Source organism: Kogia breviceps, chromosome 11 (genome assembly GCF_026419965.1).
Source record: "Kogia breviceps isolate mKogBre1 chromosome 11, mKogBre1 haplotype 1, whole genome shotgun sequence".
Classification (NCBI taxonomy): domain Eukaryota; kingdom Metazoa; phylum Chordata; class Mammalia; order Artiodactyla; family Physeteridae; genus Kogia; species Kogia breviceps.
Genome location: NC_081320.1, coordinates 11,909,290 through 12,053,468, shown reverse-complemented (window position 1 = coordinate 12,053,468; position 144,179 = coordinate 11,909,290). Strand labels below are relative to the sequence as shown.

Genomic DNA, 144,179 nt, shown 5'->3' with positions numbered 1-144,179 from the left:
AGATGTTGGTCAAAGGGTACATAAGACGAATAAGTTCTGGGAATCTAATGTACAGTATGGTGATTATTATTAACTATATTGTTATCACTGTATCATATGGCGGAAAGTTGCTAAAAGAGTAGATCTTAAATGTTCTCACCACCATATATATAAGTATGTGTATGTATATATATCTGTGAGGTTATGGAAGTGTTAACTAACGTCATTGTGGTAATCTTTTTGATATATATATATATACATACCAAATCATCATGTTGTACACCTTAAACTTATACAACATTATATGTGAATTGCATTGCAATAAAGCTAGAGAAAAAAACAAAGTCTAAAAACTCTTGGACTTACCAAGGGATATAGCCTCAGCTGAATATTCTTATCTGTAAAACTTTTCACATTTCAGAGTTAAAAGAAAAAAATTCTTTTAGGCAAAAAAACATCTCTGCATCTTAAAAAGAGAATGCGATCACGAAGCCTGACTTATTCACAATCTTTTCAATTATGTTCTCAATCCAGGCTCGTTTCACTGTTCACCAAACATTGATGTAGATTCCATATGCAATTGGCTAGGGTACCAGCACCTGGTCTGAATGGGTTGGATGAGCTTGTCTCCAAGGTTTCCCCAGCCCCATCTGGAGCCTGAACCTCTGCACTACTGTGTTTTCTCCGTTTCATCCTTGCAAGATCAAGTGTCTCCCCAGAGGCTCCGGTAATTGACCCGGAGCTCCCAAGGCAGAAAACAGCAGGCTGGGTGCAGAGCTGGCAGGGTTACTGTTACTTCATTAGGCCCATTTATCCATCTCCAAGTGGGAAGGTTCCTAAACTTATGTGCAAAGAGTGAGGGAGCATGTGTGTGTGTGTCTCTCCACGTGTCTTCCACTTTACCCCAGAGATCCTAAATTAAAATGTCCTTCTAACCTAGGAAAACCCAGTATTTTTGATTGACATCAACTGCACAAGAATTGTCAAAAAAAAAAACAACATATATTTGCATGATGACACATTTGCGAATATGTGTCACAGTTTGCTACCACTTGCCCTTCCAAGGATTAGAGAATTATTTCAGTTTACCCTCTCCCAGAAGTTCCCATCCATCTTCTTTTTTTTTTTTTTTAACTTGGTTGTGAAATCAGTTACCCAAATGGGAAATTTCTCAGCTCCTGACTTCTGCTTTTAAAGGCCATAAAACAGTGAGGGAGAAACTTCAGACAGCATACCTCTTGGAGGCACAACAATCACTCAGGGATTCTATTCGCTCCAGGCAGCCTTCATTGCCCAGGTACCACTTTAATTCTTCCTTATGACTAGGTCCTAAGGGAGTCTCTCTCTCTCTCTCTCTCTCTCTCTCTCTCTCTCCCCCTCTCTTCCTCTCTCCCTCCCTCCCCCTCTCCCTCCCTCCTTCTCTCTCGGCCTCAGGGCTGGGCTTTTTGCACAAATGCCAGGTGTACTATAATGCCATAACTTGCAAAATATTGCGGATTAATACTGCTTATCTCGCAGCTGGTGTCTGAGAGCTCAGCATCAAACCTCTGCCCCAGGTCTCCTAATAAATCCACTCCTGGTTTGGGCTTGATTTAGCAAATGCTTTACTCTGGACCCAAAGGATGACTCTTTCATGCATTCACTTATGCATTCAAAGATCGCTTCTTTGCATGCCTGTCAGGTACTAGATGCTGAGGGCAGTTCATGTGTGAAGGCAGCCCTCGTAGGGACTGGCGTGGCAAATGGTCACTCATTTTCTCCTCTTTACACAGGTTTCTGAAGCAGCCATGGCAATGGTACCTGAACCCACCAACGAAGTGATGGCTTACTACAGGTCAGTGGGAAAATTGATACCAGTAATGTGAACAGGGCTCCCCTCTCAAGAGTGCAGTGTGTCATCTGTGCTTGAAGACCAGATGTGCCCCGCCAAACTGCCTCTTTCGGCGGCAAGCAGGATTCCGAGGCAAACCTGGTTTTAAAGACTGATTTCCCACTCTAAGTCTGGCTTTGGCACCCATAGGCCATCTAGATGTTGCTGCAGGGACTGCCTGCAGAGGGCAAACAGGAAGGAAAGATGCCAAGTGGACAATACAGGGGATCCCTTGCCACTTTTGGCTTAAGTGAGACGGAAAGCTCAGATTTTAGCTGGGCTGGAAGTTAGGTCTCAGCATCCGACAGAGAGCAACGGGGTTACCTGCCCTGCCTCATTTGCTTTTCCATTGCATGTCACCACGGAACCTGGCAGCTTCAGGCAACCCTAAGGAACATGCTGCTTGCAGTTTCCCATTAACGGTTTGCAGGGAAGGAAAAATGATCTTGTCTAGGAGACATAATTGAACAATCTCTCTGTTTTTATTACAGTGACGAGAATGACCTGTTATTTGAGGCTGACGGCCCCAAACAGATGAAGGTGAGTCCATGGGCTTAGCTCCCAACACATGAAGGGGCTCTGACATGGGAAAGACTCAAGGAAAGAGGTCCACCTTGTTCCTATGGGATTTTGTGTTCGAATGATTTTCTCCTCTTCCAGTGAGACAGACGCAGGCTGGCCACTACACAGCTCCCGCGCCACCACAGTGGCTCACTGAGGCTCAGATGATGGTGGCCATGCTTGCAGAGGGAGAGGGGGAATTACAGTGGAGATAGTGTTTGCTGTCTCATGTTAGGAAGACGGTCCAGGCTCCAACGCACATTTGATTCTCCTTTTAGAAGAGGCTTTTAGCCCTAAGAGTGATGAAACTACATTAATCACTGAAGTCACACTCTGAGACCCAGAGAAGATGATCTTGAGAGTGAACATGTCTGCATCCTTTAAGGGTGGAGTCGTTTTTTGCTCCCTGGGGTGGAGCTTAATAATAACAGGGCATAGATGATGTACAGAAAAAGTTTAGTTGGGAGTGGCAAGAAAATTATTCACTTGCCAATGGATCTTGGTCAAGTCATTTTACCCCTCTGACCCTCATCTGAAAAATAAGGCTCATGAGCTGCTTGATGCCAGAGACTCTAGCATCCCACAACCTTCAGCTCTGAAATATTGTCAACAGGAGCTAAGTCTATCCCAGCAGAGGAGTATTTCTCTGACTCTTATCTTTACAGAGAGCCTTGCTGATGTTCCAGCTGGCTCTTCTCTTCTGTAAGAGGCCTGAGAACTTTCCCAGGGTACCCAGCCATCAGCCCAGCTAATGCAGGTGTACAAATTAGCAGGCAGCTACTTCTCTCTTAATTTTTTAGTTCATGACAGCCTCCTCCAGCCTCCTCATCCAGTCTCAGTCTTGTTAAAAGCACATTCCTTTAAACGTTTTTAAAACCAGCATAACTGGTTTTCTTCGACCCTGGGTGGGGTGCAGCTTCTGAGCCCGGCCCTCCTCCACTGTCTCTTCCAGGAGCCTGGCTCTCCCTCATCTGGGGCCTCTGCTCTGGGCAGGAACTTATCTCGCACTCAGCTTTCCTCTGCACTGTTACATGTCTCTTTAGCCGTCCTTCAAGCTTTTAAACCATTATCGTGCCTTGGGGGCAACCTCAGTTAAGCCTTAATGCAGTTAGTTATACAGGTTCTCTGAATAAGGTGGAAATGGGAACCTATTTCACGACTAGTAACCACTTTTAAAGTACTGGCAGGTTATTTGTGAGAGAGCATTTGAGGGAAAAAAAAAAACTTGTATAGAATAATTGTTGACTGAGCATAGATGTATTGAAAATATTATGATCATCATTGCCATGAAAAGTTAACTACATAGCGTTAGTGCGTTGGATTTACAAAAATATCAAAAGCAAAAAATATATATATATCAAAAGCGTAAGAAGGTATAAGTTTATGGTTAGGTGGAGCATGTGTAAAAGAGATAAGGTAGAAACGGGATTTATTCTAGGAGAATACCATATGGGGCATCAGAAAGCCAACGTTTTAGTTTTGGGTCTGTCTCTCTCTTGCCACGTGCCCTTGGGGAAACCACTTCACCTCTCTGGGCTGCAGAGAGATGAACGTTTATCCTTAGAAGCTCTGTTACCCCCTCCTTCGTCATCTCTCGTGTCAAAACCGGAGTTTTCTGGCACAAGCACCTCCCCACACTGACTTCCTTATTCTCTCCACAGTGCTGCGTCCAACACCTGGACCTCAGCTCCGTGGGAGACGGGAGCATCCAACTGCAAATCTCCCATCAGTTCCACGACAAGAGCTTCAGGCAGGTGGTGTCGGTGATCGTGGCCATGGAGAAGCTGAAGAGGTTTCCCTGCTCACAGGCCTTCCAGGATGATGACCTGAGGGACATCTTTCCACTCATCTTTGAAGAAGGTGCCTAATGAGAGCTGAGGGCAGACACAAGACTGCTGGTCATTTCCTTCTCAGAGGCCGTAACCCAACAGTCAACTAAACTTTCCTAAAGCTGAACCCCTTTAAAAGTAGAAGGCCCAGCAGTGAGAGGCAAACAGAGACACCTAGAAACCCAATTAATCATCTCTTTAGTTGAAACTATTCTTTTTTTTCTCTTGTCTTCCATCAGATTGATTTGTTCACTTAGAAGATTTTTTAAGGAATTCTTCTTTACTGAAATGATGGGGTAACTGGCTAATAGTGCTATTAACCTTAAGAATGGAAGCTTTTCCTGAATATATTTATAGTCACTCATAAAATGGTACCCAAAATGGTACATGTCAAGACACGACTGTATAAAAGCCAGTTTGCTCATGGTTTTAGTCTCATTTTCAGCTGTTGAAGCTATTCTTAAAATCGGACCTTGATAACTACTGATATTTGCAAAGCACCCAATCATTCTGAGGCCTTTCACTTATGTATCTACCGTGCGTCTCAGAATAGCCCTGTTGGGCCAGTTCTGTTACCACTGCCATTTTACATAAGTAGCTCCATGGCTCATCCACAGCCAGCAATAGAGCTGAGGCTTGAGCCCAGATCTTAGGGTGCCAGGCCCAGTGTTCTGCTGCACCCCAGCTTCCTCCCCGCCAATGTTATAATCAAACTTCGGCTGTGCACGCTCAGATATCCTCCGAGAAACCAAATTCTGCTGCTTCACAGCATCAGGCCTGCCCTTCTCAGCTTCCACCTAAACGACGTCTGTGCTCCTCATCTTAGAGCCTGTCATCTTTGAAACGTACACTGACGATCTTCTGTGCGACGCGGGCGTGCAGTCGCTGACCTGCAAACTCCAGGACAAAGAACAAAAATCCCTGGTGCTGGCTAGCCCATGTGTGCTGAAGGCTCTCCACCTCCTCGCACGGGATGTGAACCGAGAAGGTACCTGGGGACACCCTGCTTCTTTTCTTGGCCTCCTGGTAGCTTGCTAACTCTCTACACTTTCAACAGAGTAGATGATTAAGGCAAATGATCAACGGCGGTGAAATAACATATAATAAAGGATATGTTTTTGTTTGGGTCCTAGCGATGACACCAGATCGAGTCCCTTAGCACATTTATTTTTCAGCAAGAGAGGTGACTCTGAGAAATTAGGGGGCTCGGGCACACTTAGGACCACCGTTCAGTCAAGTCAGTCAATGGTAGGGCCGTGTCAGTGCTTCTTTTAGAAAGGAGTCATTTGATGGACAAGACCTAACTGCCTGTGGGTTCGTTCTTCCTGTTGTTGGAGTTGAAACTAGAATGATGAGGAGATAATCTGTTCCCCCACATTCCGAGCCCCGCCCCCTCACCCCTAACGTCTTTCCTGCCCAATACCAGATGGTTCCTTAGAGGGAAACCTTACTGACAAGCAGGAACTTATATCTCTCTACTGTCATGGGCAAATGTCTCAAGTCCGGGGGGCCCACGGGTTGTGGGAAATTGCCTGGCGCTTTGCCACCATGGCTGACTCCTGTATGCAGGGGTGCGGTCAAGGGGACAGCTGAAGGAAGCAGGCTGTTCTCTTCCAAGGCTGCCGACCTTGGAGAGAGGCATCACTGGGGGAAAGCTTCCTGGTGTCAGCCAAGCCAAGACAGCCCTGTTTCTTTAGAATTGCACCGTGACCGTGACCTTGGGGCGTCCGAGTGAGACAGCTATGACTAAGCAAGATGAAAATGCATGTCTCTCTTTGCAGCCGCTTTTCCCAGCTAAGCTCCTTTCCCAAGTTCTTCCCACTTCCTTCTCTACATTCCTGAAACAGATCCGTGCCCGATGTTTTTCCGGGACCCAGCTTTCTCTCTTTTCTCTCTTTTCACGTTGATCAAATCGTTCTGCTCTTGTGGATGGACACCTCACCCGTCAGGGACAAGATGACTTTCTGCAGTTTCTAAAAATCACACCCCCTGATTCTTCATTGCCACCGTGGTGAGGTTCTGAGAAGCCCCTAGACCTTCTTTGGGGAAAAACTTGATTCAAGCAACTGAACCTGCTATGATCTGTGAGAAGCCCCCGTTACCCTGTCTGTTAAGCCATAGGAACCTCGGTGTGGGTTTCCGCAGAGGATGCTAAATGATAAGAGTCCCTGCGGTGCTATGTGTCCCTAACCATAAGACCCCTTTCCTCTCCCCAGTGGTTTTCTGCATGAGCTTCGTGCAAGGAGATGAAAGTGACGACAAGATACCCGTGGCCTTAGGCCTCAAGGAAAAGAATCTGTACCTGTCTTGTGTGATGAAAGGCGATAGGCCCACCCTGCAGCTGGAGGTGAGTGGGTACCAGGGGCTGAAGGCCCTTCTCAGGCTCCTCTGAAGGACCCCCTAGCCATCACTTTCTTCTAAGACAACTACCTCGTCCCCTTAGCAACTCTGGGAGCAGAGCTACTTGATAATTTTGCACAGATGTAAATAAGTTTAATGTAAGTGTTAAATGCATGCCACTTTCACTCCCACCACAGAAAATGAAATCGTTATGGAGATGGTCTTGTGTCTTGACGTTGTTACCACCCAATAGATTATGCATCGTTAGGATTGTTCCACTTGATAGATGATGCTTTGGGCACTTCATCTGTTCAGGGGACCTGTCACCTGTCATCATTTCCAACCCTCTCCCCAAATCACACCTCCCCTCACCCGCTTTCCCAGCAAAAGCTTCATTTCCAAGCTGAAGTCATTCTAGCCGGGGCCATGAGGAAAAATACAGCAAAGTCCCTGGAAACAGATACGCCTAGGAGCTTTAACCTAATTTTCACGTTTGAAAAACATTCCCACCTATGTTATGCTCCCTAGCATTTGACGCTAAGTTTCAGGAAAGGATAAGGGGCACCTTCAGAAACCTGGGGTCTCAAAGATAACTCAGGAGTCTGGCTCCTGGGCCTGTGACCTGCGTATCCATTTTCTCTCTAGCCGACCCAGAGACCATCTTTGTCCAGATCAGAGTAGAGCGTCTGTGTCCCTGCCCTCGTGAAAATGTGTATTTCTGTTTTGCTGCAGGAGGTGGACCCCAAAACTTACCCAAAGTGGAAGATGGAAAAGCGGTTTGTCTTCAACAAGACAGAAATCAAGAATAGAGTTGAATTTGAGTCTGCCCTGTACCCCAACTGGTACATCAGCACCTCTCAAGCAGAAGAAAAGCCCGTCTTCCTGGGACGTTCCAAAGGCGGCCATGATATAACTGACTTCACCATGGAAATCATCTCTCCCTAAAGGAAGCTGTACCCAGAGTCCATGTGGGCTGAATGACCCCGAGGGCTACTTGTGGGGTAGAGTGGGGTTATTCCTACTGGCAGAAAGGGAATCGAAGAACATGGCTGCAGCCTGAACTTCACTGTTGTCTAATCAATGCCCAACTGCCCTCTGTATATTCGTGCTAGGAGATCTCCTGCCCACCAGCCAGCAGGAATAACCCCACTCTCCCCCCCGCCCTGCCCGTCCTCAGACCCCATCCACTGAGCCAGACCTCTCTTACCTCTTTCACTCACTCAAAGCCAGCCTGGGAGAAACCATGGCACACTAGGTTCAAAGAAATCCTCTGTCCTTTGCACACAGCTTCTGATGAGCGACCGTTTAACTATTTATTTATTTATTTATTGGTGGGTTAATCTATTTAATTTAATTCAAGGGGGCCACGAAGCAGCAGCGTCTGTGGAAAAATCCTAGTCTTCGATAGCTACGGAACCAATTTCATTTGGGCCAGTGTGCCATCTTTATATCAAGTCCTTTCACTAAGCCTGAAAACATTTAAGCTCAGATCATTTAAACGGGAATATTTATGAATGAGGAAGGATGATCAGATTGTTCAATGATTTTGAAATAAATTTCACTGAAATCAAATTTTTTGCCACGTGGTCATTGACTTGTCTTGGATCTGCCATAGAAGAGTCAAGGTAAATGGGGCCATAAGCATTCTCCTTGGAGAGTTAGAAGCCCATTCCTCATCACTGAATGCAAAATACTTAGGAACATCACTGGCCATAAGAGACCAGCCTTGATACCTCTCCCTTTCATGTCTATTGTTCGTCAAAAGTATATCTGGTGCACAAGCTTCCTCTGATAAACAGGATCAACTAAAACATTATGGGGAGTAAGCGTGGGTGGTAACAGCTGCCAAGTATTTCTCTATTCGCTTATCCAACAAACGTGTATTAAGCAAATGCTACGTATGAGGGGCTGGGAGTACAAAAACCGGAAAAGTAAGGCGTTCCTAGTTAGATAGGAGAGGCAGACATAGACAAACAAACAAAAAAAGACAGCGTAACAAGTAGACAAGACAAAGTATGAAAGGAGCAGCTAAGAGGGGTGACAAGATCTGCTCCGGGGGACGGAGGGCCAAGTAGGGTGACGTTTCAATCAGTCCTAAAAGGATGAGCAGGAGTTTCCCACACAAAGGAAGGGAAAGGGTACTCTACGTAGAGGGACCAGTATGAACACAGGCATGGAGGGTGTAGAAGGAATGAGGCCAGGAGTAAATTCTCAGGATTGCAGACGTCACCGGAAGCCAAGTCAAAACACAAGAACAAGCCAGGGAAAAAAAGAATTGTGTTCTCAGACAAAGAGATCATTTGCTTACCGTATAAAGAGTTCCCTCGAAACATTAGAGAAAAACAAGAACAAAAGTCCACCAAACCAACAGGCAGAAATGTAACAAAACAGTGTATTAACAGGCTGTCCACAGAAAAAGGAAATACTATCTGATCTTGGACAGAGGAAGATATGTTCGATATTACTTATAATAAGAAAGTTGAATTACCAGCATCTTGACATACCAATGTTTTCCTATCAGATTAGCAAAAATCGAAAGTTTAACATCAGGCCCTGTTGGGAACCCTGTGGGAAACCTCCACTCTTTTCTTTCTTTTTAACATCTTTATTGGAGTAGAATTGCTTTACAATGGTGTGTTACTTTCTGCTGTATAACAAAGTGAATCAGCTGTATGTATACTTATATCCCCATATCCCCTCCCTCCTGCGTCTCCCTCCCACCGTCCCTATCCCACCCCTCTAGGTGGTCACAAAGCACCGAGCTGATCTCCCTGTGCTATGCGGTTGCTTCCCACTAGCTATCCACCCTACGTCTGGTAGTGTACATATGGCCATGCCACTCTCTCACTTCCTCCCAGCTTACCCTTCCCCCTTCCCGTGTCCTCAAGTCCATTCTCTACCTCTGCATCTTTATTCCTGTCCTGCCCCTAGTTTCTTCAGAACATTTTTTTTTTAGATTCCATATATATGTGTTAGCATACGGTATCTGTTTTTCTCTTTCTGACTTACTTCACTCTGTATGACACGCTCTAGGTCCATCCACCTCACTACAAATAACTCAATTTCGTTCCTTTTTATGGCTGAGTAATATTCCACTGTATATAAGTGCCACTTCTTCTTTATCCATTCATGTGTCGATGGACACTTAGGTTGCTTCCATGTCCTGGCTATTGTAAATAGAGCTGCAATGAACACTGTGGTACATGACTCTTTTTGAATTATGGAAACGCCCACTCTTGAACATTACAGGCAGGAGTATAAATGGGTACAACTCCTATAGAGGAAAATTTGATAATAACTGTAAAAATTACAAATGCATATCCCCTACGGCCCAGCAATTTCACTTCTGGGGATTTATCCTACAAGTGGACATATACCCATGTGAAATAATGACACATGATCAAAATCATTCATTATGTATCACTAGTAATAGCAAAAGATGGGGAAAAACCCAAATGTCTATCAATGGGAGACTGGCTAAATGAATTATGGGACATCCATACAGTGGAATCCTCTCCAAGGTATTGTGATAACTCGAAAAGAACAGGACGGCCTTCCCTGGCGGTCCAGTGGTTAAGACTCTGCCCTTCCACTGCAGGGGGCATGGGTTCAATCCCTGGTCGGGGAACTAAGATCTCGCATGCTGTGCGGTGCAGCCAAACAAATAAATAAGAGCAAGAGGCAGTGTGTTTATAGGGTGCTAGCTTTTATGTAACAAACAGCAGAAGAAAATAAGGCAGTCCTTTTCAACGTCTTTTATCTGATTTCGAAAATTCTGGAAGATACGTAAGAAATTTAAAAAGTAGCCGTGAGGGGTTGGGGAATCAGATACAAGGGGATAAGGGTGGGAGCAAGACATTCCTCTTAATACTTTTGATATTGTTTGATTCTTGAATCATGTGACTATATTACATATTCAAATAAAATAGTACTGATTTTTTAAAAGCCAGCAGGGCCGCACCCCCAGCTCGGTCTGCTTCCTAACTGCAGTACAAAAGAATGGGACGGCTGTTAGGAGCAAGCGTCCAAGTGGTACTCATCCTCAACACGTAATAGGATTCCTGGGAGGCAGGGAGCTGCTTTGGGGAGAAAGCAGAAGTGCCCCTGGGAGCCCAAGCAGTGATACTATCCCCTTTCCTTGGTTCAGTGATACAATTCCACCCACCTCTCTCAGGCCCAAAAGGGAAGACACAGCAGCCAAAATGACAAAGTGTGAAGGCATCTCACCTCATGAGGAAGCCAGATTCCGAATCATCTCTGCGAGAGAAAATTTGTACCTCCGTTTTGGAGAAAAAATTGACAGAGTCTAATTTATTTATTTCTAACATGACTTACTGTTCCACTATTTGGTGTCTTCCCTAAAGAAACAAATTTCAGGAGGTTTACTTTAGAATTGTTTAGGAAAAGTTTAACAAAATAAACTGGAAACAACCTAAATGTCCTTTGGTAAGAGAAAGTTTAAATAAAACGGCAAATTAAAAAGGAAAAGAGGGCTTCCCTGGTGGCGCAGTGGTTGAGAGTCCGCCTGCCAATGCGGGGGACGCGGGTTCGTGCACCGGTCCGGGAGGATCCCACATGCCGCGGAGTGGCTGGGCCCGTGAGCCATGGCCGCTGAGCCTGCGTGTCCGGAGCCTGTGCTCCGCGACGGGAGAGGCCACAACAGTGAGAGGCCCGCGTACAGAAAACAAACAAACAACAACAACAAAAAACCAATACAAAAAAAAAAGGAAAAGAGAGCTCTGAAATAGAAAGAGATCTAGGCAAATCACTGTGAGAAAAAGTCAAGCTGCAGAACAATAAGTACAAAATGATACCATTTACATAAAAGAAAAACACACGGCCCATCCAAAATGCATAGCCATGTGCGCTTCTAAGAGCATGGCAAGCAGAGAGTTCTGGAAGAGTATGGACTGGACTGAAAATAGTGGTTACTTGTGGTGGGATGGGGCTGGGAGGGGGTCGTCAGGAGGAACTTTAGCTTTATTTATAAAGTTTGAATTTTTTTACGAGAGGACTATATTCATGAATTACATATATATATATATATATATATATATATATACATTTTAATCTTTTGCATTAAAATATTCAATTTGAAATGCGTTTCAATTCCTGGACCTGAGCCAGACACTAAAATAGATCCTCCAAGAGCTGTTCTATTCCTGGTTTGGGGCCAAATTACTTCCCTGGGAACAGCTCTCCTTTCTCTACACTGGATAGCCTTATCCTGGAAAAGAAAAATGGCCTGTTTCTAAATGGAAAGGGTCAGAGCTTCCCTGGTGGTGCAGTGGTTGAGAGTCCGCCCGCCGATGCAGGGGACCCAGGTTCGTGCCCCGGTCCGGGAGGATCCCACGTGCCGCGGAGCGGCTGGGCCCGTGAGCCGTGGCCGCTGAGCCTGCGCGTCGGGAGCCTGTGCTCCGTAACGGGAGAGGCCACAGCAGAGAGGCAGTGCCCTCTCCATGCCCACACTTGACCCAGCCCAGGAAACACACAACCAGAAGTATGAAATCGCTCCAATGGGCTGGGAAGTCAGTTCGTCTGCACCACACCAGCACAGCTCTGACCAGCTTTCAAGGAGATCCCATCCTCGTACTTGGAGAGTAAGAGGTCGGCGCTTTTGAATTTGACTCGATGTCTCGGATTCTGTGTCAGGCAGAGAGTAGGATTCGGGTGTGGCTTATCGCATAAGCTTGGACTGCAGTTAAGCAGGTGGGGGAAGGTAAGTGATGCAATGGAGTGTGGGAGAATACCTTGTCTGAAGGACAGGTTAGGAGTGGGTGGCTGCTACAACGTCCTGGTCAGAGGGCCAAGGGTAAGTCCGTGTGCCTTCTGTGCAGACCTCTTCACCACCCCATTCCTCACTCCCCAGTACAGCCTTGCTGAACTACCCACAGCCAACTGATTCAACTGGGTGCCAGTGTGAAGATGACCTAAAGAACTGGTAAGATGCCCGCCCAGGGGTGTGGGACCACAGTTGGAGCCTCCTCCGGTTCCTATCACATCTCACCCACATCTTGCCTCCTAAATTGGCAGTTTGGAAGCAAGCCAAGTGATTCAGTTTTCTACCTGGGAAGTCCAGAAGCACTGCTTGGCTTCTTTGTATAAGCATGACTGTTTGCTTACACAAGAATCATGAAAATTCACATCCCTCTCTGAAAGCAGGTCATAAAACCATGAAATGCAGCAAGTGTACCAGGAAAAGTAGGACTGGAAGGGGCAAGGAGGGTGCCAGGGACCTGGGCCAGCTTCTCTAATCACGGACATCACTGTCTCTGAGAATATTTTCCCTTCTGGCAAATGGGGCAGCTAGAGACCGAGAGGTCCGGGTTGTCCTGGGCAGGTGGGACGGACCCTCTGGGAACTAAGGTGTGAGTTGTGACCTTCGTAAGCGATAACTATTGAGCCTGCCACTTCCCTCCAAGTCTTGAGTTTCCCCACAGGCTGTTTGAAAGGGCCAATGTTTCTCTTTCTATCCAGCCCCTCACCTCCAGTACTTGCACCCCAATCCCACCAGCCCTCGGAGATAAAAGGTATGAAATCCTTCATCCGCCAGGGATCAGGTGGGCCAAGGGAGTCCCAGCCACTGCCTGAGGTTCCTGAGGCTATAAGTCAACCTGAAGAAGCACCGGCCAGAAGGGGCCACAGTGTTTACGTGTGAAGGTTGGGTTTGGATCAGTCCTTGGACCAGAAGGATGTGGAATCCAGGAGCATCTGCACGTGCTACGGTTTGGCTTAAAAGTAAAATATATCAGAAACACCTGGAAGAGATGTCAGACTTGGAAGGTGAGCCTCACTGTCCTCCCACCCTTGGGGGTGAGACCCTTGTCCCACATAGGTAATGTCCTCCTGCTGCAACGTCCACTGTGAACCTCACTGCCAGGGCAGCAAGTCCAGTTTCCTTCCCAAAAGGCCTTCCGGGGTCGTAAACCTTGTGGAATGTTAGTCTTCCAATATTTTAGCTTACATTCTGAAACCAAGCAGAACCTTTTGGGGCTCCAGGCCACAAAGCCTTTCCATGTCCCCCATTTCTTTTCTGTAGGGAACAGACTCCAGCCTCCATGACCTTCCCTGAGTTCCAAAGGGCAGATTCAAACAGTTGCTAATCAGGGAAGGGAGGGGATGCAGAGACAAAAGAGGGGCAGTCAAGAAATAAGAGTGCAGGGGCTTCCCTGGTGGCGCAGTGGTGGAGAGTCCGCCTGCCGATGCAGGGGACGCGGGTTCGTGCCCCGGTCCGGGAGGATCCCACATGCCGCGGAGCGGCTGGGCCCGTGAGTCGTGGCCGCAGAGCCTGCGTGTCCGGAGCCTGTGCTGCGCAACGAGAGAGGCCACAGCGGTGAGAGGCCCGCGTACGGCAAAAAAAAAAAAAGAAATAAGAGTGCAGTCTTGGGGCAGGGTCCCAGATCCACTTCAAGGGATACACATAACAATATCTTTGAGCTCTTTACAGAACTAAAACTCCCAACAAATGGAAGATGTCAGCATTCTTCATTCCAGAGAAGAGCACCTGAGGCCAGATTAAAGGAACCAGAGAAGTTCATCAAGAGATTACCTGAGACCAGATTAAAAGAGTGCAGGCCCATATATACAATGGAATATTACTCAGCCATAAAAAGAAATGAAACTGAGTTATTTGTAATGAGGTGGATAGACCTGGAGTCTGTCATACAGAGCGAAGTAAGTCAGAAGGAGAAAAACAAATACCGTATGCTAACACATATATATGGAATCTAAAAAAAAAAAAATGTCATGAAGAGATTAGTGGTAGGATGGGAATAAAACACAGACCTACTAAAGCATGGACTTGAGGATATGGGGAGGGGGAAGGGTAAGCTGTGAAGAAGTGAGAGAGTGGCAGGGACATATACACACTACCAAATGTAAATTAGATAGCTAGTGGGAAGCTGCCGCATAGCACAGGGAGTTCACTTCTGTGCTTTGTGACCACCTAGAGGGGTGGGGTAGGGAGGGTGGGAGAGAGGGTGACGCAAGAGGGAAGAGATATGGGAACATATGTATATGCATAACTGATTCACTTTGTTGTAAAGCAGAAACTAACACACCATTGTAAAGCAATTATACCCCAATAAAGATGTTTAAAAAAAAAAGAAATTAGTTGAGTCTGATAAAACAATGAGAGATATTAACTACAATCCAGACAAGAGGCAAGATTCTATCTACAACAGGTGGTGTAAAGTTGAAAACGGATAAGATAAAAATTGCGTAAGGGTGCCATTTGAAATACGTCTGTGGGGCTTAGTTGTGACATCAACTCACAGCTAAAAAACCTGGTCTGAAGGCTTCCCTCTGACTCAGCAGCGTGAATCCAACACTAAGGGTTGACTGAGTGTGTTACCCTGTGGTTTGCGGCAAGAGTTATCCAAGAGGTCACTAACCCTGTCTCAGATTCTCAAGCCAATAGCCCAAATCAAGTTGCTAAATCTTTGACGCAGGAAGCTCAGGGTCAGAATCTTTGACCTAGGAGCCAACTGTGATCTGTGCCCCTGGGTTAAGTGGCTTGACAACACCACGTAAGTATTTAAAGGAAAAAAAAAAAAAAAAAAAAAGCATAGAGCTGATGATGTAAATGAAACCCATAGCTGTAACATTTTTGTGTTTAGCTTAGAAATAAGTTTTGAGAGTCTCCTGGTGATCTGTCTTTGTTATTTAATGTGCCTGAAACAATTAAAGAAACTGAAACATTAAAGAATTTGACATATTAACTTTGTAATTCCAATTTGAAATGTGCAATTGATATTAGGCTTCTGAATTTAATTTGAAGGACAGAAAATTTGATTGCGTTTGCATTTTCAGAGACTGATTTACTACATTTTTTATTCACTTTCTCTGGAGTTACAGGCATGACTTAGGTGCTTAGAAATATATTGCTCCTTAGATTTTTTTTAATCCACCCTGGCAGGTTTTTGAAATGTTTGAAAAAAAATCACATACTTAATTTGTAGATATATTTAATTTGTAGTTTAAAATATTTAAGGAAAACGCAATTAACTATGCTAGAAAAGAGAGGTAAATATTTAGTGAGATTTAATATATGATGCTGTTGACTTTAAAAAAAATGCACAACGTGAGAGTTGCGAGTTAAGTTTTATCTGGGGCAAAATGAGGACGGCAGCCCAGGAGACAGCATTTCAGACAGCTCTGAGAAACTGCTCCAAAGAGGCAGCGGGGAGCTAGGATATATAGGAGGTTTTGCACCAAAGGGCAGGTAGTCCGGAACATCAAAATATTACTGTTAACTAAAGAAACCAGATATGTCAAGTTAAGGAATTTAGCGCTTGTCTGTGTATAGGAAGATGCAAGAGTCCGGGCTCACTGAAATCATTCCTTTGATGTGCACCTCAGCTACCTGGGGCCAGTATCGTGTATTTTCACATCCTGTGTTTCCTCAGGGCTCACCATGGGGAATGACTGCAGTCTGATGGCTGCTAGATGGCAGGTGTTCTTTCCTTCCTGAGCTCCCTCAGGGCTCACCAGCTCACCATCCGTGGTGGCTGCAATCGCTGATGACTGTGACATCCTATGTTTACTGATATGGCAGGCAATATTCCATTTATCAAAGCAATGAAATAACTGAGCATGAATTTTTTTAAGTGCAGGTGTTTTTTTCTCATTGTACCAAACACTAGCTTTATAAATAAAATAGCAAGATTTGTCATATGAATTTATTAAGAAAAATCTTGGTTTTTAAATGTATAATTGTAATAGTTTACTACACAAATTTAGGCTCAAATAACTATAAATGCTTTTCTATGCACACAAACAACTCTTGAACCTTAAAAAATTTAACTGACATCACAGGAAGTCATCCAGTCCCCAAGTAGTCCTCAGGAAGCTGTGCACTGCTCTCCTTCCCAACACGTTAACAGTCCTGGAATGCTGCATCCTCATTGGTCCCTTTGACTCTGTGATGATGGACTACTCTGCTGCCCAGTCTCGGTGCTGAGTCCCAATAGAGGAAACACCCACCCACCACACACACACACACACACACACACACACACACACACACACACCACACACACACACACATACACACACACACACACAAACCACACATATACATACACACACCACACACATACACCACACACCACACACACACACACAAACCACACACACACATATACATACACACACCACACACATATACCACACACACACACACATACACACACACCACACACACATACACACACACCATACACATACATATACATACACACACCACACACATATACATACATACACACACCACACACACATATACATACACACACATATACATACACACACCACACACACATATATACACACCACACACACATACACACATATACATACACACACATGTACACACACACACATACATTTTGGCAACAAAAAAATCAATTTTCAAATAATTCCGATTTTTGGCTAATTTCCACGAACCTCATGAAAAGTGCCCAGAGCACAAACACCATTCCTTTTTTTTAACTCTTTCTTTTTTTATTTTGATAAAGTGGAAATAACATAACATTTACCATTTGAACCATTTCTAAGTGTACAGTTCAGTGGCATTAAGTACATTTACACTGTCGTGCAACCGTCACCACCATCCCTCTCCAGAACGTTTTCATCATCCCGAAGTGAAACTCTGTCCCTGTTTAGCATGAACTTGATGCCCGAAACTCGGCCTCTGCCAAGCACCATTTCTTAGAATGTCCCTTATCTCTTCCATCCGTTTCCTTCACAGCTGCCTCCACACTTTCTCTTCCAAGCTCCCTGTTCAATCCCTACCCCGTGTCCTAGACCCCTTGCTCTTTGCCGATTGGCATTACTAAAGCCTACACAACTGGACTTACTAAAGTAGAACTGGCCCCTTTGAGGGCAGGGATAAGAGAAAAAGGCTAAAACAAATGTATCCAAAACATGGTAAGAGGGCAAAAAAACTATTTGCACCTTTTCAGTGTCTAACTAGCCTGCTGAAAAGGTGCCAGATGTTCTAAATATTTTTATTTTCTGGAAGAGGCCAGATAGTACATCTTTTACACCTGAGGGCCATGAGGTCTCCGAGGCAACTACTCAACACCACTGTTACAGCATGAAAGCTGCCATTGAAAATCTGTGACACGTGGACAGACTGTGTCCCAATACATTTTTATTACAAAAAACACACAGAAGGCCAGATTAAGCCCCTGGGCCAATTTGCTGACCCCCTTCTCTAAAGGAAAGTACCTTTGTTTAAATCACTATTTACTATTGATCAGGGTCCAGATGCTGTAGAGTTAGATCTTGACCTGCAGAAGATAGATGAGTGGTGAGTCATTTTTGTCCAGCAGGATAACAAATTATTTCTGTCCAGGAGAAATGGTGAACTCAACTGTTATGATATTATTACCCTGGTTTGTATCTAACTTTGCTGTATGTATTTGCATATAAAATTATATATGTATATATAGATATAACATATATAATGTATACATATGTGTATTATATACACCTTCATTACATATATACACACATAATATATGTACTCTGTAGTATAGTGTATATGTTATATGTAACATTTATTTTATATACATAATATCTGCTCTAAGAAGGAGAAAGATTAGACAAATGTGATGGTGAAGATAGGATACATCTATGGTCTGCTCAGCCTGGAGGCCTGGTTTTGTGTCCTCAGAGGAGGGAGGAGTTAGGACCAGAGAGCAAAGCAGCTATTTCTTTTTTTTTTTTTTTTTTTTTTTTTTAACATCTTTATTGGAGTATAATTGTTTTACAATATTGTGTTAGTTTTCCCTCTACAACAAACTAAATCAGTTATACATACACACATGCTCCCACATCTCCTCCCTCTTGCATCACCCTCTCTCCCACCCTCCCTATCCCACCCCCCCAGGCGGTCACACAGCACAGAGGTGATCTCCCTGTGAGCAGCTATTTCTTGAGAGTCTTTGTGTTTCATGCTCTTCGGGGGAAGACAAAGGACAGCACAACTATTGAAGTCCCCTCCCTACTCAACCTACAGACTGGAGCAGCTTTGGGACCCCACCACCACCACTACCACCAGAGCTCAAGAAAGCCACGTGCAAAGGAGAGGAAGCAAGAACGTGTATGGGCCTGCCCTGGAGCTCACGGGCTGCACCATGACCTTGGGAAACTCCTGAAACAGTGGAAGAGACTAGGCGAGAAGGCAGAGGCCACGCATCAGCAAGTCCAGGCAGGAGCCCACATAACATAGATGTTTACCTCTCTGGCTGGTGAAGTCTAAGGACGTTGGTCCCAACATTACGTACCATGAGAGATTTATCAATACAACCACAGTCCCTTGGCCACAAAAGGAAATTAACTTCGGCTTAGGGGGTGGGGATGCAGGGGGGAGATTTAAGAACGTTTTTGGAGAAGTGGAATTTAAGCTAGGCCCTGAAAAAGAAGAAGAATTTCTATTAACAGACATAGGGGTAGGTGAAAAAGAAGCAAAGCCGAGATGGGCGGGTGGGGAGGATGCAGGAGACAAAGTTAGATGTGACCAGAGTGGGGTGGGGCATGGCTAGTGTGGAAGATAAGGCTGGTGTTTGGAAGAAAAAGAATACCACAGGACAGTTTGGCTTTAATTGTGGGTGATATGTCCAATTAGTCACCCCCAAACCTTGTAACATGACTCCAAGACAACAGGAGTTTGTTGAATGTCTAGTTTCATCCCACCATTCCCTCCTTTTTACAAAGAAAAAGAAGGCTGAGGCGCAGAGAATGGCAGTGACTTGTTCCAGTAGCACTGTGATTTGGCACAAAACAGGGCCAAAGCTCACATCCAAGCACGCTGACTTTGGGTCCCTTCATTGCTAACACAGCTATTTTAGCCACTGTGGACTATCTCGAGAGCAATGTGTTTCACCAACATCAGAGCTTCAGCTTCCTCCCCCAAAATGCCCAGCGTTAGTCATGAGGCACACTGGTAAGAGCACTGGGTTGTGATTCCCAGGTTTTATGCAAAGTAGCTGATTGACCCATGACCACTCAAGTAACTTCTCCACTCTGTTTTTTCCACTTATGAGAGGAGATCAAGATGGCAGAGAAGGACGACATGGAACTACCCCCTCCCCTCCCACGAAACACATCAAAAATACATCTACATGCGGAACAATTCTCACTGAAAACCAGCTGGAGATTGGCAGGAAGACTCCTGTACAACTAAGGCTGTAAGAAAGATCCACACAGAACCAGGTAGGAAGGGAAGAGAAGTGATCAGATCTGGACCTGTGCCCCTAGGAGGGGACTTAGAAATTACACAGGCAGAGACCCTCCCTGGGGAGTGAGTGATTTGAGCCACAGATTGGGTGCCCCAGCCCTGGGGGCCGACCCAGAGAAGACAAGCTCCCTTAGCTAGACCCCACTTGTGAGGAGTGTGTGCACGACTGCTTGCTCCTAAGTAGGTCAGAAAGGGAAGACTGAAAACTGCACCAGTGGCTGACTACCTCGCTAAGCCAAGTGAACACTCCAGCCCCGCTTGCTTCATGACTCAGCTCCACCCTGGGGTGATGGTTCAGCTTTAAGACACAGACGTAGCTCAGACCCGAAGCAACATCTGAGCAGGGTGGGGATAGCCATTACTAATGCTTACACAAGCAGAGCATCAGAAGCATCCCTGATCCCTGTCTGTGACTGGACCACCACAGCCTGTGCCCTGATCCACCCCGAGTACCCCACCATCCCCGCTTGCTCCAGCACTCCTTCCCTCTGGGACGAGGGTGCTGGTGCCAGGAGAGGAGAGAGACCACACTGAAAGGTAACAAAGTCAGCTCAGACCCAACCCTCAGAGCTTCTGCTACACTAGCTTGGGATCTGACTCCAACCTGGATAGGGCCATGATGGTCACAGAAGAGAAGCTCCAGCTCACACCTGGCTCTGATCCTAGCCCCTCCATCTCCAGCCCCACCCCCTACCAAGGTGATAGCTGCCAGCACACCCTTTAAAAAGACATGACTTGTGTTCACATCACATCTGGTTCACCCACCAAAGCCACTGGGCACATGCAAACTGTATAGGGATGCTCCCACACAAGGAAACCCCTTCAAGACCACAATAGGCAACTGTTTCACCCAATTTCCTAGAGATACAGAAGGTTAAGAAAAATGAGAAGAGAAATTTGATTCAATTGAAAAAGCAAGAAAAAGAAACCCTGAAAAAACAAATAGTGAAACAGAAATAAACAATGTATCATATAAAGAATTCAAAGCATTAATAATAAGAATGCTAACTGAATTAGGGAAAAGAAGATATGAACACAGTGACAATTTTAGCAAGGAACTATAAAACACAAAAAATAGAACCAGTCAGAACTGAAGAACACCATAACTGACATGAAAACACCCTAGAAGCAACTAATAGAAGGCTATGTGATACAGGAAAATGCATAAGAGGCCTGGAAGATAGAATAATGGAAATCACCCAATCAGAACAGCAAAAAGAGAAACAAATTTTTTAAAATGAGAACAGTTTAAGGGATTTCTGGAACAACTTCAATGCATCAACATTCACATTCTAAGGGTCCCAGCAGGAGAAAAGAGAGAGAAGGAAGTTGAAATGTATTTGATGAAATTATGGCTGAAAAAATTCCCAAACCTGAGAGAAAACAAGTATCCAGGTACAGAAAGTGGAGAAGGCCCCAAACAGACCCACACTGAGACACATCATAATTAAAATGGCAAAAGTTAAAAATAAGGAGAGAATTCTAAAGGCAACAAGAGAAAAACAAAGAGTGATATATACAGGGAACCCCTATAAGGCTATCAGCTGATTTTTATGCAGATACTTTGCGGGCCAGAAGCAAGTGGCATGATATAGTCAAAGTGCTGAAAGGGAAAAACCTGCAAACTAAGATGCTCTACCCAGCAACATTATCATTTAGAATTGAAGGAGAGACGAAGAACTTCTCACACAACGTTGTAAATTAACATTACTTCAATGTAAATAAATAAATAAATCAGGCAAGCAAAAACTAAAGGAGTTCATCAATATTAAACCTACCCTAAAAGAAATGTTAAAGTGTCTTCTCTAAGTGGAAAAGAAAAGGTGATAACAGGAAGTAAGAATCTGTAGGAAAGTTAAAAAAAAAAAAAAAAAGAATCTGTAGGAAAAGAAAAATCCCACTAGTAAAGGCAAATATATATAGTAAAGGCTGAGGAGCAACCACTTAAATGAACTAGTACAAAGATTAAAAGACAAAAAAATTGTAAAAATCAACTACAACTATAATAATCAGTAAAGGGATGAACATGAAAATGTAAAATATGACAGTGTGGGGGAGGTGAGTAAAAAATGTGGATCTTTTTGAACTTAAAGGACCTCCAGTTTAAAACAAATAGATATAGTTATAGGTCAATGTATATATATCCCGTGGTAACCACAAATAAAAAACCTACAACAGATACATAAAAGCAAGAGAGGAAGAAACACAACAACACCGCTGAAGAATATCATCAAACCTCAAGGGAAGAAATAAAAAGAGGAAAAGAACAGAGAAGAACTACAGAAACACTGGAAAACAAGTAATAAAATGGAATAAGGACATACCTATCAATAATTACTTTAAGTATCAATGGGCTAAGTGCTCCAATCAATAGACATAGGGTGGCTGATTGGATAAAAAACAAGACCCACCTCTATGTGGCTTACAAGACACTCACTTCAGAGCTAAAGACACACACAGACTGAAAGTGAGGAGATGGAAAAGGATATTTCATACAAATGGTAGCAACACTCATATCAGACAAAATACACTTTAAAACAAAGACTGTAACAAAAGACATATAAGAGCATCATATAATGATGAAGGGATCAATACAAGAAGAGAATATTATACTCATTAACATATATGCACCCAATATAGGAAAACCTAAATATATAAAGCAAATATTTACAGACATAAGGGGAGAAATTGCCAATAATACAATAAGACAAAATGGACTCTATTGAACCAAATGGCATCTGAGGTCCTTTCCAGTTATAAAAATAAATGGTACTAGTGCCTTGTTTTGTGTCTAACTTTGCTCTTTTATAAAAGTAAATTCATTTTTGCCAATTTACTTCTCATCTCCGCTTCCTCTAGCCTTTTCGTAGAAGAAACCAGTATTGATCTTCTTCATTTCTCTCTTAAGAAAGTGCTTTATCTCCTTAATTACTTAGGGGATGAGAAGTGTCCAGATTACAGACTTGGAAAAGACTGGAGGCAACAAAAAAGCAAGTGAAGTAGGCTAGTTATAATGGCAATAATAATAATAACAATCAACACTGTGAATTTTTTTTACATAAGAAAAATATTCTCACTGAAGAGAAAGTAAAGAAAAAGAAAAAAAGAAGATTAAAAATCCCCTGTAATGCCCACACAGTCATTGAATAGCCGTACTTGTATAGATTTTAATGTTATTTTTACAAACTTTACATTTTAGTCTTCATGGAGTGAGTTTAATTTTCAATCCAGCATTGGGCACAGTGCCCAGGACAAGAACTTAATTAACGTTCAATGAAAAAATGATCTCACTTTTATTTTTTGTGTGACTCTTTTCCAGCTTTTTTGAGATATAACTGGCATATAATATTGTATAAGTTTAAGGTGTACAATGTGATGATTTGATACATGTAGCTAACATGAAATGTTTATCACAATAAGGTTAGTTAACACATCCTTCACCTCACACAACTACCATTTCGTTGTTGTGTTGTTGTGTTGTTATGGTGAGAACATTAAACGTCTACTCTTGTAGCAACTTTCAAGCATACAATACAGTATTGTTAACTGTATTCGCCGTGATGTACACTAGATCCCTGAAACTTATTCATCTTATAACTGAAAGTTTGTACCCTTTGATCAACATCTCCCCATTTCCCCCACCCTCAGGCCCTAGTAACCACCATTCTACTCTATTTCTATGAGTTTGAATTTTCTATTTTTTTTAATTTTGAAATTTTTAGATTCCACAAAATAGTGAGGTCATACAGTATTTGTCTTTCTCTGTCTGACTTAGCTTATTGTCTTTAAGTTTTCCCATATTTACAAATGGCAGGATTTCCTTCTTTTCTGCCTGAATAATATTCCATTGTGTATAAATACCATGTCTTCTTTATCCATTCATCCATTGATGGACACTTAAGTTGTTTCCATATCTTAACTATAGTGAATAAGGCTGCAACAAATATGTGAGTGAAGATATCTCTTTGAGATAGGATTTCATTTCTTTTGGACATATACAGTATCTAGAAGTGGAATTGCTGGATCATACAGTAGTTCTATTTTTAAAGGATGTTGATTTTTGTCAAATGCTTTTTCTGCATCTATTGAGATGATCATATGATTTTTGTCTTTTATCTACTATTGTGATGTTTCACATTTATTGATTTATGTGGAAACATCCTTGCAAGGCAGGGGTAAATCCCATTTGATCATAGTGTATGACCCTTTTAATGTGCTATTGAATTCAGTTTGCTAAATTTTCTTGAGAATTTTTGCATCCATATTCATCAGGAATATTGGCCTGTAGTTTTCTTTTCTTGTAGTATCCTTAACTGGTTGAGATGTTAGGGTAAAGCTGGCCTCATAAAATGAGTTTGAAAGTGTTCCCTCCTCTTCTGTTTTTTGGAAGGGTTTTAAGAAGAATTAGCATTAATTCTTCTTTAAATGTTTGGTAGAATTCACTAGCCATCTGGTCCTACCTATACTTTTCTTTTTTGGAAAGTTTTTGATTACTGATTCAATGTCCTTATTCATTATCAATCTGTTGAGATTTTCCATTTCTTTGTAATTCAGACTGGTAAAATATACATTTCTAGGAATTTATCCATTTCTCTAGGTTGTCCAGTTTGTTGGCTTATAATTTTTCACAGTAGTCTTTTATGATCTTTTGTATGTCTGTGATTTCAGTTGAAAAGTCTCCTCTTTAATTATAATTTTATTTATTGAACCCTCTCTCTTTTTTTTTCTTAATACATCTAGCTAAAGGATTGTCAATTTTTTTATCTTTTAAAAAAATCAACTCTTCGTTTTGTCACTCTCATCTATTGTTTTTCTAATTTCTATTTCACTTATTACTGCTGTGAATTTTGTTATCTCCTTCCTTCTGCTAACTTTAGGCTTAGTTTATTCTTCTTCTAGTTTTTTGAGGTGTAAATTTAGGTTATTTATTTGAGACACTTCTTTTCTTTTAATGTAGGCATTTATCACTATATACTTCCCTCTTACCTCTGCTTTTGCTTCATCCCATAAGTTTTGGTATATTGTGTTTCTTTTTGTTTGTTTGTTTCAAGATATTTTTAATTTTCCTTTTGACTTTATCTTTGACCCATTTGTTGTTCAGGTATGTGTTGCTTAATTTCCACACATTTGTGAATTTCCTTTTTCCTCCTGTTATTGATTTCTAGTTTCATACCATTGTGGTCATAAGTTATTGTATATGATATCAATCTTTTAAAATTTGCTAAGATGTGTTTTGTGACATAATATATGATCTATCCTGAGAATGTTCCATACATGCTTGAGAAGAATGTCTATTCTGCTGCTGTTGGATAGAATGCTCTCTATATGTCTGTTAGGTCCATTTACTCTAAAGCATAGTTCAAGTTCAATATTTCTTTATTGCTTTTCTGTATAGATGAGTTATCCATTGTTGAAAGTGGGGTATTGAAGACCCCTACTATTATTGCACTGCTGTCTATTACTCCCTTCATATATGTTAGTATTTCTTTAATATGCTTAGGTGCTCCAATGTTGGGTGCATATATATTTACAATTGTTATATCCTCTTGATAAAATACCACCTTTATCATTAAATAATTATCTTGTGTTTTGTTACAGTTTTTTACTTAAAGTCTATTTTGTCTGGTCTCTAGGTGGAGTGAAAATGAAGTGGGTCTTTCAGGCAGTGCCCCACAAAGGGTGATGGAGATTCTTTCTATCTGGGGAGTTCCCTCTTGGTGCTGAACAACGCTGGCTTGAAGGATGGGATGATGCAACCTAAATGAAACTGTTCTTCCTTCCCATTTTGTGCAGTTATTCTCAGATTTTCTGTTCCTCTGTGTTGCTGAAGTTTCTTCAGTGGACTCCAGAGCTCTCTTAGAACTGTTTTTGTTCATGGATAGCCGTCTAATTGTTTATCTTTGTTGGGGGACAGAGGATGGGGTTTCCTATTACCATCTTGGTGACATCACCTCAATGATTCCATTTTAGATGAGAAAATTGAGGCCCAGAGAGGATAAAGGATATAACAAATTTCACCTATTCATTCAATGTTTATTAAGTACCAACCATGCGCCAGACCCTGTTCTAGGTGCTGGAGACACAGAAGGCAACATTTTAATGTGTCGAGACATATGGTAACCATGTAAGAAAATTAACTATTTCAGTTAGAGGTAAATGCTGTGTCAGCAATAAAACAGAGTGATGTGGTAGAGTTGAGAAGGAGATTCACGAAGGAAGCTCATCAAGGAAGATGTCTCCCAGGAAATAACTCTGAACTAAGCTCTAAATGATAAAAAGGAGCCAACCATGGAAAGGAAGAACAACCCAGCTAGAGAAAACTATAAGTTTATCTAAGCATAAAGGCTCTGAGGCAGCAAACAGCTGGATGAGGGCAAGAAAAAGCTAGAAGGTCAGTGTGACTGGAGCATCATGAGAAAGGGGGGAATCAGTGGTGTTTCAACAACTGACCCTCTGAGAAAAAAACAAAAAAATCTTGGTTTGTAGCATTTCCCAGTTTCCGAGGTGTAAATATTTCCACCATGGCCAACTTAAAGCTATCAACATGGTGTCATTAAATGCAAAGTTGGAAAGCCCTGCACACAGCCATCTCATGAGCAGGTATAAGTGGCTTCAGGACACCACTGAAAGTGGTATGAAATGAAATTGAGAAACAGATAAGGGCCACCATCACTAAGGTTTTGTAAGCCGTATTGAGGAATTTGGACTTATGACAAGATTATCGGGGGACTTCCCTGACAGTCCAGTGATGGGACTTCACCTTCCAATGCAGGGGTTGCAGGTTCAATCCCTGGTCAGGCAGCTAGGATCCCACATGCCTCACGGCCAAAAAACCAAAGGAAAAAAAAAAAACATAGAGCAGAGCAATATTGTAACAAATTCAGTAAAGACTTTAAAAATGATCCACATCAAAAAATCTTTTAAAAAAAACATATTATAGGGAAACCATTGGAAGATTTTAAGCAAAAAGTAACATTACCAGATTTATATTTTTTAAAACATGATTATAACCACTGTGTGGAAAATGGACTGTCCAGGAACAGAAGTGGAAACTGAGAGACCAATTAGGAGGCTATTGCACCATCCAAGGAATGTGGTATCTTGGACTATCATACATCGAATCTTCTCTAGTGGATAATGAAAAAAGAATAAAAATATTTTGGGTACTAATTCAGAGGTAGAAGTAATGGTCACCCTAGTGGATTGGATGTGGGAATGAGAAAAATTAATGAATAAAAGATAACTTCTAAATAAACAAACTTATGGTTACCAGGGGAAAAGGGGAGGGGGGATAAATTGGGAGATTGGGATTGACATATACACACTACCACATATCATAGATAACTAGGGACTTCCCTGGTGGTCCAGTGGTTAAGAAGCCATCTTGCAATGCAGGGAACGCCAGTTCAAGCCCTGGATGGGGAACTAAGATCCCACATGCCGTGGGGCAACTAATACGTGTACTGCAACTGGAGAGCCCACATGCCTCAACTACAGAGCCCAAGCACTCTGTGCACTGCAAGGCAGAGGCTGTGCTGCCACAAAAGATCCCGCATGCCGCAACTAAGACCCAATGCAGCCAAAAATCAATTAATTAATTAATTAATTTTTAAAAATAGATAACTAATAAGGACCTACTTACAACACAGGGAACTCTACTCAATACTCTGTAATGACCTATATGGGAAAAGAATCTAAAAAAGAGTGGATATATGTGTATGTATAACTGAATCACTTTGCTGTACAGCAGAAACTAACACAACATTGTAAATCAACTATACGCCAATAAAAATTAATTTTAAAAAAACAAAAACAAACAAAACAAAGATATCTTCTTAGATTTTTCATGAGTAACTAGGTAAATCTTGGTGTCATTTACTGAGGAAGACCAGGAGACGAACAGGCTTAGAGTACGTGGTGAGTCAAGGGTTCTTGTTAGGACATGTTTAGCTTGAGACACCAATTAGATATTCAAGTGAAGGTGGCAAACAGTCAGATAGATATACAAGTCTGAAGCTCAGAGAAATTAAACACAGGCTGGAGATATAAACTTAGGAATGGACAGCAAACAGAGGGTAAATGAAACATGGGACTAAATTAGACCTCCTGAGAAGAAGGCAGACCCAGAGCTGAGCCTGGGACATGCCAACATTAAGAGGTATGAGAGGAAGAGCCAGCAAAGGTGATTGAAAAGGGCAGCCAGAGGCAGAGGAAAAGTAAGACGGAAAAGAGGAAAATTAGTTGTCTTAGAGACCAAAGCAAAGGGAACTTCCCTGGTGGTCCAATGGTTAAGAATCCGCCTTCCAATGCAGGGGATGTGGGTTCGATCCCTGGTCGGGGAACTGAGATCCCACATGCCCCAGGGCAACGAAGCCTGCATGTCGCAACTACTGAGCACTCGAGCCACAACTAGAGATCCCTCATGCCACAACTACAGAGCCCATGCACTCTGGAGCCCACGTGCCAAAACGAAGAGCCCACACACCACAACAAAAGATCCCACATGACAAAAGATCCTGTATGCCGCAACAAAGATCCTGTGTGCGTCAACTAAGGCCTGACGCAGTCAAAATAAATAAATAAATATTTTCTAAAAAGAAAGAAAGAAAGAAACCAAAGCAAGGAAGCATTTCAGAAACAAGGGAGTGGCTACCTGTATCCAGTGCTGCTGAGAGATAGGGACAGATGAGGACAGACAAGTGGCTACTACATGGCGGTCAAAGGTGGCCTTTGGCATGAGAGTCTCAATGGATTGGTGAACACAGCAACCCTACTGGAATAGAATGAAGAAAGGATAGAAGTACAACCCTCTGGGAAGGAACACAAGGAAGTGGGGTGGTGGCTGGAGAGAGACATGGGGTCAAGGGAGGGCTTCTTCATGAGGGTAGACACTTGGGCAAAGACCTGGGAGAGAGGGAAGAGGGGATGATGTAGGTGAGAAAAGAGTCCTGAGCAGGCTGTGAAGGGGGGGGTGAAGGTGGGGAGTAAAAGCCAGAGCTCAAGATAACTGTTGTCCCCAGGGACACCTCTTCCACTGTAAGAGAAGCAAAGGCAGGTGGATTCAGTATTTCAGGGGGAAGATAAGAGATTTCCTGACCTATTATCTTTGTTGTTTCAATAAAGTACAAAATGACAATTATCAGCTGGGCATGAGGTTGGGTGAAGGTGAAAGTACTCCCTCTATTCTGCCTTCTCCCCTTTACCCTACTAAATGCAGTCACACTCAATGCCCTGAACTTTTCCCTCACCTTTTTGTCCTGCTCCTTCAGATCCTGCTCTGACTCACCATGCTATCTCTCCTGAGTAAGAAGTCTACATTTTAAAAACAGAGTCTGGAAATAACACATTAGTTCCCCCCACCCCACCCCACAATTCTTCTCTATCACAGAAACATCTCTGCCTGGTAGGGGAATTTTGTTTCCCCAGAAATGGTAGGAAGACCTTAACCTTGGACCTGATACCACAGCTATTCACGTGGACAAATGATGAATGACATGAGACTCTAGCATGTAACTCTCCAGGCTCCAGTACAGCTGCATTACTCACATTTAACCACTGACCCTCCATCCATAGAAAGCGAGCTTTGGATTATCTGCCCCAAAGAGGGGAGGGACCCCCCAGAACCATTTACAGTCCTCGCCAACATCTTGGAAGTGGCAGGTTGGGATTCAAATACTGTCTGTAGAATGTCTACAAACTTGACATTTAGCTCTATTTATTGCTATAAGTGGATGGAACTCAAGCCTAGATACCCACGCATTTCCCGTTCCCAGTAACGTCATCAGGGCCATCTGCCTCTGCCATCCCAGAGAAGGGTAAAACAGGCCTCCAAGCCAACCAGGGGTGGAGGCTCATGCCTGAAAAATGAATTCTTTGACCCACAGCTTTTTTTTTTTTTTTCCACCAATAGAAATACTTCCAGGCTGAGTTGGCAAATGGGAGCCTGAGAAACGTGCAGGGAAATTCTGGTCCCTACTGCAGCTACTGAGTAATCGCTCTGAATTCATTTTGTCTCTCCCAGAACTCTGTCTGTGCTTCCTTGGGAATTCCCCCAGAACAGGGAGTCTGCAATAAACTTGATGTCATGCTATATTTATTTCTAAGGCAGGAAATGGAATATTTGTGGAACTTCCTTTGCAAGAGGAAATGATGACCTTTAAACTTTCATCGAAAGAAAAGGAAGTATATGCTGTAATAAGATTCCCTCGGTCAATACTATCCAGCAGGGCTAAGAATCTCTTGCCTTTGGAGTGACCTCAGCAGAGCCCCTGAGAGACAGCTGGGCAGTGGCTCCACGGTTCTCAGGACCTAAGCCCCAGAGACCCTTCCTCCTCCCACCCACCCTCCACTCACATGAGGCCTTGAATTTCATTTTCTAAGATTCAGAATGAAAAAGACTCGTCTACAAGAACTCCATAGTCTCTACCTGAGCTTATTTCCCAAGCCTGTCCCTCCACACCCCCTTGCCCATCAGTCAGTTGGCATCCCTGAATGAGGAAGGAACTTTCTACCTGGTCACCAAAAAGTCCTCCTTGGCCTTCAGGCTGCTCCTCATCAGCTGAGTTTCCGCCAGGCTGGGCCTCTTAAAACCTCTCCCTGAGACTTCCCTCGCAGTCCAGTGGTTAAGACTCTGCGCTTCCTTTGCAGGGGGCACAGGTTCGATCCCTTGTCAGGGAACTAAGATCTTGCATGCCTCACAGTATGGCTGAAAAAAAAACAAAAACTCTTCTGGGCTTCAGGTCCTGGAATCCCTATACTCAGAGGCTTATTTAACTCCCCTCCCCTTTTCCCTCCCCTTTTCCTGACAGGAAGATCCATCCCTAACTGACTCCTGAGGTGCCTCCATTGACCTTCACACCATCCTGAATTGAGCTGCAGCATCTCTTCTATCCTCGCAAGACATCACCCTCACCCATGGGCTGGAACATTCTCCTCCTGAGAAGTTTCCACAAAGCAGCTGCTGAAGTAAAATGAGAAAAGGAGGGATAAAGGGAGAGAGGGAAGAGGGAAGAAGGAGAAATGACTTTTTACTGAGTACCAGATGTAACTAATATATCAGGCAGTCTGAACTTCATGAATGACAAACAAGAAATGACTTTGTTCTCAGTTTATTTTTGTACATGGTGTTAAAGAATGTTCTAATTTCATTCTTTTACATGTAGCTGTCCAGTTTTGCCAGCTCCACTTATTAAAGACACTTGTCTTTTCTCTTTTGTATATTCTTGCCTCCTTTGTCATAGATTAATTGACCATAAGTGCATGGGTTTATTTCTGGGCTTTCTATCCTGTTCCATTGATCTATATGTCTGTTTTTGTGCCAATACCATAATGTTTTGACTACTGTAGCTTTGTAGTATAGTCTGAAGTCAGGGATCCTGATTCCTCCAGCTCCGTTTTTCTTTCTCAAGTTTACTTTGGCTATTTGGGGTCTTTTTTTTTTTTTTTTTTTTTTTTTTTTTTTTTTTTTTTTTTTTTTGGTACACGGGCTTCTCACTGTTGTGGCCTCTCCCATTGTGGGGCACAGGCTCCGGACGCGCAGGCTCAGCGGCCATGGCTCACGGGCCCAGCCGCTCTGCGGCATGTGGGATCTTCCCAGACCAGGGCACGAACCCATGTCCCCTGCATCGGTAGGCAGACTCTCAACCACTGCGCTACCAGGGAAGCCCAATTTGGGGTCTTTTATGTTTCCATACAAATTGTGAAATTATTTGTTCTAGTTCTGTGAAAAATGCCATTGGTAATTTGATAGGGATTGTAGTGAATCTGTAGGTTGCCTTGGGTTGTAGGATCATTTTAACAACATTGATTCTTCTAATCCAAGAATGCAGTATAGCTTTCCATCTGTTTTCCTCCAGCAACTGCTTCACACATGCTCTATCAGATCCTTCTGATACCTCCAGCCAGTGCAGAACTTTCTGTTGAAGGGCCTTCATATCTGAACAGTCTCAGGTTCCAGATAAAGAGGGCAGATATGAACTCTTTCACTGATTTTGTTCCTTTTCCCAAACCCCACTAAAATAACATTAAAGGGATCTTTAAAGGCACAAACCCACAAGGACAGAGAGAACAGGAAAGGAACCAGCAAAGGTGGAAGGAGATGAAGATCAGGCAGCTCCCTGGCATGCACTTTGCTGAGTGCACATTCACAACAGAGATGCAAGAGGTCCTAGCCTCAAATAGGAGTTTTTCAAGGAAAATAAAATTTTTTTGAAAGCTGGAAAGCAGCAGTTGGACAAGTGGAAGTTGATCTTAAGTGAGCAGTGGAAAAACTGAGAACCAGCCAACATCTAATATCTCTGAGAGAGGGATTAGAGGGAAAAATATGGAAGACTGCTTGAAAGCCAATAAAGAGACCAAAGAAAAAGTACCTCTTGTGCCATTCCATTTTCATAAAACTCTAGAAAATGTAAAGTAATCTACAGTGACAGAAAACAGATCAGTGATTGCTGGGAATGAAGGAGGGGAAGAGACGGAATTACAAAGAGGCCTGAGGGAACTTATGAGGTGAGGAATACATTCGCTATCTTGATTGTGGTGATGGTTTCACAGAGGTATGTCAAAACATATAAAGTGAACAATTTAAATGTGCAATTTATTATATGTTGGTTTTACCTTAGTAAAGTTGTTAGAAGTACTGACAGGGCTGTGAGGAAATTCTCATTTGTTGCTGACTGGTTCAGTGTTTTTGAAGAATAACATGATAGCAATTTAACATCTGGATAATAATTTACATGACATTAACAGAGGAAAAAATAAATAATTATATCCACAGATGACTTTTCCCATGTTAACAGAAGACAACAAGAAGACTCCATAAAGCATGTAAAATAAAGGGTCTTTGAACTAGGGAACACCAGGTGTATTTGAAGGTGGAAGAAGTATCACAGAGTAATTAATGACAGCATGCAGCATGATGCTGAGAATCCCGGCCCTTCCCCCACACATACCACTTGCAGAAGGCTGATGGCCAGGCCTTTACCCTTTAGGCAGGAGACTAAAAGAGGCTTCTCTGGGGAACCAAGCCAATACTGATACTAGGGCTTGTTCAACCCAATGGCCCTGACAAGGCATCAAAGGACGACACTCACAGCCAACAAGCCTTACCTATATTCTCAGAGCTTCCAATCAGCTTTTGAGCACCCACTTTTGCACATAAGCGGAAAATCTAGGATTACTAAACATCGCAGGAACTTTCTAGCAAGGTGGGTATAAAAACAAACCAACTAGAAAAAAGCAGAGGGAAAAGAAGAGACTATGCAAAGAGAATGAAACTTTAAAAACAACAACAACAAAAACTATTATGAATGTCCTCAAAATAATAAGATAATGGGATCATGAAATAGGAGGAAGATACCATGCAGGAACAAAAGAAGGGCTGGGGGAGAACATTCAAAGAAAAAGGAAATATGGTAAGAGAAATGAAAAGAATTTAAAAGTTGGGAGATTAAGTTAAACAAATCTCCCAGAAATTAAAGCAAAAGACTAAAGACTTAGAAATAGGACAGAATCAATAAGAATATTAGAGGGCGGATCCAGGAGACTCAGAAGCTAAAACTAGAGGTTCCAGAGAAAAAGACAAGAGGAAAAATCAGAGAGGAAAGGCACTTACTCAAATAATTAATAAAGTTTTCAGAACTTAAAGGACAGGAGTTTCCAGATGGACATGGCCCATTAAGTGTCTAGCATAATGAATGAAAAAGATCCACAGCATAAAATTTCAAGACACTGGGGATGAAGACATAATCCTACAATATTCCAGACAGAAAATCACAACCACATGGAAATAATGGGCATCTGAATGGTATCAGACTTCAAGCAGCAATATTGAAAGCTAGAAGTAAAGGGAGCAATGCCTTCAAAATCACAAGGGAGAATTAATTCCATCCAACCCAGAATTCTATATCCAGCCAAACTATCAACCATATGTCAAGGTAGAATAAAGACTTTCTCAGACATGTAGGTTCCTAAAAATATTTTTCGTTCTTTGGCATCTTTTCCTAAGAAGCCACTAAAGGGAGTAAACCAAGACAGAAGAATACATGGGAAACAAGGAAAGGGTGGCTCCAGTGCAGGAGTAAGGTGTAGGGAATCCTGATGGTGAAGGAGATCTCAGGATGAAGCTGTATGCAGCAGTAAAGAAAGCCAACAGTCCAAGGTAGAACAGGTCAGAAAACCTAGGCAATATTCTTTTTCTAAGATAAAAGAAACTGCCTAATACATCTGAATGTCTTAAAATTTAAACAGTTACTGGAAATTTAAAGTTGGATTAATGATCATCAGAGGTGGATTTACTGTGAAGCTAATCAAGCTTAAATCTCAAGACCCTTCATTTACAAGGCCCCTTGCAAAGCCTGTGCTTAGTTTGTATTTGTAATTTTTTTAAAATAAATTTCTTTATTTTTGGCTGCATTTGGTCTTCACTGCTGTGTGCAGGGCTTTCTCTAGCTGCGGCGAGCGGAGGCTACTCTTTGTTGCGGTGTGCAGGCTTCTCATTGAGGTGGCTTCTCTTGTCATGGAGCACAGGGTCTAGGTGCGCAGGCTTCAGTAGTCGTGGCACATGGGCTCAGTAGTTGTGGCTCGCGGACTTAGTTGTTCCACGGCATGTGGGATCTTCCCGGACCAGGGCTCAAACCCATGTCCCCTGCATTGGCAGGTGGATTCTTAACCACTGCACCACCAGAGAAGCCCTGTATTTGTAATTTTTATTTGTTTTCTTAAAGAGGGCTGCCAATAGAAACTATATCCAGCCCCAGAGATAAATACATAAAAACTAAGCAAATGAAAAAAAGACAGTTATTAACTCAAGGGAAAATAACATGTTCAACTGCAAAGGAAGAGTTTACTAATTGGCTTAGTTCTGAAAAGCACTGACATATTCATAATCATATAAACTCTTATTATTAATCTAAGAAAATTAAGATATAACTGTATTAGGCAGACTGGGAAATAGGTAAAGAGGATGGTTGGGGCAGGACAGAGAACTGAAATTCTCATTTTCCAAAGTGGGAAGATCATCCTTAATGCCTAAAACTTAAAGTTCAGGAAGAAGTAAAGCAAGTATCTCATTAAAAATAAGAATTAAGTACCAAATGGTAGAGATGGGAGAAGAAGAATCTGCTATATTTAATATATTTTATATTTATATTGATTAATATACATTTATATCTATTAATAATAATACATTAGCATTTAACAAATCTTCTAGAACTACTTGACTCTTTACATGCAGAACTTTGCTTTTATTTATTTATTTATTTATTTTAACATCTTTATTGGAGTATAACTGTTTTACAATGGTGTGTTAGTTTCTGCTTTACAACAAAGTGAATCAGTTATACATATACATATGTTCCCATATCTCTTCCCTCTTGCGTCTCCCTCCCTCCCACCCTCCCTATCCCACCCCTCTAGGTGGTCAAGAACTTTGCTTTTAAAAAGACACACACACACACACAGGGGCTTCCCTGGTGGTGCAGTGGTTGAGAGTCCGCCTGCCGATGCAGGGCACACGGGTTCGTGTCCTGGTCCGGGAGGATCCCACATGCCGCTGAGCGGCTGGGCCCGTGAGCCATGGCCGCCGAGCCTGCGCTCCGCAGCGGGAGAGGCCAAAACACTGAGCGGCCCGCATACCGCAAAAAAAATGTTTTTCTTATTATAACAAAAGTAATATACGTTTGTTGCAGATATTTTTCAAATAAATAAAAGCACAAAGAAGAAAATTTAAAACATCTGTGATTCAAAATGCAAAATATTTCTGTTGTGGACATACTGGTATATATCCAGCCGGTCTTGTTTTTATAAAACAGAATCATAAATACTGCTCAGTAACTGAAATGTAGGCCAAAAGGAAAAAAACATATTTGCTTCATCCGTGTCAATGAGTTTACATTACTATTTTATGAAGAGGTTTTAAAAGATAACAATAAAAAATCAAAAAGGGTAAAAATCATTAACAGAAAATTAATGAAATTTTTAAAGTGAAAATAGCATTGGTGAAAGTGTAGGAAAATGGGCACTTTCATACAATGCTAGTGGCAGTGTATATGGACCTTTCTGGAGGGCAATTTGGCGATAGAGTCCATAAACTTCTGGACCCTGAATTCCACTTTCAGAAATTTAGCCAGAGGAAAATTTATCCTACGGAAATGTATTCCCAAGATTATATAAATATTTGCCTTTATTTTCTTCTCATAATTTCACGATTTCTTTTTAATGTTTAAGCCTTTCATTTATTTGGAATTGAATTTGGCATGAGGAAAAAAAGGCAACCTTTTCATTTTTTATTTTCCAATGGATTATTAGTTCCCAATGCACCATTTATTAATTAATCTATGCTTTCCCCCTACGCTTGTAAATACCGGAAGTTTGGCTTTGACATGTAATCCGCTGCCGTTCAGGATACACTTCAGGAAATTTTAGACTGAAAGTCAGAACATCCTGTCTCCTTCCTCAGACCTATGAGACAAATAATATGTCACTTCCTCTCTTTTTACTTTCGTTCTATGAATTCCTTCTTTCCAAATTCTGCAAGGAAAGGCCACTGGTTCCATTGTATAGAAATTCCCGGGGCTGCAGACAAAGCAGAACTAACTAAAATGGGGAAATCCGGGAAACGCTATTGGTTCAACCTACCCTAAGTGGTTACTCAAACTGTCTAAAGCCTAAATCATCATCTTCCTCCCCAAACCATTTCCTCCTCCAGACTTCTCCATTTCTATTGTCCAGACTCAAGATCTTGATGTCATCCTAGAGTGTCCTCTTTCTTCTCTCTCACACACCCAGGACCCAGCACGTCAGTTCTTCCTTCCCTACTTGGGCGTCTCAGATCCGCCCCTTCATCTGGTCCCATCACGGCTTCTCTCAGCCAACGCCTTGCTCACCTTACACGTCTCCCTGCCTCACTCATTTCCTGTTCTAATCACCGTCAAAATTTTCTCCATCACAGCATGGCTCTGCTCCAAACGCTCCAGGGCTTCCTCCTTGCTCATAAACGACAGTCCAGATATCATATTGTTGCAGCAAAAAGAGAAATGAGACTTTTCTGATAAACAAGGAAAATAAGGAAACAATGAACAGGCTGGGAAAACAACATAAACAGACCTGAGGGCTTCCCTGGTGGCGCAGTGGTTGAGAGTCTGCCTGCCGATGCAGGGGACGCGGGTTCGGTCCCCGGTCCGGGAAGATCCCACGTATCGCGGAGCGGCTGGGCCCGTCAGCCATGGCCGCTGAGCCTGCGCGTCCGGAGCCTGTGCTCCGCAACGGGAGAGGCCACAACAGAGAGAGGCCCGTGTACTGCAAAAAAAAAAAAAAAAAAAAAAAACAGGCCTGAAAGAGTTAAGCAATCTTGGTTAAACTTTAGCTGTTACTACTAACAAACACTTGTAGCTAGACTTATCCTTCACAAAGCTGATTACCCTCTGACTCCATACAAATTACCCTTTGCACCTGGCATTTCTTCTCCCCCTATGCTCCCTTGTAGCACTGTTCATTTCAGAAAGAAGGTCACGGGCCAATAACTTCAAGGACACCAGACCAGATAACTTCAAGGATGCCAGCTTTGGCCATGAATTTGCAGAAGAGAAGAAATGCAAGAACTTCACCACTTTGATCCTTATCATATACCCCTGACTGCAAGCCCCACCTATAAAATCTTCTCCGATCCCCGAAGGAGGGGGGCACAGTTCTTGAGGCGTTAGCATACTGTGTCTCCCCTTTGCCTGGCAAAGAAAATGAAAAGCCTCTCTATTTCTTGTCTTCCAATTCTCTGTCTCCGTGTTTTTAGTTGGCATCCGTGCACAGGGAGCCAGATTTGGCAACAATATCAATACTCAGCGATGCCCGCTGCAATTTGGGAATCCAACCCACCTCGTCAGTGTTTTCTCCTTCCTCTGACACAAGCTCTCGATCTCTTAAATATTTTGTTATTTCTCTCCTCTTTTACCTCCAGTCTCAACTGGATTTAGGGATCTTTATTCGAGTATTGAATAAAGTATGATGGTGCCTACTGTTAATTTCTAAAATTTTAAATTACACTGCACCTTAACGCCCATGTATTTACTTTTCTCAGTGGGTCAGTAGCCCTCACAAAAGCACAGTTCTCAGTCCCAAGGGAAGGCCTTGCTGCGGAGCACAGGCTCCGGACGCGCAGGCCCAGGGGCCATGGCTCGCGGGCCCAGCCGCTCCGCGGCACGTGGGATCTTCCCGGACCGGGGCACGAACCCGCGTCCCCTGCATCGGCAGCAGGACCCTCAACCACTGCGCCACCAGGGAAGCCCAGGCCTTGCTTTTTCCAAGCTCTTCTTTTAAGAGACATAAATGTCTGCAAGTTGCACCATATTCGGTCCCGGAAATTTTGCGTCGACGATTTTACCAGACCACTTTCCTCTAAGCCAAGAAAGAGCTGGGGTCAGAATAGGGCACTGGATGACTAAAATGAAAGGGCTGAAAGAGGTCAGAGCAAGCTGGAAGGAGTGGTAACACCAAAGGTGAGCCGGCAATGGTTTTGGCTGCACTGGGACCTGTATCCTCACGTGGATGGACCAGAGCCGGCAGCTCCCTTGCCTCCCAGGACCCCACACCTTTACCTGCCCCTTCCTGGGCACCTGCCCTCTGACCAGTGGGTTTGCCTACCGGGCCCTCTCACCCGCTCTCGAGTGTTCCATTGCTAAGGATTCCACAACACCAGCTCCAGCCTGCTGTCTCTCCTGAGCTCTAAACGCATGCCTGCAACTCCTGCCTCATAAGCTCTTCCCGCTCCACAGCCTTTTCTCCAAGTCGGCCACCATTTCTCTCAGAATGTGGTGCCTTGGTATTCCTCACTGCTCCTTCCAGAATACGGATAACTCAAATACATCAGCCGTCCAAGTGGGTGGTTTTCTTGGGGCCGTCTATCTTCCTCACACCCCACGACTAACCAATAACCAAGTCGTGTAGATGCTGCCGTGTAATAACTGCAGTACATCATTTTCTCTCCACCTCCACTGCCACCACCCAAGTCCGAGCCATCCTCATCTCTCACTGGGAGGATTCAATAGGCTTCTCCCCTCATTTGCTTTCTCTCCTTTAAAAACACAAACCTGGGCCTTCCCTGGTGGCGCAGTGGTTGAGAGTCCGCCGGCCGATGCAGGCGACGCGGGTTCGTGCCCCGGTCCGGGAAGATCCCACGTGCCGCGGAGCGGCTGGGCCCGTGAGCCATGGCCGCTGAGCCGGCGCGTCCGGAGCCTGTGCTCCGCGACGGGAGAGGCCAAAACAGTGAGAGGCCCGCGTACCGCAAAAAAAATAAAAATAAAAAAACACAAACCTGACCTTTTAAAAACACAGACCTGACTTTACCTGCTTAAAATATCTCAAAATGCCTTCAGAATAAATCCAACGTCGTTAGTATGTTTACAAGGTTGTCAGTGACCTGGCCCTGCCCACCCCTTCACCCTCAACTCATGCCACTTTGCCCCTCACTCTTTTGGCTTTTGCCAAACTGGCCCTTTTTCCGTTTCTCTAATACACAATAGTCCTTCTAGCTTCGGGGCCTCCACGCATGCTGTTCTCATTGCCCCAGACATGAATCTCTTTCCATACATCTATCTATACCTTCATCTGGCTAAATCCTCCCCTTCCTATCCATTAGGTTGCTTTCTCAGAGAGACTTTCTGTGACTTTTCAGAATAGATTAGGTTCTCCCCTCCCACTGCATATATTGATATCACCATACGACCCTTTTCTTAAGAACCACCCCAACTGTGATCATGTGTGCAAGATATGGCTTCCCGGCTAGCAGAGATTCTCCATGAGATTCAGAAAGGTGTTTCTTTGCATCATACCTCATTCCTCAGCTCCAAACATGTTCCTGGACCAAAGATCCCCATCTTCTATGAATGAATGAAAGAACTGATGACTTTAATAAGTATATTCCAGTCTACTATACTCACTACAGACAAGCTTGCATTCTATTTTATTTTATTTTTTTTTGCAGTACACGGGCCTCTCACTGTTGTGGCCTCTCCCGTTGCGGAGCACAAGCTCCGGATGCGCAGGCTCAGTGGCCACGGCCCACGGGCCCAGCCGCTCTGCGCATGTGGGATCTTCCCGGACCAGGGCACGAACCCGTGTCCACTGCATCGGCAGGCGGACTCTCAACCACTGCACCACCAGGGAAGCCCATTGCATTCTACTTTAAATTCCTTTGACTGTAACCTGATTTTTGGCTAGCCACATCTGACATTCGCTGCAGCAAATCTGTGCTTTCCATTCTGCATCACGGAGAGACTGGGACTAGTAAGAAAAAGGTCTAAAATTCCATGGATGGAGGAAGACGGATAAATCCCAAAGAAGGGACAGCCTGGGCAAATGTGGAGAGATGGGAGAGCACTGGACATTGGGAAAGAAGGGAAAGGAAAAACTAACACTAAACTGAACACTCTTACAAACACAACCTCACTTAATCCTTCTAAAATCCTGTGAAGGAAGAATTACCAGCCCAGTTTTACAAATGAGGCAACCAAAGTTCTAACAGTTAAGGAAATTGCCCAGGGCCACACAGTAGGAGAGACAGACATGAAATGTTAACCCTTATGCTTTTACTCAGCCTATTTCCTCAGCCTGGACTATCCATTCTCCACTATCGAAATCTAAGTCTTCAAGACACGGCTAAAATGCAGCCTTCGGGAAGCTTCCCTAATTCTTGGTGTTAGCTTCAGTCACTCCCTTCCCTTCTGTCTGTTTCTGTCTCTATTACAGTACTTCTCTTATTCTGCTTGTGCTATTGTCATCTACATGGGTCTTGCCCACAAGTTCCAAGCCTGTTAAGGGCCAGTGGATTTCTTTGCCACCTCTTTCCCATGGCTTCCAATACAATGCCTTACACATGATGGAGCCATGAAGCAGGTTGTCAAGAGCACTCCAGGAAGGCTTCATGGAAGTAGGCTCTATAGGAGCCCCTTTTCCCCTCGGCCTCCAAGCCCTGCTCCTGAGACCAGGCTCTCTTAGGCTGTTCCTTCTCCTCCAGGGGAGCCACAGTGTTTTGAGCAACCCTGCAGGACATATAATGGCTTACCTGGGGACAGCACTGGATGGAAAACCTCCTGGATGGAAGAGTCCAGAAAAGAGGAAATTAAGATGCTATTTTTTCCTTGGTTATTCCTTTTTTTACCAAAATACTCCAACACTTGTCCAGCCTTTCAGGCTCAGAAACCTAAACTTCCTTTTCTTGAGGGTAATCGAGGGCTCAGATGGTCCTCCATGTATACCAAGCTTTCTAGAAAACAAGCCTGAGTCATCATCACTTAACAGTTGGAGTAAAATTACCATTTCCTTCCAATATATCAGCAACCGTTATATATTTCTGTACTAGCAAAGGAACTTTTTTCTATATGTACTCAAGAGTGACAAATCAAATTCGCCATTGAAGTAATGAAAAAGCAGTTATCTCTTTGTGACTCAACTGTACGTGTGACTGAGAAAGATTCTACAAAGGATAGTGAGGGGACTTCCCTGGTGGCGCAGTGATTAAGAATCTGCCTACCAAAGCAGGGGACACGGGTTCAACCCCTGTTCCGGGAAGATCCCACCTGCCTCAGAGCAAGTAAGCCCGTGTGCCACAACTACTGAGCCTGAGCTCTAAAGCCCGTGAGCCACAACTCCTGAAGCCCACGTGCTCTAGGGCCTGTGTGCTGCAACTATAGAGCCCGAGTGCTGCCACTACTGAAGCCCACGCGCCTAGAGCCCGTGCTCCGCAACAAGAGAAGCCACCGCAATGAGAAGCCCGCGCACCGCAACGAAGAGTAGCCCCTACTCGCCGCAACTAGAGAAAACCCTCACGCAGCAACACCAAACGCAGCCAAAAAATAAATATATTTATTTTTTTTAAAAAGTTTTTAAAAGATAGTGAGGAATGAGTTCCGTGTGGGCTCTACGTAACCAAAGATAACATTTCACGAGCACAGAGCTGCCATGAGGCAGAACAAGGTCATGTTCGAGGTAGTCATGAAATACAGAATGAACAGCCAGGGCTAGAAGCCTAGTAGTCATTCAGTACAACTTCCTCCCTTTATAGATAAGGAAGGCCCTGAGAACGTGTGGGAATTGCAGGAGGTCACGCAACTGGTCAGGGTCAGGGTCAGAGTCAGATCCAACTCTCTCGCCTCTCCCACCTCACTGTCTGCAACACCTGCCACTCCACACCCTGCCCGGGCCACAATTGCTCTAATCAGGGGCCCATCCTCTCCAGCAGCCAGGAGTTCATAACAAAGGGAGGGAGGAGAGGATCATGCACTGGGCACGGGGCCTTTGCAATTGACCGTTTGCATGCAAAAGTCAGTCTCACATCATATTAAATGCTCATATTTTGTTTATAAAAAATGCTTTGAAACATTGTAAAGTACCATATAAACGTTAGGGCTTTAATGTAATTATTATGTGCTTTGATTCTGGGCTGTTACTTCAACTTTATTGTTGGCTATTATGTTTTCACAGTTAATTGATCTTTGTATCTGGAATCGAAACTTGGCCAAAATGAAAACATCTGATTAGGTTCTTGATTGACCTTAGTGGAAAATTCATCTCCCAGAAGGTAAAGAATGTGACAAGAAGCATGCTAATCTAGACACACTTCTGTCCAAGAAGAAATCGATTATGTGAAAGAGGAATTTTGAGAAAAAAAAATGCATGTCACTTTGGAGTTTGTGATAAAGGAAGGATAGTCATCCATAGTAGTAGTCAGAATAGGTTAGGCTGTACCAGAGTAACAAATAAGCCCTGAAATCTCAGTAACTTAACACTAATGCTGGTTGTTCTAGTCTCATACGTTTACAGCCACACCTCATGCATTTGTAACCACACTCTCAGGAATACATGACCTCTGAAGTTGTTGCATCAGGGGAAGTTGGCAATGACAGAGGCACATACCGACCCTCGATTGCATCAGCCTAGAGGTGTAACATATCACGCCTGACTTCCTGCTCACAATGCATTGGCCAAACCATGTGTCCCTAATCTAACTGCAAGGGAGATCAGGAAATGAACATAGACATTTATCAAGTAATCCCACAAATGAGTAGATGGGTATTCGGTTAGCATGGTCTACCAAATATATGTTCCTTAGATTTCAGGCAAGCAAATATTGAAATGCTTGGAGTCTCTCATCTGTATCAAAACAAATCTATACCTGCCTTGAAAAAAAAAGACTGAAAGGAAATACACCGAAATAATAATAGTGAATACTTTTTTGGAATAGTTATTCAATTGTTTGGGGTGGTTTTATTTTCTTCTTCTTTCTTTTTTTTTTATTTTGCATTTTTTGTATTTCCCTAGCAATATTTAATCAACATGTTTTAGAACCCCAAAAAGTAACACAAGTTTTTTTTTAATTGAGAAACAAGTTCAGGCCAGAGATAACTATGACTCCCATAAGGAAAATGACTCAAAAGAAAAGGAAATTGCTTAAGAATGCACTTCTAATTAGACAGTCACAATTTCTGATGAACTATGATTTTTTTAAGGTTTTAAAAATGTATTTATTCAGCTCATAAAAATCCCCCCACCCTCCAGTCTTCATCCATGGCATTTTCAGGACCAAACCCTGTTCTGTAGCTTCTTTTACTGTCCAAATTGTATCACATTTCTTGCTGGAGTCCAGGCACTTGAAAAGAAACAGACTCACATCTGGAAATCAACAGACCAACAGTGGCAAAACACAATACCATGAAACAGAAAAATAAAATGTTTGTTACAGGAGAGCATCTCACGAGTGTGGCTCTCCGGCGGCGGCGGCAGCTATGCTAGCGTTTCTTTCTGCCTCAAGTTCAGAAACAAGCTGGGCTATCTCAGGGTGACTGAATTTTCCTGCTGTGGAATTGTAGAAGTCCTGCCGTCTCCCAGGTTTGTTCTCAAGGTCTTCATATTCAGATGCCTGAAGAATCATTTCACATTGGGCCAGCTGCTTCACACATTCAGCTTCTGCACTAGGTTGGGTCTCATATTCTTCCCAAAGTTCATAGAGTTCTTTTCTGAGATCCTCTGGGAGGAGCTGGGTTAGCTGCTTCATAGCTTCTTCTTCTCGCCTATGTTTTTTTTCTTTGGGGATGTTATCTGCTGGTGCTATGTCCCCAACGATGCATTCTGCCTTATCATGAACCAGCGCTAGGCGTACACATCGGTCTTTGTTAAGATGTTCACCTTTGGTCACCAGAGCCATAATTGCCATCCTCTACATGTGATCTGATACGCTCTCTAGCTTCTGGACATTTCTGTATACCCAGGCAGTACGTGGGACTCTCTTGAGCTGCCCCACCAGCCTCAGGAACTGCAGCAGGTTCCGGGGCCCGCGGCCCGAGATGGGCGCAGCCATGCGGCTACCGATCCCGACAGTGAACTATGATTTTTAAAGTGTGTCTGTGAAAGAGAGAAAAAAGGACACAGAGCCAATGGAGAAGGCAAAGAGGGGGCACAGCTCTATTTACCACCATCTCAAGAGAAGAAAGAAAGAGAATTTAGAAACCATAAAAGCACATACATCAGGGAACAAACAAGCTTAGGGAAAGAAAGGGACTCACAGCTAAATGCGGATTTGCTGGCTGACCATGCAACTGCCCCTTCCTGATCCCGTCAACTTGAATTTCTCCATTTGCTCCAAGCCACAGCCATCCCATGCTCTACGAGTTCCCAGAGCACTTGCCCAAAGTTTACCCAAAAGTAAATGAGTAAAGACCTTAGTGGGGTCGACACAAGGCACTGCCCGGCTGGCTCTTGCCTCCCTTCCCACCCTCATCTCACCACCTTCTTAACCCCCCTCAACTCTGGGCTCCAGCCTCAATGCCCTGCTTTCATTTCATCATTTGACCCCCATGACTTTTTCTCTTCCTGGAATGTTCCTCCTTCCTTTCCCATTGAACTACCCACTCCCGATCTCAGACTAGCTCCTCTGTTCAATGCCCTCACAGCACTTTTATCTCAGTTTGTACATATCTACTCATATAGGGGATTATTGATGAGCATTTTGCTCTCAGCTTCCAGGAGAGCAGAAACGATAGCTGGTTTTGCTCACTGAATGGGGTTTCATTTTTTTTAACTCCTTTTTTACTTACTCATGAGGAGCCATAGAGAGATGACATCTTCACCTTACCTTTCTTTACTAAAGAGCCAGTGTCACTGGAGAGGGGGAAATTTTGAACTGGAAATCAAGAAACAGCGAGTTTTCATTTTTCGTTTCCTCTCATCATGAACTCGCCATGTGACCTTGGGACATTGACACTCCCCCTCTCTGAGCCTACTTGCTCTTTTATGAAGTGTTTAATCTAGACAGTGTCTGAGGTGCATCCTTCTCCAACATATCATTCTAGGTCCTTCGATAGACTAACAAGACCAAGCAGAAGAAATTAGAAATTAACAAGAGCCGGAGAAAGGAAGAGGTCACACACTAAGTAAAAGAGAATCCGTCGTGGTCGATTGAGCCTCGGCTCTGGAATCTGAATTCCATTTCGGCAGCTTGGTAACCTTACGATCTTAGACAGATGGCTCCATCTCTCTGGACCTAGACTTCCACTTCTCTAAATGTGATAAGAATACCGACCTCACAGATTTGATTATAGTATTAAAGGAGATAATGTTTCATAACACCTGGAACCTCAAAGACTAGGTTACCTGTGAGATCCTTTCCTCTTTCCCACTAACTTTCATGGAATTTAAAAGCAGATTATAACTAAATAGGGCGTGAGTTGAGACCAAAAATCTCTGCATGTGATGGTTTACTCACACTTTATTCCTCTGAAGAGGCTTTCCACCATCTAAAAAGAAATCATTGCATTCCCTGAAAATTCACACAAGTTGTGTTTCTCCCTTCAATCAAGCAGTCTGTCACCCTGTCACATCCAACTACATGCAATGATTTTAAAGTTGGTTCCCAAGATGTTTACAGATGATTCCTGTCTTCGTGATACAATGACAAGAGCATCACCGAAGTCCCCATTCAGACTCCGCCACGATCATGTACTCGATTACGCTGATCGCCTTCACCCCTTTCCTGTATTTCTAAAGAAAAAAGTGAGATTTCATTGGAGAAGAAGAGAGGAAAGCTATTTCAAACCATTTCTTTTTTACCTTTTTTTTTTTTTTTTTACAAAGAACCTTAGAATCACTGAATGATAGGCTGTTTGAGGCAGGAAAGACCTTTAAGGACAATCAGTTTCAGCCCTGTCACTTGGCGTTGGTGGGGATAAGAGACTGGCGCATCTATATGCAGTGGAAAGAGAAGCTTGGACTTGGAATCAGAAACCTGAGTTCAAGTGCTGGCTCTGCCAGTTTTGTGACCGTAGGTTGGCCACTTAACCTCTTCAAGGGTCCTCAGCTGTGAAAGGGCACGGTAATCACTGTCTCTCATAGGTAAAGTGAGGAGCCAGTGAGACAGTGCCGGTGAGAGCTCTTTGTGAACTATGTAAAGCAGTTTTCAAATGAAAAGCACCACCGTGACTGTTAGACCCACAGCCTCCAAGCTCATAAAGCGTACCCAGTCACCTACCAAAATACTACATCCTCTCATCCTGCATACCTATATCATTTTTTTTTTTTTTAAGATTTCATTTTATTTATTTTTGGCTGCATTGGGTCTTTGTTGCTGCACGCGGGCTTTCTCTAGTTTTGGCAAGCGGGGGCTACTCTTCGTTGCAGTGCGTGGGCTTCTCATTTGCAATGGCTTCTCTTGTTGCAGAGCACGGACTCGAGGCACGTGGGCTCAGTAGTTGTGGCTCATGGGCTCAGTAGTTGTGGCTCGCGGGCTCTAGAGCGCAGGCTCAGTAGTTGTGGTGCACAGGCTTAGTTGCTCTGCGGCATGTGGGATCTTCCTGGACCAGGGCTCGAACACGTGTCCCCTGCACTGGCAGGCGGATTCTTAACCCCTGCGCCACCAGGGAAGCCCCAATACCTGTATAATTTTGTGAATCATGAAAGAAAAATACAGATGCCCAGCAAAACCCCTGGCACAGAATAATGGCACAATAACTTTTTTCTGAATGACTTAGATTAAAATGACTAAAGAAGGAGTTTTGAGGCCTCCCCAGAGTCAAGAAGTGGATACAGGAAACCACTCAAGTTCCCAGTCCCAGGACAACCCACAAACACCCTTGGAGCTCCAGTATGTTCTTCTCTCTGTTCCCTAGAAAGAAGTGGTGTGGTGCTGAGAATTACTTACAAGTCATGCTTTGTTCACACTCACAGAAAACACATTCCCCAAAACAAAGCAAGGGCTTCTCACTCTCTAAACCTCACCCACATTTTTGTTCTTCCTTTAAAAACCAGATTCCTAAAAGGTCACATGCAGGAAAAATTTAGGTGAACTTTTTGAACTCTCTCAACAACCACATTTGAGTAATTTTCTATGACAGAGATGTGACATCGGCCAGGATGGGTGTCGCCACTGATGCTGGAACCAAGGGTATTTTCCTGGATTACCAAAGAGGTGGTATGTATTCCTCCCAGAAACTTAACCCACTCTGGGTTTGAATGGAGGCCTTCACCTGAAAATGTCCTCCCTGTTGAAGTTTCAAGTCCTTATTTTCACGAGAACTATATTTTCTTCAGTGAACTAAGACATTACAATGATGACTATACAGAGTCCCAAGTGACAGAAGCCATCATTAGCGCTGTTATTATTTTTGTTTAATTGCACCTCCATAGCAGCCCACATTCACTATGTGCTTTGCAATCGTTTCTTAGTAATAGTCCTCACAAGACCCGTAGGAGGCAGAGGGGGTAACGAGTGTTAATATTTCTGTGTCGCCTGAAAGAGAAGCACAGACGTAGAGAATCAGCTGCCCTCACCCTTCACAAAAGGATCCATCCTGAGACACCCAAGCTCGTCCCAATCTGGTCCTACATTTACATTGCCTGCATCCAGGATGCCAATTATTCCTGTGGCTCTTATTTATAACTAGTATAACGCCAGGTCTGTGACGAGGAGGAACTGAACTGGACAATAGAATCAGAACCAGAGATTTTGCACCTAGGATAGACCTTAATGATCACCTAACCAACCTCATGATTTACATTAAACGAGGCCCACACAGCATACTTTACTCAACTCACATCAAACCACTTTACTCCTAGTCCTTCTGAGCTTTTTTGCTTTTTAATATCCTGTTGCATTGTGGTGTCTTGCCTTCCTCTCTTTACTTTTTTTTTTTTTTTTTTGCGGTACGCGGGCCTCTCACTGTTGCGGCCTCTCCAGCTGTGGAGCACAGGCTCCGGACGCGCAGGACCAGCGGCCATGGCTCACGGGCCCAGCCGCTCCGCGGCATGTGGGAATCTTCCCGGACCGGGGCACGAACCCGTGTCCCCTGCATCGGCAGGAGGACTCTCAACCACTGCGCCACCAGGGAAGCCCCTCTCTTTACTTTTTATATTCCTCCTCTTACCCTCTTTTCCCATCCATTTCCTTTATTTAAAATTTTATGGCTTAAACTCCAACCAGGAAACCTGAAACATTTATCTGCTAAGAGTCTGGTGTTCTGCCACCTGAACTGGGCCAGCCTCAGGATACTGAAAAAGTCTTTGATGATAACAGCCAGGCAACACTGAATCAGGGTCGCGTATAAGAGTCCCTGAGTCCCTTCCTTTCTCAATCTCCATTCTTTTTTTATTTTTTATTTTTTTTGACCGTGCCACGCAGCATGCATGATCTTAGTTCCCCGACCAGGGATGGAATCCAGGCCCCTGTAGTAGAAGCGAGGAGTCTTAACCAATGGACCACCAGGGAAATCCCACAATCTCCATTCTTGAATCCAGCCACTGGCTTCCAGCCTTGTCCATACCTCCCTGCGTCTGCAGCTATCCTCACACACCTTGGGTTTATCCTAGAGAAGACCATTCTTCTCTTTGGGCTCTGGTAGAAGCCAAACATGGCCAGGAAGAGTTTTCTCCTAAAGCTCTGTCACTTCTGTCCGAAATGGATTGACAGTATTCAGAGGAGTAAAAGGATTGACTTCTGCGGTTGACTATCATTTTTTCTCTCCTCTACCCTGCCCTAACGGGGAGGTTGTCACCCCATACTCAGAGTGATGTATGCCTACTCAAGCAGACCTCCCTCTTCAGAAAAGATGGATCGTCTTCCCTCAAGAGCCACCCCTTAGCTGCCGGGGGGCTGCCAAGTATCATCAATTCATACTCAGCCCTGGGGTGCAATAAACAAATTAAGCCAAAACACAAACGACAACTCCTAAGCGCCCCTCCAACTCTAACCATCTACAACTCTGCTTTTAGGAGTTCTCCCTCCATCCCCCACCAAATATTTTTAGAAACTTAAGTTTCCTGTTCTTCTTCCCTTTTTCTAAGACTACATGTTTATAATTGTTTAGAGCAAAGCAATAAATAAATGAACCAAGTCAGTAACTCCTGGGATCTCTGCAAACACTGTGATCAAGTAGATTATTTGTCATTATTTTGGCCAGTATAAGGTTGAATGAACTTAAAAAAATAGAAAGCAGAATTTTTCACTGTGAATTCCCAGTGGTGCAATCATGGCCACGCCCACTCCAGAGCAGACAAAAGGCGAAGAAGGCTGACTGGGGCTATAGTCTCCACACGGAAAGAGAGCAAGTCATTTCACTGTCACTCGCCCGAATCAGCAAAGGTATCGTCTTTATCACATCTTTGGCTCTTAAAATACATTTTTGTTTTTCTCCTTGGCTCTGATCTCTCAAACTGCCTTCTCTGAAGCTAAAGCCTCTTCCTTTCCCATCCCTCTCTGGTTTGGTGTGTGAGTTAGAATCACAGTCAGATTTCAGAAAATGATTCTCTCTACTGGTGGGAAATTGAGGGACAGAGGAACTGGTTACATATGAGGGCACTGGAGAGTGCAGCCAAGGCTTTCCTTGGAGGGAATCTCTACAACCAAAAACTATTAGGAGAAAACTGGGAATTTCTAACTCTGTCTCTCTCTTGCATCTGTGTAAGGTAAATATCTCATCCTTGTTGGGGTTTTTTGTTTCTTGTTTTTTACTTATTCAAACTTTCATTGAATGCCTACCATGTGCAGTGCATTGGGTTGGACACATAAGGGTTACCAAGATTCTAAAAGAAGTTTACTGTGTAGCAGAGGAGGCAAATACATATGCAAATAATTCAAGGGAGTGAAAAGAAGAATGCTGAGTGTGAGCTAAGTCATTCATTAAATGTCTCAAGAAACACAAAGGGGATGTGGTTCTCCTTGCTGGCATCTGGTTCAGAAGCTGGCAGGGCTGACAGCTACTGGTGTTCTCTGTTGCAGAAGTGAAGATGGCCGAAGTCCCTGACCTCTTTGAAGACCTGAAGAACTGTTACAGGTAGGAAAGAGATTCTGTCTCCTGTGATTTAATGAGGGGGATCAAGGTACATTAGAATCCAGCTGGGATTACCGTAACCAGCATGGGCCAGACCCGCAGAGGCTGTAAAGATGTGTCCTACCTCTGAAGTCAGGGCCGGTTCAGTGAAGACCCAGGGAAACAACATCCAGAAAGTAAACTGAGGTGAAATTGACAGGGAGGCAGCCATTTTAGAAAGATCACTTTTAAGGGCTGCTGAGTCCTAGTGGTTTTCAACATCTACTTAGACACAGCTTCAGTCTGGTTCACAGGCCCTGATACAGTAAGGAGTTTTAATGGATTGTCAGAAAGGGAAACCTTTCTCAGGAAAACTTCTTGATCTCAATCTGGAATAGAAAATGGCTTCACAGCAATTTGAGCATATGAAACATACACAGTCAATCTCATTCAGACATAGGAGAAAGATAAAATAAATAGAATAAATAGAATAAAAAGTTTAAACTGTAGAACACTTTAAACCAACTTGGTATTCCCATTACCTATTAAGATACACTAACCACAAACTAGACTATGGAAATGTTGCCTGGATATTTTGCAAAGTATAAATTATTAAATCTGTTTTAGTAAATACATGAAAGCAAAGTGTAACATATAACCTATTTGGTTCAAATTTAAATGAGGTGCTTCAAAAGTATTTCTTCTCTCTTGAGGAGCTTAAAATTTTTCCCCGAAATTCAATTACACCTCTTCAATTGGTTAGCCAAGCCTCGTTTTTATAGGTAGAGCACAGGTAGAGTTCAAGGCCTGGCCCGATGATTACTAATTCCAAATTATCAGGTACAAATTACTCTATGGGTGTGTATGCACAGAGGTCCTTAATTTTCAAAGATGACAGTAATGACCCTGTGTGTGTGTTACCCATAGCTAATATAGTTATGAAAATATGTTGCCCAGTGACTGTAGTGATATAACAAACAGAATTAAATTCTCATCCTCTTGTTTAACAGTGAAAATGAAGAATACAGTTCCGAAATTGACCATCTGTCTCTGAACCAGGTAAGCATATGACTGTAATTCTTATGAGATTGCTGTGTTTACACAGCATTTTCTCTACTAGTATAACAACGGCTTGAATCTTAGACGCTTTTGTTTTACCTTCACTAGAAGTCCAGAGACATGCAATTCTTCGTTATAAGTGAGACCAACTGCCTCTTTGCACTAACAGTTGATGGCAACGTTCATGGTCACCAGATTTTCCCAAAACAGAGCAGAACTAACCTGAAACTCCAAGAGTGGAGTCTCCTGGGTCAGCCTTCAATCAGAGTGTTGGTTATGCCATCCTGGAACAGCCCCTTTGGGCCACTTCCCCAGGGGTCTGTCTCCTTAAGCGATGTGTTATTGACACCTTCTCTAACACCAGCTCCAGAGATTAGAGATAGCCCTCGAAGTGTAATAGCCCATGAAGCTGAGGTGGAGGAAGCAGACCAGTTGAAACTAAAAAAATCTTCAGCCATTCACGTGCTGTGTTATTTGGCTAGGAGACCACAAATAGGTACTGCTTTGTGTGTCTTCGGTACTGGTTCTAAAAGCTATACCTAGAGGAGTATTTCTAAAATATTTAAGCATTGTCAAGTGGATGTTTAACCTACCACTCACTAAGATCACTTGTAGACCTGTTTCATTACAACATGTGATTTTTTTTTTTTACTGAAGTATAGTTGATTTACAATATTGTGTTAGTTTCAGGAGGAGAGCATAGTGATACAGATGTTTTTTCTGATGTAGGTTATTACAAGATATTGAATATAATTTCCTGTGCTATACAGTAAATCCTTGTTGCTTACCTGTTTTATGTATAGTAGTGTGTATCTCTTAATCCCATATCCCTAATTTGTCCCTCCCCCCTTACGTCTCCCCTTTGGTAACCCTAAGTTTGTTTTCTACGTCTGTGAGTCTATTTCTGTTTTGTATATAGGTTCTTTTGTATTATTTTTTAGATTCCACATATAAGTGATATCATATAGTATTTGTCTTTCTCTGACTTACTTCACTAAGTATAACGAGATCTCATTTTTGGGTCTGTGGTTGGATGACAAAGACGTTCCCAGAGAGCACATCTTTTCAGAGAAATCCTGAAAGGAGGGACGAGAGGAAGTGGGTAAAGAGGAAGGAGGCAGAGGAAAAGGAAAGGGGGAAGGAGAAAGGAAAGGAGGAAAGGAGGAAGGAGGGAAAGACTGATGAAACATGGGTTACCCAAGAACAAAATGGACATCCTTCTCTCTAATTCTGTTGAATGAAACTCCTATTATAAAGGAGTCTCATCCTGTGGCCATGGGCAGCCTCTCAGTTTTCATTTTCCTTCCTCACAGAAGTCCTTCTATGATGCAAGCTATGTACCACTTCATGAGGACTGCATGGATCAATTTATGTCTCTGAATAGCTCTGAAACCTCTAAGACATCCAAGCTTACCTTCAAGGAAAATGTGGGGATGGTGGCAGCCAACGGGAAGATTCTGAAGAAGAGATGGTTGAGTTTAAATCAGTTCATCACCGATGATGACCTGGAAGTCATTGCCAATGATACAGAAGAAGGTAAGGGGTCAAGTGCAATCATATCTTTGTTTTCTATTTTTAAGCAAATGGGGAGAGCAGAGTACAGGGAAGAATAAAACCTTGAATAACAAGAGGGCAACAACCATTTGTCTGGTAACTATAAGAAAGGAAAATTAATTTTTATCCTTCTCCAGGGGGAAGAGGTCAGCAGTGGCTTGAGTTTAGCATACCTGCTCAGAGGCTCACTTCGCGGCCATATTCTTAAGGTCATGTGACTTTTAGTCTTTCCACAGAAAGCAGTTATATACTGTTAGTGGGTGACTTCCACTGTGGAAGTATGCTCCTCCACATATTAATTATGTCTCCTTGGGCAAGTTACTTAACCTTTCTGTACTTCAGCTTCATCTAGTGTAAAATGGAGGTAATCAGAGCCCCTACCTATTGTGAGGATTAAATGAGTCAATACTTGCAAGCTTCTAGACTAAAATAATGCCTGGCACATAGAAAATACCTAAAAAATGTTAGCTATTATTGTTATTAGTAGTATTAGTATTATTACTACTACTATTTTGTTAATACTACCAACACTACTAACTTACTAATGGCTGCATTATCTCTAACCTTCACAACAATCCTACATTCCTGTTTTATGTATGAGGAAATTAAGCTCAGTGAGATAGTAATCTGCCCCAAATCTCACAGTGTGTAAGTAGTAAAGTGTCAAACCAAATCCGTTCTATCTGACTATAGAAGTCATGATTTTTCTCCCATGCCTTCACTATACAAGCCTCCACATGAAATATAAACCTAATATTTTTAAAGTAACAGCTAAACATTAACACATGTTCACCTAGAAAATTGGAAAATACAAGAATGAAAATTAAAACCATTCATACTACCCCTCAGAGTTTACCACTGCCAGCACTATGTTACTTTCCTTAAAGTCTTTTCTATGTGCATACACACACAGGAATATACATGTTAAATATTATGAGGTCAATTACATACAATTTAATATCCAACTTTTTTCATTTGTCAATAAATAAAAGACATTTTAGAGCTCCAGTTTTTTACCATTATAAGTAATGTGATAATGAATAGCCATATCAATAAATCTTCATTTCCTTAGAATAAAAAATTCCTGGAAGTAGAATTATTCAGAGCCATGAGGAGTTGTGAAGCTATTGACACACACCCCTGTTCAGAAAGGTGGTAGATAGAAAAAACAAAATTTTTTAAATTTTTTTTCAAAAAATAAAAAGAAAGGTGGCAGACTGTGGAGAACAGTATGGAGGTTCCTTAAAAAACTAAAAATAGGGCTTCCCTGGTGGTGCAGTGGTTGAGAGTCCGCCTGCCGATGCAGGGGACGCGGATTCGTGCCCCGGTCCAGGAAGATCCCACATGCCGCGGAGCGGCTGGGCCCGTGAGCCATGGCCGCTGAGCCTGCGCCTCCGGAGCCTGTGCTCCGCAACGGGAGAGGCCACAGCGGTGAGAGGCCTGCATACCGCACTACTGGGCATATACCCTGAGAAAACCATAATTCAAAAACAGTCATGTACCACAATGTTCATTGCAGCACTATTTACAATAGCCAGGACATGGAAGCAACCTAAGTGTCCATTGACACATGAATGGATAAAGAAGATGTGGCACATATATACAATGGAATATTACTCAGCCATAAAAAGAAGCGAAATTGAGTTATTTGTAATGAGGTGGATGGACCTAGAGTCTGTCAGACAGAGTGAAGTAAGTCAGAAGGAGAAAAACAAATACCGTATGCTAACACATATATGTGGAATCTAAAAAAAATGGTTCTGAAGAACCTAGGGGCAAGACAGGAATAAAGACGCAGATGTAGAGAATGAACTTGAGGACACGGGGAGTGGGAAGGGTAAGCTGGGACGAAGTGAGAGAGTGACGTGGACGTATATACACTACCAAATGTGAAATAGATAGCTAGTGGGAAACAGCCGCATAGCACAGGGAGATCAGCTCGGTGCTTTGTGACCACCTAGAGGGGTGGGATAGGGAGGGTGGGAGGGAGACGCAAGAGGGAAGAGATATGGGGACATATGTATATGTATAGCTGATTCACTTTGTTATAAAGCTGAAATTAACACAACATTGTAAAGCAATTATACTCCAATAAAGATTTTTTTTTAAAAAAAAGGTGGCAGACATTTAGACCTGCACCTCAGTGACATATAAAATTCCTAGTGGATTCATTTTTTTCTCAGAGTACATTCATTTGAAAATATAGGTGGAGAATACAAGGAGTCCTCCTGGTTACTTACAAACCTCCAAACAACCAAAAAAGTTGTACAAGTAATCCCTTAAAAAAAAAAAAAAAAACTATTGCCTGAAGAATCTAAGCTTAAAAAGAAACAAATAAGTAACCACAGGGATAATCCTAGAACCAATTCTGCTGACAGGGTGATTTCACTTCTCAGTTTCCTCACCTAGACTGGGGTATTCTTCGTGTCCCTTCAATAGCTTGTATTAGAGCACGTATATAATCTATGTTTGTCCTTGGACATTAATCTGAGCTCATGATAACGGTTTTAGAAATCATCAGGCCCAGATCAGCACATTACAGCTTCCAGAGCAACAAGAAATACAACTTCATGAGGGTCATCATCAACCAGTGCATCCTGAATGACGCCCTCAATCAAAGTATAGTTCGAGATCCGTCGGGTCAATACCTCATGGCTGCTGCATTAAATAATCTGGATGAGGCAGGTAAATGGACAATTCTGTCATCTTCCCCCACCCTTTTTATTTCTGTATTTCCTTTAAGCTTTCTGCTTTTAAAGAATAAACCTCTCTAGATTCCTGGCTTTGCATGATTTATCTAGAATAGGAGAAAGCACATCACCCCTCGTAAAAATTCTGGGCAAGGACAGGGACTTCAGCCAAATCTGGAAGCTTTAACAAGAGAGAAGTGTCTTAACTATGAAATCTCGAAGTGCAGTTTAAAGCTTTCTGAGATACTGTCTCCTTTGGTTCTCTGAGATAGTCTTAGCCTTGATTTTAAAGGTAAGTAAACGGAGCCTCAGAAATAGTCAGTGACTTATGCAAATTTACTCAGATGCCCACGAGGAGCCTGCTGATCAAACTTCCAAATAACACCAAACTAGGAAGAATCATTATCTGTATATATTTAGTTATTTACTTACTTACTTACTTACTTACTTATTTATTTATTCGCTGTGTTGGGACGTCGTTGCTGCGCACGGGCTTTCTCTAGTTGCGACGAGCGGGAGGCTACTTTTCCTTGCGGTGCGCGGGCTTCTCTTTGTTGTGGCTTCTCTTGTTTGCGGAGCACGGGCTCTAGGCGTGAGGGCTTCAGTAGTTGCAGCACGTGAGCTCAGTAGTTGTGGCTCGCGGGCTCTAGAGCACAGCCTCAGTAGTTATGGCGCACAGACTGAGTTGCTCTGCAGCAGGTGGGATCCTCCTGGACCAGGGCTTGAACCCGTGTCCCCTGCATTGGCAGGTGGTTTCCCAACCACTGCGTCACCAGGGAAGCCCACACACAGCATCTTCATAAACACTGATTTTACACAAATACAATGGATTTACTTCTTTTCTTTTTGACTTTTCTCTTTGCCAGTGAAATTTGACATATGTGCTTATACATCGGAAGAGGATTCTCAACTTCCTGTGACTCTAAGAATCTCAAAAACCCGACTGTTTGTGTGTGCTCAAAACGAAGGCGAACCCGTATTGCTAAAGGTCAGTTGTTCTCAGTCTCCAATTTACCTTCATTTACAACCCATGCATTTGTAGATGATCCCAAGAGGCAGACACCCCTAGCAGGATGGTACAGTCCTCTTTTCTTCCTGCCGCAGTCCTACCTGCCCACCTGCCTTCCCATCCTACTTCTTACCCACTATATTCAGAGGCAGTTCTAGGCAGGATCTGTGAGAGAGCAAGATAGAGGTGGCAAAATTACATAAAAGGTAAACTGCCTTCTTCTTCTTTCTCTTTTCCCTGTCTGGTCCTATTCACCTCCCATCCCTGGGCATCTGTTTATTCCATCACTCTTTGAGCTTTACTGACATCTACTATTTGACCTACATGACAGTAGGCTTTAGGACAAGGGGGCCTGCCTCCAACAGTGTCAAATAAGCCACTGAGATCACAGAGGATTAATCACCTGCCAGTGGGTACAAAGCAAAAGCTGGGAGCCAAGGCTCAAAGCCTGGCCTTCTGACTGCAGTGGCTCTCTCTCTTCATTGGTGCCAGTTTTCTCTCTCAGGCCAGCCTCATCTCTACTACCACATTCCCCTCCAAACATACAGACACACACACATGCTCACTAGAGCCAAATGTTTTCTCCACTGATTAGTGGGTGATTCTTATTCAGTAAATGTGTAATCCAACCCCCGCTCCCACCCTAACTAGGATTTATGTAGATGCATGTGTCTCTCTTCCTGGATCAAGTCAGATGAAAGTGATGTCTGTAGAGTAGGGCAATAGCTTCATTCGTGAATTCATTCAACAAACGTTGTTTATTGAGAGCCTTCTATTTTTCAAGCAGTATCAACAGCTTAGTAGACAGTGGTGAGCCAAAGCCTTATAGAACTCACTCTAATGAAGGGCACAGACAATAGACGAGCCAAACAACCAGCGAAAAGTGCAAGACGCTGTAAAGCCAATGAACAGGGTGCTGAGATAGAGAAAATGAGAGCATGCTTTTTACACAGAGCTCCCTAGAGATGAGAGCTGCTGATAGGAGGGAGCCTGCCCGGGGTGGGGGGCATTCCAAAGAGAGGGATCTGAGTGCACCCAGCCTTAGAGCTTTACAAGGCCAGCTTCAAAGATCAGAAGGGACACCCTGAAAAAAAGGAAAGATAAGTGAGGAAAGGACTTCAAACAGGGAAGTATCCTGACTTTACTTATATTTTCTAACTCAGAGAATAGATCGGAAAGGAGGCAATAGAGAAAATATGATTAAGATGTGGTAGTAACAGTCAGGGTGGGCAGGGGGCAGGAGTTGTGAGACAGGTGGAAAGAAGGAGACAGAATCTGGTTATATTTGGGAGATAGAACCAACAGGAGGAAGAGGGGAAAACTGGGAGAGAAATAGGTTTGAGAAATAAAATCCTTGTTGACATTGAAAAACCCAAGGAAACCTCAAAAGCGTATTTAGTTCTTCTCAATTAAAAGAATAGAGAAGAAGCATCTTAAGTTAGAACTTGAATTTTGTTTTTCCATGAAAGTGCTGTTAAATTTTGTTCATACTCACAAGAGGAACAAGAGGAGTGTCATCTAAAGGGATCACAATTTTCAAAAAATTGTATTGAAAGAATTCAGCTCCTAATATGCCTGGGAAGTTTTGTGTATGTGTGTGTGTGAGATTTGAGTTTCTTTAGTCTTCAGTTGTTGACTTAAATACAGAGATAAACATGTCTAAATTCTAAATTATTTTCCCAAAGTACATTTTGCACATTTAGAGGTCAAAAGGTTCCCAGGTCTTAGCATCTTTAGTGCTCATATCTGATGCAAAATGTTCTATTGCCATGTTCAGGCAGGACAAGAAGAATGTTTCACCCTATCTGTCAGGATACAGTGAGACACTAGTGTCTTTGGTGATCTTCATGATGACATTGGATTTCTCTCCAGTTAACTGAGGAAATCAATTATTATGAATAGATGGGGCCATACATCTAACAGGCATGTAATAAATGCTTTCTGAATGAACAAATGAATGAAGAACCTATATCATCATGTTACCTAGTCATAGTCCTAAAGTGCTGTGTTTCTCACAAAGACCAAATGCCAAGGAATTGAGCATCAGTTCTTTTTTTTAGCATCTTCCCGTTCTCTTTTAACAAATAGTTGTTTTTCTTATCCTAGGAGATGCCTGAGACACCCAAAACCATCAAAGATGAGACCAATCTCCTCTTCTTCTGGGAAAAGCATGGCACTATAGACTACTTCAAATCAGTTGCCCATCCGAAGTTGTATTTTGCCACAAAGCAAGAAAAACTGGTGCACCTGGCAAGGGGCCTGCCCTCTATCACTGACTTTCAGATATTGGAAAACCAGCTTTGACTGTGGAGTCTACTTACTTGTGAAGTGTTGACAATCTGTATGTACCATGTACATGAAGGAGTCAAATCCTGCACTCTTAGTCACTCGCTGAGCATGTGCTGAGCGTTGGTAATTCTAAATGAATATTTACTCTCTCTCTAAGAGAGGGCACAAAGTCTAATAGAACCAACACTAACATATAATGTTGCTTGTTATTTAAAGAACACCCTATGCTTTGCAAACTACCAATCATTTTAATTATTATTATGCATACACTCTTGGGAGGGCCAGGGCTACTGACCGTGGCTACCAAAAAGGCTCTACCCATATTACAGATGGGTTAACTAAGGCATAAGAATACTAAGAAATACCCACAATAGCATTTGGAATGAGAAGCCATGGACCCAGGATTTCATTCCAACTGCTTAGCTTCTGCTTTGAAGTTGCTGATGGACCCTTTATCAAACACTGTACGTTTCTGGGACCTCAGTTTGATCATCTTCAAAATGGAGGGAATGATGGCTATATCCTTCCTGTCTCAACAGTATTTTATGCCAATCCGTGAGCTCGTTTTAGTAAAATACTTCTTGAAGCTGAGCCTCAAGAAGAAGGCAAAGGATGAAATGTTATTTAAAATTATTATTTATTACACTTATATATTTATAAATATTATTTCTAAGATAATTGTAACATATTATTATATTTATGGCAATTCTTTGCAATCTGTGCCCGTGTATTTTCAACAATAGTAGACAGTGTTTTCCAGGATGAATGAGTTTCAGGTACTAAGGCACTTTGATCCAAGTTGTGCTTTTTCCATTGCTGTGAAGCTCTGTATTCCAGTACCTGGGAGTTCTGTAATTACGATAATAAATTTATATTAATTACCTTGTTCGTTTGAACTGATAATTGGCCAAAATCTTTCTCTCCTCTGCCTTTGTCATTCTTGTGTCATGCAATTTCACCTGCTCTCAAGTCCTACTAGCTAAAATGGGATGAACCTAACTTTGGCAACCACAGGACAACTGTTATCTCAACTTTCTTTTCTGGAACATAAGCAACGTTTCTCCTAGGTTCTAGAAGTTGTGATCCAATTGTAGTGTTACATTACCATCAACAATGTGAACTGATACATTATTATCAATCATAATTGAATATAATTTAGAAAAAAGTAAATCTGGCACATAATTACGTGTTGTCTTAATCATTATTTTACAGCATGGTAATTAGGAACAGATAATAAAAGGAAATAACTATAAGTAGTGTTACAAAACCATACCAAGATTTTATGGTTTTTCTCTCCCCTTTGTTAGCTTGCCAGTATGCGTAAAAGGCATAAGAATGATAATATTCCCAGGTTCATTTAAAGCTCATATTACACACAACACATGTGTTCATATGTCCGTACAAACTCACACATTCAGAGCCACATTAAGGACTAAAGGATCCTTTGGGAAAGCATAGATACAAAGTATGTTGAGTTGGAAAAAGTTGAAATCAAGAGAACTTGGAATCAGAAGTGGGAAATAGTGGAGAAGGAGTAGTCCAAGATGACTCTCAGTTTCCTGCTACTGGAGAGTGGGTGAGCGGTGGTGTCTTAATCAGTATTTTTGGTGGAAATATGGAGTTCTAGGATGAAATATAATGAGTACCATTTTAGACACGTAACTTGAGCTACTGGCAGGACACCCAGGTGCAGATGTACAATGGGCAGATGATGATGTGTCTGGAACTCACGAGAAGTTAGAACTAGATACAGACTTGGAAGACATCAGCAGGTTTTTAAAATAGGTAAAATCCTACAAATGACGTCAGAGAGAGAAGAGAAGAATATGATGAACACTGTTGGTTGTCCACCCAGTCACCATCTCCCCATCTTCCTTACTGACAGAACCCTGACTTCATTCAGAAGGAAATATGTCTTGAATTGGCTTAGACCAACTGAACTCAAAGAGTGAGTCTGATTGGTCAGAGCCAATCATGTATTCTGTCCTCCCATGACTAAGTCATGATGAGTTAGTCCTGCCTAATGAGATGTCTGCCGGAGGCAATTTCTGGGAAAGATTTTCTACTCTGATAAAAGAGCCATGTAGAAGAAAGCCTTTTTTTTCTTCCTTCCTTCCTGCATGAGACATGTTCTATGAGGATGTAGAGCTTGGAACTGTGCTAACCAGCTTGCACTTGGGAAGACACAGCCACATGCTGAGGATGGCAGAATGGAAGGAGAAATAGAATCAGCATCTCTGATGACATTGTTGCACTAAGAATCTACTTACTGCCAGACTTTAAGACCACAAGAAACATTATTGCGATTTTTTCTTTTATTTTGGCTGCGTCGGGTCTTCGTTGCTGCGCGCAGGCTTTCCCTAGTTGTGGCGAGCGGGGGCTCCTCTTCGTTATGGTGCGCGGGCTTCTCATTGCAGTGGCTTCTCTTGTTGCGGAGCACAGGCTCTAGGCATGCGGGCTTCAGTAGTTGTGGCACACAGGCTTAGCTGCTCCAGGGCATGTGCGATCTTCCCGGAAGAGGGCTCGAACCCATGTCCTGCACTGGCAGGTGGATTCTTGACCACTGCACCACCAGGGAAGTCCCATTATTGTGATTTTAAATCATTTATATTTGGTTTGCTATTACTTACAGCCAAACTCAGCCTAACTGAGCACCACAGAATACAGACACAGATACAGAGCACTGCAGAAAAACAGAGAGAAAAGGAAAAAACCTGTTCTCTTGTTTGTTTCACACTGTTCTTTCTAGTTGCTGTTACTTTCCTAGTGTTTCTGTACCCCAAGTCTGGCTAGAGTAAGACTAGGTATCAATATTTTAAGAAATAGAGAAATACAAAACACTGAGCAAGCAATACCAATTCAAGAAATCTTAAAAAGCATAATAGCTGCTCAGTCTTTAATAGTGAGATATTGAATCATTCTAGAAATGGTCTCAAATATTATTCTAACAGGATCAGCTATGCATATCCTCTACTCCCTACTCCCCAGCTACCTAAACAGTGAGAAGGTCACCATGATGAGTTTCAACAATCCTAGCACTGAACTTGTTGGAGTCTATTTCTTTCATATGGTCTTATACATCAGTCTCCAGATTGATGAGAGTAGAGCCACATCTCCTGTAAGTCCAAGGTATGGAAGGAAAAGGGAAAGGATATTTCCCTAACCCTCCCCGCAATTAAATCATCCCTCTGATGCTTACATATACCTACACTTGAACTTTTGGGGGATGATGGAAATAGTTGGGATAACAATAAGTACTGTGTTGGATGTAAAATATGCTTGTGTATCTATACCTATTCCTTGATTGTGTGGTGGTTTCATGACCATATACATTTGTCAAAATTGTCCTCTTGAGTCTTGGCCAATGTTGGCTTGCCAATATCTCTCATAAAACTTGTTACCCAGAAATGAGTATACTATTCAGGATATGGCCAGCCCGGCACAGCTTAGAGTGGGACCTTGTCCTTCCAATTTTAGACACCATGCTGTTTTTAGAAAGTGACATTAGCTTTTTGAAAGCAAGTGACATTGTTGATTCATATAGGGTTTGTAGGTAACAAAGGCTTATAGGTTCTCACCCTAAATTCAAAACTTTAAATATATCCCTGTTCAATTTTAATCTTTATTTGGCCCCAGATCTTTCTAGATTGTTCCAGATTCTGATTTTTTTTTAATACACTGAGTCTTCTTCTTCATTTTGTGACATCTGTAATTTGGTGAGCATGTTTTCATTTTGTACATAGTATATCATAGAGTATAAAAAATAGGTTACAAACATTTTTGCAAGAGTGCCTGAACTACAGTGACCAAGAGGAGAGTGGTATGAGCTGAAGCTGTAGAAGTAGGCAAAGGGTAGGCCCTGCAGGAGTTGTAGGACTTTAGCCTCAGAGCAATGGGAAGCCATTCAAGCCACAAGATGGATACTTTGCTAGATGAGTTGAGAATTGTTAAACCTATTTAGCTTTTTTTCTATATTTTGTGTCCTACAAAATAGTTCTTCAAATATCCAAAGAATTTAGAAAAGGGTGCAGACTCAGCCCATGTTGCTCCAGAGAACAAGGACCAATGAGCAAGAGGCTTATTTGAGCTCTTTTTTTTCTTTAATTTTCATAATAATCAGCGTTGTCTAAAAACAGGACAGGTGAAGCAGCTCCCTGACCCAAGCAGTATTCCTGCAAAGATGCAATGCACACATGGGATCTGCAGAATACTCTAGCACTGGGTGGACAAGATGACTTCTCAATCTGCAACCCATTCGATCACTAAGATTCTATAAGGACCAAGAGAACTCCTTTCACTTTTCTGAAACTGTCATGAGCCACTTTCCTACTCATTAACCAAAAATGTTCTTGCCCAGCTGCTAGATTTAACCATTAGGCAAGGATTCATGGCACTAGACAAGGAGTCCAAGTTTTTCACTTAGATAATTATCAGTTGTCCTATTTTAAACATATTTGTATACTACTAATGTGTCAAAATATATAAATCCAGAAACCCCAGTATGGCTCCCTCCTGAGCACCCTGTATGGAAACAAAGAGGAGAGCTGCCCCAATGGCTTCATGCCCAGCTGAGCACCCAAATGGTGAAGCAAACCTGGCAAAAATGGGCCCAGACACAGCCCCACCTCTCTATCCACCACCTCTCTGGCATCTAGGGAAGTGGAACTCTAACACACAGAGTGCCAAAAGCATTTCCCAAACCTCTTCATGAAACTGTGGACTAGCCAAAATGGGGAAATTTTTGAAAGAAAAAGGTTTAGGACAGAAATAAAAGGAATGAGGTGTGTCTAGGGACTCAGGAGGTCTGGACCTGCCCCCATTGTCCCTTCCTTGGTTAGGCATACACACAGCTGATAAGGTCTAATCAAAAATATACATCAAAAAGGAGCCATCCTGAAAACAGTATGGCGGTTCCTCAAAAAATTAAAAATAGAGTTACTGTATAATCCAGTAATACCACTTCAAGTTATATACCCAAAGAATTGAAAGCAGAGGCTCAAACAGATAATTGTACACTCATGTTCAAAGCAACATTATTCACCATAGCCAAAAGGTAGAAGTAAAACAGATGTCCATGACAGATGAATGCATGAACAAAATGTAGTATATACATACAATGGAATATTATTCAGCCTTAGAAAGGAAGGAAATTGTCATAGGCTACAACATGGATGGCCTTGAGGACTTACTACTAAGTGAAATAAGTCAGTCACAAAAAAGACAAATACTGTGTGATTCCTCTTAAATGAGGTTCCCAGAGTAGTCAAAATCATAGACAGAAAGTAGAATGGTGGTTGCCAGGGCCTGGGGGGAGAAGGCAACAGGGAGTTAGTGTTTAATGGGTATAGAGTTTCTGTTTAGGAGGATGAGAAAGCTCAGGAGACAGATAATGGTGTTGACCTGAAATACACTGCCAGATAGTTTCCCAGCAGAGATGGGTTTATTCAGGATCAGCAGAGAATTGCAATTTGGGATCTGCAACCATGACGAGCCACACTGAAGTCAAGGGAAGGAAAATGCTTTTACAGAGGGGGAAACGGAAGTTGGGAGAGCTGTAATAAACAGAGTCCCTGGCTTTTCATTGGCGAGTCCTTGCCAGGAAGGAGGAGTCTTTCTTCTTATGACTGGGATCCCTGTGGTCGCAGAATATGAAAACTCCTCCTTCTGATATCCCTACTCTATTTGAGGTACCTGTTTATTGATTTTTTTTACAGTGGTGATGATTGTACAGCATTGTAAATGTACATAATGACACTGAACTGTACACTTTAAAAATGGCTTAAATGGTAAACTTTGTTCTGTGTATCTTAGCACAGTGAAAAACATAAAAGGAGCCACCCTGCAGTACTAAAGACTAAGATCCTTTAGCTTCAGAGACCCATAACAAGTGGAGATGTACACTCATGTGGAGCCGCCAAATTCATCATTTTGGTTTTATCTTACTTTTATGTGAACCTTAGCATCTAAGGGAGCTGGGGAGGCGTTGTCTATGGGGCCCGGGTGCTCCCCGATCGCCCATCCCCGCCGCCTTCAGCGTTAAGTGACAGCACAACAGCCCCGAAACCGCCTCCTTAAAAGGAGAGCTTCGCCTGCCACCCTCTAGGCCAACTGCCCTTTCACTGTACGTTCTTCCAATCAAAGAGCCCCCTGCGTGATTTGACTGGCAGATCCAACCACAACGCGTCTATTTCCTCTTGTCCCGCCCTCCCCTGCTTCCGACTGGCGGGTTTCAAACCCACGGGAACCAATGAGAGTGGGCGCACGCGAGACGCGCCGGCCTTGACTCCAGGCGCGGCCTTTGAAGAAGAACTGTAGCTGAGGAGTCATGGTGCGGCCGGGGCCCTCCGCCGCCGCGGGTGAGTATGACTTCGAGCCGCTGTGTCTTACGGCCGGGGACGAAGGGAGGCCCCCGAGTGAGTCTTTTAGGCGGAAGTGGCCGCTAAGACAGGCCGCTCGCCTGTCTGCCTCTGCCTCCCCGTCGGCGTTTCCAGTCCTGGGGGCGCTGACCCGAGCCCAGGCCCTAGGCCCCGGTGAGAAGTCGGGGCCGGGGGTCGGGGAGGGTGTGCGCGGGGCCGTGTGCCTCCCAGGCATCTTCCCAGTGACTCCCGCAGCAGCTCTGCAAAAAGCTGTCATTGTCACCTCGTTTGGGGAAAGAACCTGAGGCCCCTTGCCCGGGGTGGCACAGTCAGTAGGAAGCCAAGCGCTCCTGCGGCCCGTATTTGGCTCCAGGCAGAGCCGGTGTGTGGCCCTCGGGGCAGCGCCGGCCGACCGACTTGTGACAGCTGTCAAGGAGAGTCTTACCGCGACGCGGAGCTCATCTCCTGGCAAGCCCGCGCGCCCTGGTGGAAGCTGATGGGTTAAATGTGCGCGGAGGCTGAGGGTCCCGGGCTCCCTGACCTCTTAGATGTGCCTGGAGCCCTTTGCTGACTTTCAGCCTACTCCTGCTCAGGTGCCTGCCACCTGCTCCAAAATGCGTACATTGTTTTGTTGGTCTCGGTAATAATGCATGTTGACTGTCTCCCGGGGCCCGGGCACTGCTCTGGCACTTTACACAACAGCCCTTCAAGATGGGCATTTCTGCCCCATTTCATAGGCTCAGCAGCAGCAAGGTTTGGTAACTTGCTAGAAGTCACAGAGCTGGGATTCCAGCCCCATCTCTCAGCCTCCAGCAGTACTCTTGACACAGCTGTCTCCTAGGGATGCATCAGAGCCAGATCTCAAAACACAGGGCATAAATACACTACCACGTGGAAAATAGATAGCTCCTGCTCTGTGATGGCCTAGTTGGGTGGGATGGGGGGGCGGTCCAAGAGGGAGGGGATGTGTGTATGCAAATGGCTGATTCACTTGGCTCTGCCGCAGAAGCTAACACAACATTGTAAGGCAATTATACTCCAAAAACGAAAAACAAAAAAACCCCAGAAACTTCCCTGGTGGCGCAGTGGTTGAGAGTCCGCCTGACGATGCAGGGGACACGGGTTCGTGCCCCGGTACTGGAAGATTCCCACATGCCGCGGAGCGGCTGGGCCCATGAGCCATGGCCGCTGAACCTGCGCGCCCGGAGCCTGTGCTCCGCAACGGGAGAGGCCACAACGGTGAGAGGCCCGCGTACCGCAAAAAAAAAAAAACCCAAAACACAGGGCAACTCAGTTTAAATGATGTTGAGTTGTTTTGCACCCCTATAGCTTTTTTTTTTTTTAAACCATTACTGAATTTTAGCCTTTTCCAACCACCCAGTCCCCTCACTTAGTCTCTCTGCCTCTGGACTCCCATAGTTCTTTCCTTGACCCTATTTTATGGCACCTAGATTTTGCCTTATATTGTAATTATTATTGTGTTTATTTTATCTCCACTACTAGACTGAAACTTCTTGAAGATGGCAATACTGACTTTTCATTCCCTCACAGATGACTTGCTTAGAAAGTCACCATATGGATAGATGTTTGCCATGAACCCCCCAACCTGGCCTATTTTGTCCTTAGTACCAAAGGAAACCTTCTAAGGGTTTGGGGGCAAAAATCATCATTCCTGTTAGAAGGGATTAATAAAACAAGGCCCAGGCTTGCCAGCTCAGGTGGGCCAGTAACAGAATTTCTTCATGCAAAGCTTGAAGTGTTGGAGCTGAGAACGGTGGCTGTGAGCAAGGGCTTTGGGTTTGGATAAACCTGGTTTCAAATCCTGGCTTAGCCCCATGTTATCTGGGTAACTTTGGGCACATCATTTATCCTTTTTAAATTTCAGACTGTAAAATACCTCATAGGATTGTAGTGCCGATTAAAGGAAGTAATATAAGTGTGAAGAGCTTTGTACGTGGCATATAAATGATATTGTTCATGTTAACTTGGAGGCACATTTGTAGGGCTAGGGACTTTATAGCTTTATGGTCCAAAGGCAAAAATTATTACAGGAAGGTGTCATCTTTTAGAATATAAATGAACTGGTTAGAATCTCACGTGTTTGTTTGCTCACCTGTTTTGCAGAAGAGCGGCAGAGAAAGCTCCAGGAGTACCTAGCAGCCAAGGGAAAACTGAAGTGCCAAAACACCAAGTGAGTTTGTCTCCCACGGTTATGCAAGTTCCGTTGCCCTGGTTGCTAATAGCAACTTAAAGCCTTTTCAAAACATAGCCCTTTTGTTGCAGTCTCCTCAGACTTGCCTTGGGATCCTATGATTATTCAAAAAGGGCATTTCCAGTCCAGGCATGACAAAAACGTTGGCAAAGATTTAAGCATTACTACTGTGACAGTCTCCAAAGGCGGGAGAGGAGGATCTACAGTACCACTTGCAATGCTGCAAGCTTTTCCTGTCCCTGCTGTGTTCCTGGGAGAGTCATTCTTGTGAAGGCAGTGTTTGGCCGAGGAGCTGAATGATCCTGGTTCTGGTGCTTCTCTCTAAAGCAGGAGAGCGGTTCAGTACATCCTCCATAAGCTGCACACCCACGTCCTCCAGCCTGACAGTGCTCTTTGGTCTTCCTCTTAGCACTTACTCTTGAGGTGAACAGAATATGACTGCTTCACTTTGATCTTTTGTCAACATCTTGTCATCTAAATGGTGTTATCTCACTTGCCTTAGCATTGATATGTTTTTCTACCCAACATGTTGCTAAATTTTTATTTGAAAATCAATTTTTATGAAGTTAGCTTTCACCCTTGTTTTAGTTTCTTTTTACTTTGGGTTTTTACTCGACTCTATTTCCTTGATTAAATAAACCTAATTCACGTAGTCAACATATATTTATTTAATACCTATAATGTATCAGTCACTCTTGCTTCTGAAGGTATGCAGTCCCTGCCTTCCCAGGACTTAATATCCAAGATGGGAGAAACAAGCATCAAGTCATGATCAAAGTCCCTGTTAGTCTGGCAGTTTATGATCTGTGAAGATTGAGTCTAAATTCTCTGCTTTTCTCTTTTTTTGCCTTTTATCTCTCACTAGCTAGATTTCATATGTGCCTCAGTATTTTTTATATATCACTTTCCCCACCTGAAAATTCACTATTTGAAGATACTTAAAAAACAAGCAAGTGTTTTTCTTAATTATAGTTGATTTAATATAAATGGATTTATTTACAAAACAGAAACAGATTCACAGATATAGAAAACAAGACATAGAAAACTAACCAGTTCATTTATATATAAAGAAGCATTTAATTATCTTATTTGGCATTGAATCTCTAGTGCCTGGTACATTGCAGTATTCCCAGAATGATGTTCCAATGAGTAAGACTATGCAGATATGAAGAAAACACGTATTTTATTAATACTGTTAGAATGTTATATTTATGCATAGGACATCTATGAAAGGATCACAGAAAAAAATGGGCAACAGTGGTTGTGGTCACTGAGGAGTAGAATAATAGAACTAAGGAAGGGAGGATAAGGAGACTTTCTATCAATCATAATTTTTGAATTTTTTTTACCATATATGGAAATTCTAGTGTTTTAAAATTCTAACCGTAAAAATTTTTAATCACCGTACTGTTAATCACTGTACTTCCCAAGCCTTGCTGATTCTTCTGTACCAAGAATTAATCTTTTTTCATCTTTTATAGGCCTTATCTAAAAGCCAAGAATAATTGCCCGAATCCTCCACCATCTAAATCTGTAAGTAGAAATTAGTCTTTTAAAAAATATCCGTTTTGAATGATTAGCAATAAAAATAATAAACATGTTAACAACCTAAAGAACATGTTTTGCAAAGGTATTTACATAAATATAAGAACAGTTTGGTTTAGTAAGCAATAGTATCATTTTTTGAAAAGTACAACATGCTATAGTTAATTAACCAAAAAAAAATCTTTAAGTGCACTTTGGTCCTCTTAACGTTTATTGAATACTTACTATGTGTCTGACACTTTTCTGACTTGCATTAACTCCTTGAGTCCTTACCACCTTATGAGGTAGGACTATTAGTAGCCCATTTCACAGATGAGGGAACTGAGTCACAGAAGGGTTAAGTTCCCAAGGTCACATAGTTATTAATCTCTTAATAGGTTGATAGTCTGAGAGCCCATGGTCTTAACTACTTTGGTATGCTGCCATGAAGTTAAATAGCTCAGTAGTCATTAAAAGAGAACATCTGTGTTGGATCTTCCAAGCTACTTAACAAGCCTATGCTTCCCAATCAGTTCGGCTCAGCTAGACTGTGAATGGAATAATAAAAAGATCCTAACATACTTAAGGTTTAAATGGGAGAAATTATCCTCCTGAAAATGGCACAAATTCTTCATCTGCAATAAAATAATCAATAAAAATCCCAACTTTAATTTTTAAAACCATAGTTTTATCTAAGTTCAAAAGTGTAATTGAAATAATATTGCCCAAAGTGTGACATTAGTGCCAATTTTCATAAGTTTTAATGATTTGTTCATTAAATGTGCACAGACACACACACACATATACATATATACCTATATGCATAGGCATACATATATCGTATATAGACTATATATGTTATGTGTACACGTGACACTGTTAGACACTGTGGAGGATAGAAAATGCATAGAAAGCAGGAGTGGTGCATGATGGTGTGGACAGTTGAGAATTACTGGGCTAGACTTTTTTTTTATATATAGATTTGTTTTTTATTTATTTATTTTTGGCTGTGTTGGGCCTTCAGTGCTACACAGGCTTTCTCTAGTTGTGGAGAATGGGGGCTACTCTTTGTTGTAGTGCACGGGCTTCTCATTGAGGCAGCTTCTCTTGTGGAGCACGGGCTCTGGGCGCGCAGGCTTCAGTAGTTGTGGCATGTGGGCTCAGTAGTTGTGGCTCACGGACTCTAGAGCACAGGCTCAGTAGTTGTGGCACACGGGCTTAGTTGCTCTGTAGCATGTGGGATCTTCCCGGACCAGGTAACGAACCCATGTCCCCTGCTTTGGCAGGTGAATTCTTTACCACTGCGCCACCAGGGAAGCTCCTGAGTTAGACTTCTGCTTTAGGAAGATTGAACATGTATAGCATGCAAAGCTTAAAAACTCTGTTGGAAGGGGCCCTCATTAAGAGCTCCCAGAAGGTTCACTCGAAGCTGACAATACTGATTTCAGTAAATCATCTCTTAAATGAGGTGATACCTACCCTTTACGGTAGGTATCACAGTAGTGAAGATAAAAATGAAGTGGGGAAGGCAGTTATGGAACTTGGGAGAAACTCAACATACTAGGCAAATAACTCATCATTACAAATGTGTAAGGCTTCACAATTTATAAAACATTTTTTATATATAACCATAAGAGTTAACATTTGAGTACTTATTATTATCCAGATACTGGATTAGACACTTTACATACAATATCTCAATTAATATTCAAAACAACACTATAAGCAGGGTGGTCATATGATTTAATGTCCAGAGACCTTTGGGCGTAAAAGGAAGTGCTATTAATATGTTGGGCCAACAGGCATAAATCAAAACTATCTTGCAAAAACCAGGACTTTATAGCACCTTCCCTAGATTATAGATATCATTTTTATTATTATTATTCCCATTTTACAAATGAGAGGACTGAGGCTCAAGGAGATTGGCCACGTTTATACAGCCAATAAGGGTCAGACTCAGGAACTGAACAAAGCTTTTCTGGCATACTCTTAGTGTACTGTTACCATGCCTCACTATTTGAAATTAACAGCCCTCACCATAAGTGTTTCAGGTTTCATTCTGGCACACAAAGGAACACACAAAAGAAGTTTTTCATTTTCTGTTCCTATCAGGAGTTTTAACATATTTGAAAAGATTCAAATATGGAGCCATCCTCCTAGATTTATTGAGCCATCCTCTTAGATTTATTGAGAAACAGTAATGTATAATAGTTAAGAAACTGCCTTGGTCCAAATCCTGACTCCTTTGTTTTCTAGCTCAGGGACCTTGGGCAAGTTATTTAACTTCGTCTGTGAGATGGGAATAATAGGAGGTTTCTCATAGAGTTGTTTGAAAGGATTGAGTTAATGCAGATTGAAGTACATTTACAAGTGTCTGTGTACTGGGATATATGTTTCTTTGGAGGTGCATAAAGCATCTCCAGCAGGTACACATTTTAACAGAACCAGTTTCCACATCCTCAACTTCCGTTTGTGCTTTTGCGCAAAATTGATTTGTCATCGAATGTGCTTCAGTTTCTCCTTTCCCACCTCCCTTGACACTACCTTGTCATCCTTCTTCCACTTTTCAGTTCTTTCTCTGCTTGTTCTGCCCTGGGATGGAAATATGTACCTCCAAAGTACAAAATCAAGGGACAATTTGAAATAATGGTGCTGATGTTCAGAAAGCCTTTTGCGGTTCAAGCAGCTTCCAGTTCTTTGCATTCAACATTGTCATTTGGAAGAACATTAAAAATAATTTTTTGCTGAGAGATCACTGTATGACTTTTAGCATATGCCTCTGGATGAGTTCAAAGAATAGACTGTAATTGCTGTAACATAACATCTTCTATTCCCATCTACTTGATAATGTGAACAAATTTTCTGAGTTTTTATTTAAAAATCCAAAGGAATAAAACTGATGAAGACCTCTGTCTCATTCTAGCAATAAATAATATAATGTCTTCCAGTGAATACATGAACTAATTGTGGGGGGGGGGGGCTCCAGCCAACTCATTAAGAGACATTTCCATTTCTTTATGAAAAAGTATTTTATTCTTTATGTTTAATAATTATTGATAAAAATTGGTAACATTTATCTTTTGTTGAATTATTTATAGTTACAGTAAATACAGATTAAGGTAAATTTATAGAAATATATTTGTTGAGAAGTATGATAGGATAGTGGGTTATAAACTTCCAAGCACAAATATCTAGTATAAAAATTTTGTGGTGAACTGGAATGAGAATAGACCAGGAGAAAAAAGAAAGGTATTATATTTTCAGTTGTTAAAGAAGAATATGTTTGTATAGTTTTTAAATGGATTATAGTGGGTATCAGATTTCATTTCATCTTGAAATGTCAACATTGACAGTGTGCCTGAAATTACATATTTGCAGCTATTTAAACTAACAATGAAAAAATGTTAGCTATTAACTTTTAAAAGTATAGGAAGGTACAGAGTTTGTCAAAATTATTTTGGGAGTATATGAACAAAAATGCTTGAAAACCACCAATCAGATGAGCTCTACAATCCCTCCCAGCCCTATTACAGCCCTCATGTCTTCGTATCATAATTTTCTGTTAGCACTTCTCAGGGTCATGTGTCATCTTCTCTCATCTTTGTATCCCCCTGCAGTCTAGCACAGTGCCTAGTACAGATGCAGTAAATCTCTCCTGATTTAAACCCTAGTCATGTCCTTTGTGCATTTTCTCCCTTCTCTGGCTTCATATGTACAGAATGAAGTGACCAAATTCAGTTTGTGTCACTTGTTCCTTCTTGTACATTCTGTCTTTGTTTTTTGTTTTGTTTTGTTTTATCAGATGTATCTGAAGTGAGTTGTCTGAGGCCAGGAGTCAGAGACTGAAGTTCTATCCCCAACCCTGCCTCTTAATACCCTGCCTGACCTTGGGCAGCTCACGTTCCCTCTCAGATGAAGGGGCGCAATTTAATGATCTCCAAAATCCCTTCCAGCTCGAATGATGTGTATTTGCCTGTTGATTGCAGGCTATTCTGCTAGCCTAGTGACTCTCCTAAGCCTAGTTTTTCTCTCAATGAAGTGCGTGAAACTAACTGCATGACCAGTTCTACCACTTACAGTAAGTTAGCAAGGCCAGGCTGATCTAAAATAAAGATATAAAAACTGTACAAGAGAGAAAATATTTGCAAATCTTATATAGGATAAAGATCTAGTACCCAGGATAAATAAAGAACTCTTACAACTCAACAATAAAAAGACAGCCCAACTTCTAAATGGACAAAGGATCTGAATAGAAATTTCTCCAAAGAAAGTATACAAATGGAAAATAAGGACATGAAAAGATGCTCAACGTCAGGGAAATGCAAATAAAAATCACAGTGAGATACCACTTCACACCCACTAGGATTGTTATAAATCAAAAAGACAGATAATATGTGTTGGGGAGGATATGGAGAAATTAGAACCCTTATGCATTACTGGTGGGAATGTAAAATGGTGCAGTCACTTTGGAAAATAGTTTGACAGTTCCTCAGAAGTTAATCATAGAGCTACCATATGACCCAGCAATTCCACTCCTAGATATATACCCAAGAGAGTTGAAAACAGATACACACACACAAACACACAAAACTTATAGCAAATATTCATAGCAACATTATTCATAATAGCCAGAAGGTGGAAATGACCCAGATGTCCATCAATTGAATAAATAACCAAAATGTGATATAGCCATAAAATGGAATATTTATTCAGCCATAAAAAGTAGTGAAGTGCCTGTGTGGGGACAAGAAATATATGGGAACTCTCTGTACTTCCACTCAATTTTGCTTTGAACTAAAAGTTCTCTAAAAATAAAGTTTATTATTTAAAAAGTAGAGTAGTGAAGTGCTGATACATGCCACAACACGGGTGAATCTCAAAAACATGCTAAGTGGAAGAAGCCAGATTCGAAAGGCCACATATTATATGATTCGACTTATATGAAATGTCCAGAATAGGCAAATTTATAGAGACAGAAAATAGATTACTGGTTGCCCAGATCTGTGGGGAGAAGGAAATGGGGAGTGACTTTAACAAATGTGGAATTTCTTTCTGCAATGATGAAAATGTTCTGGAATTAGGGGCGATGGTTGTACAGTCTTGTGAATATACTAAAACCCACTGAATTGTACACTTTAAAATGGTGAATGGGTTGCAAATTATGTCTTGATTTTTTTTTTAATATACAAAAAAGAACAAGTAAGGAATAGCACATAATTGGAAAGTTTATACCAACATCCCTGCCTCTTCAGTAAGCAGTAATGAGCAATAATGGGGAGAGCCGAGGTTGATGTAAATGTTGGGGCTCAAGGAGTAACCCAGCTGTGGCCATGTGAGCATACTGTCTATCTCTCTACCTCCCACCCCCAGCGCCCCCCTAGAGCTCCTATGAGCAACAGCGCACACGCCCAGGCCATCCTAGGGTGGCCATCTCTTCGCCCTTAAGGCCGAGTGGTTCTGGTTACAGACGTCCTTTACACGTTCACAAAGCTTACATAGTAATTATTCATCATATTATCAAACCAAAAATAGAGAACGGTAACTCTAGCACTGCCATATCTTTCCCTGGATAGTCTACAAATCTCTGCCAAATTCTGCTTTCTGAGTAACTGCGTTCAATGCGGATGCTCCAGAATCCACAGTGGCCTGTCCCTATTATTTATCATATTAATTCTAAACACCCCTCCCTAGTTTTAAAAGTTCTCTGCAACCTAGTCCTACCTTTCTTATCCAAAATTAAATCACATGACTGAAATATTTACTTGTTAATTATGTACAATCTAACCTTAAAACCCTTTCCCGACTCTGCAAATATGACTGACTTCCTGTTGCCATGTTAGGTACTTATTCAGAACTGTTCCAAAGTATCTCAGGCCTCCCAGCATCTACCCCATATCCATAACACTGATCTCCAGGATGAGACAAAGTTTCTTGAGTGACACTCTGACCTTTACAAAGGCAGTGTTGTTTTAAGAAAAGTAGTGTAGCAATACAAAGTACTAGGAGGAACTTGGGAGGTACCCTAACATAAGTTTATTATGTATGTATCTTTCCAGAGTCCCTAGAAGGACACTTCATTTGGATATAATGGGCATTCAGCAAGTACTTGTTTGATCGAGCCAAATTTCTTTTCTTAAACAGCAATTTTTATGTGTTCACTGTATCTCTGCTGAATTCTGTCAAGCTAAAAGATTCTAATATGTTTCTAATAGGAACTCAAGTTATAAAAATCATCTATTAGTGAGTCTTTATTTTCTCAGGATTCAATTTTCTTAAATGAAATTATAAACAAAATAACTAGTTTTTTATTTTAAAAACAAAGGACTGTTGTTATGAGTTTACTTTTTTTTACATCTTTCTCTGTCTTTTTAGACTATTAGACCTAAAAAGGATGTTACCAACCATGTTGCTTTGCCTGTCAAAGCCACAAGACCCATCAGCATTAAACGTCAGTCCAGACCTGCCAGTATCACAGGGTCCCAGAGGCCAAAGTTGGAGCCACCAAAACTTCTGGGCAAAAAAAGGCTCACTTCAGAATGTGTTTCTTCTAACCCAAACTGTAAGCCTTCCGGAAGTAGTCAACAACAGCATGAATTTGGATCATCCACTACTGGAGAACTGTCAAGAAAAACCATGGGGTCACTTAATATACAGGAATTGAAAACTAAAAAGCAGCAGGTTACACAACAAGGAACTGGTAAATGTACAGACTCTGTGGACAATACCCATGTTGAAAGTGAATCCTTGGGTAGCTGTCTAAAAGAGATGAATAAAGAGAACTTGCCTCAGATCTTATCAGACTCTGAGAGGAAGCCAAATCCTGAATTAGGCACCGTAAGTAAGCCAAAAACTAATCAAACCAGGAGCAGTATGGCTCCTACTAAAGAAGTCTTGGGCAAAAGGTCAGTGAATAGTGCTATTCTGAAAGAGAGAGTTAATAAACAATTTGTTGAAGAAACACAAATCAGGATTCCACCAGAGAAGTCTCAGCAACTCTCTCGAGGAACAGATCTTGCAAGACCAGGGGGAAAACCCCCCAAAACAGTTTCCTCTCACTTTGTCCAGACATTTAACAGGACCCAAGCATCAAAGAAAACAGTGGTTAAGGACATAAAGAATATAAAGGTTAATAGGGGTAAGTATGAAAGACCAAATGAAACTAAGTTACAGTCATGCACTGTTACTGAACAGAAAGTAAAACATAGCAAACCCAGCACATACCCCAAAGTGCTTCAAAGAGGATGTAACGACAGACATCCAAACACAAAGCAAGATCATAAACCCACGCAAGCTTGTTGTAGACATCGGACATCATATGTACTGCAAAAATCAAAAGCCATAAGCCAAAGGCCTAATTTGACAGTTGGCAGCTTTAACTCAGTCAATCCAAGCACCCCTAGCATAAGAGCAAATGGAGCCAAAGGGAATAAATGCAACAACAGCTGTCAACAAAAAGCACGGACTTTGGACTCCAAGTTGAAAAGGGCCCTTCCCCAGAACTGTTTTCTAAACAAGACAGCTCCCAGAACTCAAGCTGGTGGCACAACCATAAATGGAAGAGGACTCCCAAATGGGACCCAAACTAATCCAAATCAGAAGACCACAGCAGAGGATCGAAGGTACTATATTTTAATTCCAAAATTTTGCAGATTAAGATGACTAGGCAAATTGACCATCAAGAGTACTAAAGTCAGGAGATGGGTCATAAATAATGGCTCCTGAGTAATTTTTAGCTGTAACTCTGAAAAAAAGACAAAGCAGATATGAAGACTTGATAGAGCTGGGTGGTACATACATGTGTTCAAATTGTTCTCTGTAATTTTCTGTATGCTTGGAATAATTTATTTTTTAAAAAAGAAATTGAAACAGAATAGTTGAATAAGAAGTAGAGGGCTTCCCTGGTGGCGCAGTGGTTGAGAGTCCGCCTGCCGATGCAGGGGATGCGGGTTTGTGCCCCGGTCCGGGAGGATCCCACGTGCCGCGGAGCGGCTGGGCCCGTGAGCCGTGGCCACTGAGCCTGTGCGTCTGGAGCCTGTGCTCCGCAACGGGAGAGGCCACAGCAGTGAGAGGCCCGCGTATCACAAAAAAAAAAAAAAAAAAAAAAAAAAAGAAAGAAAGAAAGAAGTAGAGGTTGCAGAGGTAGACCATTCATGCAAGAAGTGCCCTGCAGGGAATGAACAGCAACAGAAGAGGCAGGGTAGGAGGAGCCAGAGTAATGAACTTACACCGCTAGGAAGTGCAGAAATGGTAGTCCCTTGTCAAGCCAACTAGTGTGAAATCCGAAAAGATATCAGAGAAGAAGGAGCGGAAACTTCTATGAGTCTGAGCAGGCCAAGTTTTGGAAAGTACGCTAAGGCAGAGAGAAGTAATCAGTTCACATACAGAGTTCAGATGTTAGAAGTCAGGATCTCAGGCTGCTGGGAGTTAACATTAACATGTGTGATGCTTGAAACTGAGCCAAAGGATTTCATACACTTTCTGCACAGAACCAGACATATTCTCATGATGTGGTGAACCTCCCAGGAGAAGCACCTCTGTACACTTGATTGGAGTAGAAAATAAGGAGATTCCTGGCAAGGGCAAAAGGAACATGTAAAATTAGATGGTAGCTAAAAGGTATAGCAGAGTGAAGTGAGGGCAGGATTTATTCTCTGAATACAGCCCTGAACACCACTCACAAGCTCTCTGCCCTCCTGAAGAGACAGAAAATAAACAACTTAATTCAGGATGATGCGACTGAGAGAGGGAGGCTGGAATGACTTTAGATAGAAAGGTCAGGGGAGGTACTTTCAGCAGTGACACCTGGGCTGGGAAAAGGACAGTGACAGGAAGAAGGACGAGTCTTGTGAACAAAAAGAAAACTGAGTGCAAAGCCCTTGAGCTGGTGAATGATGAGGTCAGGGTCCCTACCCTGGAGCTTGCAGTGTAGACCAGATAACAGATGATGGGTCCTAAGACAGATTACAGTTGGGCCAAGTTTGATGACAAAAAAGAGGAGGAGTCTGTGGAGAAGGATAGATCACTCTCTCATTCCTCGAGTGTTCCTTTAGCACCTACAGTGGGAGATACAGTGGTGAGCACACAATCACAGTCTACTATTACAGACGTTTTTTCTGGTGTATATATGGAAAGTACTAGAATAATAAAGCCAGGTCCTAGGAATACGTTAGCTTTAGAAAAGGCAAGTTCCCTCTTCATTTGTGATTAGAAGCAAGGCTAAGGAGATAAGAATGCCAGGAACATAGGGGAAACACATGCCAGATGACTCAGCTTCTGTCATGAAGCCAGTGAAGGTAAAGGGGAAGCAGTTAGGGCTAATATAAGCACTGTATGGACTGTGCTCAGAAATCAAGGGAGAAACAAGAGAGTTAATAGTTACTGATTTTCTCCAGGGCTTCCCTGGTGGCACAGTGGTTAAGAATCCACCTGCCAGTACAGGGGACACGGGTTCAAGTCCTAGTCTGGGAAGATCCCACATGCCGCGGAGCAACGAAGCCCGTGCGCCACAACTACTGAGCCTGCACTCTAGAGCCCGCAAGCCACAACTACTGAGCCCACATGCCACGACTACTGAAGCCCACACACATAGAGCCCCTGCTCTGCAACAAGAGAAGCCACCGCAATGAGAAGCCCGCGCACTGCAACAAAGAGTAGCTCCCGCTTGCCGCAACTAGAGAAAGCCCATGTGCAGCAACGAAGACCCAACACAGCCATAAATAAATAAATAATTTTTTTAAATAGTTACTGATTTTCTGGAAAAAGCAAAGCTATAAGGACAGCAAACCAATCAGTGACTGCTGGGAGCTGGCATGGGTGGCAGGGTTGACCACCGAGGAACACAGGGGCATTTTTGAGGGTGTTATATCTTGATTGTAGTCACAGTCACGTGATTTCATGCATTTGTCAAAATTCACAGAACTGTGTACCAAAAAAGGTGAATTTTACTGTAATTAAACACTTACGTGTTCTAAACACTACGCTAGGCGCTGGGACGTCCAAGGTTTCTGTCTTCATAGACCTTGCATTCTAGTAGAAAAGATAGAAAATCAACATGTTGATTAAGACAGAATAACTACAGAAAATTACCTCTTCAAGGAGGTATCATTTGAGCAGAGGACTGAAGACAGACAATACAAGACCCTGAGGGAGGAATGAGCTTGGGTCAAGTAACGGAAAAAATGCCAGAGCTCCTGGAAGGCAGTGAGTGAGGGGAGAGTGCTGTGACATGAGGTTGGAGAACTAGGCAGGAACCAACCTGCACTGCGCCTCCGGCCACAGAATATTTTGAATTTTATTCCAAGAGCCATGGAAAGTTCCTGGCCATGACTCTGGTTTACATTATAAAGATCACTAGCTGCTGTGCACAGGATGAATTTGAAAAGGGTTAGAGTGGAAGGAAGGAGATGAGTTAGGAAGCTGCTGCAGCATTTCAGACAGAAGGTGACAGTGATCTGGACAAGAATGGTGGTAATGGAGATAGAATCAATACTGATTATATGATGATGTGTTGGACGTGGGGAAAAGAAAGGACTACTCAAGACAACTCCCCATTTTAGGCCCTAGCAACTGGGTAGATTGGGGCACTGTTTACCAATGTAGGGAAGGCTGTTTGGGAAAAGATTTGGAGATGAAAATCAAGAGCTTTGTTTTGAACAATGTTAAATTTTAAATGCCTGCCAGAGATCAAATAAAAGATATCAGTCAGGCACTGGAGTTTACAAAGTTTGGGACCCTAGAGAGAGTGATCTGGGCTGAATTGTACGTTTGTGAGTCATAAACATGTAGTTGTAATTTAAAGAAACTGAAGAGCCTACACTCAGATCTTGGGCCTACATGTCTTGGTGCCTCCTTCAACAGTAGTCTGTGGACTGCCCAGGAGCAGGAGTGGAGAGTGAACAGTGTGGGGAGAGCAAGGATTAGGACTTGGCACCCTCAGAGACTAGCTGCTTAAGAAAAGAGCCCTGAAATTACTGATCTTGTTAGGGGAAGAGAGGGGGTCATGTGTGGTAGGAGAGGGCTAAGGAACTGGGCAAAGTGGGTCGCTTTGAGTGGCCAAGACCCCACTGAGGGCAGGATACAGGGTTGGTGAGTGTGGTTGAGTGGCAGATACAAAGCTTATGATAAGAGAAATGGGAGTGCTGAGTTAGTGATCTCAGAGATGGAGGGATGTCTTAGGACAGCAATCATCAGGAGTAGCATACAGGTAAAATAAAAATTTTCAGAGAAAAATATTGAAGAATAATCAGAAAATTAAGGAATGTGAAGATTGAGATGCTAACCACCTGTTGTAACCTGACTAATCCGTCTGGCATCTGGCTTCTGAAGGGTGGGGGCAACCAGTGCTTCCAATACCAATTGGTAAATTATTTTTAAAACATTCTCCTGACTTTCTAGTTGAAGGTGTTCAGTGATAATCTATGCATGTCATACTTTAGAAGCTTAACCATGTACCAAAAAAGACCCCTAAAACCATCTCCCTCTTTAATTGTATAACAGGAAACAGTTGGAAGAATGGCAGAAATCGAAGGGAAGGATCTATAAACGGCCTCCTATGGAACTTAAAACAAAAAGAAAAATAATAGAGGAAATGAATATTTCATTCTGGAAGAGTATGGAAAAAGAAGAGGAAGAAAAGAAAGCACAACTTGAACTATCCAGTAAAATTAACAACACTCTGACAGAATGTCTACAGCTCATTGAAGGGGTGAGTGAGAACAATAAGCTCCCAAAGCTTTGCTGAATCTTAGAGTTTTTTAAACATTTTTGTTAAATATAGTGTAGGGGAGATAACCTCTGTCTAAGCAGAAATTTAGCTCCTCCTTTTAATAGAGAGGAAGGATAGTAATAATAATAAACATGTACTTAAATAATGACTCGTATGCCAAGTACTGTTCTAAGCACTAATATTATTTCATACAATTACATAATAACTTAAGATATTCACTTTACAAATGAAGCTGAGGCACAGAGAAGTTGGGAAATTAACCCAAGTAGTCTGGCTCCAGAGGGATCCAAAAGGAACTCTGCCTTCTTCATGTATGGCGGTCCAAAGAGTAAACATTTGACATTTAGATAAAGTCAAAAGGCAAGGCCTCATGTGGTATTAGATTATGCTAAAATCTCTAGGTAGCTATGAATGGCATCTAAATTGTATCTTGGATTTTGCAGATGAGGATAAAGTAAATGGTAAGCAAAGGGTATGATCCTTAGGATATTCTTTGAAGGAAAAATATATTAATAAAAAATAACTGGATAGACTTCTATACTAAGGTCCTTGCCTGAAGCAAAGTCAGTTCTGTCGTTTGACTGGTAGTATTGTATATCAGCAAAAAAAAGGAAACCTTCAAATTAGGTCTACTCTGGGCAGTTTTTTCATTAGATTCAGTTAAACATTAATTCCGTCTCTTTTGTGGAATTAAACTTCAGTTCATTGTTTGTTCTTTCTCTTGTTTTCATTGCATTAAAAAAATACCTGAATACATTTTTATTATTAAAAGCATTTCAAATCATACAGGTAAATTACTCCCAGCACTTGCGCAGGTGCACGCGCACACACACAAGGTACGCACGCCAGGCTTCTCCCTGGAGGTGACCACTATTGCCCATTATCCTTCCAGACAATTTTTATGCATTTACTTGACAGTATAGGTATGTAGAGAAATGAATTAATTATATGGTTTTCTGAGTTGCACTTATTTCAGATTTTTATATGTGTTCTTTGGTTGTCTTTTCTTGTGTTTTCCTAGTATCAGTATTATGCTGGCTTTGTCGAATGAGTTGGGTATTTTCCTTTTTTCCTGTACCCTGAACATATTTTATTTGCAATCGAGATTCATTAGAATTATTTTGTTCTTTGAAGGTTTGGTAAGAACTTACCTGTAAAATCATCTGGACTTTGGGGGATAATATTCTATTTCTTCAATATTTTCCATGGTCATTGGTCTACTTAGGTTTTATATTTCTTGAGCCAATTTGACTAATTCTGTTCCTTTTATTTAAATCAGACTTGCTAAAGATTTCTCTATTCATCTTTTTAAAAGGACATCTTTTGGGTTTTATTTTTTTCTCTTGCATCAGTGTCTGCATCTATTTTTATGTTTATTTTTCTTTTTCTAGCTTTTTTAGTTGAAATCTTAGAGCATTTATGTCAGTCTTATTTTATTAAAAATATTTTTTAGTGCTATCAGTTTGCCTCTGAATTTAGCTTTGGTCATATCCTTCATGTTTGACTAGGTAATGTTTTGTATCAGTTAGAGTCAAGTCAGAAAAACAGAAACACAAGGTATCTCAATAGAAAGAATGTAATATGAAGGTTGGTTTCAGACTGTCTTATGTGAGTTTCCTTGAAGCAGACCCTTCAAGGAAGAAAGGGGAACAAAGAGAGGTTGGGGATATCAGAACCTAGCAGCTAGGAGAGACAAACCCTGGTGGAAGTGGGACTCCAACTCTAAGGAGGGCATACTACTAGCAATGCTGGTGCTACGGAGCTGGAGGAGGGGCCCTAAAGAGCTGGGATTCAGACCTTGAGAAAACAATGCTAGCTACCCGGTTGGTGCTTTTGCCTCTGAAGGAGCACAGTGAGGCAGAGTCTGTGAATGCCAGGGAAAAAAGGTAGAGGCTAGAACCAACTGCTGCTGCTAGAGTGAAGGACCATTGCTGGGGTGATGAAAGCAAAAGGGAAAGAGGCAGTCCCCTCTCTTCTCCAGCCCTGCAACCTCCCTCTAGTGCCCCATACTGGCCGAGCCCATCAGAGAACTGTCAAAGCAGAAAGTGATTTATAGAATTCCAGCACATTTACAGAATTCTACACAGCAAAGCAGAGGATAAAAGGTGGGTTTAGAGCTAAGAGATCATAGCCTAATAACTGACATGTTCTCGTTTTCATTTCGAGTTTGAGATTTCCATTTTGAGTTCTTCTTTAATCCAAAAGTTATCTTAGAAGAGTATCTTTTTTTTTAACATCTTTATTGGAGTATAATTGCTTTACAATGGTGTGTTAGTTTCTGCTTTATAACAAAGTGAATCAGTTATACATATACATATGTTCCCATATCTCTTCCCTCTTGCGTCTCCCTCCCACCCTCCCTATCCCACCCCTCTAGGTGGTCACAAAGCACCGAGCTGATCTCCCTGTGCTATGCGGCTGCTTCCCACTAGCCTATCTGTTTTATGTTTGGTATCTTTTAACTCCCAGATATGTAGTTGGTTTTGTTGGTGTTGGGTTTTTTGGGGTTCTTTTTTAGTTTTTTCTGGCTGTCAATTTTTAATTGTACTGCATTGTGGTTGGTGAATGTTGAAATTTTCTTTGTGGTTTTAATGTCTGATCAGTCTTGGTGAATGTTCCAAAAGTGTTTGAAAAGGATATGTATTCTCTGTTGAACAGAAAATTCTACATGGGTATCCATCGCTCTCTGAAAGAAATATGCCAGAGTCTCTCACTGGCACTGTGATTTGTGATTGATAATTTCATTTTGTATTTCTGTCAACATTTACTTTCTATTTTTCAAAGTTATGTTGTTAGGTACTAAAGATTCATGACTTGCTTTGATTTTTCTTTTGTCTGATATTAATCTTGCCACATCTGCTTTGTTGTTCTTAAAATTTGTCTAGTAAATTTTTTTCTATCCCTTTATTTTTAAAGGTATATCTCATGAATACATACAATTTAATTTCTCTAGCCAAATCTGGAACTCCCTGCTTTTAAAAAAGTGCATTTAGCCCATATACATCTATAGTAATAATTATGCATATGTTTAACTTTATCTCTGCCGTTTTATTTTGTAATTCAACTTACATGAATTATTTTTTGGTTTATTTTCCCTCAACTCTTTATCCAGTTTTCTTTATTTCCTAAAGAAAGCATATAAGTTGAAATCACAAAAGAAAGTGGTAAGTGTGAGTTCAAACATGGTATGCAAGTTATATATTCTTCTCGTGGTTACTTTCGTTTCAAGTCTTCCACTTGAATTCTAAAGTTTGTTCACTAGTAACTTTATGTTTTTGAATGGTAAACTTTCTGAGTTGTTATACTTGTAAAAATATCATTATTTCACCTTCCTGCTGGATTCATAGTTTGTCTGGGGGAAATTTCTAAATTCACATGGTCTTCCCTGGAAAATTTGAAGTTATTACTCTATCATTTTCTTTCTTACATCTGGAATTGTTGAGTTATTAAAGTCTCATGTCAGTCTAATTCTCATTCCTGTATAGGTAATCCTTTTTTTCCCCTTTCTGGAAGGATTTAAGATTTTCCTTTTATCCCCTTTTTTTTTTTAATTGGCCGTACCATGCAGCTTGCAGGCCCTTAGTTCCCTGACCAGGGATCGAACCCACGCTCCATGCAGTAGAAGCATGGAGTCCTAACCACTGGACCACCAGGGAATTCCCTCCTTGGTTTTCTAAGTATGGGTCTTTTTTCATCCATCTTGCTTAGCTCTCTGAGGACCTTGCAGTCTGAACGCTTGTTTCTTTGTTCAGTCTTTGGGAATTTTCTTCTACAACTGCTTTGAGTGTATGTTCTGCTTTGTTCTTTCTCTACTTTTTCTTCTAGAAATTCTATTACATGGATATTGGAATTCTTGAGTAATAGATGTATCCTCCAGAACTCTTAACTTTTCTTTTATACTCTTCATTTCTTTGTTCTGTTGCACGGGGTTGTGGAAGAATTCCACAGCCAGATTTTCAGCTCACTGATTTATTCTTCAGCAATGTCCATGTCACTGTTCTGCCTTTCTATTGATTCTTTTTCATAACATTCATTCTAGTTTTATGATGGCAATATTCTCTTATCACTCTGAAGATATTGACTACAGGTTTTTTATTTTAACATCTTTATTGGAGTATAATTGCTTTACAGTGGTGTGTTAGTTTCTGCTTTATAGCCAAGTGAATCAGCTATACCCATACGTATATCCCCATATCTCCTCCCTCTTGCGTCTCCCTCCCAATCCCACCCCCACCCTTAGGTAGTCACAAAGCACCGAGCTGATCTCCCTGTGCTATGCAGCTGCTTCCCACTAGTTATCTATTTTACACTTGGTAGTATATATAAGTCCATGCCACTCTCTCACTTCATCCCAGCTTACCCTCCCCCTCCCTGTGTCCTCAAGTCCATTCTCTACTTTTGCGTCTTTATTCCTGTCCTGACTACAGTACTCTTAAAATGTATTTCTCTTTGCTCCATCAGCTGTTTGCTCCAGTGTTCATTCTTCTGGTTCTTGAGTTTTATGCCTCTTTCATGTAGTGTTGGTTTTCTCAAACATTAGTGATTCTTGACTGTGAACTTACCCTTGTGTCTTTCCCATCTCAGGAGAAGTAGGAGGTGCTGCTTGGCTGAGTGTGCCAGTGCCTGGGTTTCTGGGCATGGTATCTCTTCATATTCCTCCTGGTCCATGTCACTGCACTGCTCTTGGTACAAGGCAGAAGGGAACCAAACCAGTGAAGCCATTTTAAAGTTCCTTTTTGTGGGATTTAACCCTCTTTATCTTTATATACACCTGTGTGGATCCCCAGCACACACACATATACACCCATGACCCTTGCATGCCTTTGCCATCCTTCATTCTTCTGTTAGGGTCAAGTGGAAATTCTGGTCACCATTCAGTGTTCACATTATGAATACGTAAGAAATACATGAATGGCTGAATACTCCAGGGTTTGGTTTCGTTTGGTTTGGTTTTGGTTTTGCATAAAAATGTAGAACATATTTCTTACTTTCAACTATGATAAATATTTTTCTATTTGGTCTCTTAACTTAAAATTTAATCATCAGTGTCAAAATTCATCAAAACATACTATTTAAACGGGTGCATCTTATATAAACTACTTCAATAAAATTGAATTTTTTTTTAATTCAAAAAAACATTGATCAGACTGATTTCTGCATACCTTCTATGATAAATATTAGGAGAGAATAACAGCAAGACAGCAATAACTACCTCTGGGTATTTTTCTTTTTTCCAGGGTGTACATTCTAATGAAATATTTGCCATTTTGTCCAGTATTCCTGAGGCTGAAAAATTTGCTAAATTCTGGATCTGCAAAGCAAAGTTGTTGGCAAGTAAAGGCACCTTTGATGTTATTGGGCTATATGAAGAGGCCATTAGAAATGGGGCCAGAGTAAGTATCTATCTTGAGTAGGTAAATTCTTAAAACTTCTCTTTCATATGACTTCTCTGTTGTTTGCAAAATGGAGGTTATGTAATGTAATGTTGAAGCTTCTAATTCATAAAGTTATACGCAAAATATGAAGTACAATATGTCCTTTATGAACATTTTAATTAAAATATTTATTTTGTAGAATATAGTGTTACATGTAAACCAATAGAATCACTTTCTTGTCAAGCGAATATGTCTCACTTTACACTCATTGTAGAAATAAGCACTTGTGAAAAGTAATAGCATAGAAAATTATAATGTAACGTCAATAGCCAATACTAAGAAAACCATACCTCTCCATAAAGAACCTAAAAATATATTAAACCCAACACATCAATGTCCATAAATCAATAATTCAGGGCTATTTTATGAAATAACTTTTAATCCTAAAACCTAGTAAAACCACTGTCTATATATAATTTTTTTTTAATAAATTTATTTTTATTTTTGGCTGTGTTGGCTCTTCGTTGCTGCACACGGGCTTTTCCCTAGTTGCAGCGAGCAGGGGCTACTCTTTGTTGCAGTGCATGGGCTTCTCATTGCGGTGGCTTCTCTTGTTGCGGAGCACAGGCTCTAGGTGCACGGGCTTCAGTAGTTATGGCTCGCAGGCTCTAGAGCACAGGCTCTAGAGCGCAGGCTCAGCAGTTCTGGCACGCGGGCTTAGTTGCTCCGTGGCATGTGGGATCTTCCTGGGCCAGGGATCGAACCCGTGTCCCCTGCATTGGCAGGCGGATTCTTAACCACTCCACCACCAGGGAAGCCCTATATATAATTTTTTTAACAAAGACTGCATTAAATAGTTTCATAACTCTTTTCCCTATAATATCACTTTCCATCTCATCATATATTCTACCATACCTTTTCCATGATTGTTGAAAATCAGACTTGTACATGGACATAGTTTAAATAAATAATTTCATAAGGTCTGTTCCATAAGGTCTCTGTTTCCCTCCCCTCCCATTTCCCACTTCCCAGAGCAAACTGAGTATTTTGTTACCTTGATAGTTTCAGATAACATGCTTATATTACTATTTCTTGATTTTTTTCTCTTTAGACATGATTTGTAGACATCCAACTATACAGGATGAGGATCTAACCTTCTTTCTCACACACACTCACACAGATCCCCAACACACACACAGACACCCCTATCACCCCTGCAGACTTTTACTGTCCTCCATATTTCCATTAGAGTCATATGGAAATTCTGGTCACTATTCAGTGTTCACATTGTTATGACTATGTGAGAAATATGCATTGAGCCATGTGGTATACACTATGATTACTTTGCCTTTCAAATATGGTTTTATAATTTTCCTGAAATTATTTTGTTTTCCCTTTGCTTAGTTTTCTGAGTATTTATTATATAATTAATTCCCAAACTCTTCTATAATTATCTAAATTTCTCCATACTTTCAAAACATTAGATATTCTGTTGATTTCTTTTTCTCAGAGACTTTTCTCCCAGACCCTTCTTGATCTGTTCCAGGCTCGACAGGTTGTTCTTTACCCCTGTCTTTATTGGCTGTCATTCTGAGATCTCCTTCCACCAAAACCCTCAGATTCCCATTTCTTCCTGCATTGCCTGATTCTTCTCCAATACTTTTCTTCTCTCACCATTTTTTTTTTTTTGGTGGGTAGGGGGTTGTTCTCTATTGTTCATTAAATGCTTTACTCAGATGCCAGTGAAACTGGGCTGTTTCAATATAAGAGGTGGGTTTTAAAAAGCTTGTGAAAAACTCTGGACACAGATGAGGCTTTACCATAGGGTGATTTGGCTGAGTCAGCTGACTGAAGAACCCTCAATATCAGTGTCCTCAGGTCTTCCTTCTAAGACTGGTTATATTCCCTGAAGAAGCCTCATCCAGTCTTCTTCCCAGGAACTAGAAACCAGGCGTTATGGGGGAGGAGAGAGCTGGGTATCTCAACCTTCAGTGTGGAAACTTTCATTTATCCCTTTTTTCAGTAGGCACTCCCACCCTCAATCTTGCAAGATATCCCCCAGAGACTTGGAGGATACATGGCCAGTGTCCTGTTTGGATGAAGGTGGGAGGGGCACAGTCACCGGGCTGCATGGAGTTCAGGGATGCAGGGTGGATTTGGAGGTCTGACCATATTTATTTATTTACTTGCTTACTTCCCGAGCCACGTGCCTTGTGGGATCTTAGTTCCCCAGCCAGGGATTGAACCAGGGCCGTGGCAGTGAAAGCGCCGAGTCCTAACCAGTGGACCACCAGGGAATTCCCAGGTCTGACTGCTTTTTGACAGGTGCTCAAGGGCCCTCCTGATTTTGACCCCTCCATCCATTCCTCAGCCTTTCAGAGGCTCTGGGGTTGAATCAGGTTCTTTCTCAGCCACACTGCCAGCTTAGAATTTGGCTCTTTCAAGTTGGTCAAACTGCTTACCTCTTCCTTCTACATTCGAGCTTCCAAAATCTTGTTGCTGTTTCTTCTTTTCCCTGTGGTTATTGCCTCCTTTTTAATCCCATTATTATAATTTCAGTAGAGTTTCAAGAGTGTTTAGAAATAAATGTGTAAAAAAAAAAAGAAATGTGTACTCAATGCATCGTCTTTACCTAGAAGCCTGTGAAAATATAAAATACACTTAATGAGTGTTTTATATAATTAGACCTTTTGCAATATATTCTGTACATTTATTCCCATTTCTTAAGCTTACAGCCTTTTAGATTTTGTAAAAATGTATAGATAGCTTTGCTTTTATGCTCTGTTGTCAGTTTATATCTGTTATTTACTTGATACAGAGTCCCAGGTCAGGCACTATCAAACTCTTAGAGGAAAACCTAGGCAGAACACTCTATGACATAAATCACAGCAAGATCCTTTTTGACCCACCTCTTAGAGAAATGGAAAAAAATAAATAAATAAACAAATGGGACCTAATGAAACTTAAAAGCTTTTGCACAGCAAAGGAAACCACAAACAAGACCAAAAGACAGCCCTCAGAATGGGAGAAAATATTTGCAAATGAAGCAACTGACAAAGGATTAATCTCCAAAATTTATAAGCAGCTCATGCAGCTCAATAACAAAAAAACAAACAACCCAATCCAAAATTGGGCAGAAGACCTAAACAGACTTTTCTCCAAAGAAGATATACAGATTGCCAACAAACACATGAAAGAATGATCAACATCATTAATCATTAGAGAAATGCAAATCAAAACTACAATGAGATATCATATCACACCGGTCAGAATGGCCATCATCAAAAAATCTAGAAACAATATATGCTGGAGAGGGTGTGGAGAAAAGGGAACACTCTTGCACTGTTGGTGGGAATGTAAATTGATACAGCCACTCTGGAGAACAGTATGGAGGTTCCTTAAAAAACTACAAATAGAACTACCATATGACCCAGCAATCCCACTACTGGGCATATACCCTGAGAAAACCATAATTCCAAGAGAGTCATGTACCAAAATGTTTATTGCAGCTCTATGTACAACAGCCAGGACATGGAAGCAACCTAAGTGTCCATCAACAGATGAATGGATAAAGAAGATGTGACACATGTATACAATGGAATATTACTCAGCCATAAAAAGAAACAAAATTGGGTTATTTGTAGTGAGGTGGATGGACCTAGAGTCTGTCATACAGAGTGAAGCAAGTCAGAAAGAGAAAAACAAATACCGTATGCTAACACATATATATGGAATCTAAGAAAAAAAATCAAGAACCTAGGGGTAAGACGCGAATAAAGACACAGACCTACTAGAGCATGGCATTGAGGATATGGGGAGGGGAATGGGTAAGCTGGGACAAAGTGAGAGAGTGGCATGGACATATATACACTACCAAACGTAAAATAGATAGCTAGTGGGAAACAGCCGCATAGCTCAGGGAGATCAGCTCGGTTCTTTGTGACCACCTAGAGGGGTGGGATAGGGAGGGTGGGAGGGAGGGAAATGCAAGAGGGAAGAGATATGGGAACATATGTATATGTATAACTGATTCAGTTTGTTATAAAGCTGAAACTAACACACCATTGTAAAGCAATTATACTCCAATAAAGATGTTAAAAAAAAAGTCCCAGGTCAGGAAGACCAGGCTCCAAATACTATGTTCCTATGAGAATGTAACAGTTCATTTATGATGTTCTGCTTCATGGCCTGGTTAACATGCTTTAAAAAGGATGGCTATCTCAGATAATTTTATCAGAAAATTACTTTTCTATAATAGTTTTTTTTTGTGGTACGCGGGCCTCTCACTGTTGTGGCCTCTCCCGTTGTGGAGCACAGGGCTCTGGACGCGCAAGCTCAGCGGCGTTTTGTTTTTTATGTTATTTTACCAAATGAAAGAAGAAAGAAAGGAAAGGCTGGGGGGAAATTGCCCAGAATGCTAACTGAAGGTTATATTTCGATGATGGGATTATGGGTGATTTTCCTTTTCATATTTGACCTATTGTTCAGTTTTCTGTAAGAAGATACATGACTTTGGGGCTTCCCTGGTGGTGCAGTGGTTAAGAATCCGCCTGCCAATGCAGGGGACACGGGTTCGAGCCCTGGTCCGGGAAGATCCCACATGCCGTGGAGCAACGAAGCCCGTGCGCCACAATTGCTAAGCCTGCGCTCTAGAGCCCGTGGGCCACAACTACTGAAGCCCACGCACCTAGAGCCCGAGCTCGCAACAAGAGAAGCCACCGCAATGAGAAGCCCACACACCACAACAAAGAGTAGCCCCTGCTTGCCAGGAAGCCCGTGCACAGCAACAAAGACCCAATACAGCCAAAAATAAATAAATTAAAAAGATATATGACTTCTATAATAAAAACAAAAATTCAGTTACGACAACACTAAAAACATATGTCAAATTTTCTGTATGGTTCGCTTTACATCTTTGGATCAGAATCTTTATGTGGGACAATAAGAAAATTGATTTAGAGAAATTTTATTATAGACAACTTTCCATAAATACATCTCTTCATTAAAGTCAAGCATGCCAAAAACAACATGGCGGCGGCCACGTGAGCAAACCCCCCACCCCACTCAGTTCTCCGCTGTCGGGGTCACTGCCACCACCCACGCCACCAGCCCCTCCCGGCATTCCTCGCGCTCGCATATAGCGCGCCAGCCTCGCACCAACCAAAAAGTGTCACCTCGGAGCACGGGACCCACCCGCCCCAGAGAAGCCCAAGCCTACGTGTCAGAAGCCGGCACTCCCCCCCCAACTCGCACACCTCGCTCTCACTTGGCGTGGCACACGTCAGTGGGGCGAGGAGCGGTCGCTCCGCAAGATGCACGCTGCTTACCTGGCAATTAAGTAAAAAGGCCGAAGAGACAGCTACCACCAAGAAGCCGAGAGACTGGGAAGGGCGCCGCGTGGGAAGACTCCTGATGAAGCCCTCCTGAAGCCAGTTTCTCGAATTCCCCACCAGTAGACCGTCTGAGGTGACTCCTGCAGAAGAGAATGCATCAGTCTACAGAAGGAGTAAATCCCAATCCAACAGAACGATTATTTGCTGTCACTCTGAGTTCCACAGTACATCAATGCACTTATCCAAAGCAAAGAGTGTCTGAGCCCACTCCCCACAGTTTGTTCTCGTTCGGCCTTCTGAGCGTGTGAGCTACGTTTCCAATGAATGGAGTTGACAGACTTTTAGTTTCTGAACTCACCATCGAGAAAGAATGGGTTAGTTTGCCCTCAGAGACTCTAAATATGTCATCCCTAGAATGGACTTGTCCAGCCTGCTAAGGGTCAGCACCCCAAACACAGACGAGATTTAACTTTTGGAGTACAGTATGGTATGCATCCACAAAATGGACTTGTCCGGCTTTTGCCATATCCAGACTTATGCCCAGGATGGACGTGAAGAGATTTCACATTGGGGCTTCCCTGGTGGCGCAGTGGTTGAGAGTCCACCTGCCGATGCAGGGGACACAGGTTCGTGCCCCGGTCCGGGAAGATCCCACATGCCGCAGAGCGGCCGGGCCCGTGAGCCATGGCCGCTGAGCCTGCGCGTCTGGAGCCTGAGCTCTGCAACGGGAGAGGCCACAACAGTGAGAGGCCCGCGTATCACAAAAAAAAAACAAGAAATTTCACATTGTCCAAATACGTACTACTCTTAGCCCTCTGAGAATGTGAGCCCCCATGCAAAAATAAGACGTACCTATTTACCTCTCAGAGTGTCGGAGGTCTGATCATATTTCACAGTTCGTGACACATCCTCATGGTTGTTCTATGCAAAGCCTCTCATTTTCTTTATTCTTTTATTCCTGTACCCAACTATCATTCTCTTCCTCCCACAGTTAACTTTATTGAGTTTAATGTGTATCTCTTGGTGTTATTTCATATAAAATCTGCAATTTTGTGTAAAAGAAAAAGTCAAGCATGCCAGCATTTAACCAACACTTTCTTTGTTCCTTTATTTTTCCCATAAAAGCTAAAACTGAAACCTTTTAAATGTTATTTATAGTTAGACAAGAGATAAAAAGGGAAATGTTTTTGTTATAAAAAGTCTATTTGATGTTGAACAACATCATAAGTTCCTTAGATCACTTTTTTCCATGAATGTTTTTAATACTGTTCATGTATTTTCTTCCTTCCAGCCAGTACAAGAGTTGCGGGAAGTTGTCCTTAATATTTTGCAAGACGCAGGCAGAACCACAGGAGGTACTACTATTTTGTATTTAAATTCATTCCCTCCAGCCACTCAAGTAGAAGTCATTGAGGAACACATAGGGGGTAAAAAAAAGAATTGTAAGTCCCCTGAAATGCCTCTTGCTTCTTGGTTTCTATGGCCTGCCCTTTAGACCTTCATCGTCAGCTGATTCATTTCTATTCTATTATTACAAGTAAATGTACTGCTCAACACCAAACAAAGGTTTCCACCAAAGCAGCCTAGACTAGGGTGTCTTGCTTCCGTGGAGAGAAGGTGAGAGAAGGCAAGTGACTCTTTACCAGAAGAGACTGAGGCAAATGGGAGAGGTGCTTTGGTTTAAGTTACATGTTTCATCATAACAAGCCCACCAACACATACACATCCAAATTCATGTCATACCTTTAAATCATACTCATCTCAGGAATCATTTCACTTAATTCACCATTACTGTCATTGGCCAGAACCTTTAGAGAACTCTTCTATGAAAAATGTGCCAAATACAGTGAGTGGCACATTAATTATAATATTTGTTATATGAATGGGGGAAAAAAAAGCTACCTTGAGAAAATAAAATGGATTATTTTTATAATCTTAGAAGGTGACAAATCTTTTTCCTTTAAGTGTAGGTTTAGGGAATTCCCTGGCGGTCCAGTGGTAAGACTCCACGCTCTCACTGCCGAGGGCCTGGGTTCAATCCCTGGTCGGGGAACTAAGTTCCCATGCATGCCATGCAGCCAAAAAAAAAAAACAAAGGGGTAGACTGACCTTTGGGGAACAATCAAGTCATAAGGAATTACAGCCAACCAACCCATTACTTTGGGGAATAAGGTTGTACAGTACCTATACTCAGTGGTCCTCTTGCTGAGAATGATGCTACAATTCAGGTATTTGTTTATAATGTGTGGCAGTGTTCTTCAAAGGGGTAAAAAGAGGAGGCAGGAATCCATGCCTTTCCCTCTTGGGAAAGGCCCTCTTGGCCCCTGTTGGCCTCTCTTGGGGTCTCAGCCTCCAGCCACAGTATCTGTCTGTCTCAGCCTGATTTCCTTCCCTTAATTTTGGTTGTTATGGTTGGGCTATCATGCAAATTGTGCCAACACAAGACATTTTTTTCACCTACTGTCCAAGGTGATAGCCGTATGGTCACATCTGGGTAGGGAGGGATCAGGAGGTCAAGTGAATTAATAACCCTAATGAGTCAGGAAAAATGGATCCAAGGTGTGATGTAAGGGTGAGAAGAGGCCAATGATTAGTCACGAAGGGAGCTCCCTCAAGAGCGAATAAGAGAATGGAGATGTGTTCAGAATGTTTAAAGGGTAGCAGGGATCCATTCTCACAGGCCCCAAGGCTGCCTGGAGGGCTTGTTAGGAGGATGGCCTGATGTAGCAGGGTGTTACTACAGGGCTTAGCAGGAAAAACTAGTTGTAAGTCCCACTCCAAGTCAATTACTCTTGTTTTTTGGTTTTGGGGTTTTTTTTTTTTGCGGTACGTGGGCCTCTCACTCTTGTGGCCTCTCCCGTTGCGGAGCACAGGCTCTGGATGCACAGGCCCAGCGGCCACGGCTCACGGGCCCAGCCGGTCCGCGGCATGTGGGATCCTCCCGGACCGGGGCACGAACCCGTGTCCCCTGCATTGGCAGGCGGACTCTCAACCACTGCGCCACCAGGGAAGCCCTCAATTACCCTTTATTTAGTATATGGAATCCATAAGGATCACTGAGAAATCATTGTAGATAACTGCTGTTTCATATTATTGATTTTTTTAGCTTCAGTATTAAATTGCTAAATCTTTTCTTTTTGACCTTGTATACACAGGAATTACCTCTGACTCTTTAGCTGCTGAAACTAATATAACATCAATAGAAATGCTGGCCAAGAAGATGGAGTCTGGGATGTCTTGTCTTTCTCTAAAAGAGAGGGAACAGGTCTTAGCAACACCCCAAATAACCAAGTCAGAACAGGATAATCATCCTGGTATCAAATTACAGATCGCCCCGATCCCTAGGTAAGCAAACTCTAAAGCAGGCTTGTGTTCACAGGTCTAATTCAAGTCCAATTCTCAATTTCTCCTCCACAGATCCAGGATACCATCAGATTAGTGATACCTTCTGCCTCATACGAGAACCAGGTGGTCTAATCCATCTTTGGTGTTAAGGGAAGGAGCTGAGGGTGAGGGGAGGGTTGGAACCAGTGCCAGAAAGATCTGTGTCCTTTCTCTGTACACACGCCATCCCCCCCTCTCACCACCCCCAAGGAGACCTGACCTTCAGTGAGGAAGGAGCTGCCAGAGTCAGGAGGGCTGCTGGAGTGGGGTCACCTCTCCCTCCTGGCATTGGTCCTCCCTCTTCACCCTCATTTGTGCTGCACTTGCAGATCCCACCCACCTTTCCAGCCAGTCCTGGAGGGCAGGAGCAGGGCTGCTGCACAAACTGCCAAGCAGGGCAACCTCTGGAGCTGTGGGCAGGAAGGAGCTGTGAATAGCCCTGTAAGAACAGGGAGGCGGTCAGGCATGTACTAGTTACAGACCGCGCACAGTATCAAAAGTGTTTGGTTTTGAGACAAGTGTAAGTGTAAGAATCCATGGTAATTTCAGGAACTGTGTCAGGGGGTATCAATGTCATTTTCTAAAACATTAGTATAACATCAATCTCTGTTCGTGCTCTTGAAAGGAAAATTCCAAACAAAAGCACCAAGACCACAGTTCCGTATCTTCGTTCTCTGGAAAGCACAGCTGGGCCTCTTCCAGTCTAAACTCCCGTCTCAGACCTGTCATTTCCCCACTGTAGTCAGCTCGTGGGTGGATGAAGGCAGGCAGCTGACGTGAAGACCACCTCTCACTGTCTCCGGGATTGATGATGAGCGTTTTCAGCAGACCGGCCACGAGTTTTGTGAGGCTAATGTGATCAGTGGTTTTGTGATGTGTGACCGGGATTCACTGCGTGGAAAGGTCTTTGCATCTTACCCTCCAGGCTGCCTGTGATTGGAATGCATTCAAGGTTACCAGAAAGATGCCTGATTTGTTCCAGTTTCAATTTGTGGTTTGGTCCACCATCTTACAAGATGTTTTTTGAATAATTTACTGTCAAAAGCTAGAAAGAATCTTAGAATTCATTAGTCCAGCCTCATTTGGTGTTAGGCCCAATTTCCTCAAAACCCGTCAGCTCTTTGAAAGTTTATGGAATAGACAAACACCAACTGCCAAGTAGCTGACTTCAAATAAAACCACACTTAACACTTAATTCAATTAAATCCCTGTGCTGACACCGTCTGAGAGCGGATTCTGACAATGAGGGCAAGTCCATCTTAGGGCGGGAGCTGCTATAGACATGTCTCTTGTGCTTTATTAGGGCATAAGAAAAAAATAAAGACTAACAAGTAGAATTTTGAAAGAAGTTAGAAGGTTTTGAATGCATCTCTTGCTGTCTCTCAGAATAAACGGAATGCCGGAAGTGCAAGACATGAAGCTTATCACTCCTGTGAGGCGTTCGGCCAGGATCGAGCGAGCAGTGTCCCGCTACCCGGAAATGCTGCAGGAACATGACCTAGTGGTGGCTTCTCTCAACGAACTCTTAGAAGTGGAAGAGACAGAGTGTTTTATATTCCGCAAAAATGAGGCTTTGCCGGTAACATTAGGGTTTCAAGTCCTTGAGTCATAATTTCTTGATTTTTTTTTTTTTTTTAAGAGAGACATTTCAGAGCCTCTACAAGACAAGAAATGCACTTACCTAGGTGGCCTGGGAGAAACTGTAATAGAGGGGCTTCATGAATGCAGACTGTGGGCCCCAGGGCTTGGAAGGTAATTCCCTGGGCTTACGCTCAGATTTTATACCCCATGGGGCAGTCTGGTTATTTAAGACTGCAGTTTGCCACAGCTTTACAGCATACATAAACTTCAAACTTTGAAAATTAACTTACCCCACAAGTATGGTAAAAATTTCAATTTTATGGACCTACCTTGATCCCAACATAGTTATTTTTTATATCAGGAGGTCAATTCCACAATATGATAGATTTTCCTTCCTGCATCCACTTTAGCAGAGAGGGCAAGTCCTTCCAGCATGGAAGATCTGAGCGTAGAAACTAGCCTTCCTCCCCACTAGGTGGGATGTGACAGACCATCTGGTCAAATCGTCTCATTTTGCAGCTGAGTTTATCCCGGCTGTGCCTTTCGCTCAGAGATCACAGATGGCTTTTATGTGTCATCTCTGACTTCCGTCACAGATCCTTGGAGATGAGAGGTAATTCACATCCTTTCTGGGCCTGGCCTCCTTAATGATACACAATCCTGAACTGGGGTGGTCTTCTAGCTTTTTCTAGTCAAACCTAATTTTGCATTCGTTATTGAGAAATGCTTCAAATAAAAACAAAAGGGAGCAGCGGACGGGGGGAAAGGACCCTCACCTCGTCGATTCTTTGCTCTGCCTGAGACGTCTGAGCCCCAGAGACTATCATTCCTTCCTCCTGGGCACCTGCTTGTGGAAAGGTAAAATCAGAATCGTTGTGTAAATATAATGTACAGGAAAACCTAGTCAACGTATTTTAGATTTTAGTTTTCTTAATATTTATGTATCATCTAAAAAACAATTAACTTTTGTTCATTCCTGCTTATTCATTTATCATATTTATTACAGAAAACAGTGGTGGTGGCCTGGCCTAGAGAATGAGGGGTTTGTCTGGGGGAACACCAATAGGCCATCCCAAGAGGCCTCACAGGGAACACCCATTACCCTGGAGAACTCCCCTTGATGTGGATTTTTCCATTGCGAGGGAGGCAGATCCATCCCTCTAAGCCAGATTTATAAAAACGAGGTTCATAAAACAGGTATAAAACCATAATGCTAATAGACTAACTTTTGATGAGCAATAGATTGTCACCACAACCAAAATGCAGGAATCCACACAGCTAGGCGCTCCCTCCCCTTTAGACAGGCTCACTTTACCTCTAAAGCCAAAAAATTCCCCGGGGGGTTGCTTAGAAGTCCTGGAAGCTGAAAATGGGACTTGGGGAAATCAAATATTCAAAATCAGGAGACAAAAAGAGCCTGAAGCACGTCCCTCCTTGTTAGGAACGTCCTTGCCTCAGACCCCAGGCATTCCCTCTCACGTCCGTGGAGCGGTCCTCTGATTGGGCCTGCACTGCCGTCCTGTGTGCATGACCTGTTCTGTGGCTTCACACGGTTCACCCTTTTGCCACCTAATGCCCAGCCCCCCGCCCAGGCTGGGGATCAGCCGTCTGGTGAGTTCACGTCTCTCTCTCCTCAGAACATCGTCTCAGTGTTGCAGCTCAGTCCTCAAAAGAGCAACGTCGCTACTGCCAGTTCCTCGCAGGATGTCCCCCAGTACCGCCCTGGCTACTAACAATGTAGGCTGAACCACTGGCATCGAATAACGTGTCGTTTTCAAACTGACAAATTGGAGGTTTTAAACAGCCTGATTGGACTAAGTAGCATCTTCAGGATCTTGAAGGATGGGGAAGTGATGGGGATGGTATAGCAACTACAGAAAACCGCACCATGATTCTGGAGCTCTTTGTAGATTCTTAGTAACCCTGTTGTTTAGTAAATAGCTGTTCCTAGATACCCGGAGCAGGAGGGAGGGAGGGAGGGAGGGAAGGTAAGAAGCAGGCCCTTAATCACTTGGGAGGAAGGTTCATAGGGAATTGCAGGCGAGATATGGGCCTCGGCAGAAATTAAGTCTAATGTTCAGCTTCTTAGAAGGGGGGAGTGTAAAGGGAGTGTTAGAGGAAGATAAATACGGACGGTTCTATACTGGCATCCGGGTACAGCATGGCCATGAACCAGAAGACGAGGAGAGGAGGAGGCATGACAGCTCACATTTATTACGGTTTACGAGGTGCAGACACTCATGCTATAAAAGACATCTGTTGTGCCGGCTTGGCATGTAGTCCTTCTTCTAATAAAGAGTGCCCTAATTTCCTCAGGACCACCTCTTTCCCCCCGCTCAGTCTGTTGCTTAACAGGAACGGACTCCACCCACATGAGCATGTGACCCAGGCTAGGCCGACCAGAGCCCAGTATCCTGGCCAGCGGCATTGATTTGGACGATGGGGTTATTTCTCACTCAAAACCAGTGAAACTCGTTTCCCAGACTTCTGTTGGAGAGAGACTCTTTTCCTGGTAGAGTTGCTGAAAAGATAGGATGGAAATCTGTAAACCTTCTCATAACCACGGAGAAAAAAACCTCCTAGAGAACGGCACCAACACAGAATAAGCCTGAGAGCTGGAGAGAGTAAGCTTACATCCAGTGACATCATTTGATCCCTGGCTAAAGCCTGGAGCTGGCCAAGCCCTGTACTTTTCAGTGATATGAGACAATTGATTCCCTTATTCCTAAGCCAGTTCCATTTAGGTTTCTGTCAGTTTCTAGGGAAAAATCCTGACTAGTACACATATCTACAGTAGTAGAGGAAACTATTTCATGCTTGCTCTGGCCGCCTTCCAGGCATATTGTGGCGCTACATTCTCACAGTAGCCCTACGTACGGCATAGGCATGGAAACAGAGGAAGTGAGACAGTAATTGACAGGCAGGACTGAAGTTTCAAACTCAGAGCTGCCTGGCTCCAAGTCCAGAGCTTTGAACTCCTATCTCTAAAGTATGGAAATGAGAGGTCGGATGGTGATAAGGAAAGAGCAAATCTGAGAAAGAAATTCTTGAACTGTTCCCAACTTACCAAATAATCACTGTGATAGCCAAAGTGCTATCATTTATCCTCCAGATGAGGTGATTGATCACATTTTTACCACAAGATCACTACCCCAGGGACGGTGCTTCTCTCCATCTCTGCCTGCTCAGGACTGGGTGCCGGAATTCGGATACCGATTCAGCCACTATAACTAGTCGCAACTAGAAATGCATCTCTCTCCCATCAGCAACCCTGGTGAAACAGCCTGCACTCAGCTGTGCCAGGCCCACCCCACATCCGCCCCGGGGCTCTGCCGTCCCCCGCGTGCAGCCTCATCCGTATGGACAAGCATGGCTCCCAGCCAGTTTCACATGGCAGCCAGTGGGAACGGGGGAGAGAGGAAGTGGAAGGCACACCCTCTCCTTTGAAGGTCACAACCTGGAAGTTGGATGCATTATTTCTGCTTAGGGTGGGAGGGGCCACAACTTGGTCACGTGTCCCCACTCATCCTCAAAGAAGGCTGGGAAATGTCTTCTGGGTGGCCACACGCCCAGCTAAAAATTCTTCCAGTAATGGGATATGACTATCAGTGTCTACCAGTCTTAGGAGTAATGGAGTACATCTCTAAGGTGCAGATAAATGAGGACAGAGGTGACACAGGATTAAAATATATATATATATATATATATATATATATATATATACTGCATCAAATGAACAACCCCCAGCTAGAAATATCTCCCACCCTACCCTGCCTCAGATGAGTTCCTAAGAGTTGAGGAGAGTACTAATCCAAAGTTGTATAGCCCTTCCCCACTTCCTCTCCTCTCATGATAGGCCTTTGGCCTCACCCTTTCCCCTGCAGTTCTACAAGCTGACCCAGAGTAATAATAAATCAGGTGACATGGTTCACTCAATAAAACATACAGGACAGTGGAAGCCAGAGATACAATGATGACTCAAACGACCTGTCACCAAGGAGCCTCAAGTCCAGTGGGGGCACATGTCAAAGAGTCACAAATGTCAAAGTGTGATGATCCTGAGAGAGAGGTCCATGGGGGAGGGACTAAGAGAAGGATCTGATCCAGTCGGGGAGGTGGGGAGGCCCCCTGAGATGTGAGGGGGGAGCAGAGATGGCGGTGCTTCAGGCAGAAGGAAAAACACGGGAAGGGCCCTTTGGCCACCTCTTCCTTTTGCAGGTCTCTCTCCCCTCCCTGTCCCTTCCCCGCTTCCCCTCTCCCTCTCCCTCACTCTCTCCCTCACACCCCTTAAGAATCTGCTGCCAGGGCGGTTACCCCCAGGCCCTTCTGCATTCTCTCCACCCCTGGAGGGAATTCTAAGGGTTCAGTTTTGTAGCATTACAAAATACTTTTTGTAATACTGTATTTCAGCACCTTTCCAGAAAAGCATAGGCCCTAGGGTCTGAGCAGTTTTCCTGTAAAATACTATCCTCTACCCCTTGAATAAAAATCTAGTGTTTAAAGACAAAAGGCCAGGGATACCTGGTTCTTGCCTGGAGAACCTACCCCTGCAGGACTTTGAGGCCCAAAAGTCAACCCAGGAAGAAGCTGAAAGGCCTGGAAGCTTCTGAAATGCACAGAGATTAAAAAAAAAAAAAAAAAAAAATCGTGAACTCTCTGAGCACGCAGCCTGTTGTCCCTAATTTATCCTCAGATATTCCAAATGTTTCCCTTGTTTATCCACAGAAAATAAAACTAGTGAACTGTGCCACAGACCAATTCCTTCAAGAGTTTGTTTTGTCATTTCAAACATGTAAATATATTCCTTCTAAGCCTCCAGTATTAATGCCAGACGATACACTAACATTAAAAGTGAACTCAAGGGGCTTCCCTGATGGCGCAGTGGTTGAGGGTCCGCCTGCCAATGCAGGGGACTCGGGTTCGTGCCCCGGTCCGGGAGGATCCCACGTGCCGCGGAGCGGCTGGGCCTGTGAGCCATGGCCTCTGAGCCTGCGCGTCCGGAGTCTGTGCTCCGCAACGGGAGAGGCCACAGCGGTGAGAGGCCCGCGTACCACAAATTAAAAAAAAAAAAAAAAAAAAAAGTGAACTCAAATCAGTGACATCAGAACAAGAAAGGCCAGGGCTTAACACCACGGAGGAGTTCCGACTAAAATAAAGAATCAAGTTTTTAAATCATGAGTAGGACTTACAGTTTTTAATGCATGTATACATCAAGTTCAAAGATGTCTGGGCATCTCGCTGTCTTTCATAGTGACCTGGAAAGAACAGTTAATGAGGTCATCTATAGCCAATTAGGTATTATAGTTACTAGTAACAGAATCAAAAGTGCACAGAAATATTATTTTTATTTATTTTTTGATGTGGACCATTTTTTTTTAAGTATTGAATTTGTTACACTATTGCTACTATTTTATGTTTTGGTTTTTTGGCCGCGAGGCATGTGGGATCTTAGCTCCCCAACCAGGGATCGAACCCACACCCCCTGCATTGGAAGTGTGGAGTCTTAACCACTGGACCTCCAGGGAAGTCCTGTAAATACTGTTTTTTAAAAGAAATGGATAGAAATAAAATTGGATGTGGAATGATACACTCAGGGGAACTGGGCAAAATTAATTCCACTTGTTACACACAAATGGCCCAGAGGCCAGGGAGGGTTGCCTTCCAGGATGAGAGCAAGACACCTTCCTCCTACCTAAAAGAAGTGCTCTTAGGCTCCAAATCTGCGACATTTTAGGAGATTTCAATATGGCTGCTTTTTCTCTCTTCCATATTTTTCCTGTTACCTGAAAAATATTTCAAGTGGAAGATGACCGTGATGCCGTCCTGTGTCCTGGATTCAGTCTGCCTCCGTGCAGCCCTCCTGGTCCTCGCCTCTCTCTTTGCCCTCAGCCTACTAAGAAACAAAGAAAGCTGGTTATGGAACCTTCCCAGGTTCACACAGTGACTCCCAACCAGGGGTAGAAAATGTGTCAAAATGCCCTAGTCTGGGCTGGGATGGAGATGAAGGGGTAGAGAAACCAACACATCCCCAGAGAACGTGCAGTAGCAGATGGGAGTGGGTCCAGCCCTTTGGTGGGCTTGGGGGGAAAAATAGTTGCAAAGCACTGATTAAAGTATTGATGTGCTTGAATTTTGAGCTTCTCCTGGGCAGGAGTAAAGTGGCTTACAAATCAGTTTCTACCTTGTCGGGCATGCTGGAGGTGTTTGGTAAAAAACCCGGTGGGAAGAATGCACACTGAGCCCGAAGCCACCAATCTAAAGGGAACCGATGAGACGGGCATTTTGAAAATCAAGGCCCAGGAATGCCAGGGTAGAAACAGGAACCCTCCTGCAGGGCTTGGGGTTGCAGAACCAGGCTAGGAGCTGAGCCTGCCACTCAGGAAAACTGGAGTCTGCACTCAAAGGGCAGTCAGGCAGCACAAAGTAACAGAGGGGTCAAAGCAGAAGCCCCTACACATTGTGTCCATAAAAGCTGCCTGGAGAGGAAGCCTGGCCAGGGAGAGCCTGTGTTCTGCAACCTCTCCCAGGGCGGAGACGGATCTGTCAGAGGAATGAGCCAGAACTGGTGTGGAGAGGTGCAGGGCCCCAGTACAGTCAGCTGACCCCGCTGAGCAGAACCTGTGAGTCTGGGCTGACAACAGCCAGTGGTTCTCAGCCCCCTCGGACCCAATGCCTCATTTTAAATGCAAATATTTTCTAACACAACATTGTAAATCAACTATACTTCAATTAAATAAATACATAAAACAAATATTTTCTATCCTGAATTGAAATTCATAGATAATATAATGATTGTCTCTATAATCTTAAAAATCAATATAATACCCTAACTATAACATAGGAGAAATAAAAAGCAATATATAATAATATGTATTTCTGGGCTTCCCTGGTGGCACAGTGGTTGACAGTCCACCTGCCAATGCAGGGGACGTGGGGTCCGGGAAGATCCCACATGCCACGGAGTGGCTGGGCCCGTGAGCCATGGCCGCTGAGCCTGCGCATCCGGAGCCTGTGCTCCGCAACGGGAGAGGCCACAGCAGTGAGAGGCCCGCGTACGGGGAAAAGAAAAAAAAAAGAGGGGGGGTTCCCTGGTGGCACAGTGGTGGAGAGTCGGCCTGCCGATGCAGGGGACGCGGGTTCGTGCCCCGGTCCGGGAGGAGCCCACATGCCGCGGAGCGGCTGGGCCCGTGAGCCATGGCTGCTGGGCCTGCGCGTCCGGAGCCTGTGCTCCGCAACGGGAGAGGCCACAACAGTGAGAGGCCCGCCTACCCGAAAAAAAAAAAAAGCGGGGGTGGGGTTCCCTGGTGGCACAGTGGTGGAGAGTCTGCCTGCCGATGCAGGGGACGCGGGTTCGTGCCCCGGTCCGGGAGGAGCCCACATGCCGCGGAGCGGCTGGGCCCGTGAGCCATGGCTGCTGGGCCTGCGCGTCCGGAGCCTGTGCTCCGCAACGGGAGAGGCCACAACAGTGAGAGGCCCGCGTACCCGAAAAAAAATAAAAGGGGGGGGTTCCCTGGTGGCACAGTGGTGGAGAGTCCGCCAGCTGATGCAGGGGACGCGGGTTCGTGCCCCGGTCCGGGAGGCTCCCACATGCCGCGGAGCGGCTGGGCCCGTGAGCCATGGCCGCTGAGCCTGCGCGTCTGGAGCCTGTGCTCTGCAGCGGGAGAGGCCTCAGCAGTGAGAGGCCCGCGTACCGGGAAAAGAAAAAAAAAAAAAAAGGGCGGGTGGGGGGCGGAGTTCCCTGGTGGTACAGTGGTGGAGAGTCCGCCTACCGATGCAGGGGACACGGATTCGTGCCCCAGTCCGGGAGGATCCCACATGCCGCGGAGCGGCTGGGCCCGTGAGCCATGGCCGCTGAGCCTGCGCGTCCGGAGCCTGTGCTCCGCAACGGGAGAGGCCACAGCGGTGAGAGGCCCGCGTACCAAAAAACAACAAAAAAAAAAATTAAAAAAAATAATAATATGTATTTCTATGTAAATACTCAGGAATGATTGTACTTGAAGGCAAAAGAGCTCCTGCAAATTTCCCAAATGCCCACTCGGGTTGATACTGCTCCACTTGGACCCCTGCTCTAGCCCCAGGGTACCCCCTAAGTCGCTGAGCTCCTGGGTCAGCCAGGTGGCTCCTCCCACTTCCCAGCAACTCACCCTCCAGCTGCAGGAGAGCAGGCGGGCGGCGGGACCCAGACTGGCCCGTTCTGGCTCTGCCGCTGACTGATGGGGCATCCGTGGGGACCAATGCAGCAGGAGGTGGAGGAGATCCGTCAGTGGTGAGGCCTTCCTGGAGTCCCCAGTTATGCACAGACACACACACATACACACACACACACACACACACACACCCCGCAGCTCCATCCTCTGCTCCCAGCTGCCAGCTTCCTGCCCAGTGATGCCACAGAAAAGGGAGCCCAGGAGGATCAGCAGGAGAAGGAAGGTTCTGGCAGCTGGGCTTCACTTCCTCAAAAATCCCAGGCAGCACCGCGCGGTAAAGGTCAGGTTTCTTTAACTGTTTCACCTGGGTGCTCGGGATGCTTTCTCTTCACCTGTCTGGTCTCTACTTTAGCAACAACGTCTAACAGCACTATAACTATGCCTTGGACGCCCAGCTTTGCCAACAGGAAATCTCCAGCTCTGCTCATCTAAAAGCCCAGAGAAGAGATGAAGCTGTATGGTGAGAGCTCAGTTCCCCCATCATGTGGCAGTGTGATGCAGGGGACAGAGCGTGTCCCCTGAGTTCAGCAGCCCTGGGTTCAAATGCTGACTCTGCAGTCTGTCTACCAGTGTGACAGCAAGTTACTTAGGTTCTCTGCACTTAAAATTCACCAGTGGTAAAACGAGAAGAAAACCTACTTCGCTGGGTTATGTTAAGCATTCAGCAGAATCTATTTAAAAAAACAAGCACCCAGCCCAGAAACATAAAATAGTTTTTCCTCCACTCAAATATCAGGAAGGGAGCTGAGAGTGACAAGAAAAGCAGGGCTCAGGGAGCCCCAGAGAACTCGTTTCAAGTCCAGATCCTTGACTGCAGATGGCACACCATCTACGACGGAAATAATGACCGCCTGTTGGGGAGGGACGGGTGTCCTCCGGGGAGCTCTGCACTGGTCAGTCCCACAGCCCCCATGAACTCCATGGCGTCTTCGCCGCCTCCACTTCCCTGCTGTTGCCCCAGAAGCATCTCCAGGGCTTCCAGAGGAAAACCAGCTGGAGCGTTTACTGTATGGACTGCTGTTTGGTCCACTTCCTCTGCGATCCCTGTATGTGTACTGAGGGTAGGGAGACCATAGCCTTCCTCCTTCTAACCAGTATCATATGTACTAGCGAGATAATGTGGTCTCAGTTTAAAGCAGGAGGGCAGGAGGAAAACTTCCCAGCAGAGGCATCGTATCTATACAACCACAACCCCTCTAGAGCTTTTTTTTTTTTTTTAACCATGTGGACAGTTATCTGCAAGGGTTTGACCCACTTGTGCCTAGAGGAGGGAGCATGGGTCTGGTGACCTCAAAAGCTCTTGGCAGGGCTGCGGACCAGTGGATCCTTCTGGGATGGAGGGTCAGGGATTCCAGGAGGGGATTCTGCAGGGACCCACCAGCTCCGGGGCCACCCGGTACAGAGAGCTGAGCGGGTGGTACAGGAAGTTGAGGCAGGTGGCCGTGTAGAGGTTGGCTGGAGAAGAGCGTCAGGCGGAAGCCGCAGCTGAACAGGCTGCCCATGGCGCTGTAGCACTGGTCCAGCTCCAGGGTGACTCGCTGGCAGAGATCCCATACCCGCCCACCCCCCTGCCCCCTCCCTCCCCCCCGGCCCCTGCAGCCCACGACGGGGAAGGGGCCGCTGTGTTGCCCGGCCAGCCGGGGTCTTTGGGAAGTGGGGCAGCTCCCCGCTTTGCCACGGACCCCACTTCCCGCTTCACAGTTAGTTTCCTCCCTGGCCCTGGAGGGCGACCGCACTGCACTAAACTCTCAGCATCACTTACCTTCTGATGCTTCCTCAGAGGGCTTTGCAGGAGGCCCACACGCCCAGTCCCCACTCCGGCCCCCCCAACAGGCCTCCCCCCATCACAGGCCCTTCTTTTAGAGTCTAGAAAACTGGTCCAGATGTTACTCCCAGAGTGACTGAGCACATGCTACTTCCCCTCGCTGTGCCTCAGTTTCCCCATGAGTAAAATAAGGGTGACGATCCCTGCCCAGCCCACCTCGCGGAGCTGTGGGAGGATCAAATACCCTACAAGAGGCTCAGCAAAGATCCTTCACTATTGGTCCCCGCTGGGCCTGGGAAGGCCAAGTAGCCTGAATCCCCTTGATGTGGCCTGTGGGACTCTCCCAGCTTTGGTGAGTGGTCAAGTAATACCACAAGGGAACATGTCCTTTCCACCGGCCCTAGATCCCGTCTTCTCAGGCCCCTTGTCTGGCTGACCCCAGGAGGCCGGCACTTCTCAAGGTTAACGGTGGAGATTGAGGAACAGGCTAAGCCCCACCCATCACCCTGCAGGCCCTTTTAAGAGCATACTGCTGTCATTCGGAATACGGCCAGCAGGGGGCGCTGGCTGACAGGGCCAGGTGGCGCTCCTGGAGACTGGGGGAGTCGTAAGTGGGCTCTGGGGCCTGGGACAGAGCGGATCCGGTCAGGCAGCCCGGAGGCACAAGCCCTACCTTCAGCCACGCTGGGCCCATCCCCTCCTCCCTTGGCACCCCGCTCTTACCCGAATCTCCCTCTTGGTGGAGCTGATGAGTGGCAGCCCAGAACTGCTGCCATCCATGTGCCTGGTGCAAAAATGGCCACATGACCCAGGAAGAGAGGAGCCGGCCCCCCAGCCTCCAGGCACAACCTCCCCAGATCGAGTTGGGGACACCCTACGGGTACCCAGTGGCGGGTACTGGGCTGGGTGTATGCCCGTGAGTGAGATGGTAAGCGTCCTCAGTCCAGGCTGGTGGGCCAGCAGGAAGGGCCTAGAGGTCACAGTGTGAGTGTCCCAAGGGGGTCAGAGGGATCCCAGAGTCCAGTTTACTAGGGAAGCCCATCTTGAAACAGATCGTGATTTCCTGACCACTCTGGCGAGGACCCCGCTGCCAGGCCTGGACGTGGACCCTCCATCCTGCTCCCCTCCCCGGGAAGGGGTCACAGGTCAGGGCTCTCACTGGTGCAGGTCCGCCAGTTGCATGTCCAGCCTCTTCAGCTCCTCCATTCGCTCTGAAAAGTGCACTGGGGTCTAGGCTCCCCCTGCTGTGTGTATAACATCCTTAACCCTTTCCTTACATCGAGGGAGACTGCCCAAGGCAGAGCAGGGACGGTTGAGGAAGCTGACAGGGAGTCAGGTGACCCACCCAAGGTCACAAGGCAATGACTCAAACCCAGCCCTTAGGACAAGCCCAGATTGTTTGGGTTCATAGCAACTCCTGACCCCGAGGATACCCGTCATTCCCGGCTGGGAGAGTGGACCTTCCACTCACTAAGATTCCTCAGGGCGGGTGGGGGGGTGGGTTCAGTGAGGAAGGAAACCTCGGACTACAGAAACACCGCAGGACTCTAGAATCAGGAGACAGGATTTGAGTCTCAACTTTAGCCCTTCTGGCTGTGTGACTTTGGGCAAACCGCTTAACCTCTCTGGTTGTCTGTTTCCTCATGTATAAAATAGGTCTGCTCTCAGAAACCACAGAGAGGACGGTATTATCATGGTCACTACCAACCCCCTGCAGGAGAGAGGGGAAATTGTGACCATGGTGCCCCCTGCTGGCCCCCCACGGCTCACCCTGCTCTCAGGCCCAGACGTCCAGCTCCCGGGACAGCGCAAGAGCCACCAGGCAAGTCCGCCAGCCCTGCCGCTTCTTGGACTTGAGGATGTCCCCAAAGATGTGGTCCCCGACGTACAGGATGTCCTTCCCCCGCACCCCGAGCAGCTCACACACTGCGTCCAACCACCCTGCCCGACCGTGGGAGGACAGGCCCACTCACAGCCCTTCCTGTCCTGGTGGGCAGCCTGGGGACATGGGCTCCTAGCTGAGAGATGGCGCCTGTGGAGGGACGGGACGGGGAGCCGGTACCTCCAGAGTAGATGGCACAGTGCGGATGGGGCCCCGTGCTGGTGCCCACGCAGAGCTTGCCCGTGTCCTAGAGGGGCAGAGGGGTGCCCTGGCCAGAGAGGGCAGGGGGCTGGGATTGGCAGGGGTAACCATGGGGTGTGGAAAGAAGGAGGCGGCAGAAGGCCCTGAAGGGGTCCCCTGCTTCCCTGCTTCCGGGGACCTACAGACAGCAGAGCAGCAGCTGCCAAGGGCACGTCAAGCCTGAGAAGCGGGCTCCCTCACCACAGCGTGGGCCACGGGTCAAGGTGGACGGGCCTCGGCCCCTGCATTACCGTCTTGAGCTGTCTCAGCACCGTTCCCTCCTCAAAGAAGCAGGGCTTCTGCGTGTCCACCACGATCAGGTCAAAGTACGACCTCCAGGGCCTGCGGGGGGGTGGGGGTGGGGGCGGGTGCAGACGCACGCACGCACTCAGCCTGGGAATCTGACCCGCCGCGGCTCACAGGTCCTCAGCCAGGTCCCCGCCAGCCCCTGGCCCGCCATACCCGGCCGGATGCCTGCTGAGGCTCCGCCGCGCTCTGGACCGGTGAAAGCTCGCCAGCCCTCGCATCTCATGGCCGCCCACGTGCCCTGGCCCTGCCCCTCAGCAGGAGTGAGACGTCCCGGGGCTCAGGCCCCCGGCCGTCTGGCCACCCAGCCACGCTGGCACGGAGGGCTCACAAGCTATAGCAGCGGAGGCCAGCGCTGGATGTCGCGTGCACCGTGTCAGCCTCCAGAGCCCCTCCCAGCACAGAGTCAGAGACCCAGGGGCACGGGACAAGAGTACAGCCCCCAAGCGGGAGACCCGCTCACCGGCTTGCCTGCCGGGTCCCCGCGGGGTGCGTCACCACCCCCCCCCAGGTCTGCTACAGCCTCTTCTCACCCCCTTCTGCCCCATCCAGCCCCTCCCCAAATACCTGATGGCCTCTTCACTGCCTTCTCCAAAGCCATGAGTGGCCTTCCCCACCCCTCGAGGCCCCTCCCGCGGACTGGCTGAGGTCACTGGTCTCCCACCCACCGGGGAAGTTCCAACAGGCCCACCCATGTGAAACGACCCCTCCACACACTTGCTTCTTCGTCCAGCGGAGGGCTCGCCATGGGAAGGGCCCCAGCAAGGCGGCCCAGCCCGGCCCTCCCTGCCCGACACAGTGCCCTCCAGCCAGGTGCGTGGCCCTCACCTCTAAGAGAGAAAGTAGTCACGATCAAGGAAGAAGAATTCATCTATATTATGCCACCTCCACTTCTAGGGCTTATGCACCCAAAGACCTCAACCACCTAGAATGTAGCAGAGAACCCAGAGTGAAGCAAACATGGGGGTTACAGAGGCAGAAGACTCGTGTGCTTTATTTTTTTTTTTTTTTTTTGCGGTATGCGGGCCTCTCACTGTTGTGGCCTCTCCCGTTGCGGAGCACAGGCTCCGGACGCACAGGCCCAGCGGCCATGGCTCACGGGCTTAGTTGCTCCGCGGCATGTGGGATCTTCCCGGACCAGGGCACGAACCCGTGTCTCCTGCATCGGCAGGCGGACTCTCAACCACTGCGCCACCAGGGAAGCCCCTCGTGTGCTTTAAAAATAAGAGGATCAGCACTTCCCTCGTGGTCCAGTGGCTAGCACGCCACGCTTGCAATGCAGCGGGCCTGGGTTCGATCCCTGGTCGGGGAACTAGATCCCACATGCTGCAACTAAAGATCCTGCATGCCGCAGTTGAAGGTCCCACACGCGGCAACGAGGATCCTGTGTGCCGCAACTAAGACCAGCACAGCCAAATAAATAAATAAATATTTAAGAAAGGGGAAAAAAAAAATATGTCCACTCAAAATAGATCTTAAAGGACAAAGCAGTACATTGGTAGCTGTTAACAGAGCAGGGCTAGCTCTGTCTGTATAAACAGAGAAATGGGCCTAGCCATAGAAGTTCAAAGTATCTGGTTATCTCATGTATTAACACAAACTGGGTCTCAGTTCCAGTTGTATTTAATGCTTTATGATCTCCTAGACTTTCCAGTCCAGTCACTTTTTGACAAACCTTTGTCCTCATTTGAAGGGTTTTTGTTGTCAGGTTTTTGTGTTTGTTTTTGTGGGTATTGGCCTCATTCCATCCCTGAGCTTTGCAGCTAGACAGATGTGATTCAAAACTATGTTCTAAGGTGTTTCCTGTAGTGGAGTAATTGGTTTGCAATAGTCAGTCATGCTTTTCCACTAAAAGGGGACGGAGGGGTGGTAAACCTCGAGATAAGCTAAAGTTAAATTTTTAGAAGAATTCCTTGATCGGAAATTATAGCTTTGCGTTTTGTTGCTCTATTTCCTGAAAATAACTTGGAGTGCCCCTGATTTGTCCATCTACTGCTTTGATTCCTTGGATACCAATCATTCTTTCACATTAAGCAAAAACAAGTAATTGTTGCAGAGGTCTCTGTATTTTGCAGCTGCCCTTTTGTAAGACGCACTTTTCCCAAATAAAACAATTTTTAAAACCCCTAAAAAAAATATTTCCACTCAAAAACCTGTATATGAATGTTTAAAAAAATAAAATAAGAGTGTCTAGGGACTTCCCTGGTGGTGCAGTGGTTAAGAATCTGCCTGTCAAAGCAGGGGACACGGGTTCAAGCCCTGGTCCGGGAAGATCCCACCTGCCACGGAGCAAATAAGCCTGAGTGCCACAACTCCTGAAGGCCCCACGCCCTAGAGCCCGCACACCGCAACTACTGAGGCCGCGTGCCACAACTACTGAAGCCTGTGCACCTAGAGCCCGTGCTCCGCAACAAGAGAAGCCACCGCAATGAGAAGCCCGCGCACCACAACGAAGAGTAGCCCCCGCTCACTGGAACGAGAGAAAGCCCATGCGCAGAAACAAAGACCCAACGTGGCCAAAAAATAAATAAAATTAATTAATTAATTTTTAAAATAAAACTTAAAAAATAATAAAACTGTCTAAGAAAGAACTTAAGATTCTTGCTTTACACACAATGCTAACACACTTGGTTATCAATCTTCCCAGCCCAAGGCCATTTAAAGAAGTAATTGCTAGAAGCATACCGGGAGCTATAAGAAGTGGCAGATGACTAGAATCTCAGAATCAGAAAAAAAAAGTACAAAAGTGAGTATCAAAAAGCAGAGTAATTGGGACCATTTAGTGTAGAGCTGGAAATAGTCCCTAAGGGTCCACAATTGCTGGTTTTGCAACAAAGCACAACGACTTCCATTCAGAGTTTTGACCTGGATCATCCAGAAAGACTTATAGGATGTGGCATGTCCTCTTTTAAAAAGGAAGACCAGTTTATGATACATTTTAGAAAATTTTCTCTACAAGATGGCCAAACTTAATGAAATCAGGCGCTTTTGAAGGGATAAAAATTATCTGGGGGGAAAAAATGTATTTCAGTGAAATAGTTCCTTCCTTGGTAATTCCAGATGAGCAACTGTTAGGATGGTAAGGCAGGAGTATGGAGGCTGCAGGAGGTACATTACCTCAACATCTGTGCTGTCCACCCCTGGGTGAAACCGCCTCTGCCCAGGAGCCCTCACAAAACCCCTGGACTTTTCAACAGCATGAAAGACAAAGAAAGGCCAAGGGAATGTTCCAGATTAATGGAGGAGGCTAAAGAGACATGACAACTGAATGCGGTATCTGCTCTCAGATATTGAATCAGGGAAGAGGATTTAACCCAAGGACATCATTAGGTCAACAAGTAAGACTAGACAATCAACAGCACCTAAAAGTACTGGCTCAATGTCAATCTGTGAAGTTGATACCGTAAGAAAAATCTCTATTCTTGGAAAATACTGAAGTATTTAGGGTAAAATGTAACTTACCTTCAAATGGTTCAGGGAAAAAATTATGCATATAGAGACATCTGTGTGTGTTTGTGTGTGTGTGTGTGTGTGTGTGTGTGTGTGTGTGTACGTGCTTGGGGAGACAAATGATAAAGCAAATGGAGTAAATCTTGGCAAAAGGTATAAAGATGTTCTTTGAACTATGTTTTATTTTTACAACTTTTCATAGACTTGGAATTATTTCCAAATTAAAAAAATATATATTTTTAAAATAAGGAGTCCCAAGGTCCCCATGTTACCCCCAGGAACAGTCCCTTTGGCTCCCACTTTCTTCTGAGCTCCCAGCTGGACGCCTCCCATCCACCCAGGGGCAGAGTGGAAACAGGACCACTCAGCCCTCATGCCTGTCGATTCTCACACCCAGGCTGTGCCTGCTTAGAAAGTGTCCAGGCCCAGCACGCGACGGCTTTGTTCTCCGTGGCTGCCTGACACTCAGAGAGGTGGCCAGATCCTAGGTGCCTGGGGTGTTGGGTGCACCTGTCGCCCCTCACACTTCACCTCCACCTTCAGTCGGAGGCATTATTCCAGCTCACACAGCTGGTGCACAGCATCGAGGGCCTGGAGGGGCCTTTCCTTCCCCTGAGCTTGGAGAAACTCTCTCGAGACCACCAGAAACTTCCCGCAGATGGGGCTTCCTCACACAGGGGTGGCTGTACAGGGAGACGGAGGCAGGTACCAGAGCAATACCTCAGGAAGGCTTTTTGGATTTTTCTGGACAGGAAAGTAGGATTTATCGGTGGGCGTGAGTAAGGAGGGGACAGCGCCAAGGCTCTCGGGAGTGCAGGGCCCGCCATGTGTCCAGGGGCCACAACTAGGGGTGTATTTGATCCCACAGGCATCCGGGATGAGCCGCTTTTCTGACACCATGTTTTCAAATTCATCCGCGTTAAACCTAGTAAATTCCCCACTTCTTGGAGATGTGGCTCTTCTGGCGGCCAGGGAACTTGAACTTGGCCCTGCGCAGGGCCTCAGTCATGCGCTCCTGTTCTGCAGCTTGGTGCGGATGGACATGATGACGTGGCCAATGTGGACCCGGCCACCGTGCCCTGGGGCTTTCCAAAGGCACCGCACCTACGTGTCGGGAGCCTCTCAGCTCCAGCCCAGGGCAACACCTTGTTGACACGGATGATGTGGAAGGGGTGGGGCTGCACTCGGATGTGGCTCCCCATGGAGCCTGGAGGCCGAATTCCAGCGGGACAGGAGGTCTGTGCCCAGCAGACTCACCGACGCTCTTAAAGTCCCAGTCAGTGCTTCTGAAACTTTAACGTGCACATGAATCACCCGGGAGTCTGGTTAAAATGCAGCTTCTGGGCTTCCCTGGTGGCTCAGTGGTTGAGAGTCCGCCTGCCGATGCAGGGGACGCGGGTTCGTGCCCCGGTCCGGGAAGATCCCACATGCCGCGGAGCGGCTGGGCCCGTGAGCCATGGCCGCTGAGCCCCCGCGTCCGGAGCCTGTGCTCCGCAACGGGAGAGACCATAGCAGTGAGAGGCCCGCGTACCGCAAAAAAAGAAGAAAAAAAAAAGTGCAGCTTCTGACTCAACAGGTCTGGGGAGGGGCCCAGGAGTCTGTATTGCTAACGAGTGCCCAAATCATCCCCGGCGCAATGCCGGGCTCACTGCATTTCAGTGACAACAGTGGAGCATTAGCCAGCAAGTTTGAATGACCTGGGGAGCTTTAAGACCTCTGATGAATGGGAAGCAGCCGGGCAAGGGCAGGTGGGCACATTCAAGCCAGAGAGGGCCACAGCCGGTGCTGAGTGACAGCCTGGTGGGGGGACCCCTCCGTCCCTGAGAGTCTCATGGAACTGGTCCAGGGTGGGCCCCCGGACATCGGGCATTGCTTCTCCCCAGGTGAGTCTAACGTACAGCAAAGTTTCAGGACCTTGGCTTTAAAAAGTCATTTGAGGGACTTCCCTGGCGGTCCAGTGGTTAGGATTCTGTGCTTCCACTGCAGGGGGCAAGGGTTTGATCCCTGCTCAGGGAACTAAGATCCCATAAGCTGCACGGTGCAGCCAGAATAAATTTAAAAATAAATAAATAGCCTCTGTTTAAAAAAATTAAGTAAAACAAAAAGTCATTTGACAAATCCAGCCAATGCTAGACATTATGGGTGCAGGAGGAAGCTGAGGCCACCCTACCCCAGGTCTTGGGAATCTCATCCCTCTAGATCCAGCATCTGTACAGAACTGACTGTGTCCTAAATTCATTTTCTCATTTCATTCTCACCTCAGCCCTGTGATATAGATATTATTACTATTATTGTCATCCTCCTTCTAGAGAAGGAAACGAAGGCTGAGCTGGGTGAAGGACTTTCTCTAGGAACCTTGGTCACTCCCTGGGGCCTTCACCTGTCCTGTCACCGCCCCTCCTCCTAAAGGTTGGCCACCACCACAGAGAACACCACCACCAGAGTCTTTGTACGAAGGTTCAGCGGGGAAAATTCACTTCCTGCCATTTTCTCTGCAGTCTGCCCTTGGGTATCAGTCACCACTCCATCCCGGTTTGTGGGGTAAAGGAGGGAGACAGTCACCTCCCTTCTCGGGCCATTGGTCCCTCTTACACTTGGTCCATTAGCCAGATGCAGGGCAGGGTTAAGAACAGAAATGCCCAGCAATTGCCAGGAGCTCAGCTCAGGGTAGAAATGAGCGGAGGGCAGGAGGGAGAGATCACATCCTGATGTTTTGTCATCTGGTAAATCCTCTCCCAGCCTGACCGGGCTCCACATCTGTTATTGAATCAGGTAGGAATTGTAGAGAGGATGGGACCTGGGCTTGTCCCATGGGCCATGTTCCTAGAATGACCACCCCCTCCTACACACAGTGTTTGCGTCATGAACCACTCTCCCAAGGAGATGAGGCCTCCCTTCAGAAAACCACTTGGTACGTACAGATCTGGTCATGAAAATGTCCATTTCGTTTGAACCATCCCGTTCCAAGAATCTATCCTTAAAGAATATAGAAAATAGAAAAAGCTAAATGCAAGAAGAGAACTCATGAGAAAACAGAGGCCCTTTTAATGTCCAACTAGAGAAGAGTGAATCTGTTATTTTTAAACGATTACACAAACTTTGCAAATTGTGGTTAAGAAGATGAACTCAGAAACTGTGAAAATGCTTTTCCCACATGGGGGGAAAAAAGCAGAACCCAAAATTGTATTTGCACAGGCATGTCAACCATTTACAAAATGCATACACAAAGGACGGAAAAAATAACTCAAGTGAACAGTGAACTTAATGTGCATATGAATCACCCAGGGGTCTGGGTAAAATGCAGGGCTGTATTTAACTTCTTATCTTCAGTATCTAAATTTTCTGACATGTGGTTAAATAATGAAGATTCAAGTACATAAAATGACATAGAAACTCCAAAAAATGTTTACGCTATATACACAATGGAATACTACTCAGTCATAAAAAAGAATGAAATAATGCCATTTGCAGCAACATGGATGGACCTGGAGATGATCATACTAAGTGAAGTAAGCCAGACAGAGAGAGACAAATGCCATATGATATCACTCATATGTGGAATCTAAAATATGACGCAAATGAACTTATCTGTGAGACGAAAAACAGCCTCACAGACATAGAGAACAGACTTGTTGTTGCCAAGGGGGGAGGGTTAGACTGGGAGTTTGGGATTAGCAGACACAAACTATTACAATATACAGAATGGATAAACAACAAGGTCCAACTGTATAGCACAGGGAACTATATTCAATATCCTGTGATAAACCGTAATGGAAAAGAATATGAAAAAGAATGTGTGTGTGTGTATATATATATATATAAAACTGAATCACTTTGCTGTACGGCAGAAATTAACACAACATTGTAAATCAACTCTACTTCAATAAAATAAATTTTTAAAAGGAAATGCTGGCTTCCCTGGTGGCACAGTGGTTGAGAGTCCGCCTGCCGATGCAGGGAACGCGGGTTCGTGCCCCGGTCCGGGAGGATCCCACGTGCCGCGGAGCGGCTGGGCCCGTGAGCCGTGGCCACTGAGCCTGTGCGTCCGGAGCCTGTGCTCCGCAAAGGGAGAGGCCGCAACAGTGAGAGGCCCCCATAGCACAAAAAAAAAAAAAAAAAGGAAATGCTTATGCTAACTGAAAACAGCAGTACACAAAATGATACATACATTGATTCATGGTTTTTTTGAGTAAAATTTTTTTTTTTTTTTTGCATTTCATGAGCACCTGCCCTGGAGAAGGTGGAGCCCACCAGCCTCTTTTGAAAAGTGAACAGGAGCTCCCCGGAGACCGCATGAGGAATTCCGGGCAGAGCAACTGCAGGTGTGAAAGGGAGAAGGGGTGTAATGAACACACATGAACTGATCCTGGCGCCCGAAGGGAGTGGGGGAGGGGAGAAGGCCAGATTACAAAGGCTCCTGTGCCCTAATAAAGAGCTTGACCTTGACCCAGCAGGTGGTGGGGAGCCCTGGAAGCATTTTGAGCAGGATGAGGACGTGATCCACCTGGTGTTAAAGCTGCCTCTGGTGTCAGTGCAGGGAAGGCTCGGCCGGCTAGGACAACGGGAGCTGCCAGCCATGGCCCGGGAAGGAGCTGTGAGCGACTGAATTCGTGGGATAGGGCGAGGGGAGGGACGGCCAGAGAGTCACTAGGTTATTCAGGACCTGGAAACTGATTAACTGGAGGGGATCCCGGAGATGAACGAGGCTGAGATGATGAGAAGCCGGAGGAGCATGTGGCCACCAACCCAGAGACACAGGAAGGGCAGGGGCTCATTGGGAGAGCAAAGGCCTCATCCACGAGCTGGAGAGAGAGTTCCAGCTCCACCGACGTTAACTTGAAACCCTGGGGGCCAGATATATTTCAGAATTCAATATTTTCTAAGTTTTAGAGGGTAACACATGATTTACTGTATATATGCACGATCACACTTTGGGTGGAGTCTAGGGCAACAGCCCATAATCAGATCCACTGACGTTCGTGCAGGCAACCCATGAATATTCATTCACACGAAGTGGGTCCACAAAGACAATAAACAACCTCATGTTGGAGCCGATCCAGGCTGCCACCGGATAAGTCTGGGATCCTTTGGGTCTGGGGACCTGGGATTGAGGAGAGGGATGGTGCATGAGCATCGTGGTAGCTGAAGACCCAGTGGCAGGAGGGCCCCTCGGAGAGACGGGGGCACAAGCGAGCTGAGGACAGAGGCCTGGGAACAGCCACATAGGGACAGAGGCAGGAGAGGAGCCAACAAAAGAGGCTGACAGGGAGCTGCCAGATTTGCCGGGGAGAAGTAGAATGAAGAGATGTCCCTGCCAGCCAGGGAGGAAAGAGGGAACTGTGAGCTGGGACATCACTGCAAAAAGCCAAGGTCAGAAAAGGCCCAAGGTCACAGGAGACCTGGACCCATGGGGCATCAGTGGCAAGAGGGGACAGCAGTCGAGTGGGGGCAGAGGCCAGGGAGGTGGGAGCAGCGTGTGAAGCCCTCTCCTTGCAGGAGCCTTGGCCAAAAAAAAGCAATGAGACTGGGCTACAGAGCCAGACTGACCTCAGGGCTGCAGGACCAAGGGTCTCAATAAATGACAGAGAAGGCAAAGGATGGAAATCAGGTTAAAAGACATAACGTGCATCCACCAAAAGACTTGTATAAGAATGTTCGTGGCATCTTTATTCACAATGATCCCAAACTGGAAACAATCCAAATGCCCATCAGGACCAGAAAGGATAACTACATGGTGTCCTATCCATCCAATGGGGTAAGGAGGAGAATAAACTGTACTACCCACGATAACATAGGGGAATCTCACAGACATAATATCGAGCGTAAGAACTCATGTACTGAGACTTCCCTTGTGGCGCAGTGGTTAAGAAGCCGCCTGCCGATGCAGGGGACACGGGTTCGTGCCCCGGTCCGGGAGGATCCCACATGCCGCAGAGCAACTAAGCCCGTGCACCGCAACTACTGAGCCCGCGTGCCACAACTACCGATGCCCGTGCACCTAGAGCCCGTGCTCCGCAACAAGAGAAGCCACCGCAATGAGAAGCCCATGCACCGCAACGAAGACCTAATGCAGCCAAAAATAAATAAGTAAATATATTTTAGAAAATAAATAAATTTTTTTTAAAAAAACTCATGTACTTTATTATATGTACATTAGACCTCAAGGAAAAAAATTAAGGATGATGGGTTTGAAGATTTCAGATGGGGAGCAGTCTGGAAGAGGAGCAGGCCCTGTGGTGCAGGGTAGAAGCAGATCCCAGGGAGGTTGATGGAGTCTGGGAGGGGAGGGAACCCGCGCTCCACGGACAGGAAAGTCATTCAATTGTGAATGATTGTGAAACAGTTAAGAAGAACTATTTTGGAAAGTGGATGGTGCTGTGCTAGTTTATTCGCAGGCCCTATTCCAATGAGGCTGCTGGTCCCAGCCGCCCTTTCCCTGTCTGTCCCCAGGTCTGGTCCCCAAATCCACTGTAGCATCTGCTGGGCAACGCTGTGGACACACACCTGCCCACACACCGCACACGCTTACAAGGGCCAAACCCGGAAAAAGGCTTAGTGACACCACAGGAATGGAGTGGCCCTGGCTGGCCCACTGACACCTGAGGTCCTGGTTAGGTTCAGCCTGGTCATACTGGTCTCCTTTTCCTTTGGATTGACCTCTTCCCTAGGAGACTTCTGGCTCTCACACATGAGATATCCCTCATCTGCTCACCAGCCTCTCCAGGGCCTCCATGTGTGTGACACGGGACAGACCTGGAAGGCCACAGGGCTCAGTGAACAATGGCTGCCGGGCACAGCAGCTGTCCTCACCAAGATTACAACCAACCCGAAACGAGTAGAATGCTTACTTCATGAGTCTTCGTTTTCTCTTCAATAAAACTGCTAGGTCTCAATTAATTTTTAAGGGAGAGAGGCATCAGGGTGACAGTTCATAAATTTCTCAAATTCAGACTAAGCTAAAGGCAGGCAGCAGTCTGGCGCCTGCCTGTGAGGCTCCCATCTCAGACAGGGTACGTCCCAGGGGTTCGGGGCAAAACAAGCTAAGCCCTGTGCAAAGATTCTAGGTCGGCAGGAGAGTGACCTAATTAAACACGCAGGCTTATTCTTGGACAAGGAGCCCCAATTAAGGCCCCTGGGCAGCCACAGCGCAAAGGCACAGCTCTAGAAGTAACCGGAATAATTATTTTTAAACAGCAGTTACTTACTTCTGATTATTAAAGTAGCACATATTCATCATAGCACGTTTGGAAAATACAGAAAGTACAGACAAGAAAATGCTACCCAGAGATAGCCACTGTTTTTGCTTATTTCCTCATGGTCTTTTTTTGGTACATATTTACATGTTTGACCTTCAGGGAAATGTTTATTCACATAACGTAAGTGAAAAAAGATACAAAATTATAAGCAGTGTGATCCCAAATGTGTTAGGATTGTCATAAGGATACTGTTCTGTATCCTGTTTCTTTCACTCAGTATTAAAACACAAACGTCTCCTCCACCTCATTAAATATTCAGCTACTTGATGTTTAATGACTGCACAGTGTCCATCATATAGGATAACGTATACACTCTTCCATTGTGATGGGGCATTTACATTGCTTCCAATTTTTTAAATAACTTTACAATGGACCTCCCTGTATAGCTCTGACGTTTTTTCTTGGGCTAGATTTCCAGACGTAAAAATTATTTAGGACTCTTATTATACGTGACCAAACGGCTTTCTGAACATCTGAAGTGATTGTCACCACTATGAACAAAGTATGAGATATCATAGTGCCCACGGCGTATCTTAATTCCTGTCATAACAACCAGAACTCCTTTACCTACTGGTGGTAGATCCAGATCCAACCCAGAGGCAGTGTTAGCAGATACCAGTTCCTCAGCGCCACCTGGACTTTGTAACAAAGCACAGCCCCAGCACCAGTCAGCTTTCACCAGGCGAGGCTGCTGTAACAAACAACCCTTCAGCGGGGAAGCTTTCTCTCTCACCCACGTCTGCTGCAAATAGCAGCAGACACCACCCCTGCATGGCCTGCATGGTTGTGCAGGCCATGCTCTGTTATGGCCGGCAGGTAAGTCCCTCAGAGTAAGGTGAGACTGAAGGACAGGGATAATTCTCTTGCAGGAGTCAGGAGTCTTGCCCCCATGAGGAAGGTGGAGAGATGGGGAGAAAAGGAGACAAAAGGAAAGCAGTAACGTGTGCAAAGGAAGCTAGTGGTGCCCCCGAAACAGGACAATCAGAAGACAGGTCTGCCTGCTGTGCCACCAGCTACCCAGACCCCTGCTCCATCCCCCTTACATCCCCATGTCTGCTCCAAATCTTCAGAAAAATCCTCCTAGGGCTTCTCTGGTGACACAGTGGTTAAGAATCCGCCTGCCAATGCAGGGGACACGGGTTTGAGCCCTGGTCCAGGAAGATCCCACATGCCATGGAGCAACTAAGCTCATGCACCAAAACTACTGAGCCTGCGCTCTAGAGCCTGCAAGCCACAACTACTGAAGCCCGCGTGCCTAGAGCCCGTGCTCCGCAACAAGAGAAGCCACCGCAGTGAGAAGCCCTTGCACTGCAACAAAGAGTAGCCCCTGCTCACCACAACTAGAGAAAGCCCGCGTGCAGCAACAAAGGCCCAACATAGCCAAAAATAAAATAAATTAAATAAAAATAAATTCAAAAAAAAACACTGATGAAAGAAATCAAAGATGACACAAACAGATGGAGAAATATACTTTACCATGTTCTTGGATTGGAAGAATCAATATTGTGAAAATGACTATGCTACCCAAAGCAATCTACAGATTCAGTGCAATCCCTATCAATCTACCAGTGGCATTCTTCACAGAATTAGAACAAAAAAAACTTACAATTTGTATGGAAACACAAAAGACCCTGAATAGCCAAAGCAATCTTGAGAAAGAAAAATGGAGTTGGAGGAATCAGGCTCCCAGACTTCAAACTATACTACAAAGCTACGCTAATCAAGACAGTATGGTGCTGGCACATAAACAGAAATATAGATCAATGATACAGGATAGAATGCCCAGAGACAAACCCACACACAGATGGGCACCTAATTCACAACAAAGGAGGCAAGAACATACAATGGAGAAAAGACAGCCTCTTCAATAAGTAGTGCTGGGAAAACTGGACAGCTACATGTAAAAGAATGAAATTAGAACACTAACACCATACACAAAAATAAACACCAAGTGGATTAAAGACTTAAGTGTAAGACCAGACACTATAAAACTTTTAATGTTGTTTTTTTTGTGTGTGTGTGTGTGGTACGCGGGCCTCTCACTGTTGTGGCCTCTCCCATTGTGAAGCATAGCCTCCAGATGCACAGACTCAGCAGCCATGGCTCACGGGCCCAGCCGCTCCGCAGCATGTAGGATCTTCCCGGACCGGGGCACAAACCCGTGTCCCCTGCATCAGCAGGCAGATTCCCAACCACTGCGCCACCAGGGAAGCCTAATCTATTTTTTAAAAATCAATGATATTGAAAAGCAATGTTAAGAGCATGACAACACAAGCCACAGACTAGGTCAAAATATTTGCAAGACACATCTGATGAAGGGCTGTCATCCAAAATATACAAATAACTCTTAGAGCTCAGCAATAAGAAAACAAACAATCTGATTCAAAAATGGGCAAAAGACCTGAACAGGTGCCTCACCAAAGAAGACATAAAGATGGCAAGTAAGTATATGAAAAGATGTTCAACATCATAGGTCATTAGAGAACTACAAATTAAAACAAAGAGATACAACTACACACCAGTTCGAATGGCCAAAATCCAAAACACTGACAACACCAAGTGCTGGTAAGGGTGTGGAGCATCAGGAACTCTCACTCGTTGCTAGTGGGAACGCAAAATGTTACAGCCACTTCAGGAGACAGTTTGTCAGTTTCTTACAAAACTAAACATACTTACCATACAATCCAGTAACCACACTCCTTGGTTATTTACCCAAATAAACTGAAAACTTGTGTCCATACAAAAACCTGCACGTGGATGTTTATAGCAGCTTTTTTTACAATTGCCAAAACTTGGAAGCAACCATGATGTCCTTCAGTAGGTGAATGGATAAACAATCTGTGATACATTCAGACAATGGAATATTATTCAGTGCTAAAAAGAAATGCACTATAAAGCCAGGAGAAGACATGGAGGAAACAAGTGCATGTTTTTAAGTGAAAGAAGCCAATCTGAAAAGGCTACATATTGTATTATTTCAACTAAAAACATTCTAGAAAGGGCAAAAGGGAGGGATGGATGGATGGAAGGGAGGGAGGAAGGGAGGGAGGGAGAAAGGAGGGAAGGAAGGAGGGAAGGTAGAAAAGAAAATGTGTACATATTATATGGGTTAGTATTTTTTAGCTCCATTCACTGAGGGACTGGAAGCAATGACACCCCAGTAGTTAAGAGCACACCTAACATCCAGATCTTGATTTCTAATCCCATTCTGCAGTAAAAGGAATCAGGAGAGTAATTCCAGGGTTGAGACAGAGAAAATACAAACAAGTCTGAAGCATCTTGTGCTACCAGAAGGTAAGGAAGTACTAAAAAAAATTAAAAGTAGGAATAAAAGATGGGGCCATATTAAAAGAACACAGGAGCCGATCTGAAAGAGCTCCCAACAACCAAAGGTGAAACAATTTGAGCAGCAAAATAAACAATAGTATTGGCTTGTAACTCAAAGAATAAAATAAATATCCATGAATTCCTACGGATATAAATAAATGACTAAATAAATAGGGGAGTAGGGACAGCTCTTCCTTACAGAAGAATTCCCATTAATAAATGTAGAAGTAATGAGAGAAATATAAAACTCATAGAACTCCACAGTAATAATTAAAGTCTCATGCTTTGTTTTATGCCCTGCTGTCACTATCTTGACATTCTTAATAATTTTTGGAAAAGGGGCTCTGCGTTTTCATTCTGCTCTGGGTCCCACAAACTATGTAGCTGGTCCTGGATGTAGGCAATATCCACAGATGAATGATAAAATTAGTGGGTGTAAGTTTAAGGAAAAACAGGAGGGAATTCCCTCGTGGTCTGGTGGTTAGGACTCTGGGCTTTTACTGCCCAGGACCCAGGTTCAATCGGTGGTGGGGGAACTAAGATCCCACGAGCCACAAAAAAAAAAAAAAAAAAAAAGGAAAAAAACAGGATATTTGCATAGCCTTAAAGTATCTCCCCTCAAACACTTGTTAATTACGAGGGGGGAAATAGCAACTTTACAATGGTGAAACCAGACAGACACTACCTTAACTAAATGATCAAAGTTAATATCATGTACCCCATATGGTGCACTGAGAAAGCCACATTACTTCTGCGTTATTCTTCCCCAAAATCCATAACTTTAACCTAATCATGAGAAAACATTAGATATACTCAAATTGAGGGACATTCTATAAACTATCTGACCATTACTGTTTTGTCAAAGTCATGAAAGACAAGACAAGGCTAAGAAGCAGATGGGAGAAGTTTAAGATGATATGACAACTAAATGCAAAATGGGATCTTGTCACAGAACAAGAACATTAGGTGAGAAACTAGGGAAACCTGAATAAAATCTATAGATCTGTTAAAAGTACTCAGTCAATATTCATTTTCTGCGTTCAGTAATTGTACAATGATTATGAAAGATGTTAGCATTAGAAGAAGCTGGGAGAAGGGCATAAGGGATATCTCTGTACCATCGTAGTAACTTCTTCAAGTCCAAAATTATTTCAAAATTAAAAAAAATTAAAGTCATGACAATAAAAAAGCCACAATGGAATACACCACGTGCAAAGCCAAAAGACGTGATAAACTGCAGGGAAGGGGGCTTGCTACTCATGTCACAGACAGAGATCAAACCTCCCTACTACAGAAAGAGCTTCTAGAAGAATATCCATAACCCAAATGAGAAAAATGAACAGATAATTCAAAGAACAGAAATACAAATGGCTCTTAAATGTATAAAAAAAGAAAAAGGTCGTCAACATAGCATTGTAAATCAACTATACTTCAATTAAAGATAATAAATTTTTAATTAAATTTAAAAGATCATCAAGCTCACTCACAAGAAAAGTGCAAATTAAAACTACAGATACCAATTTTCACCTATCAGACTGGCAAAACTCCAACAAGATAATACATGCAGTGAGGCTGTGGAGAAAGAGGAACTTTCACACATTCTTCGTGATAGTGCAGATCGGTACAGCGCCTTCAGGAAGGCAATTTGGCAGCATCTACAAGATTAAGAGAAATCCTTTGACCCATCAGTTCCTCATGACACTTCAGAATGACTTGTACACATCCAAAATGACCACATGGACAAGGACATGGACCACACTGCAACACTGTTTATAATAGTAAAAATAAACAGCATATACTCATCAACAGAGGGCTGGCTACGTAAATAAGGTCCCTCCATAATGGAATATCATATATATATATATATACAACCATGAAAAAGAATGAGGAAGCTCTCCATCTACTAATAAGGAAAGATCTCCAATGTATGCCAATAACTAGTAAGGAAAAAAGGTAGCAGAACAAATAATGCACTATATTCGTGTAAAAAGAGAGGGAAAAGAATCCATATTTGTTTGCTTGTATTTTCATAAAGAAACACTGGAAGAATATATAAGAAACAAAAAACAAGTTTTCAGAGGACAGGGAAGGCAGTAGGAACCAGAGATGGAAAATAAGGAAAAGAGACAGACTTTTCACAGGACACCAGCTCATATTTTTGGATCGTGAGCCATAAAATTACATTAAAAACTACAGGGCAATTTTCATATAAAGAAAGTGTAATTATAACCAAAAACAAAATCGTACCCTGAACCCAGCAGTCATTCTTTAGAATGAAAGACATATTTTTAACTTTATGTTGACAAGAAAAAAAGCATACATAAGACCCAAACATTTCAAGATAACTTATTCCTAGAGTAATAACATGATGTGAATTAAAGCAAAAAGATGAATATAGTCAATAGTTGGATGCCAGAGAACCAGCTGGACCAACAAAGTATGAGAAACTGTAATATACGTTTTATTTTCATTCCTGTCATGTTACTAGGGAAAAAGTAAAGTTTTTGCTTGTCTGTTTGTTACGTGGAAGGAAGGGGTGCGGGGAGGGAGAAAGGGAAGGGAAGGAAATGAGGAAGGGCAAATGGAGAACCAATGAGTCTACGGATAGGAATGTAAATTGGTGCACCCTTTTTGCAGGGCAATTTTGCAATATCTATAAACTTTTTTTAAAAACATCTTTATTGGAGTATAATTGCTTTACAACGGTGTGCTAGTTTCTGCTTTACAACAAAGTGAATCAGTTATACTATAAACACTTTTAACACACATGCCCTTTGCCCCAGAATTCCCTTTTCTGGGAATTTGCCCAACAGATATATTCCCACAGCTATATAAAAGATAATTAATGTGGCATATAAAGATTTTTAATGCAGCATAGTTTATATAGCAAATAAAAATGTTCACCAATGGAAAACTGGTTAAATTATGAGGTGCCCTAAAATGCAACCCTCTACAGAATGAGGTAGGTGTGTCTATACCAAAACAAAAAGTTGGCTGCGATATTAGCAAGTGAAAAAACAAGTTGCATCATAGTAAACACCATAATCCTATTTGTGTAAAGATAAAATATGATTAAGGGCAAGCGTGTCTATAAAAATTGTCTGGGGGCTTCCCTGGTGGCGCAGTGGTTGAGAGTCCGCCTGCCGATGCAGGGGACGCGGGTTCGTGCCCTGGTCCGGGAGGATCCCACATGCCGCAGAGCGGCTGGGCCCGTGAGCCGTGGCCGCTGAGCCTGCGCGTCCGGAGCCTGTGCTCCGCAACGGGAGAGGCCACAACAGTGAGAGGCCCGAGTACCAAAAAAATAAATAAATAAAAATTTAAAAATTTAAAAAATAAATAAAAATTGTCTGGAAGGATCCATTGACATCTGCCAATAATGGGTCACTCAGAGGAGTGAGACCGAGAATGGGGAAAAGGGGAAGAGATGGGGAAGTCCGATTGGAAAACATTAGTCTTTTGAACAGATTATGTTTACCATGTGCATGTATTACTTTGTTTTCATTACGGTAAAATACACATAATATAAAATTTCCACTTTAACCTTTTTTTTTTTTTTTTGCCACGCTGTGTGGAATGCAGGATCTTGTTTCCCAGACCAGGAATCGAACCCGTGCCCCCTGCAGTGGAAGCGCACAGCCCTAACCACTGGACCGCCAGAGAATTCCCTATCCCTTTTTTTTATACTGTAAAACTTTATTCATATGACTATGCCTGAGGACATTGTTATAACACTTTTTTTTACTAAAGTATAGTAGATCTATAATATTATATTCGTTTCAGGTGTACAGTATAGTGAGTCAATATTTTTACAGATTATACTCCATTTAAAGTTATTATAAAACACTGGCTATATTCCCTGTGCTATACATTACTACCTTGTACCTTATTTATGTTATACATAATAGTTTGTACCTCTTAATTCCCTACCCTTATTTTGCCCCTGCTCCAACCTTATACCCACTAGTATCCGCTAGTTTGTTCTCTGTATCTGTGAATCGGTCTGTTTTGTTATATTAATTCATTTTTATTTTTTAGATTCCAGAATTTCACCCCTTTATATGAATGAATAGTATTCCATTATAGGGATATGCCACATTTTATTTATCGATTCATCTAATGGACATTTGGATGTTCCCAACTTTTGGCTATTGTGAATGATTCTGCTGTGAACATGGGTATATACCCGTCTGTTTGAGTCCCTGCTTTCAACTCTCTTGGCTATCTACCTAGAAGTGAAATTGCTGGATCGTATGGTAATTCTATGTTTAATTTTTGAGAAACCTCCATACTGAGTCCCAAAGTGGCTGCACCATTTTATTGATACATTCCCACTAGCAACACACAAGGGTTCCAACTTCTTCACATTGCATGTATTACTTCTATAACTAAAAATGTATTGAATTTTTAGAATCTCACCATTTTACTTCAATAAGAAAGTCTCTAATTTTTTCCCTCTCACTAAAAATATTGTTAGATTACAAATTCCTGGAGATCAGGGATCAACGTTTTTTTTAATGCATTAACCATCTGTTAAAAATAAAACTGCAGTCAGCGGAGGCAGAAGCAAAGAGAGCCAGCAGTAAACCTGCAAAGCATGGGCACCGGCGACCCCACCACCACCCCGGAGCCAACACCCCCAGCGATCCTGAGCATCCGGGTCTCACGGGGGCCCGGCGGGTGCTCCAGAGCCCGGGACACTCTGATTTGGAAACTCGGGGCGCACAAAACCCAGCCGGCTGCCGGGGCCCCGCTGGGATCTGCCTGAGCCGCCTGGGGTCCGATGGGTTCAAAAAGGGACTCCGCTTGGGGCACCAAGAGCCGAGTGGATTTCCCAAGCCAGAGGCCGGATTTCTTATTAAGTGGGGCATCTTTTCGGCCCTTTTGGGTCGTATGGGGATGAGCAGCTCTTTCCTGAGGTTACCGCATTTTACCTATTTACCTACCCCGTACTTTACCGCCAGGCTGAACTTCAGGAGACGCTTCGCGAGTTCGCTGGTTCTTTACTCTCCATCTCATCAACGATGACAGATGCAGAGGAAGGAAAACCCAGAGCGCCTGCGCAGGGTTCGCTGCCTCATTTCCCTGGAGACCCAGCTGGGGCTTGGAGGCTGGGCCCTTCGGAGATAGGCTGTGGATGAGGGGCTGCCTCTCCCGCCTTTCCTCCCGGCTTCACGTCCAAGTCACCCCGCACAGCCACTGCTCCCTTCACCCGCCTCGACCCATTTTGCAGATGGAGCGGCGGAGGCTGTCAAAGCCCAGCGGAGAACTTGTTAGAGCCTCACCTCCGTAGCTGGCTTCATCCCTTTCCAGCCGGGCCCCTGCCGCCTCTCATCACCCCGTCTCCTACCCTTGCTCACGTTGCTCCAGCCACTCAGGCCTCCTGCTCATTAAAACCACCTACTCCTTCCTGCTCCAGGCAGGGATCTCGCCAGCCCTCCCAGATCTTCGCCCGCGCTCTGCCTCGGGACAGGCAGGGTTGCTCTGCGGTCCAGACCAAATTCGGAGCAGAGGGGGCCCTTCCAGGCCCTTCCAATCTCAACACTGTGGGCGCTCCCCTTTTGGACCTGAGGGACCGTTCACAACCCTTCGGCCTCAGAATGGACTTAACGCTTGGAAACAGAACAACCAGAGACAGCCTGGAGAGCCTCCGACCCACACAAGGCACTGGTTTCTGTGAGCCCGAGTCTCTTCACAGGCTTCCAGTCTGAATACCCACCCCAGTCCTTCTTCCTCAACCCTGTCGGAAAATCCTGCCCAGAAAATTCCCTCCTCCACCCTTCTGTCCCCCTACCCCGAGCCACAAGCCCAAGGACCAGGGCCAGCAGTGAGGGCTGACATGCACCCACTCCTGCGGGGATGACAGAGTTTGTGTCTCTTCCCAGGAGAAAAATAGCAGCGATGACTAACCTCGCTGTGCGGTTTTAAGCTGCTCAAAGCTCCTGTGCCATTTGATCCCCTCCACCTCCTCCCCAAGTATCCAGTAAGATAAAGAACACACGTAATTATAGCCCTGGTATGGCAGGGAAGAGTGGTATCCAGAAGGTTTAAATACCTTGTTAAGGGGGCTCAGTAGTAAGTGGGGAGCTGGGTCTCAAATCCAGATTTTCTGATTTTTCTTTTTTTTCAAAACACCTGTGTCTCATCCTCTTCGTGCTGGCTCTTTGCTAGGTCTTAATGATAAACAAATGCAAATGAGTGTCTGGAGTTTAATGGGTTCGCCATTTCCCTATTTTCATTTGCATGAAGGTCCTGTATTAATCCAGGCTAGTAAAAGAGTGCTAAGTCAGGGAGATCAGCTCGGTGCTTTGTGACCACCTAGAGGGGTGGGATAGGGAGGGTGGGAAGGAGACGCAAGAGGAAGGAGATAGGGGGATATAAGTATACGTATAGCTGATTCACTTTGTTATACAGCAGAAACTAACACACCCATTGTAAAGCAATTGTACTCCAATAAAGATGTTTTAAAAAAAGAGTGCTAAGTAAGGAGAGCTTTCTGGACCCTCAAATCACAGAATCCTGGTGTTCACCAATGTGTATACACTCATTTCCTTCCTTAGGGGCTCCGCCCCTCTCTCCATGACTCACTCTCTCTCCATCTTCCCGCTCCACAGCTCTACCCTCTGCTCCCCAAGCAGCCTGACCACAGTAGCCTCAGGGTGCCCAGAGGAAAAGCCACAGCGTAGGGGAGAAACTGAGCCCGATCTCTGGGGGTTAGATGGTCCCAGCATCTAATGTGGAGGAGGGCCAAGAGACTGAGGCTCTGGAGGGAGAGCAAAGGCAGGCACAGGGGGTCACAAGAAAAAGGTCAAGGCTGGCTCTGACCACAGTCCCCAGGTTGGGTGCAGGAGTGAGGGAGGCATGGGACAGGTGAAGCAGGGCCTGCTGAGAGGAGGGAGAAGCTGGTATGATGGAGGGGCGGGGCAGGCAGCAGAGGTGGAGAGTGGACCAGGCTGGACCAAAGCGGGAGCAGCTGGGTGGATACAGACCGTGGGGAGATGGGGGAAGGGTGCCTGTGGTCACTGTTGCTGCCTCCCTGCAGAAGCCAGAGATCAAGTTCAGACTTGCCGGTCCTATAGCAACAGAGCCAACAGGGGCAACTTCAGCCAAAAAAAAAAAAAAAAAGCATTGATGAGAAGGAGGGCTCACAGAATGAAGCAGCAGAAACTAAAGTCAGAAAGGCAGAGGCTAAGGGCAGCTGCAGGGGCCACAGCTCAGGGAGCCAGAACAGGGTGCCTCTGGCATGGCTCAGCACCAGGCACGTTTCTCCGGTTCTCACGTCACCCCACGCAGGAGTCAAAGTCCAGGAGAGACAGTCTCGTTGGCCCAGACGGAGTCATATGGCCTCACACCTTGGCTAGTGATGATTGCTTTCCTAAAGACACCTGACCTTGGACAGGTATTTCCCCAGAAGGAAATGGGGCTGCTGTATCCAAAATAAAGAGTGAATGCCAAGAGGTCAGGCAACCAAAAATCTTCATCCCAGACTGACAGTGGAAGGACAAACCTCTGAATCTGTCCCTAAAATTAAGAATTGGAATTGCTCAATGGCTATCCAAATGTTCAAATGATATTTTGCCAAATTGCCAACAAGTTCCAACCACTTCCTCTAGCCATTTCACTCAGTCTTTTAGCTCCGGGTAATGGCAGCTGGTCACAGTGGAACAAGAAATGTAAAGCACTGTGCATATAGTTACTGTTTGGGTTGTGACATTTCTCACTAGATTTCTTGCCAAGCCTCACTCAGGTTTCTACATCCACCCACAAAGCAGATGGAGCCCTCGGTGGAAGCAGCCCCTGGGAGGCCCACCCAGCCCACCATAACTTCACACCCTGGGGGTGTGAAGGGCTAAAATTCTTCCCTGGACTAAGCAATGTCCCTACTTACACAGGGGAGTAATATACAAGCACAAGGACACAGCAGTGTTTGAATTCCAAAAGACTGACAACTTAATGCCCATCAGGAGACAACGTATGAAATTAATCATGGTTCATTCACTATTCCGCCACCAAAAAGCAACAAGCAGTTCTCTATTTGTATTGAAATGGAATGATCTCAAGCTGTGCTATCAAAAGCAAGGTGCCAGATGTACAGAGTACACCACTTTTTGTAAAAAATGCACACAACTTTTGTTCCTCTCATATGTGTGTGTAGCAGGAACAAAATTATAAAAGTATAAGCATTTGGGGCTTCCCGGGTGGTGCAGTGGTTGAGCGTCCACCTGCCGATGCAGGGAGCGCGGGGTCGTACCCCGGTCTGGGAAGATCCCACATGCCACGGAGTGGCTGGGCCCATGAGCCATGGCCGCCGAGCCTGTGCGTCCAAAGCCTGTGCTCCACAACGGGAGAGGCCACAACAGTGAGAGGCCCGCGTACCGCAAAGAAAAAAAAAAAAAAAGAAAGAAAGAAAAAATAAAATTAGGAACATAAAGCAGCCAAGAGCTGAGATGGCAGTACATTCACTCTCCAGGGTGGGTTGCAACCAGGGTCCAGAGTGGGCATTGGTGGTGTTGCCAGCTGTAGTCACCAGCACCGTTGTCAGTGGTCATTGTACTTTAACCAGACCAACTCTGGGACATGATTTGGGGGTTTGTCTCATCTGGAGAGCCTCCCAGCTGTGAGATATCTAGAGATTACCTGAGCACCCAATACTGTCTAATAGAAAACAGTGATTTCTTTTTTTTTGTTGTTTTCTTGGCTGCATTGGGTCTTCGTTGCTGCACGCGGGCTTTCTCTAGTTGCGGCCAGTGGGGGCTACTCTTCGTTGCGGTGCATAGGCTTCTCATTGTTGTGGCTTCTCTTGTTGCAGAGCTTGGGCTCTAGGCACATGGGCTGAAGTAGTTGTGGCGTGCAGGCTCAGCAGTTGTGGCACGCGGGCTTAGTTGCTCCGCGGCATGTGGGATCTTCCTGGACCAGGCTTGAACCTGTGTCCCCTCCATTGGCAGGTGGATTCTTAAACACTGCGCCACCACAGAAACCCGAAAACAGTGATTTCTATTGCTTCCAATCAAGAATATTGACTGAGGTGAAATAAAAACCACATTCACAGAAAGATAGACAAGATGAAAAGGAAGAGGGCTATGTACCACATGAAGAAACAACATAAAACCCCAGAAAAACAACTAAATGAAGTGGAGATAGGAAACCTTCCAGAAAAAGAATTCAGAATAATGATAGTGAAGATGATCCAGGACCTCGGAAAAGGAATGGAGACAAAGATCGAGAAGATGCAAGGAATGTTTAACAAAGATCTAGAAGAATTAAAGAACAAACAAACAGAGATGAACAACACAATAACTGAAATGAAAAATACACTAGAAGGAATCAATAGCAGAATAACTGAGGAAGAAGAATGGATAAGTGACCTGGAAGACACAATGGTGGAATTCAATGCTACGGAACAGAATAAAGAAAAAAGAATGAAAAGAAATGAAGACAGTCTAAGAGGCCTCTGGGACAACATTAAATGCAACAACGTTTGCATTATAGGGGTCCCAGAAGGAGAAGAGAGAGAGAAAGGACCTGAGAAAATATTGGAAGAGATTATCGTTGAAAACTTCCCTAACATGGGAAAGTAAACAGCGACCCAAGTCCAGGAATTCCAGAGTCCTATACAGGATAAACCTAAGGAGAAACACACTGAGACACATAGTAATCAAATTGGCAAAAATTAAAGACAAAGAGAAATTATTGAAAGCAGCAAGGGAAAAACAACAAATAACATACAAGGGAACTCCCATAAGGTTAACAGCTGATTTCTCAGCAGAAACTCTACAAGCCAGAAGGGAGTGGCATGATATACTTAAAGTGATGAAAGGGAAGAACCTACAACCAAGATTACTCTACCCGGCAAGGATCTCATTCAGATTTGATGGAGAAATCAAAAGCTTTACAGACAAGCAAAAGCTAAGAGAATTCAGCACCACCAAACCAGCTCTACAACAAATGCTAAAGGAACTTCACTAAGTGGGAAACACAAGAGGAGAAAAGGACTTACAAAAACAAACCCCAAACAATTAAGAAAATGGTAATAGGAACATACATATCGATAATTACCTTAAACATGAATGGATTAAATGCTCCAACCAAAAGACGCAGGCTCACTGAATGGATACAGAAACAAGACCCATATATATGCTGTCTACAAGAGACCCACTACAGACCTAGGGACACATTCAGACTGAAAGTGAGGGGACGGAAAAAGATATTCCATGCAAATGAAAATCAAAAGAAAGCTGGAGTAGCAATACTCATATCAGATAAAATAGACTTGAAAATAAAGAATGTTACAAGAGACAAGGAAGGACACTACATAATGATCAAGGGATCAATCCAAGAAGATATAACAATCCAAGAGTTGTTATATCTATAACAATTATGAATATATATGCACCCAACATAGGAGCACCTCAATACATAAGGCAACTGCTAACAGCTATAAAAGAAGAAATTGACAGTAACACAGTAATAGTGGGGGACTTTAACACCTCACCTACACCAATGGACAGATCATTCAAACTGAAAATTAATAAGGAAACACAAGCTTTAAATGACACAATAGACCAGAGAGATTTAATTGATATTCATAGGATATGCCATCCAAAACCAGCAGATTACACTCTCTTCTCAAGTGTGCATGGAACATTCTCCAGGATAGATCACATCTTGGGTCAAAAATCAAGCCTCAGTAAACTTAAGAAAATTGAAATCATATCAAGCATCTTTTCTGACCACAACACTATGAGATTAGAAGTCAATTACAGGGGAAAAAATGTAAAAAACACAAACACTTGGAGGCTAAAAAATACGTTACTAAATAACCAAGAGATCAGTGAAGAAATCAAAGAGGAAATCAAAAAATACCTAGAGACAAATGATAATGAAAACACGATGATCCAAAACCTATGGGATGCAGCAAAAGCAGTTCTAAAAGGGAAGTTTATAGCTATACAAGCCTACCTCAAGAAACAAGAAAAATCTCAAATAAACAATCTAACCTTACACCTAAAGGAACTAGAGAAAGAAGAACAAACAAAACACAAAGTTAGCAGAAGGAAAGAAATCATAAAGATCAGAGCAGAAATAAAAGAAATAGAAACAAAGAAAACCATAGCAAAGATCAATAAAACTAAAAACTGGTTCTTTGAGAAAATAAACAAAATTGATAAACCATTAGCGAGACTCATCAAAAAAAAAAGAGGGAGAGGACTCAGATCAATAAAATTAGAAATGAAAAAAGAGAAGTTACAACAGACACTGCAGATATACAAAGCATACTAAGAGACTACTACTACAAGCAACTCTATGCCAATAAAATGGACAACCTGGAAGAAATGGACAAATTCTTAGAAAGGTATAGGCTTCCAAGACTGAACCAGGAAGAAATAGAAAATATGAACAGACCAATCACAAGTAATGAAATTGAAACTGTGATTAAAAATCTTCCAACAAACAAAAGTCCAGGACCAGATGGCTTCACAGATGAATTCTATCAAACATTGAGAGAAGAGCTAACATCCATCCTTCTCAAACTCTTCCAAAAAATTGTGGAGGAAGGAACACTCCCAAACTCATTCTATGAGGCGAGCATCACCCTGATACCAAAACCAGACAAAGATATCTCAAAAAAATAAAATTACAGACCAATATCACTGATGAATATAGATGCAAAAATCCTCAACAAAATACTAGCAAACAGAATCCAACACACATTAAAAGGATCATACACCATGTTCAAGTGGAATTTATCCCACGGATGCAAGGATTCTTCAATATATGCAAATCAATCAATGTGATACATCATATTAACAAATTGCAGAAGAAAAACTACATGATCATCTCAATAGATGCAGAAAAAGCTTTTGACAAAATTCAATACCCATTCATGATAAAGACTCTCCAGAAAGTGGGCATACAGGGAACCTACCTCAACATAATAAAGGCCATATATGACAAACCCACAGCTAACATCATTCTCAATGGTGAAAAACTGAAAGCATTTACTCTAAGATCAGGAACAAGACAAGGATGTCCACTCTCGCCACTATTATTCAAGATAGTTTTGGAAGTCCTCGCCATGGTAATCAGAGAAGAAAAAGAAATAAAAGGAATACAAATAGGAAAAGAAGAAGTAAAGCTGTCACTGTTTGCAGATGACATGATACTATACATAGAGAATCCTAAAGATGCCACCAGAAAACTACTAGAGCTAATCAATGAATTAGATAAAGTTGCAGGATACAAAATTAATGCACAGAAATCTCTTGCATTCCTATACACTAATGATGAAAAATCTAAAGAGAAATTAAGGAAACACTCCCATTTACCATTGCAACAAAAAGAATAAAATACCTAGGAATAAATCTACCTAGGGAGACAAAAGACCTGTGTGCAGAAAACTATAAGACACTGATGAAAGAAATTAAAGATGATACCAACAGATGGAGAGATATACCATGTCCTTGGATTGGAAGAATCAATATTGTTAAAATGACTATACTACCCAAAGCAATCTACAGATTCAATGCAATCCCTATCAAATTACCAATGGCATTTTTTACAGAACTAGAACAAAAAATCTTAAAATTTGTATGGAGACACAAAAGACCCCGAATAGCCAAAGCAGTCTTGAGGGGAAAAAATGGAGCTGGAGGAATCAGGCTCCCTGACTTCAGACTATACTACAAAGCTACAGTAATCAAGACAATATGGTACTGGCACAAAAACAGAAATATAGATCAATGGAACAGGATAGAAAGCCCAGAGATAAACCCACGCACCTATGATCAACTAATCTATGACAAAGGAGGCAAGGATATTAAATGGAGAAAAGACAGTCTCTTCAATAAGTGGTGCTGAGAAAACTGGACAGCTGCATGTAAAAGAATGAAATTAGAACACTCCCTAACACCATACACAAAAATAAACTCAAAATGGATTAGAGACCTAAATGTAAGACCGGACACTATAAAACTCTTAGAGGAAAACATAGGAAGAACACTCTTTGACATAAATCACAGCAAGATCTTTTTTGACCCAGCTCCTGGAGTAATGGAGATAAAAACAAAAATAAACCAATGGGACCTAATGAAACTTCAAAGCTGTTGCACAGCCAGAGAGACTATAAACAAAGCAAAAAGACAACCCTCAGAATGGGAGAAAATATTTGCAAACGAATCAATGGACAAAGGATTAATCTCTAAAATATATAAACAGCTCATGCAGATCAGTATTAAAAAAACAAACCACCCAATCAAAAAATGGGCAGAAGACCTAAATAGACATTTCTCCAAAGAAGACATAGAAATGGCCAAGAAACACATGAAAAGCTGCTCAACAGCACTAATTATTAGAGAAATGCAAATCAAAACTACAGTGAGGTATCACCTCACACCAGTTAGAATGGGCATCATCAGAAAATCTACAAACAACAAATGCTGGAGAGGGTGTGGAGAAAAGGGAACCCTCTTGCACTGCTGGTGGGAATGTAAATTGATACAGCCACTATGGAGAACAGTATGGAGGTTCCTTAAAAAACTAAAAATAGAATTACCATATGACCCAGCAATCCCACTACTGGGCATATACCCAGAGAAAGCCATTAATTCAAAAAGACGCATGAACCCCAATGTTCATTGCAGCACTATTTACAATAACCAGGTCATGGAAGCAACCTAAATGCCCATCGACAGACGAATGGATAAAGAAGATGTGGTACATATATACAATAGAGTATTACTCAGCCATAAAAAGGAACGAAATTGGGTCATTTGTATAGATGTGGATGAATCTAGAGACTGTCATACAGAGTGAAGTAAGTCAGAAAGGGAAAAACAAATATCGCATATTAATACATATATGTGGAACCTAGAAAAATGGTACAGACGAACCAGTTTGCAGGGCAGAAATTGAGACACAGATGTAGAGAACAAACGTATGGACACCAAGGGGGGAAAGTGGTGGGGGGTGGGGGTGGGAGGGTGATGAACTGGGAGATTGGGATTGACATGTATACACTGATGTGTATAAAACTGATGACTAATAAGAACCTGCTGTATAATAAATAAAATAAAATAAATAAAATAAAATGAAAAGAATCCTGACTGAGGCACATGTGTGTGTGCTGTGAACCTCTCTCCATAGTGCTCTCAAGAGAGCTTCAGTAAAGACCTAGCAAAGACCTAGACTGTTTTCAAAAGTGAAGCCAGATTTGTGTTTCTTGTGTAAGTATCACTGTGCTAAGGCAAGAACATGGAGGCCTGGTTTTGTTTGGATTACATACAGCATGTGTGTCGGACATTGTAAATGTTAGCAGAGATTCTCCCCAACCTGTTCCCAGTGGCTGCCCTGAGAAATGAAAATGATGTGGGGAGGAAGACTTTTTCTTCTCCTTTTACATTCTTCTGTACCGTTTGAATCTTTTTTTAACCACATTCATATATTATTTTTAAATGTTTTTAACGTTTAAAGTAATTACTTAAGAAAGAAATGTGATACATCTACAGATATTATCAGAGTGTCTACATAAGAGAAATGCTAAAGTAAAATATGCATTCTGGCAAAAAGCATAGCCTTTTAAAGAAACAGGTGGTGAGGGCTTGGTAGTCTGCTAAAGTCGTTAAGAATCTTATTTGGTGGGCTGTCAAAACTGCACACATTTTTTTTAGTTTTTTAATTTGGCATCTCTTGGTGTTACTTTATATTACTTGTGCAAGAAATGGTTATTTTTTACACACTCTTAAGCATCAGAATAGTTGCTCCACTCTGCAGCAGACCTAAGGCAAAGGAGGGGGCAGGGATGGGAAGAAAGGGCTCAGATTAGCAGAAAGGAGTAGGAGATAAAAATCCAGTATAGGGACTTCCCTAGTGGTCCAGTAGGTAAGATTCCATACTCTCAATGCAGGGGGCCCAGGTTCGATCCCTGGTCAGGGAACTAGATCCTGCATGCATGCTGCAACTAAGAGTCCACACACCGCAACTAAAGATCCCACATGCCACAACTAAGACCCGGCACAGCCAAAATAAATATATTTTTAAATACACTTTTAAAAAATCCAGTACATATGTAGAAGTGGCCCAGAGGTTCACCCCCATTAGGTGGGGGCACTGAATAGACCATCTGTTGCAAAGTCAAAACAAAGCTTGAGGGCTTCCCTGGTGGCCCAGTGGTTGAGAGTCCGCCTGCCGATGCAGGGGGCACGGGTTCGTGCCCCGGTCCGGGAAGATCCCACATGCCACGGAGCGGCTGGGCCCGTGAGCCATGGCCGCTGAGCCTGCACGTCCGGAGCCTGCGCTCCGCAACGGGAGAGGCCTCAACAGTGAGAGGCCCGCGTACCGCAAAAAATAATAATAATAATAAGAGAGAGATTAAAAGTTGTGATATACCCATACAATGACCCCTGCCCCCCCCCCACAGGAAAGGAGGGTGAGACATTCCCTGGATCATCGCTCTGAGAAGGGCCAACTGCCTTTGGCCAACCCCAAGCTTGAGACATCTTCATCAGGAAAGCACCATGTGTGTGAGTTGGCTGCAGCCTCCATTTTATTTTCAAGAATTGGCATTTATCCCTATGGGAAAAAAGATGAGCAACATCATGGGAAAAGCAGACTCAAGAAGGTAATGACCATGATGGCCGCAGTCACTTCACGTCCCACCAGCAGGTCAACATGAGATCTGGGACCGCCAGCACCACAGCCACCCACTCCAGAGCACAGCTCTGTCCGCGAGTGGCCCAGCACTAGCCCCAGTCCCTGCTCCCAGGGCCCTGCAGCCAGCAGTCTCATGACTAGGTCCCACCAACCAGTGGCAGGCAGCCTCTGCACAAGGCAGAAACTGGGGGCCTGCCACACCTACCAGACCCCCTACACACATAGTCAGCCTGCCACAACGGAAGGACCAACACAGCCCAAATAGGGAGCATCCCTAGAGCACATACCTCTGGTGACCAGAGGGGAGTGTGCAGCTGGGACACATAGGATGTCTCATACAAAAGGCCACTTCTCCAAGATCAGGAAATGTAACCAACCTACCAGATACATACAAATAAAAACAGCAAATTAGGCAAAGTAAGGCAACAGAGGAATATCCTCCAAACAAAGGAATAGGCTAAACCCCAGAAGAAGAACCAAGTGAAGTGGAGATTGACAATCTACCCTATAGAAGGTTCAAGGTCATGATCATAAAGATGTTCAAAGAACACAGAAGATTGGATGACCAAAATGAGAAGTTAGGAGTTTTTAACAGAGTTAGAAAATACAAAGAAGAACCAAACAGAGATGAAGAATACAATAACTGCAATGAAAAATACTCTAGAAGGAATCAACAATAGCTTAAATGATACAGAGGAACAGATCAAGGAACTGGAAAGCAAAGTAGTGAAAATTACTGATACTGAACAGAAAAAAAAAAAGAATGAGAAGAACTGAGGACAATTTAGGACACTTCTGGGACAATATCAAAAGTGCTAATGTTCACATTATAGGGGTCCCAGGAGAAGAGACAAAGGGGCTGAGAACATATTTGAAGACATAATAACTGAAAACTTCCCTAACCTGAGAAAGGAAACAGTCACACAAGTCCAGGAAGCTCAGAGTCCCATACAGGATGAGCCCAAAGAGGAACATGCCAAGACACACTGTAATTAAAATGACAAAAATTAAAACTAAAGAGAAAATATTAAAAGCAACAAGGGAAAGGCATCTAGTTACATATAAGGGAACTCCCATAAGACTGTCAGCTGACTTTTGAGCAGAAACTCTGCAGGCCAGAAGGGAGTGGCATGATATATTTAATGTGATGAAAGGGGAAAACCTACAATCAGGAATACTCTACCAAGCAAGGCTCTCAGTCAGATTTGATGGACAGACCAAAGGTTTTACAGACAAGCAAAAGCTAAAAGAGCTCAGCACCACCGAACCAGCTTTATAAGAAATGTTAAAGGGACTTCTCTAAGCTAAAAAGAAAAGACCACAACTAGAAACATGAAGATTACAAAAGGAAAAATTTCCTTGGTAAAGGCAAATATACAGTAAATGTAGTAATCAGCCATGTATAGAGCTAGTAGGAAAGTTAAAAGACAAAAGTAGTAAAATCATCTATATCCACAATTAGTGGTTAAGGGAAACACAAAACAAAAAGATATCAATTATGATGTCAAAAACAGTAAGTGTAGTGGATAGGAGTAAAAATACAGGGTTGTTAAAATGCATTTGAACTTAAGTGATCAGCAACTTAAAATAATCACACATATACATATAGATTGCTATGTACAGTAAATAGCTGTGTAATATCTTTGTATGGTGACATGACTAGAATTATCCTGGTGATCATTCTGATATGTAAAGAAAAATCAAATCACTATGTTGTGTAACAGGAACTAACATAGTGTTATAGGTCAATTATACTTCAAAAACAAACAAACAAACTCACAGAAAAAGAGATCAGATTTGTTGTTATCAGAGGTTGGGGGGGAGGGGGAGGGGATGAAGGTAGTCAAAAGGTACAAACTTCCAAGATAAATAAGTACTAGGGATGTAATGTACCACAGGATAAATAGACCTAACACTGCTGATTTTATATATGAAAGTTGTTAAGAGAGAAAAACAATTTTTTCTATGTCTTTAATTTTATATCTAAATGAGATGTTGGATGTTCACTAAACTTACTGTGATCATCATTTCATGACGTATATAAGTCAAATCATTATGCTGTACACCTTAAACTTATACAGTGCTGTCTGTCTATTATATCTCAATGAAACTGCAAGAAAAAAAATTCTTATCACAAGTGGAAAAAAATGTAACTATGTGAGGTGATGGATGTTAACTAGACTTGTGATCATTTCTCAGCACATATATGTATCAAATCATTATGTTATATACTTTAATACAATATTATATATCAGTAATACCTCAGTACAACTGGAAAAAATGTTTCAATAAAAATAAAGCAAAAAGAAATTGGTGAAAAAAGTAATAAGAAGGTGGGCTCTGGGCTGAGGACCAATTCATATATTTATCCAGGGAATTTAAGGCTGAAAAGGCGCTTTTTTTTTTTAATTTTATTTATTATTTATTTATTTATTTATTTTTTGCGGTACATGGGCCTCTCACCATTGTGGCCTCTCCCATTGCAGAGCACAGGCTCCGGACGCACAGATTCAGCGGCCATGGCTCACGGGCCCAGCCGCTCCGCAGCATGTGGGATCCTCCCGGACCGGGATACGAACCCATATCCCCTGCATGAGCAGGCGGATGCTCAACCACTGCGCCACCAGGGAAGCCCTGAAAAGGCTTTTTGATGAGAAGATTCTCAGAGGCTCCAAAGATTAATATCAGCTGCAGTTAGGTTAAAAGAAAATAAATAGTGATAATTAATCACAAAAACACACTGCATGTATTTGTAGCTGCCTGGCTTACAGAGTGCTTTGGTTTAAACTATTATACTTGGTCTTTTTTTTTTTTTTGGCCACACAGCGCAGCATGCAGGATCTCCAACCAGGGATGGAACCCGTGCCCCCTGTGTTGGAAGCACAGAGTCTTAACCACTGGACTGCCAGGGAAGTCTCTGTTGCACTTGATCCTCACAGAAGTTTTAAAAACAGGAAATGCATTATTATCCAGGCTCAAGTTCATGCTGTAAAATTTCATATCAATTCAGAAAAGCTCTTTGAAGATTTAATTCATTGACAAATACTGTTTGACATGGTTAGGTAGAACTATGTTATTAAAATCACCTAAAGCATATTTGGGTCTCTGCAATGTCCTTGGGACACCTTTGAAGGGCCATATGATGAGTAGCAGGGCCAGGCTGAGACGTGATCTGTTCTCAATCCTGCCCCTCCTGGGCTCGGCTGTACAGTCCCTTCCTGTGTAACCCACGCCCTACTCTGTCCCTTTACATTTTTGTCTGTAAAGCCAGGAGTTCATGTTTGATGGGTAGTTGCTTTTATTATAATTAAGTCTTCAGTAGAAAAATCACCTAAATTCATGGATCCCATGGAGTAATCTCTTGGCTGGTTACATTCAGGGAAAGACAGCCTGAGACCCCAGCAGGACGGAAGGACCCTGGCACGGGGGTGGTCCCCCTGAAGGTCAGCACTGGGCCTGGGAACTGCGGGGGAAGGCCTCCAGGACGGGGAACAATGTGTATCCAACCTGCTTCCCAGGGATGCTGGGCAAATACCGCACTACCAGGGACAGAACCACTTTATCCTGGGTGGATGCACACCGCTATCACTATTAGTATTCATATTACCATTGCTATTTTTATGGATGGCGTCTCTTCTTTTTTTAAAAATAATTTATTTATTTATTTATTTATTTAGCTGCATTGGGTCTTCGTTGCTGCACGCGGGCTTCCTCTAGTTGTGCCGAGCGGAGGCTACCTTTCGTTGCGGTGAGCAGGCTTCTCATTGCGGTGGCTTCTCTTGTTGCAGAGTACAGGCTCTAGGCGCATGGGCTTCAGCAGTTGTGGCACGTGGGCTCAGTAGTTGTGGCACATAGGCTTGGTTGCTCCACGGCATGTGGGATCTTCCCAGACCAGGGCTTGAACCCGTGTCCCCTGCATTGGCAGGTGGATTCTTAACCACTGCCACCACCAGGGAAGCCCCATGGATGGCGTCTCCTCTTTCTCCTGGGCATGTTAAGCCTCTCTGCAAGGGGCAAGCCTCACCGAAATACTGCACAGATGAAACCACAGGTCATGGAAGACTGGCCCGTGGGTCCTCGAGATGGTCTTCAGGAATCTGTTGTCTGGGCAGCTTATCAGGGACACCTACCCGGCCAAGAGCCACAGCCCAGGCCGTCCTGCTGCTGAGAGATAACCTGACCTGTCTCCTCCTCCAGGCCTCACAGCCCCCTCCCTCCTGTGAACCTCATTTCACTATCTGGTGTGTCACTGCACTAGAACTGAATTGGTTCTGTCTCCCCACTTGCCTTTAAGGCCCAAGGAGGCCGGACTGTACCTCGGGCTGCGAAGAAGGGTGGCATGTAATGGAGGGATCACCTGAGTGGGGAGAGGGAAGGCTTGGGGCCCTGTCTCTGCTCTGCCAGGTGCACTGTAGACCCTCTAAGCCTCTCTTTTCCCATCTGTATAAGGGGAGAAATAAACCCTACCTACCTGGTATGGCTTAAAGCTGCACTGTCCACTATGGTAGCCACTAGCCACGTATGGCTATTGAGAACTTGAAGTGTGGCTAGTCCGGGTGGAGATGTGCTGTAAGTGTAAAATACACGCCAGATAGCAAAGACTTAGTACCAAAAAATAAATATAAAATCTCTCAATAATTTTTATAGTCATTACACAATATTTTCGATATATTGGGTTAGATCTATTATTAAAACTAATTTCACCTATTTCTTTTTACTTTTCAAAATGTGGCTACTAGGGGGCTTCCCTGGTGGCGCAGTGGTTGAGAGTTCGCCAGCCAATGCAGGGGACAGGGGTTCGTGCCCCGGTCCGGGAGGATCCCACATGCCGCGGAGCGGCTGGGCCCGTGAGCCATGGCCGCTGAGCCTGCGTGTCCGGAGCCTGTGCTCCGCAACGGGAGAGGCCACAACGGTGAGAGGCCCGCGTACCGCAAAAAAAAAAAAAAAATGTGGCTACTAGAAAAATTACAATTACATACAGGCTCACGTTATGCTTCTATTGGACAGCACTAGTTAAGAAAACCAAGAAGACACAGGAGACAGCTATTGGGATGGACGGAGTCATTACAACTCTCTTTCCTATGTGGCCCTCTTCTCCCTGCACCTCGCAGAGCGTGGGTTTGAGAAATCCCCATCAAACATAAAAATATTGGAATTTTTCAACTGAAAAGGTCAGGGAGTCCAAACCTCCCCACCCCACCCAATGCAGTCTCCAAGAAATTGAGACTTGGAGCAAATTATTAGATATCCCCTGATGAACAACCAGGAAGATAATCGTTTCCCCAGGAGTTTGGGGACTTTTCTGTCCCAGAAGCCACTTTCAAATATCTTTTTAAAATTATCTTTTACTTTAATAAAACGGCTTTCATTTGTGTCACTCATAGATTCTTTCTCCCTGTCAGTCTCTGCCTGGTGTTCCTCAGCAACCTAATGATAAAGGAGCTCTGGGAACAGACTTGTGGTTGCCAAGGGGGAGAGAAGGTGGGGGAGGGACGGAGTGGGAGCCTGGGGTTAACACATGCAAACTAGTATATAGAGAATGGATACACAAGGTCCTACTGTAGAGCACAGGGAATTATATTCAATATCCTGTGAGAAACCGTAATGGAAAAGAATGTATGTATAACTGAATCACTTTCCTGTACAGCAGAAATTAACACAACATTGTAAATCAAGTACGGTTCAATTAAAAAAAAAAAAAGAAAAAAAATGTTAACTTCATTGAAAAAATAATTAATTAATTAGTTAATTAATTAGCTCTGGGTTCCCTGTACATACAAAAGCCCTGGGGTTAACAGAGTCCAGTTCAAATCGCCCTGCACAGGAAAACACCAAACCCACGTGATGTCCTTCTCCCTGGACTTCAGCTTGCTGGGCTCTAAAATGGACCCTGACCCTGCTTTACCT

General features: G+C 43.8%; 3 protein-coding genes, 1 long non-coding RNA gene and 1 pseudogene across 8 annotated transcripts; 3 read left to right on the top strand and 2 right to left on the bottom strand.

Annotated features, from left to right (window-relative positions):
* The first annotated feature begins 1,215 nt into the window (after positions 1 to 1,215).
* IL1B (interleukin 1 beta) lies at positions 1,216 to 8,142 on the top strand. 2 transcript variants are annotated; one of them, XM_067006893.1, is made up of 7 exons: positions 1,216 to 1,276; positions 1,752 to 1,813; positions 2,341 to 2,389; positions 4,072 to 4,270; positions 5,066 to 5,227; positions 6,456 to 6,586; positions 7,312 to 8,142. In XM_067006893.1, the coding sequence occupies exons 2-7, from the start codon at positions 1,767 to 1,769 to the stop codon at positions 7,522 to 7,524; spliced, it is 801 nt and encodes a 266-aa protein (XP_066862994.1). In that variant the 5' UTR covers positions 1,216 to 1,276; positions 1,752 to 1,766; the 3' UTR covers positions 7,525 to 8,142. The 2 variants fall into 2 exon arrangements, with proteins under 2 accessions (XP_066862994.1, XP_058935102.2); XM_059079119.2 differs by lacking the exon at positions 1,216 to 1,276 and adding an exon at positions 1,625 to 1,660 and having other exon boundaries at positions 7,312 to 7,573.
* A 35,346-nt stretch (positions 8,143 to 43,488) lies between these two features.
* Positions 43,489 to 44,172, bottom strand: LOC131765474 (5'-deoxynucleotidase HDDC2 pseudogene; annotated as a pseudogene).
* Positions 44,173 to 49,395: 5,223 nt separating this feature from the next.
* Positions 49,396 to 58,719, top strand: IL1A (interleukin 1 alpha). Its single transcript, XM_059079109.2, has 7 exons — positions 49,396 to 49,436; positions 50,073 to 50,127; positions 51,114 to 51,162; positions 52,476 to 52,698; positions 55,228 to 55,401; positions 56,273 to 56,394; positions 58,522 to 58,719. The coding sequence occupies exons 2-7, from the start codon at positions 50,081 to 50,083 to the stop codon at positions 58,717 to 58,719; spliced, it is 813 nt and encodes a 270-aa protein (XP_058935092.1). The 5' UTR covers positions 49,396 to 49,436; positions 50,073 to 50,080.
* A 6,265-nt stretch (positions 58,720 to 64,984) lies between these two features.
* On the top strand, positions 64,985 to 97,095 carry CKAP2L (cytoskeleton associated protein 2 like). Its single transcript, XM_059079087.2, has 9 exons — positions 64,985 to 65,060; positions 67,185 to 67,251; positions 68,754 to 68,805; positions 75,169 to 76,415; positions 80,293 to 80,500; positions 85,759 to 85,914; positions 92,521 to 92,584; positions 94,385 to 94,574; positions 96,000 to 97,095. The coding sequence occupies exons 1-9, from the start codon at positions 65,030 to 65,032 to the stop codon at positions 96,223 to 96,225; spliced, it is 2,241 nt and encodes a 746-aa protein (XP_058935070.1). The 5' UTR covers positions 64,985 to 65,029; the 3' UTR covers positions 96,226 to 97,095.
* Positions 86,063 to 127,945, bottom strand: LOC131765482 (uncharacterized). 4 transcript variants are annotated; one of them, XR_010835234.1, is made up of 9 exons: positions 104,339 to 104,404; positions 101,978 to 102,087; positions 101,384 to 101,449; positions 96,971 to 97,038; positions 94,954 to 95,023; positions 94,392 to 94,476; positions 91,224 to 91,369; positions 88,359 to 88,536; positions 86,063 to 86,715 (listed from the first exon to the last, which is right to left on the bottom strand). It is a non-coding gene; the product is annotated as an uncharacterized lncRNA (long non-coding RNA). The 4 variants fall into 4 exon arrangements; XR_010835232.1 differs by lacking the exon at positions 104,339 to 104,404 and adding an exon at positions 127,571 to 127,945 and having other exon boundaries at positions 86,067 to 86,715; XR_010835235.1 differs by lacking the exon at positions 104,339 to 104,404 and adding an exon at positions 127,571 to 127,756 and having other exon boundaries at positions 86,067 to 86,715; positions 96,971 to 97,041; positions 101,978 to 102,084.
* Between the last annotated feature and the right edge of the window lie 16,234 nt (positions 127,946 to 144,179).

Excerpts from the sequence above, each read along its gene's own strand:
- IL1A (XM_059079109.2), top strand. The coding sequence starts at position 50,081 with ATGGCCGAAGTCCCTGACCTCTTTGAAGACCTGAAGAACTGTTACAG. Across the intron at positions 51,163-52,475 it reads ACCATCTGTCTCTGAACCAG|AAGTCCTTCTATGATGCAAG; the intron begins GTAAGCATATGA and ends CCTTCCTCACAG. Across the intron at positions 55,402-56,272 it reads AAATAATCTGGATGAGGCAG|TGAAATTTGACATATGTGCT; the intron begins GTAAATGGACAA and ends TCTCTTTGCCAG.
- CKAP2L (XM_059079087.2), top strand. The coding sequence starts at position 65,030 with ATGGTGCGGCCGGGGCCCTCCGCCGCCGCGG. Across the intron at positions 68,806-75,168 it reads ATCCTCCACCATCTAAATCT|ACTATTAGACCTAAAAAGGA; the intron begins GTAAGTAGAAAT and ends CTGTCTTTTTAG. Across the intron at positions 94,575-95,999 it reads CAGATCGCCCCGATCCCTAG|AATAAACGGAATGCCGGAAG; the intron begins GTAAGCAAACTC and ends GCTGTCTCTCAG.
- IL1B (XM_059079119.2), top strand. The coding sequence starts at position 1,625 with ATGCATTCAAAGATCGCTTCTTTGCATGCCTGTCAG. Across the intron at positions 1,814-2,340 it reads GAAGTGATGGCTTACTACAG|TGACGAGAATGACCTGTTAT; the intron begins GTCAGTGGGAAA and ends TTTTTATTACAG. Across the intron at positions 4,271-5,065 it reads TCCACTCATCTTTGAAGAAG|AGCCTGTCATCTTTGAAACG; the intron begins GTGCCTAATGAG and ends TCCTCATCTTAG.